This window comes from Psittacula echo (assembly GCF_963264785.1).
Source record: "Psittacula echo genome assembly, chromosome: 11".
Taxonomy (NCBI): domain Eukaryota; kingdom Metazoa; phylum Chordata; class Aves; order Psittaciformes; family Psittacidae; genus Psittacula; species Psittacula echo.
The window spans coordinates 3,010,843-3,134,464 of record NC_137746.1 but is presented as its reverse complement, the minus strand read 5'-3'; the positions used below and the strand labels follow the sequence as shown (position 1 = coordinate 3,134,464).

Genomic DNA, 123,622 nt, shown 5'->3' with positions numbered 1-123,622 from the left:
CATGCTCCAAAGGGATCTTTGGTTTGCCTTTAACCACTCCCCAATGCTGAGAATAACCTATGTCAGCAGTTAAGTCTTTTCCCAGCTTAAGGGTGTCTTCAGTGATAATCACATTTAGTTACCTCTGTAACAAGTGCTGGTGGCTGGCTGCTCCCAGACCAGCTGCATCCCTGCCGTATCCCATCCCACTTCACCTTTATGGATAGAAGGGGGCTGGATGGAAATACCTTTACAGGGTATTTCCCACCAGAGCTGCTCCTCCTGGTCGGGCTGGGAGGACCATGTTTGCTGAGTCCCAAAGCCCAGGCCATGTTTTCCAACCATAAAGGACCGCTGTGAGCTGGAGGCAGCAGCATCATCTCCCTTGGTGTCAGGTGGGGCAGTTCCTTTGTCATCAATGACTACTTTCTAATGCTTGGGGTAGAAAACACTGCACATGGCTGGCTGGTGAGAGGCGGCTGTGGTTGCTGTTGGTATGGGGAGGAGCACTCTCTGCTCCTGTTGTGCTGGTGCCCAGCTTGCACTCCCAGAGCTTGGCTATTTATAGTCCTTCTTCCTCCTGGTGTATCTATATCAGCCAGTTTTATAGCTGTTGTCTAGCACACAGAGGACTGGGAGATGCTCGCGGGCTTCAGCTCAGAGAAATGACCAAAGTCCTCATGGCTGGGCTCATGTTTGGCTCTTGCCACGCAGATGAAGAGCGGTGCTGCTGCCCCGTGCCTGACTGTACTTTGGCATCCTCACGCCTCAGAAAGCCTAAAACCCTTCCCCTTTGGCCTGTCCCTGCAGGCGCTTGTCAGAAGTCCCTCTGCATCGGAAGGATGGATATGGGCAAAGCCGTGGTCTCACCCTGTGCCCCCAAACCTGCTTGTTTCTGTGGATGAACTTCAGTGTATGGGGCCTTCAGGAAGAGCTGCCCACAAGCAAAACCAGCCCCATCTCATCACTCCCCCTTCCCCACGCTGATCATCCACGAAAGGTGATGGTTAAACCCTCCCCACCACACACACAAGTCTGTTTTTAACTTGTGCATTAAACGAACAGGGAATGGGTCTGTCAAGCGAAGCTTGCGATGGGCAAGACATGAAAGACAGAGGCAGCAATTGTGAAACCCATCTGGTTCAGCCAGGGTCAGCGCTGGTCGGAGCAGGATTTTTCCCTTGTTTTGGGGGTTAGTCATAGGCCTGTTTATTTCTTTTAGTTCTTTTCCCTGTTCATCTGTTGCAATCACAGCAGCCACATCATTTCACAGCCCTACATGGAAATCCAAGACCCAGGAGCTATTTTTAGCACACAGAATGTCTCCCCTAAATGTATGAACTTTGGAAGAGTAAATATTAAATACTCCCATCACATTAAAGGCGTTTATGGCGAAGTGCAAGCACCGGCGTTTTTAATGGGTAGAGGAAATGTTACACCACCAGCACTTAATCAAACACAATAAACCGAGGTCTTGCTGCAGCTCTTTCAGGGTAAGTTGAAGGGGAATGAATTCACTTTCACATCCATCGCTGATGATTTACTGACTCTGGGGCAGATTGGCCCCATTAGTATTTATGGTGGCACTTGCAATCCTTATGCAAAACAGACAGGGGATAGCCTAACATGTATTTTGCCATTAAACTGAAATGATTCTTCACCTGCTCACTCCAGATCAAGGCATTCAGCACTATCTGTGATGAGGGTACTACAGGCAAACTCCAAGCAAGCAACACAGGGAAGCCCTGTGTGCTGTTAAGTGCTTATAAATATAGATGAATGATTTCTAACTTTATTGGGGAAGTATTTCTCAGGTTGGGCTTTAGGAAAAGGACAATGTGGTGCTGATGGAGCCCTGGTGCCTGGGCAAACAGCAGCGATCCTCATGGCTGATGGCTCTCACCTGGTGATGTTGATGGTTTCATTGTCATCTGTTATTGTCACTCTTGTGAAATGGGCTCTCTGGGAAAGGAGATAGAGAGGCAACATCCTCCTTTTAGCTGCCCAAAACATTCTTTTCTTTTCCTTTACTGCCAGGTATTTGGGTTCTGTTTCCCATACACATTCCCATGACACATCCAGCCAGACCATCCCAGCCATCTCTAATGTCTCTAATATAGGTGCCAGAAGCAGGGATGCTCTGTGGATCAGCCAGGAGTTCATCACTGGGGTGGTCATCATCACTGCGAGCAATAACACAACCCAGTAATCAAATCCTTAGTTTGGAGTAAACTGATCCTTTTCATTTAAGAGCCAAATACAAGGCCATGGTAGTTCAAAGATGGATTTCTTTCTCTTCTTCCCCATGCCCCTAGGAAGACCCATCTCACATTGAGATGCATTCCCACGCACAGAGCTGCATCCCCTGGGATGCTCCGATCAGCCCGCAGGTCCCCAGGTAAACCTGCTCTGTGTGAAGTTGCTCACTACACCGACACGGAGGTACACAGAAAACACTGCTTTATTGACTGCATTTGCCAACACATTGAGGAATGCAAAGGGATTTTTTCATAAGCAATGGGCCATGGTCCCAATGTGTATTAAAGCATACACTGTATCTAAACAGGATGAAAATAATGGCAGACAGAGCTATTCCAAGGCAACACAAATAGCATGCATAATACAGTCTCACACAGAACGAGTTTGAGAACATTATATTGCTTTAAGGATTAACTAACATGGAAAATGTACAAAAAGGAGAAATAGGTTTTTGCATTAATGAAAAATACATTTTTTCTCTACAAAGGAATTTCTAATACAAGAAAATAAATATTGCAACATAAGCCAAAAATAATTTAAAATTGCTCTTTTCAATATATTTTCAATATTTCTCTTTTGTATTAACAAATGGCACATCACGTTCTTTGAAACAAAGAAAACAGAAGGGTTTCTCCTCCTGCGACATTCATATCGTTTCCTGTAACTGATGTGAAGTCGGTCTGTTTGTATGTGGAATGGTGCAAACTGCGGGGTGAGCTCCTTAAAGAACAACCAAACCTCGTGCCCTGCCCTGCAGCAGCATCTTCCCGCATCCCGCTCTCGCCTCCCGGCTCCCTTCTGCACCCACCTTGGGATGAGCTCCATGGACAGCAGGCACCCAGCCCCCGGGAAATAGGTGCAAAAGCGAAAAGAATAGTTAAAAGTAATTAAAAACTGGGAATGGGGAAAACGGGTGTGCGGAATGGGAGCTGTCCTCAGGGAACTCCCACCACCACCGGGGCTGGGGTTGACGTTGGGGCTGGGCTCCATGATGAGGGCATGATGCTCTTTGCATCCTCATCTCAGCGGCTGCTGCTTCTCCAAGGAAAGGGGTGCTCTTACAGTGCAAATGTCAATTCCTGTAGTTTATACATCTTAAAAGACAATATTTCTCTACTAAAATAAACCCTTTTATAGTAATTATTTTTTTCTTTCTATTCATTTCAAAATACATTTACAGTACATCAAAAATATTTTCCTTGTGCATTTTCTCTTGGAAACGCCAGGTTACCCTGTTCCAAGGCGGTGGCGAGGATGCTCTGGGCAGGGGATGCACCAGAGTGGTCCAGACCTCCCCCAGCCCGTGGCTCTCAAGAGCCCCTTTTCTCCTCTCTATCCCCTCTACCCCGTTCTTCTCCCCAGGTTGGACATGCCCCACCAGCCCCCTTAACCCTTCCGTACCTAAACACCATCTCCCAACGGCAAAATACAGTGCCTGATATTTTGGGAGTGTTTCCAACTGTTTTATTGCCTGGCGCTGGTGGCGCTGGGTTGGTTGTTCTTTAAAGTCTCCCCCTCTTTGCTTTCCTGTACTGAGAAGACAAGTAGTGCAGAAGCTGATGAATGGAGCTGTGTACAGTGAAACTTGTGGATTGCTTTTTCTGATTTAACCATAATTGAGTGAAGCACACGGAAGCAAGATTCATTAAAAGGCAGCATATTGATTATTGTTATGACTCTTATACTAGGATACTGTAGCTAAAGCTAGCAAGCCTGATAAGATAAACTAAGTCCTATTTACTGTATTTAACATTATCCGAACATACTGAGCCTTAATTCACGAGATTCCCACTCCCAACCTCAATGGGTTATGCTAATTTGTAACAAAGGTGGTTCCCGTTTTGTTGATTTTCTGATGGTTTTTTTCCCTTTTCTTCCCCCCTACTAATAACTTGTGTCACATTTTTCCCACCTGAGGAAGATTCCTCCCCAGGCATGGTCAGTCTCAGCCGGGTTAGTGTTGGGCTTAACCAGGGCTGGGTGCAAGCATCCGACCCGAAGCCCAAGCCGCTTTGCCATGCCTGGGACGAGCTAGGCTGTCATCGCTTATCTCTGCTGCAATTTAATCACTAATCAGGACTTTGGAAGGCTGGTAACAGATGATCTACCCTAAAACATCAATTGAAGGAGTCTCAAGAGTTTCAAAACAGAAAGCTCACAGTGAAATGAGCAAAAAGCACTGGAAACCAAAACGGCAGGATGCGGTCTCGGAGCAGCAGCATCCCTCGGAGCAAGCTTGGAACCTAACGCCGCAGCAGTGTGTTATGAGTGTGTCTTTAGTCCTTTGTTGCTAAATTAAACTTCCAATTGGTATTATTTCCTATCGTGACAAGTTTCCGGGTTCTGGCTGTGCTGTTTGACTGTCAAAAGATTCTTTGGCATCCACAAAACTGGTTGACGGATTGGTCTGACAATTGCAGGGTTGCTTGTTTCGTGATGGGTTGAACCGGTTGCAGAAGTGTCCCAGGTTTTGGGTGATCTGGTTTCTTTCTTTTTTTTTTTTCTTTTTTCAACATTTTTTATTTTTAAAAAACAACAACAACAAAAGTTTCAGTGAATTCCTTTTTTTTTTCTTTTTTTTCTGTGTGTTTTTGTTTTGTTTTTGTTCCCTGAGCTCACACTGGGGTCACTCCAATAAAACACGTAGCACGACTTTAACTGTGACCTTTGAAGCCAAAACCGAAGTAATGGTGCAATTAAGTGCAAACATGGAAATCCGCCTGACTTGTAGGTAACCATGGGCTTTTAAACAACATTTAAGGCTTATTGGGGACGTTTTATGCATTAAATTATTGTACTATTTATAATGTCAGCTTCTGTGAATCACCCTCCCACAACAAGTCAACAGCTTGTAACCAGGATTTAAGGAATTAAATAACAAAGAAAGGGATGGGGAGGAATCAATTCACCGTTTCCATTGTAGCGTTTAGTAGGAAAACAAACTGGTGAAGGCAAGCGTTCCCATTTCCCCTCGGTGATGGTCTGCTCGGCCTCGGGGCCGAGTGTTTCATTGTGCAAAGGGGGTTTCAAACGTCAGTGGGACCACGGCACCCACTGGAGAGAAGCACGGGCAGGAAAGCTTTGCTCAACCTCCCAGTTAACCCCAGCTCCCCACGGTGTTTACAGAGGATGCTTTTCTCCTCCATCCTGCCCCACATTCCATCTCCCATCGCTCTCAGCGTATCCATTCACCTGAGTCAACCACATCCGTTTTAACAGCGACCTCAAGGGGGTCGACCCATGGGGCAGGGGTAAGGAGAAATTTCACATCCCGGCTCCTGGACGGATCCCGACCAGATGGAAAAAGGAAGGGAAAAATCACGACCGAGGGGTTTTTCCCTAAAACCAGAAACTAACATTGCCCTCTTCCACCCCAAGCGCTTCCCTCCAACAAGCTTTTGTGCTTTAGTCAGTATTTATTTTAGCATCACTTATCTACTTCCTCATATACAAGTACCCAGGTGGGTACATCCCCTCCCGCAGCTAGCCATTACCATACACTCTGCTCGCTCCCTGCTCCGGGGGCAACCATCCCGGCCAGGAATCTGCCTTTCATTAAATAATGCCCATTAATTACACTGCCATCCCTGCAGAGAGCATGGGTACCAGCACCCTCCGCCCTTGGCACCCTCCGCATCGGTCCTGCTGGGTGCCGGCTCACATTCCCGGGAAGCAGGGTCTGGCAGGGAGCCGGGGAGGGACCACCACTGTCATGGTCATCGATGTTGGTGAAGCTGAAGCTGTATCTCAGGCGTACAGAGAAGAGAAAGACAACAGTGCCGAATTTCCAACTATATACACATAGTAAAAACCCCCCCCTGCTATGATCCCAGGCAGAAATCGGACATGGCAGTTGGAACTGGGTGTGAGGCCTCGCGCGAGCCGGGGAGGAGTTAGGATGCCAGGATGCTCATCCTGACGATGTCCTCGCTGGCCGCATCCAGCTGGCCCCGCTGCGCCCTGCGGGGCTCCCCATCCGAGTCGCTCATCTCGGCGTCGGAGAAGTAGCCGTCCGTCTCGGCGTCGAAGCGACGCAAGGGAGCTCCGCCGGCGCCGTCGGCCTTGGGGGGCTGCGACCGCCTCGGCCCTCGGCTCTCCTTTGGTAATTTAAACCGCACGACGGTTTTGGGGCTACCTACGGAGTCAGGCACTTTGGGCGCGGGGCTGGGCTCCGGCTGAGCGCAGCGCGGCGGCTCCTCATCCTCATCTTCCTCCTCCTCCTCCTTGCTCACACAGCCCCGCGCCCCGGGGTGAGGCTCGCCGGCTTTCAGGACAGAGCCCTTCTTGGCCGCCTTTTTCACCTCGCCCGTCCCTTTGCGGTCGGTGGGAAGCTTCGCAGCCCCTTTCTCCGACTTGCTGGGTCTGGAATCCGGAGCGAAGGGCTTGGTGGCATCATCCGACAAGTCACCGGTGCTGTTAGTCCATAGCTCCGAGCTCTCCGGGTGGCTCCCACCCACAGCGGGGGGGCTGCTCCGGGGCAGCTTTTTCTTAGTGTTCGTTCTCGTTTTGCTTTTCACTTTCTTTGTGGCCTCGCTCTGCTTGAACGGGGACCGCAGGGAATGGTCCATCATGAAGCTCAGCAAGGTCTCCTCGTCCTGCAGGAGCTCCTCGGAGAGGCCGGGGGTGCTGTCCTCGTGGTGGGCGTTGTTGAGGGACCACTCGCTCATGGCCATGTTCTCGGCAGTGATCTGGACCGACTGCGCCAACCAGCTGTTGAAGAAGGTCCCGTCGATGGGGAAGGAGGTTGATAAGCCTGGAAGAAACAAACAGGGAAGGTTGGTTCAGGAGCCAGGAGCGGCCACGCGGCCCTTCGACAACACCAACTTCACCACAACTCCCCACAATGGAGAAACACCCAAGAGGCCAACCACAACACAGCACATCAGGACACAGACCAGGGCTCACTGCGCTGAATTTGGGGTTCACAGCACAACAACCAGAGTGTTTCCCCACATCCGACACCCCATGAACCTCCCCAGATCTAAACTGAGCACCTTTCTGCAGTGAAAATGCCAAGCCCCAGCACACCCTCGCATGGGTGGAAAACACATCCCTGTGCAAAGGTGCCAGAAAAGCCATCCCTGTGTAAGCCTAAAAACCTGGTGACTGCCACCAGTGCCCAAGCAGGGGTCCATGGGTTCTGCAGGGAGAAGCTGCAGCTGGGCCACCACGTGCTGCCAAGCAGTCAGCGGGGTGGTGGGGCCGGTGCTGAACCTGTGTGCAGAGGCAGGGAGGGCAGGAGGCAGGTCTGAGAACTCCAGGAGGGATGCCTGGTTTCCCAGGCTCGTGGCAGTGCAGCTTTTCTTGGAGATGCTTTTCCCACCCTCCATCGTTTGATGGAATTTGCCCCAGCAAATCCAAAGCTTCTTTAGCAGGGAACAGAGACAAGATGAGCGCAAAAGCTGTTACCAAAGGGGCTCCTGCCTACAACCCAACAGCTTGGAGATGAACAGAAAGCAGCAGTCGGGGTGAGCAATGGGCAAAGCAGAGCAAGGCAAGGTGGTCCAGACCCCCAGACTTCATATAGAAACTCTCTGTACCCCCAGGAGGGTTTTATAGCTCCTTCAGAATGTCCGATAGCCCTACGGGACCGGTGTTCCCTCTGTGCACCCATGGGGCAGCTGAGCACATGTGAACCCATCACATCCTGCCCTGCACGGCAGCAGAGGTGACAGCACCAGAGGAAGCCACACAAAACCCCAATTCTGTGTAAAAACCGTATGTAGGTGTCAAGGATCTTATCAAAAAAGACCTTTTTGTTTTGGTTTTTTACTTCCCCCCAAACCCCATCTGTTGCTGAGCAACAGCAGGTTGTGGCTGATGGGGAAGAGCCGGAGGTGGGTGAAGCATCCACAGAGCCAGCTTGCATCTCCTTGTCTCCCATAGCAAATTCAAGAGATTGGATACACTTTGTGCCTGCCTCCTGGATGCTGCTGGCACAACCAGCACAACCACAGGGTTCTGCACAGTTTATGCCATGAGCTGTACCCACCACTGGTGCACGGCATAGAAGATACAGGGGATCAGCCCCACTGCGGGGTGGGTAAGTCTGATTTTATCACTGGAAAGTGAAATCATGCTTCAGCAGCACATCACAGGGTCTGTAACATCATCCCGATCCAGATGCAAGCCCCAGGGCTGGGGGGACACTTTACACCCCTTCCCTGCCGAGGACCATGCCTTCAATGGGGTCTCTCCCGCAGGACCTCAATAATTCAGGCTGATGCCCACAAAGGGAGAGATGGAAGAGGCTCTCAGGTGTAACTTCACAATGTACATGCAGGAGGGATCAGGGGCTGGGACTCTTAACTCTGCTTCCCAAAACAGGGAGCCTCCAGCAGCACGGGTCCATAAAATCAGACTTACCCAGTTGTCCCAATACAGTTTCGTTGACTGATTTCCTTTTCTCTTTCTTCTCAGGACTATTTTTTCTACCATCTCGTCCTTTCCTCCTCGGGTCACTTTTCTTACCCTTTGTCTTCTTCCCAGTTTGTTCTGGCATTTTGTAGAAAGAAAGGAAAACTCCATGTGAGACGAGGCATCAGGGATGCTGCAGTGAGCAAGTTCCCCTTGGGGCACACCCCTGCAGTGGGGACCTGGACCACACCTGCAACCAACTCCAAGCCAAAGGAGAAGAGCGGCCGCTTCTTGGCCAACTGTAGGCTAAGGCCTATGTGCAATAAGAAGATCTGAATCCCGTAGGTTATATAAAAACAAGGTTTGGGCCTTGGATATGAACTTAGCGTGGCCACAGGACTACCCCACTGAAGGCAGGGGACTCACTGGAAGCTCTGCACCACCAAGATGCATTCCTGGATCAGCACTTTGGGGTGAGGATCTGCAGGAGCACAAGGGATAACCTCAAATGCTGCTCGGACACCTTCTAAGAGGATGAGGACCCCCAAACGCAGCTGTGTGTCACCTATAACCACCAATAGCATCTCCTGGAGGGAGATTCAGCTGCAAAGCCAGCTGGACAGCAATGGTGCCAGCAGTGTTTTAAAGCAGACCTTGATTTAATTTGACCTTTTGGCTATAGTAACTGCTCACACTTATACTGGGTGGAAACAACCCAAAGCTGTAAAACTTAAGCAGTATACTGAGCATAAGTAAATAGAGCAGGAAAGGTGGCCGGCACTGCCTATGGAAAGCCAGGGATATAACTCTTAGCTATGTAGCCATTCAGCTAAAAATCAGTATTTCCTAAATGGCTTTGAACTTCTACTGGATTTATTCCTCCTGGGTAAACAGGACAAATATCCCATAAAAGCACAGCTTGTATTGCCAAGCAAAACACTTCAACAGCTTTTACTCACTCCATTAGGTCACTCTCCCAGAGAAGCCCATGCTAAAACCCCTATCAATTTTCAGAGGGGGGAGGATATTGCCCTAAAACCAAGATGTGGGTGGCTGATGGAAGACACGCAGTTACTGAGTCTGGCCCATGGGCTGAACATGCACAAGCAGCTATCAGAGCAGTGATGGTAAGAAACAAACCGGTTCATGTGTTCGGCACCTACAAACAGCCTCAGCAGCAAGGCCATGGGCAGGATGGCTCAGAGGGAATAACCTCTCCTCTCCTCTTGCTGCCGTGATGGAAATACAGCGGGTGAGCAGGGGAGGGAATTCGCACTGCACCTGGCTGAGGGTGGATTAACAGGATTTACAGCCCTGGGGTTCCCAAGCCAGGACCCCCTCCTGACCACTAAGAGCAAGAAAGGCAAAAGCTAAACTGGTGTTTGCTGCGTTCCTGCCAAATAACTGGGGAAGGGCAGACACATTTTTCACTTGGCTTCCAAACCAGGACTCTGGCTCGGTTCAGGCAGCACAATGGGGCTAAAGAGAAACCCGAGCAGCAGCTTCTGAAGAGGAACCTGTCAAAATAGCAGCCGTGTCTCAAAGCCAGACACTGTTGACTTTCCATTCCATGCAAGAAAAATACAAGGGAGAGGGGTGGGTTCATTTTACACTGATTTTATTAGAAGTCTCCTCCTCAAATGATCATTTGTCAGTGGGGGAAATAAACCCCTCCAAGCTTGGAGCTTTAGGTGGGAGCCGTTCCAAAACCACTTTTGTGCCAAAACCATCTTTGGAATAAACCCAACAGATTTCTGTCGATGAGGGCTGTAACAGCACTTAGAAACGGGCCTCATCCAGGCAAATCATGGAGCCTTCTTCCTGCCTGCAAGAAGCCTCAGGTACCCAGAGCAGCTTGGTGGGGAGCTGTGTGGAGGGGATGCTACAGGAGCTGTTCCCTCACTCTTACACCAGCCAGTGCTTTGCAGTGTGATGAGGCACAGGGACAGGATGACCAAGGAAGCTGTGAAGGCTCCATCCCTGGCAGTGTTCAAGGCCAGGTTGGACACAGGGGCTTGGAGCAAGCTGCTCCAGTGGAAGGGGTCCCTGCCCGTGGCAGGGGTTGGAGCTGGAGGAGCTTTAAGGTTCCTTCCAACCCAAACCGGTCTTGGATTCTATGATTCTATGAATATGCAGCAGTGAGTTATCCATAGCTTTTGTCCCACTGGTGCCCAGTATCTTTAGCTCCAAGTGTTGTCAATCGGCATGGAGGAGGCTTAGCAGACACTTGGGTGTTGGGAGCACTTGGTAGCATTGAGATCTATAATGGTGCATGTTCAGGATGGGATGAGGATGAGACAGGAAGGAGCTGAAGCAGAAAATGCACACAACGCTGCTCTGCTATGTGCTGCCATGCACGGGTAGGGCTGTGTAGCTGCCACAGGAAGGCTGAGCCCTTCTCTGACCTCACGTGTCACTGACCACCCTTCCATGCCACAATGCCACCAGCCCCAGTGCTTGCTCCTGCCATCAGGCAGGACCTGGAGATGAGCATGCATACGAGGACCACATACTGCACTGGGGAGGAGGTGAGGTGCTCCTGCCTGCACTGTGACTGTCACAGCTCACCAGGCCATCCTCGCGTCCCACATCTGGCATTGCAACTTAAGATCTGATGCTACACCCTGGTGAGGGAACACTTCCTGAGCTTGGAAGACCCTACACACTGATGCTGAAAGGCACTTGGGTCCCTAATATCCCCCTGGCATGGAAGGCCCCAGATGCTTAAACCACCTGAAGATCGCAGGACCAAATTCCCCTGGTCAGGCTCTTTCCCTGGCATCAGCTACTTGCAGGAGCCAGGTCCTGGAGGCAGCAACCCCTGCTCAGGCTCAGGGGTGGCTCAGGCCCATCCCAGGAGCAGCTCAGCTCAGCTGGTTCTAAGCACAAAACAAACTGGCAAATGCCAACCATTTGGTGCAGGAGAGGAGAGCATCTGCATCAAAACATGTGAATCCCACAGCCTGCACCCCAATCACCTCCACTGCTGGTTTGCCTCTCATCACTCACCTTTAGGCAGAACAAACATCACGGTAAAGGCAGTTGTGCTTTTCCCAGAGTACATGCATGCCATTTTCAGGAAGGGCAATGGTGCAGACAGCCCCAAAACACGAGCAGGAGAGCCCAGCACAGCTCCCCTCCCTGGCTGGCATCTGCACCCCATCCCAGCCCTCCTCAGGAGGAGCTGCCACCCCATCACTGCGCTAGAGATTGGGTTGGGCATGACCGGAGGCTGGATTCCCCAAGGGCATTTCCAGCCATCCAACACCCGGTTTGTGAGGGAGCTGAGCTCAAAAAGCCTTCCTGGCAAAGCACCCTGCGCCTGTCACCTTCCGAGAGCTGCAGATGCTAACCCAGGTTCGCCCAGCTGAACTGAAGAACATCACGAGGTCCCTGTGATCCCCCCAAACCTGCAGAGCCCAATGGGAACAGCACATGGAATCTGCCTTCAGGAGCTGAGATCGTTGCTCTTGTCTTTCATCCACCCATTATTTCTGAGCTGGACCCCCCTCCTCACCAGCAGCATCCCTGTGGGGAGCACCATCCAGCACATTCCCAGGTGCCAGAGAACAGCTCTTGGGATGTGGGGTCTCCAACCGGTGGGAACGGCTGGGAACACCATTCTGTATCTGTCCAGCCTGGTGACCTCAATCAGTGAGGACGTATGGAGCAACACACAGTGTTAGTGATCTGTGCCACAGGGACTGAGGTTTGCAGGACCCACATCTCCCTGGAGCACACCCTGGGGTCCCGGCCATCCCTGCCTGGCTCTGGCCTTCCAGAGGAATCCGCCCAGGCTCCGAGTCACAACCACCTCAACGCATGCACTCCTCAGGCTCCACAACTGCAGTCAAAGGGAACTTTTGTCAAGGAAAGCTCAGCCCAGACAGTTCCTGAAGAAACCCCAACCATGTGATGGCTTCGAACGCAACTCCAAAGCCACAAACACAACAACTGCTGGAAGCGCCTGCCAAAGTGCCAGATGCTGCTGCTGCTGCTGGAAAAACTGCTCTGCAGCCATGGGGTCTGCTCTGCTCTGCCACCACAGCAGGAGCTGCGGGCTCCGGGAATGCTTGTGTAAAAGGCAAAAAAGTAGGGCAGAAGGAAACCAACTTTATTTCAGCTCCTTAACAGACGTTGCCAGAGGCTTTGCATGCGGTAGCACGATGTTCTCCACCAATAGGTATCTGGAGGAGAGAACTGCAGTCAACCAGTGCTAACGGAGCTGGTCTCTCAGAGCAAAAGACATCCCACCAGTAGCTTAACCTCTGATTCTTGACAGAGCCAAAAGCATCTGCAATGAGTCCAAAGCAAGGGCTGCTGACCCGTGCCAGGGAGCCAGCTGCTGTGAAGCAGCCCCAGCATCAGCAGCCCTGTGGGCAGGATTTGCCATCTCTTGCCAGACAGCTCCATCTCCATAAAAGCCCCCAAACACTGCCTTAGCATCACCACCTAGCCAAACACTTGGTCTTTCTGATAGACTCCTGGGGAGAGGAGGGTCAAGAGGTACCTGTGAAATCCCTCCGGTCACCCAGGATATGGCTTTACTGCGTGCTTCTGAACAAAACTGGAGATGGGTAAGACTCAACACACGAACCAACCTTAAATCATAGGGTAGAGGGAGCTCTGGTTCTCTCGGGGAGGGGTCTGAGCCTTAGGCACCCATCTGGCTTCAGAGGACAGCAGCGACAGAGTGTGCGAGAACAAGCTCTGGCAAGCGGTACTGACCTGGGTAAAGATCTTTCTCAATAAGCTTCATCTGGAGATGGAAGATCTGCTCCTGCAGTTTACAAATGGTGTGCTTCATTTTCTCCCGTCTCGTCACCATGTAACAGAGATTTCTAACCTACGGAAACACAAGAAACAGTGTCAGGTTTAGGCAGAGTCTGGTTTGCGACCCAAACTGTCCCGAACTGAGGGGAGAGTTTGGGTCCCCTCAAATTGTGTGGCTGCTTCAGCTGCCCTGGGAAATCCACACGCCCTGGGATCCGGTCCTTTTCATCTCACAGGATGAGGGGAATGGCTTTAACCTGCCAGAAGGGAGATGGAGATGAGCTCTCAGGCACAAGTTCTTCCCTGTGAGGGTGCTGAGGCGCTGGCACAGGGTGCCCAGAGAAGCTGTGGCTGCCCCATCCCTGGCAGTGTTCAAGGCCAGGCTGGACACAGGGGCTTGGAGCAAGCTGCTCCAGTGGAAGGAGCAGTGAAGGACCAGTGAAGGAAGCCCGTGGCAGGGGCTGGAACTGGATGAGCTTTAAGGTCCCTTTAACACAAACCAGTCTGTAACCCTATGATCATTCACAATTCACATTCAGTACTTGCTGCAGCTAGGACAAAGCATAGGAAACACAGCAAAATATGCAGGTGATGCTGGCCCAGGTCAGCAGCTGGCGCAGCTCCCCTACCCCAAATGTAGCCCCTCTCTATGGTTACTCACGCTTGCCCCTGCAAATGCATTCTGTCCCCATTGCAAACAGCAAAGCACCAGACATAAATGCTCATGTGAGCCAGCACAGGAGTGGTTAAACCCTGCTCATCACACAGGGATGCTGATAAACACCTTCTGAGACAACAGAGCTACCGCGTGGTACCCACTGGCATTTGCCTGGTGATGCATCTCAGTGCCATGGGTTTTGCCAGCCCTGCGTCAGGGTGGCTGCAGAGCCAGGCTCTGTCACCATGGCTGCAATGGGCATCGAGGCTTTAGGAGGAAACAGGGTTTCAGCTGCGAAACAGAAAATGCCAGTGGCAGCTCTAACAGGATTTGACAGCGTTTACTCAGCTTCCTGGTGCTCTGAAAGAGAAAACTGCCCGTAATGAAGTGAGGAGGAGGGGGCCTGACTGGAGGCACTGGCAGCAACGTGCATGGGTATGTCCACGCTCACATCTGAGACCCTGATGCCTCCGATTCCTTCCCCTCCTCATCCTCAATCCCCGCTCTGCAAAGGAAGGCTGGGGTATTTCCAGGCTTAGGGAACTGCTCCTACATGGTCAGGAGCCTTTGTGCCTCTCACAGTGACAGAGCAAGCCACGACATCATCCCATGCTTACCTAGTGTCTGCCACCAAGGGCTGTGAAGGCAACGGGATGAACACAGCCACCCCTTCATGGCATCAGTCTTACCTAAGGACAATCTGGGAACATGTAGGAATACAGGAGAAAAAGGTGCTCTTTTTGCTGTCGCATCAGCTAGCTGTAAATGCAGAGCAGTGAGCTACTGCTGTGTATTTTTGTTCTGGATTGGAGAAAACATCAACCCCAAATTTCTTTATGAGAAAAACAACTGCCTCTGGCAGCCTGCATCTCCAAGCGTTTGGCGGTATCTCTTCTCTGTGATTTGATATTCCTGGAAGAAAACATCACTTGTGCTCTGCTTAGAGACTGCTGGTATTTACACACACTTACACAGCTAAATACCACCCAGTGCTGCTTCCCCACGCCAAGCTTGGATGGTACGAGAGACGGGAAACTACAGCTTTATGTTAAAGCTAATGTAAAGCACCAGTCCTTATTCAGATACCTTTATCAGCCCCAAAATTACAACTGTTCCTGACAGATCAATTACTGAAACCACTGAAACTGAATGTGATGCCCTGTGGACATCCCTTCAAAGCCACCCCTCTGGGCTGCCCTTCTCCAACCCCTGTTTGATGCTTTGCCTCACTACTTGCAAGTGAAATGGGGTGGCTGTGAGCGGCGCTGACAGGCAGGATCAGATACCTGGGATGCACTGGATTTAAACCTGTATCACCCACTGGACTTTGATCCGGCCAGTGTTTATTGTTCCCTGTCTTGGAAGCAGAGCAAACAAACAGCTCTTCCAGGGCCAGGCAGTGAAACCTGGCAGGGAGTTGCTAAGCAGAGGCTGAACGCTGATGGAGAATGACCCCACAAAGCCTGGAGGTAACTGTGGAAAATGAGGAATCTGGTAAAAAGTGTGGGTTTGACACCAAAAAACATCAAGGAGAAGCTGCCATGTGTTTGAATTAGGCAGCTCCAGGAGCAAAGGGCTGTACCGAGAGATGCAGTGATTCACTGCAGACTGTACCCAGTGATGCTCGGTGGTTCACTGCAGCTGGGAGCAAGTGGAAGCAGAGGGAGGCAGAGCAGCCTGGTTTAGATTTACACTACAGAGAAGCAGATGAGGGAAGAAAGGGAGTTAAACTTGTCACCCTTGGATCTGGCAGCTGCAGCCTGTTGCCTACAGCTTGGTGCTGGAGACCCATTAACAGTGGCACCAGCCCAGACCACCACGGAGGTGGCAACATGATGCAGTAAAGGCAGGAGCAAATGAGGCACAGACTGATGTCAATGATGTATGCAGGGATGGTGGCCAAAAGGGCCACAGAAAAGAGACCAATAGCTTGAAATCCAATTGCTTTTACAGAGGAGAAGGCTCTCAGGCTCTGAGACCCACCTGGGAAGTGGGTGCAGCAAGGGAGCAGGATGGTTTGGTCCAGAGCTGAACCCCCACCTGGATGTGAACACAGTGCTGACACACACACCCTCTTCTCTAAGGGTTAAACTATGCCACAGACCCATAGCAGCTTGGAGAGAGGGATCAGAGATGCACAGCAGCAGCATCACTCCAGGGACAGCATCACCATCACCTTTGTCTCCCAAGGGTGCAGCATGTCCCCTGCAGCACCCTGAGCACCTCTGCTCTAAGCACCACGTCCACTGGCTCAAAGCAATGCTATTTTCCTGCTTTCCTCCTTCCTTGCCTGCTCCCAGTGACCCTCTGAGCCCTTCCATGGTGCCTGCATGGTGAGCAGTCAGGCAGGGGCCATGGATTCACCCCTCTGGCAGGAGCACGAGAAGGGGAACCAGGCAGGGCTCAGGTTTTAAGCAGAGGAGGAGAAGGAGCTTGGCCCCTGCATGCCAGGCTCGCAGCCCTGTTCTGCCTTTCCCTGTCTCACTGCTGCCCTGTGCTATGCTCATGTCGCCCTGCCCAGCAGCAGCACCAGTGCATCCATCCCGTCCCCTGGCCACTCTCTGCTGTCTGACACTGGGTGCTGTGCTGTGCTTCCTCCTCTTGCTGCTTCTCGCTTCCACTGCTCCTCCTCCTCTCCAGCCTGCTCTGCCCCATCCCTGCTCCTTCTGTCCATGCAGCCATGACAGCTCAATCCACAGGCAGGCAGTGATGCTGCAGCAGCCAGCACAGCCAGGGGAGGTCCAGCACTGCTTTGGCACTGCTGCTCCACTGATGCTTGCTCTCACCCCAAAAGCTGCCGTGGCAGTGGCTGCTCCCTCCCCTGCGCAAGGATGCCCTGCTCCACAGGGAGCTGCGGGCACCTGCATCCTCTGTCTGCATCCTCTGGCACAGCTCTGCTTCCACCGACAGCTCCTTCAGGACCTGACCCACTTTCAGCTGCAGCAGGGCAGGGAATGCCTGGTCCAGCTGGCCCTGCTGCTCCCTCCTGCCATTCCCCTTTCTTTGATGTTCAATGTAGGAGAATAATGAGGTGTTCCTGTGCCTTGCTGCTGGAGAGCATCTGAAGGGCAGACACTGGGTAACTTTGTGTTTGAGACTGTGAAGATAGAGCAGATAGAAGCTGCAGCATCATCTGCCTCCCATCCACCCGACCCCACCGAGGCACCTCTCCCCACAGACATTTGTTCTTTTGAACCCCCAGCTGAGACTGCCACTAACTTATTTCATCAGTGTCAGTGTTTTGGCAGTGATGATGCCCACACTGAGCACTGTTATTCTTCTCGATAACGCTCTAGATGAAGGGACATGACTGTTTTGGGAGTCGAACTGAGTCCAGTTCCACCTTACTATGGACTATAAATGCCAGCACACATTAAAGCAGCCCTGACGGAGCGTATGGGCACACCACTGAAGGAAAAGCCACACTCACCCTCTCCAGGTCTTGCCTGAGGTGCATGAAGAGCTTTAGGCGTCGGTAGAGAACGTCCTGCTCTTGCTGGGCCAAGTTGTCCACTTCATCTGTTTTTGGTGTCAGCAGCGGTTTGTTGGAGTTTGCTTTCCTCTTCAGCTTCCAGTACTGGTAGACAAAATCCACCAGCGATTCGCTCAAGTCCAGGTTCTCCGCCACCTCCGAAGGCTTCACGAGTTCATAGAAGTCCTCCTCCAGCTGCTGGAGCTTCTGCTTCCGCAGCGTGACCTTCTCCAAGTCCAGCTGGGCTTGGTCAGGCTCTGTCCGTGCCTCCTCGGGCAGCTTAGTGGCACCGGTGCTGTGCTCAAGGCAGAAGGACTTGAACTTCACTTCGTCGTTGTCTGCTAGGATAGTCCGCATGTCGAGGTTGTGGTCGAAGGCGCAGGTGACGTGGAACGCGGTGACACAGGCGGGCATGGAGCACTGCGGGGACAAGGACAGGGCTTATGGCCAGGACAAAGCACCTACTGCTCCCTGCAAACCCAGGGACACCCATCTGAGTGACAACGCCTACCGTGAAGTGATGGATGCTCCACAACAGGTACTCCTTATTGCCCACGTCTTAGACATCTATGAGCCAGACACCCAAGCAGAAGAAACCCAGGGTTCACCAGGTATCAGCAGGCACCTTCCCACCTCACCTGCTTTAATCCTTCTCTCTGCTGGGCTCTGCTCATCCTTCACCTACAATAAACAGGAGCTTCCAATGGTTCTTCCAACAAGACATGTCAACAGGCGAAGACAACAGCAGGAGCCAGCGGGATGCTCACAGGCTGTCAATGGATTTCTCCTGATGGAGAAATCTTCATCTGTGTTTCACTCTTAAACTACCCCAGTTACCGCATCTAAAGCTAATATGCTGTTTTTATTGAAAGCATACAGAACACGACAGTGTTTATGAGTGAACATGGGATCTCAGGCGCAGCCAATACTCCCGGAGCACGATGCTGTTCTCCTCTGGAAATTACACAGTCTCTAATTAGCTCCATTAAAAGAGGGGAGGAAAAAAGGCAACTCAACATCTACAGAGCAGAACATCACAAAATGAACCTTTCAGAACTGGTACAGTGGCTGGACTGCTGTCAAACTTACATTACGTTAACATTATAAGTTCCCCACGGCTTATATTACTTTGGATCCCCCAGGCAACAAACCTCAGCCTGGTTTCCTACAGAGGAACCCTCCTAAGCCAGCGCTGTGCCTGTGTCCATGTCAGCACCTTCTCCCCCTCTACTCATTAACTGGTTTTTAATGGCTCTGAGTATCAGCTAATTATTTCTACCACAACCCATAAGAAATCAGTCTATTCCAGCTGCTAATGGCCAGTTAAACTGCAATAATGAGACATTTGAAGTGGGCTATTACTGTAGGCACCGTATTTCAGTGTTTATAGAAGAATCACTCTTGGGGGGGATGAAGATGCAGTTGTGGCCTGAAGGACCAGGCGGAGGCACATGAAATTTCCTGGATGTTGACCACAAACCAGTCGGTTTAACTGGGGCTCTGCTGCACTTCAGTTCTCAGACAGAGGAAAAGGAAGTGTATGCTCTGTTAGGAGCTGAGGAACGGGAGCTGTTCGGCTCTTTATCCTCATCCCATCGGCCCTGAACGCCTGCTCCATCACCCAGCGTGTGAACTTCGGACATTGCTGCTTTTAGATGTTTTCCCTTGACTTTGTTTATGAAGCTGCTGGTGCTTATGGAAGCAGAGACTTGCCCGGATACCAGGGCCAAGAAAAGCATAAGCAAGTGCTGTCCAAGCCCTCCACTTCCAGGGCTCTCCAAGCCCTGCTTCAAAGCCTCCAGCGGGAAGAGCTGGATGCAGCCTTGCCATGGCCGAGCCCTGAGCTGCACTAGCATGGCTCCAGGCAGTGATGCTGGGCACTAACTCCTGCAGGCACCAAATGCAAGCAAACTATGAACTCCTAATCCCTGTTCACCCTGTTGGAACTGGATGAGCTTCAGGGTCCCTTCCAACACAAACCATTCTATGATTCTATGCTGCCGGCAACTGCCTGGAGCCTGGCATCACAGGACCCATAGGACAAGCCCTGTTGCAGCCTCCCATGTGGCTGAAGCACCAGCTCCATCCTCAAGTATTTAGTTTTGGTGATGAAGGAGGGACAGAGGGAGCTCAGCCCAACTTGAATCTTCCAGATTTATTCAGTGCAGTCAGTATATCACACATTGGGTTTTACAGCTCTGGCATGTGCTTCTGCAGCCACTGGCACAAGGAGATGCAATGACACTTGACAGATTCACCCTTCTTCACTTTAACAACACTTTCAGAACACTTTGCCAGCTGGAAGGTCCCATTATTGACCTTTCTTCTCTGGTAGCCAAGATGTAGCATGGAACTACCATGGAGCTCCTGATTTACTGCTGATGTGCTCCAGGTATACTCCTGATATACTTCATCCTGGCTATTTTGGCATAACAGCTGGGGTTGCTTCGAGCTACAGCATCCTTTTGTGCTGTTATGCACATAAATATCTACAGTGAAGAGAGTGGACACAGAACTCACCACACAGTGAGTGAAGTCGCAGTGATGCTCCTGCCACCAGAGCTAATAACAGCATTAACAACAGGGCTGTGGTTTCTGCCGGGACAATGTCCTGCTAACAGGAAAGACCATCACTCCACCTTAGGAACGAAGCACATGGAATGTCACCCGTGCCGGATCTCTCCTCTGACAGATGGCAAGCAGCACTCGTCAGAAACTGTGCCCAAAATGCAAACAGAAAATCATCAGGCAGCCCAGCTGACAGGGCAACAGAGAAAGGTACCTGCTCAGCAACAGCTACCCAAGGACCTTCCATAAACTAACAATCAGACCCCACTGATCCATCCGAGAACAGCGCTGGAATGAAGCAGCTCGTCGTTAGAGAAGGGATCTGCCATGCAGAACAAACCAGGCTCAAAAGACTGGCCCAGCCCCTAAGTCTGCTTCGTTATTGATGATTATCTCACCGCACCTTTCACTCAAGGATCTCAGCACTCTGCTCATCCAGACAAATCCATTCCCAAACACAGTTCCAAGAGAGAGAGGATGAAAACTGCACCAAAGATTACTGTGGGCTGATAATCAGTCCTCAAACCACTGACTGGGAAGGAACAGAGGGATGATTTTATGTGCCAAGGGAGCTCAAACAGAAGTTTTCCAGCTTACAGAGGTGCTCTGGTGCAGTTTGGGGCTGGAGGGGAAGGAAGCAGCTCCTCCAACAGACCTGCGAGGGGAACTCAGGAAGGGGAAATGAATTACCGGTGCTGAACTGCAGCCAAGCCATCAGCCAGGACACTCCTGCATCCTTACCAACACGACCATGTGATGCTCAGTGACCACAGATGGTCTGGATCCTGGTAACGCTTCTCAGCCCAAACAGGCAATTTTCAGCATCTGGGAACCACCACACCAGTTATCCCAGCAGATGGGGGCCAGCGGCAGAAGCAGCTCAAGGAGAACAGTGGGAAGAGGAGCAATAAGGAACGATTGGATGGTGGAGGATATTTTTGAGGGCTTTTTCCTCCAAAAAGCAACAACAAAAAGAAAGCTGGACGATGATGACAGGAAAAGATTGTGCCCTTTGGAGAAGCCTGCCAGCAGCTAACAGGGACCTGGCATTTCGTGCTGTGTTGAAAGGCCTCGGTGAGCACTTCCAGTTGTTCTGACAGGGATTTGGTGAGGAGGGAGCTGGGTCCCAAGGAAGCGTGGTCAGGACTCCTGGCACTCTCTTTTCCATCTCAGCAATGCAAATGAGAAAATTCCTGCTGGATACCGAGCTCTCCTTGGCATGTCCTGGTGTCTGACCACAAGAACCACCATGAAGTCATGATTTCCCTTTAACAGGAGCCGGGCATACGGTGACTCCAGGGCTGCATCCCTGCCCAGTGCCTGGGGAGCTGTGGCTCAACTATGGCCATGACAAGTTACATCGGGTTCAAAGCTCTGTACCAGAAAGCAAAGGAAGTCATTAGGAGGAAGCAGGAAGGTCAGGCAGTGGGAATCCCTTCCCTTGGGCTTTTACCCTTTTGATGGTCAGATTTGGATGAGGAAAAATACCTCGATGCACAGAGGTCCCTATGGAAAAGCATCTCATGTTTGTCTCTGCCCATGTGGTTGAGGTGGGTGTTTTCTTGCTGCCCCTCAGCATCCCCATGCTCCCTTGGGATGATGCTCTTCCACCCCTCCAGTTTGCCTTCCAGATTTCACCTCCCATTCTGACAAAGCCCATTTCCAGCCAGCCCTATGGAAAACCCCCTCCTGGAAACAACTCCTTTCCGTCCCCAAACCTGCCCCACCTGCAGCACCTGATGCCTGATGCCAGGAAGAAAAGCTCAGTGCTTGAACAGAGAACAACCTCCTCCTTCAGCTTCAGAGCTGGGTCATAAACCCAAAACGCTGACAAAGGTGGTTAGATTACACCTGTATAAACAGGCACTGATCAAAAATACGCTCCATAAACAGAAGCTTTCAAAACAGAGCTCTGTGCCGCTGATGAGTACAGAGCGTGCTTATTTACCTATGGGTGAACTTGTTGATTTACCCCATAAATCCTTCAATAAAGGCTCTGCTGCCTTTTTTCCCCCTTCTCCCCCTTTTCCTTGAAGCAAAACCACCCCGAGCATGCAAGGGTGGCCTCGGCAAGCACTGTGGTGGCAATCTCATGAAGACTTATAAACCGTGGGCTGCCGGCTCATGAGACAATAAAGCTCCTGTTCCATCTCAGGTGACCTTTAATGCAAATCCATTGAGTCCCCGGGATCTCACAGCTCCCATGCCATGCCGGCACTAAGAGGATGAAGCCTCAGAGAAGCTGAATTCCTTTTGATGCTGCCAAGCCTGTTTGCCTCCTTCCCTGCCCTTCCGTTCTTTGAAAGCAGTTGCCGTTATGACACAGTCTCTCCATCTGGCAGGGTGAATAAGCAGATCCACCCAGAGCCATCAAAAAAGATGTGAGTCAACGCCAGAGATTTAAAGAAGTATTGTGAGATTTCATTTCAAGCTAAGGGGATTGCTTTTAAATAGCTCCCTTTAAAGTATTAAACCCAGAGCAGTGACATGAACGCAACAGAGCCTGCAGACCTCCTATTCCTATCACCCCTCTGCAACCAGCCAGCTGCTCCTCGTCTCCCCTAGTCAGTGCTGTGAACACCAACCTCCGAGGTGCAGCTCCCATTGCTGTACTGGAGCTGATCAGTTGGGACTGGTCCACATCCCAAACCTTCTCCCAGTTTCTCAGACCTTAATGGTTATTCTGTCCTCTCCTGCACCCCAAGACTGCTTCAATGCCTGGTTTACCAGGGAAAGCAACAGGCACGGGCGCTGTAGAACATCAGATCCCCAAGCCCATTCCCAGGGACCACTGGGATATTGCACCGGCCAAGCAGAGGGAAGCAGGGAGAATCACAGCAAGGATTCCCAGATGCTCTCACACCGAGAGTGCTGCATTTTGGATGGGAGCTTCTCTTCTTTGCTCTCCAAGAAGAGAGATCGCGGCCAAGGAAGCTCTGTCCCACTTTTGTACTAGGAAAGGCCAGAGCATCCTGCTTTCTGTCTGAAAAGAGAACTTACCCTCCTGCTGCGGGGAGAGCAGGCAATCAGATGTCTGCTTAGGTGTGGCGAACAGGAGAAAATGTGGGAATGCAATGGTAAATACTCTATTTATACATGGGAATGTATACTCCACTTAATACATGGTAAATACTGCATTTTCCAAGCCAGCAGGCTGGTGGGGACTACCTAATCCTGGGGCTCCTTGATATCCCCTCCCAACAGAAAAGGCTTCCCACTGGTTTGTGAAATCCTTGGGCATCCCACGAGCATCCCACCTTCCTGGCACCTCTGCCAAGCCTTTCTGCTGGAGGTTCCTGGTTTCAAACCAAGGTCGTTTGCAGCCCTGGTAATTACTGTCACTACAGCAACATCACTGTGTTATGCAAAGAAAGTTAATCTAGATTCCTAGCACTCAATACATTAAATGATTGCAGACAACATCTGATGCTATCTGATGGGCACTCGTGCTCCCTGTCGTTAGGTTTACTCCAAGCAGGAATAAGCCTCAGCCAGATCATATCCTCCAAGATCTCGAGAATCTCCAGTGGCAATTACAGGCACAACCCCAGAGGTCTGAGTTTCTTTGGTGCCAGGTTACATACCTGAATACAAGTCCCAGTGCACTCCTTGCAAAGGCTGCAGGACAAAGCCCATCTGCTTGCTGGGATATGAGAGATCTTCGTAATGGGTTCCATTTTTTCAGGACATCCAATGCTAACCTGGCCATGAAACAGAAGACAAGTTGTAAATCCTGGCTTCCACCCCGAATCTCCCACAAGAGGGTATCTGTAGTAGTCTGAATGAGGGATCCATTTCCTATTTGTTATTTTTCAGGGTCATTTGTAAGCTGGAGAATAAAACCAAACCCCAAACCCAGAAACCAATTTGGGTGAAACGGAAGGGAAAATTTATGTCAGTGTTTCCTCTGAACTAAGTCCTCACCTGGCTGTTCCGGATGGGCACATGGAATGAGCTTTACCCTGCCCAGAGGTCTTGTGAATGCCCCCCACCTCTCTGCCCTTGCACCCCACTTCTGTGTCCTCCCTTAATAGGGTGCCCCATGGCTGCTAATAAAACACACAGCCTGGCGACCAACCAGTATCACAGCTCCGACCCAAACTGGACTTGTTATTTACACCATTAATGAACATCCTGGGCTGAGACTTGAAACCAGCTCCGTACCCACGCGCCTGTCAACAGGAGGTTGGGAAACATCTTACTTCAGGTATCCATAAGGCACAGCTAACGTGGACCCATTTCGTCCCGCTCCGGGTGGGCTTCAGGGCTCCCCCCCTCTTCGGGCACAGTAGACACTTTGGCTGAACCCCAAGGGCGCAGGTCCGGCACAGCCAGCTCCCAATGGGCACCTTCAGGATGCCGTAGCACGCCTGTGCAGACACGAGGCAGGAGGGTTAGGGCATCTAAGAGCAGGAAAAGCATCGTCCCACACCCCCTCCTTTGCTCCCACCTTTTTCACTACCGCTGGCTTACTGCTACTGCATCTGGGCATCCTAATGCACAGCAGATGTAAAACAGCTCCGCAGTCACTGACAGCGAGGTTAAGCTCTTCCTTCGCTGCTACCTTCCCTATTTTCACATGGATACTCATGCTGGATCACTATGTCCTGGGTTTTAACCAAAAGCTAAGTGTAAAAACGTGCTGTGTATCATGCCAAGCATCCTCCCGGCTCTAGGTCTGGGGTGGGCAACCCGGCTGCTCCAACACCAGCAGCTCTGCTCTGTGGACAAAGCCTGTTTCTAAACAGCTACCAGACCCACAACAACTCAGAGGAGTAAGAAATGCCATGTGGAGAAACCTCTGAGGCAGCTGAGGGCTGAAAAGCCACAACCCTATGATTGAGAAAGATGGCCACACTGGTTACACCCCAACACAGCCTGGAGGGGAAGTGAAAATAACTACAGAAAGGTAAAAAGGGGAAAGCGATAGTCACAAATACAAATCAGAAAGGAGGAACCATAGAGGATAATAAATCTCAAGGACGCTAAATCTAAATGACACAAGAACAAGTCTACGGCCAAGAGAGTGGGAACTAAAGGACTCGGGTCACCCATGGGGCTCCCCGACCTGCTGAGATAGTGCAGGACACAGGGAAGCCAAAGTGTTTATAAATATTCCTCTTCCGTTCTTGGGGAAGAGACAAATGATAAACCCTATCCCATAGTGATGGTGATAAAATACTTTCCACTTCGGCTGTAACTCATGACAGTATTAAACAGCTACTCCTAAAAGCAGGCAGTTTTTAACCAGCAGGTCCCGGCAAGCTGCACTTGAAGGGTTTTCAGCGAGTGGCACACAACTGCCTCGGGCATAACGCCGGGCTGTGCCACTATTTTAAGCGAGGAGATGTAATTAAAACTAGATCTGTCTGCTCTGAATCCCTGCAGGAGGGAAGCGGGCAGGAAGGACCCAGTGCTGCCGGCTGGGAATGAGCCCAGGCATTTGTCAGCTCTGCTGCTTGAAGTTTACCCCCCCCAAAACCAGCTTTTCATCCTGCTGGAGGTCGGCGCCACTGCAAGTGACAGGGGCAGAGGGGGCACATGGAGATGCATGAGCGTGGGAAAAGCACATCCTCAGTCTTTACTGGCCAAGAACAGACTTTATAATGACAGGAAACCTGGAAGGGGACTTTTCGCAAGGAGAGGCAGGGACAGGCCAAGGGGAATGGCTTTAACCTGCCAGAGGGGAGACTGAGATGAGCTCTTAGGCAGAAGCTCTTCCCTGTGAGGGTGCTGAGGCGCTGGCACAGGGTGCCCAGAGAAGCTGTGGCTGCCCCATCCCTGGCAGTGTTCAAGGCCAGGTTGGACACAGGGGCTTGGAGCAAGCTGCTCCAGTGGAAGGGGTCCCTGCCTGTGGCAGGGGGTTGGAACCGGATGAGCTTTAAGGTCCCTTCCAACACAAACCAGTCTGGGATTCTGTGACTTTTCGCTGTCCCAAAGCACAAACAGACTCAAGACAGTGATTTCCAAGGGGAAAAAGCCACTTCATTGAAAGATTATTGGGATAACAAGGTATTAAGGCAGGTAATATTGTTGTTGTGAGTGTACATGGTTCATAGAGCCCTAACTGTGTGCTTCACAGCACCTCCAAGTCTGAGGGATAAACCATTTCTGTAACAGAGTTCTATAAACCATGTGATTTAGTACCAAACACAAAGCAGCCTGGTATGTACTGTCAGGAGAATAAACTGGCAGACTGAGCTCAAAGTCGAGGGGCAAGCAGGAATTATGACCACTTGTGCATCTCTAGCAGAGTCTTGGCTCTCGGTTCTTTACTCCTGGAGGTTTTAGAGCAGCTGAAGGTGCAGTTCTGCTCCTAGGAGCAAATACTACAGGGTTTCTGACCTGGACAAGGAGTGCTTCTAGATACAGGGTGGGTTATCAGCTAAACACGCTCTCCCAGTCCAGCACCAGCCAGAAGGTGCTGGGGGAATATGGAACCAGAGCAATGCTGAGTAGGAGCAGAGAAGCTATTTTTATTGCTGTGCCTGTCACGGGTGCAACATCACTGAGAAAGGGATGCTAAAAACCAGGGAGGATGCTGAGCCACAGGAAAGCTGTGTGGTGCATGCAACAGAGGGAGGGCTTGGCCACGTCCTCACACCAGGGAGTGGGAGTTCAGTAATGACAGGACCCTGCACAGTGGCTGGAAGCTGGAGATGGCTCATTCCCGTGCTAAAGAGAAGTGTGATGTTGCCACCGTGACAGCGGCGAACCACGACGATTTAGCAGCAGGGGGGAAGATTCCTCCTCACTGAAGATTTGGAGATGCAGATTGCATGTGCTTACTAGAAGCTACGCTTCACAGGAATTAATTAATAGCAAGGCTCGTGGCTTGCGTTACGCAGATGAGATGTTTACAACCATACCTTCCGGCACCATCACCTACCAACGTGTGTCTGAGCGCAACCCTGCCTCTGCCCCTTCCCCATGGGATGCAGGAGGATGAATCATGGTTCTGGCTGCTTCCTATGGGACCCCCAGCTGCCCTCCTCAGTTGGGAAAGCATCATCCCCAGCAGGTTTTGCATGTGGGGCTGACAGAGGCATGGGGCAGGTTAGGTGAGAAACGTGATGCCACGTAACATCCCACGCTGTGGCTCTGGACTTTGTGGCTTAGGGTGCAAATTGGGGCAGAGATTAAATCACAGGCAGCTTATGGGCTGGCATCAGGCTTAGGGCTGGACTCTGCTCCCTGAAAACAATGGAAAATCCCCCTTTTCCTTCGACAGCCTTGAAATCCAGCCTGCTGCATCCCCTTCGGACAGCCAGGGTCCATAGGTCCCCATGACACCCCATGCATGCTGACCACCTCCCTGTGAGCCTCTGCCCACCCGCAGGTGTCAGCTCACAGCCTGACACTGCAACCTGGGCTTGTTAAAAACCCAACCCCAACCAAACATCACCCAACCCCAAGCCTGAATCATGCTGGCATTTTGTGGAATCTGATTCACTGATGGAAACCATTCAAAACACCCACCTCCCGCAACTATAGATATCTCCAGTGCTCTCCCACCTCCAGGAAGCGCTGATGGAAACGCTGCCCAAAAGATGAGCAAACGGCCCTCTTCAGAGGAACAAAAACCCCTTCATGCAGAGGGTGAAGCCCAGGAGCTGCTGCTGCCATCCCAGCATCACAAGCAGCAAAACCTCCCTGGACCCACGGGGGACCCAGGGGACCCTCACACGGATGCCTTCCCCTTGTCAAGGTTTCCCCCAGCGCAGGCTCCCCCCGGAAAGGCACGAAGCATTTGCATTCAGATCTAAAAATGAAGTTATTTCCCTGCAGGCAGCACAATCAACTGAAACCCTACCCTCCTCTCGCAGGGAGGATGGGGCAGAAACCCTGCGATGAGAAACAGTGCTCGTGGAGCTGGCAGGTCCTGCTAGCCCCGTGTTATGCTGTGGGAGAGGAAGAGGTTGGAGGTCTGTGCATGCCCATCCCTCCTGAGAGCAGGGTGATTGTGGGGCTGCAGACCCACATCCTTCCAATCCCAGCACATGGTGCTGGTTACCCCTGGGTGCTAAAGATCTCACTGCAGCTTAATAAAGAAAATGGGATAAAGAAGAAGAGGAGGAGGCATGAAATAAAATATGACAGAGATCAGAGAATAAGGAAGAGGGGCAAAGCAGGAGGCTGCTCTCAGTCTCTATGGGCATTTACAGAGGGTTGGGGCTAAGAAACTAAGCAAAGCAAGCATGCTGCCTGTCAGCTATCTGAGACCTCCTTGCTCCACCAGAAACACACTGGGAACCCAGCAGAAAAGCCTACCAGAGAACTACAGCTCAGGGTAACGGGAGCGCTGGGAATGGGAGGAACCCAGAGGAGCAACAGAATCCCAGATGGGTTTGGGATAGAAGGGACCTTCGACCTCCTCCAGCTCCAACCCCCGCCACGGGCAGGGACCCCTTCCACTGGAGCAGCTTGCTCCAAGCCCCTGTGTCCAACCTGGCCTTGAACACTGCCAGGGATGGGGCAGCCACAGCTTCTCTGGGCACCCTGTGCCAGCGCCTCAGCACCCTCACAGGGCAGAGCTTCTGCCTAAGAGCTCATCTCAGTCTCCCCTCTGGCAGGTTAAAGCCATTCCCCTTGGCCTGTCCCTCCAGGCCCTTGTCCAAAGCCCCTCTCCATACAGCATCACGCCGTGCAGACAGCCCAATCCTGCTGCTCTCAGCTCACCTGGTGCACGCAGACATTGCACTTGTCACAAAACACCATCTCGTTGCCGTCCTCCCCCTCCGGCGAGCGGCACACGTCGCACACCACGTCCTCGTCGTACTCGATGCCCAAGCCCTCCTCGGTTTCGATGGCGATGTTCATGTTCTCATAGCACATGGTCTCCAGCTCCTCCAGCACTCGCTCCAGGGTGATCTCATCCAGCTCGGGCTTTTCTGCAAGGCAGAAGGCAGAGGAAGTTAGGGATGCAGCTCCGGTGCCTTCAGGGAGCGCTTTCCAAAGGGCTGAGCATCTCAGATTGCAACTCAAGAGGCAAATCCACGGCGATGGTAAGAGCAGCGATTCAGAAAACGGCTGCTCCGAACTCAGGATGCAGTTTATATTTCATAGACAGTAACAAAATATTGCTGCTGGCTGAGAGGAAAGAAACCCATTCAGCTGAAGCAATGCGGATAATTAGGGCTGACAGTTCCAGTGTTCAAGGAGACAAGTTCTGCAAAGATGCTTTCTGCAGCGAGGGCTCGGACAAGCTTTGGCAACACAAAGTCAATGCTTTAATTGTGAAGACTGAAAATTGACCTTTTTGAGGCAAATTAAACAGAACTGTGAAAGGGAAGCCAAAGGCGGACACTGAGAACAAAGGGGTTTATTCCTGCTTGGGTTTAGCAGCACCAGAAGGACAGACCCAGGCAATGGTGGGCTCAGATCTGCTGTGGTGTCTTTTAGTCCCCCTATACCAGTATCTTGCATGGAAAGAAGTGGCAGAGGTGCTTCACCAGAGCTTTCTCTACAGTGATAACCAGGAACACAAGGCAATAACCAGGAGAGGCTTCTTCAGAGCAGCAGCCTCCAGCAGTGGGATACCTCGATACCATTACAGGGGGATGCTGCTGCTTGATGCTTGGCAGCACCAAACCACTGCTGCAAATACGCAGCCTCTCACCTGCACATGGAGCTCCTGTTGCCACACACACAATGTGAGGTCACTCCAGGTAAAGGAAACAAAGAGGGGAGAAAATCTGGCAGCAGCGAGAGAAAGGTTCTGTGCGAGGGGTAAGAGGCAGAGTCCTCACCGCACCCCATCTCCCCATGAGCAGTATTTCATCACTGGAGATGATTACATAGAGATGGGAATGGAGATATAGCAGGACGCAATACAAAACACTTAAGCTTTGTATTTCAGTTGTGTGTATTATCCATGATGACGGCCAGGATACTCCAGTATGCAGCAGGCAGTGCAGGAGCCCGACCCGCGCTGCTGTTCACCTTTCTTGTTGCAAGGCAACGGGAGAAAATACCTCATTTATGAGCAGAGAAGAGGAAAAAAAGGCTTGAGGAAATAGCAATGCGAAGCAGTTATTTCACGGAGAAATTTGCCATGTTGGGCATCTCTGGAGCCACAGTGTGATACCCCCATCCTGGGCTGAACCCTGGGGCTATGAGAGGTCCATGGAGCTGGGGAACGAGGGGGTCCCGGGCAGCAGTCCCAGCACCTCTGGTTGGATGGGGCTGGCAGGGCTGCACCTTTCCCTTATGGCCATGGACTGGCTGAAAAGTCTCTGTCAAGGGGGAAAGCAACCCGCAGGGGAGCTCGGCGAGCAGGCGCACCACTGCCTGCCTGCTTCTGCTCTTCCCCAGTGTTTCGCATTGGCACGGGTTCCCTTGGCTTGACAAGTCTCTGCAAACATCTAGCCTGGCATTTTACATGTCTCTGTCGAGTCTGAGATACCATCTAAGACAGACAACACTGTTCCCTATCGCAGCCCTTTCAAGCGCTGGGGCTGCTGTGCCGCAACACGCCGAGGAGCCTGCCGATACCTGTTTGATTCCCAAGGGGCCCTGGCGATGGGCGCGGGATCTCTGCATGGCTCCAGGCTGGCACTGGCTGCCTGGGAGCTCGGTGATGAAGCATCATGTGCTGGCACGGTGGCACAGCAAGATCCATGCAGCAGAGCCCGGATGGAGCCACCAGTTTGCTCGTGGCATTGCGCCGGTTGGATGCAACATGGCAGGGAGTGGGTTATAGGTAAAGCCAGGGCATTATTTTTGCCTTAATGGTGTCCCTCTATAAACACATCACCTAAGTTGAAGTTGCTCTATGGAGAGCCACAAGCCATGACTCTAAGCCCAATCAGAATATACTCCTCTGGGTCACTGTTTCACATCTGTGACTACGATCCCAGGCACCAGAGCATCAGCCTGGAGTTATTCCCTTTCTCCCAACATTCCAGCCGCTGCTCTCTCTGCTATTCTGGAAAGCACAATGATCATTAAAGTGCTCCCAGTGCCTTTCCCCACACTTTCCAGAGCCACCCTGTGAGGAGGGAAAAGAGCAGGCAGAGCACCGGCAACTGCACGCAGCACGAGGAAGGAAAGGGAGGGAGGTTTCCACAGGAATCATGACCCTGACCTGCCTGCAGGGCTGGGATCGTGCTGGCATCACCACTGTTCCTGTTCACCTCGAGTGGAAAGAACCGGCTCCCATCCCATCTCCGGCACTTTCCATCCACAGCGATGCGCTGCATCTCCAGCTCAACCCTGGTGAGAAACTGATCCTGAAACACACCCTGGAGCACCACCAGCACCCCAGTGAGGTTTCCTCATCAGCCCACATGCAATGGAGTTGCTATACCACTACATGCAGATATATAGATCTCTCCCCTCCCTCACACACACACACACACACATGCTCTCACACTCCATTTAGATGTAATTACATCAGGAATCCGTTTGCCAAGCACCATTCAGAATACCTCGGAGCTTATTGAACTGACAATTGCACTGGATGGGGATGAAGCGATTAATCGTTTATGAAACACTAAACAACGGGGCCTGGGGGTGAAGTGCTTTTTCCATTTGTGCTCCATTTATCTCCTTCTGTATCATTTAAAGTTTGTGCGATTAAACTCCATTCATAAAACTGTCATCTTTTTGGCTGTGAAAACGCTCTCGGTATCGATTGCGGACAACCAAATAGGAAACCCCAAGAAACACTCCACCACAACACTCCCTGTGTACTGTACAAGTGACACCGATGTTGTCCCCAGGGAAGGATAAGCCAAGATCCAGATACCGATCTTGGCTACAATGAATAAATCCAATGATGTCAATGGGGTAAGTCATGTTTGAGACCATCATCAGGACCGTGGACGCTACGTGCTGACCAAGAGAGAGGTATTTTTACCTGGTTAAGGTACACCAAGCTCTTGTATGAAAAGCTGTATTCAAAACACAGGAGTAAAAGGCTCCGTGTCCCATCACCCCTTCCAGGAGGCCACCCATACCCTCTCCCCATTAACACTTAAGCGTGTTAGTGATGATCTCCTTTATCCCAAAGGAGCTGGGATCATTGGCTGGCACCAGGTCTGGGAGAACCACCAGGCACATTCCTTTACACAACGCTGCCCTCCGTTATAATTACTCCTGTAATATCGCAATTTATGTGGCATGAAGGAGCAATATTCTTCTGCTAAATGAATTCTCAGCTACTCCTTCTCACAGCGCGAGCCGATTCACTGCACAGGGGGGAAAAAACCAGCTGAAGAGGCACCCTTCACAAAAGGGAGACCTATTCCTGACTCACGTGTGTACCACTAAAAGCAATTTACTGAAACAATAAATCCTTTTATGCTGGGGACGATACCTGGAGATAAAACAGCTCATGAACAAACAGTCATCAGCACCGCAGGCTGGTTCACAAGCTATAAGCCTTGGAGTCTGCTTTTCAGTATACAGAAACAAGCAAAATTACTGGGTTTAAATAAAGGAAAGCACTCGTCAGATGATGCAGGCTTGTCTCTTAGTCTTTGAAAAACTGAGAGTGAGAGGATGCCAGGTCCCTGATGGGGTGTTCAGACCCAGCACACAGGCTCCTAAGATCTCCTTCCAGCTCACTCAGGGTCACTTCAAACCTGCTTCCTTCAGCTTCTGCCCCTGCAAAGAGGATTCTTCCCCCTTGGAGACTGAGAGAATGAAAGCAACCCAAACATAAAAGTCACTGGTTAGATGCTGAACTGAGTGTAGGCACTGCTGTGCACAAGGATGCTTTGGGAGAAGCATGACTTGCCTCTGAATAAGGCACCCATGGGGACCCCAGCTACCCCTGCCCTAGCCTGGGTGCTCCCTCAGGCATCCCAATAGGTCAGGGGATGACAGCCAACCACCCCAACACCACACGAGGCCATGTGGGACTCAGCTACCTCTAACCCATCACCTGCAGGCACGCAATGCTTGGGAGATGAGGCTACATTAATCTTTTATCCACGTTATTTATAACAGACTCCTAATGTCGAGCGTGACCGACAAAGCAACCAGCGACACGCAACCAGTGCAAGAGGAGCATCAGCAGTGAAACTTCCAGATATTTTGTTACAAACAGCCTGCTAATGCACTTAAAAGATTTACAGAAACCAATTATCACCCTTTCTGCCACCCACCGACATCAATTATTGCTCAAATTTAAGATGATGATGACAGAATATTTTAGAAGCCACTTTCTAAGCCGCTGTCTCTCTCTCTCCAGCGATGCTCGGCACTGACAGAGCTGTCCTGGAGCACTTGTGATGAAAGCCTCCTCGCTCCATCCAGCAGCAGAACTCTGAATATCATTGGGAACGACTGCAATTACTGCGAGGAATTTATGGAAATAGCAAAAAGCGATGACTTGACATAAAGACTGTGCTGAAAAACGTGGAGGCAAAACGTCTAAAGCGTCTCCCACTCATCTCCAACCCTGATCTGTATGTTAATACATAGCCTTCATGCAATTAATATGTTAATCCGTACATTAATTGGAACCAGATGAGCTTTAAAGGTCCCTTCCAACCCAAACCGTTCTATAATTAACCTATACACAACTTTCCTGCTTACCTGTTTCTATAAGGAGTTCATCACAGAATGGTTTGGGTTGGAAGAGATCTTGAAGATCATCTGGTTCCAACCCCCCTGCTATGGGCAGTTAAATAAGAGACAAATGAGCTCAGTTTCCCCTTCCAGAGGCCTGTGGTGTTTTCATCTCTGCCAACAACTTTAAGGAAATGCCACCTGAAAATATTTATGGATTTCCTTAAAGATAAGCCTAAAAGCAAACATTACACAAAATTAGCCTGGATTATTTGCACCTGGATTCTTCTTCTTCTTCCTCCATTAAACTGGGGTACATAGCCCTACGTTAACAGCAACAACCCACCGGCAAGCACAAGCGTGGCACCTGCCTACGGGCAGCTCAGGCGAGTCCTCCTCCCATTGATACCCGCAGCACTAATCCAGATCAGCGTCGATGTAATTGAGAACAGCTTCCAGCCCTAAATCTGTTCTCAAGATACTTCCATGCTCTACATCGGTACCTCTATTAAATACATCTCTTGCTTGTAATATACCACCAAGTAGTGGGGGATTTGCTGCTTCATCTATCCACGCACCAAACCAGCCTGCTGCTGAAATGATTACTTGTGCAATGAGCTTATGATCTCAGTGAAGAATAGGGATTTCAGGCTACGCGCGGATGTTTGTTGTGGGCTGCAGCACAGACATGTTATAAAACAGCTCCAAACTGGCAGGATTTCTTCAAAACAACAACAAGAAGAATCCCAAACAAACAGACCCTGAATTATTAATGGGCTAAGCTTGCTCAAGGGATGAGCAGCAAGCAGGGTGAGCCTGGGTGCAGGGTACAGAGGAGAAGGTGGTGGAAAAGCCATTGCTGCGAGCGGTCCCTGATGGCTGTGGTCCGTGTGGGGGAAGACACTTGAAAAGGGGAAGGCGGGATGGGGGTTAAAGGAAACGGATCCCACTACAGAAAGGACAGACCTCCACACATCCTCCTGCCAGCCAGGGCTGGGGAGCATCCCCACAGGAAGGACAGCAGCCCCTGGATCCCCTGGGAAGGGGCTGCACCTCTGCCACCAGCACAGCACAGTGGGGAATTGCACCCAAAATCCTTCAAGTAATAGAACTTCAAACGATGGCTATTGGGGTAGCCCCATGCAGTGGGCATGGTGATGGGCACCCATGGGTGGGTTGTGGCTGTGTGGGGATAAGCTCTGCCTGGGGAGTGCCAATATGCTGCATCGGAGCTTCTCATACCCCAGAAGGATGCAGTAGGATGGGGCAGCCTTGGAAAGGGACTCCCAGCCCTACCGGGGGGGAAGCAGCCGCTCTCCTAGGAGTATATTTAACAGCAGCTTCTGCTCCGTTGAGCACATCTTTCCCAGCGTTACTCCACTGACTTTGGTTTATTCTACATCTACTTGACCAATCTCACCTCCGCCGAGGGAGGTATCATCTCATTAGCACACAGCCATATCTCAAGTATGCAGCGATGAATTCCCCCCGGAGCTTCAAAAGCAATACATGTGACCTTTGCATGTTCCTGCCATAAAATACCAGGAACACCTCCAGCTCCCAAGATAGAAGCTGTGGTGGGCATATGTGAGCAGCACACACCATATGGAGTAAGTCAAAGGGAATACTTGGAAACTTCGGCTCTGCCTTCAGCAAAATTGATTCCGGCAACAGTTTTAGCAATTCCTTGAGGATTTTCCGTGTGTTTGTGATCACTCCAAAAGGATCCTTCAGCCTCGGCCTCTGAAGTGTCTCAAGCCCCGCTCTTACAATAGCTTTGGATTTAGTGGAGATCGCAAAATAGAGCATAAAATGGTAATATAAAAACCGAAGACTTACAGCACGGCTGCTGTGTAAAAGGCAAGGCCTGTGCTGCCTGGGGTGCCGTGTACATAAATCTGGTTCAGGGTTCCATTCAGCCTCCTCCAGACCCACTTTTTTTACTACCTCGTATTGCAGCAGCAGCAAATAAAACATTCAGGCATGCTTAAATATTGATTCCACCTCTAGCACACACCAGTTCTTTAAACAGTGCGTTTCTACCCAGCACTCAGGCGTCTTACTGGGGGGGTTAAAACTATTTAAAGCTGGTTTACATGTAAGATGCTTGCTTTTAGGGGCAATTCCACCTAACTGGAAGAGGAGCCGAGAGCTGGAGCTATCTGGAGGTTTATCTGATCTCGGTGATAAAATTCCATCCCCGGGGTGACCTAAAAAGGACTGGAAAAGGCATGTGCTATGTGCTACATGGATCAACGCGGCGCTAACGGCAAAGCGAGAGGGATGATCTCATAGGTGTTTTCCAGCTCTCCTCCCCGCCGCTCCTCAGGAGCCAGTCAGGGATCAGGCTCCTTCTTTGTCACGAAATATTTTGGGAATGACACGTTGTGCCCCTGGACTGCCCAATGACAGCGGCTCAGCGAAACCCCAGCAGGAATTTAAACCTCGGCGTATCTCTGGAGGCTGGGAGATAACTCCGGACCTCTCTGAACAGGAGAGGCTGCAGTTCTCCACTTAAGTCACGTTAATGATCTCCGAGATTAGCAAAGCTGGCTTGGAAATCTCAGCATGTCACTAATGTCAAGGGCTTCCGGGAGAAAGCACTATTTATGGACTGCCTTCAGACCAACCGAGGCAGGCGGCAATCTTCTGCCTTGGGTGGTGAAGGGCACCCAAATCCCAGCCTCGCCGTGCCCAGCTGTATGGATTCTCCCATATGGGAAGCAGAGGGAGCAGAGCCCCTGCTGCAGCACACCCCAGGAGGTGAGCAGTGATAGATCCGTTGCAGCAGCTTCCCTCTACGAGCACCCAAACCCCATCACTTCCACGGGCAGGAAAATGCATTCCCCTAGAGAAGCCCAGGCAGTGCAGGTGATGTGTCCATGGTCCCACAGCCAAGAGCATCAGCACCCATCCCAGTCCCTACCTGGCAGACCCAGCTCCCCGCAGTGCCACGGTTGGGATATTAATCAATGCCACGTTTTCCCTTTCAAGTCACTGGAAAAAATGCACTAGCCCTCATCCTGCTCGGGAAGTCGCAGGGGCTGGGGGATGGATACCAGAATCCTTTAGGCTGAAGCCATATCCGCAGTGGATTTCACAGGCCAAACGCTGGTTTTCAAAGCTCCTTTCTCCCCAGCATATTTAAGGCTCAGTCAGTAATTATAGAGCTCTTTCAGCAACAGAGACAAGCTGGAGAATCAGCTGACGGGCAGCAAGGCTCCTTGCATTACCGCTGCTGAAATCCCCTGGGTTTGTTGTTACCATCTATAGTTGGTTATGGCAGGAGAGCTCAGGGGCTTTGTCAGGGACTATGGTCCCATCCAGCCTGGTGCTGTACGAACACCTAAGGACCACCCCTGAAAAAACTGACTGGCTGATCAATGGCATGGAGCCTGAGACAGAAAAATGCAGCTTGCTCAGAACTGCAGAGGGTCAGGGCCAAAAAGCATCGCCTGTATCCCAACACTGGGCTCAGGGTGATGCTCACCGGGATGCTGTGATGCCAGCCCACTCAGCACGTCTGCCAGGAGCAGGGATACCAGGGGCATATGGCTGTGGTGATGCTCAAGCTCCCCTCCAAATCCAAGATGCTCCCAAGGCAGTGCTGCTAGCAAGACCGCTTCTTCCCCAGCACACTCAAGTTTGGCACATGCCAGCCTGATGGTGATGTGCCACTAGGGATAGCCAGCTCCCATCTGTCATCCCTGTTCTGATGGCACCCCTCTCATCTCAACCTTCCTGTTATCCATTACCATAGGAGCTCCACAGCTGAAAGCCATTCAGGACACTGCACTGGTAACCTAATACTTTGAAGAAATACTAAAGCGAGGCAGATTTAACCCAACTGAGCTGGAGAGGCCAAACCTCTGCCTGCTGCCTTTCTAGAGACTTATGAAATACATACAAAGGGGAGTGGAGATAGAGACAACCCTTCTGTGAAGCCCAGAGACACCTCTGATGGCCACCCTGCTGTGGAAATGGTGAGGGAAATGCAGCAGGAGATGCAGTGAAAGCACAGTGGATTCAGAAGGATGTCCAGTGTGGTACAAGCTGGTTTCTTGATGCAAAAAGGGCAGCTCTACAGTGTCAGGAAGGGTAGATCCTCTGCAAGGTAGCTCAGCAGGACCAAGCCACTTGGCTTTGCCCAGGAGCACCCTCTGCTCTGCCCAAGGACTGCACTGTAGCTGCCAACATCTCAAAACCTGGCAGTGCTAATGACAGAGCAGAGGCTGCTAATGCAGGGCCACTTAATGAAGGCAAAGCTGACTGTCATTTGCTACTGATACTGGGGGCTCCATAACAACCGAGATTATGGGAAATCCAATACACAGAGTATATATAATAGGTAATGAGTCAAACTTTAAGAGCAGCCTCTACAACTTCCTCAAGGTCTCAGAGATCATGGCAACAAAACTTGGCTGTAAATCCTGAGTACCTCAGAAGAACAGAGGTCTTCTGCAACCCACATCAGCCAATGTGGTGACCAACTGAGCTCCTTTACGCTCCGAGCGAGCTCACTGAACTGGATCTTCCTGCAACCCCACTGAACCTGCTCCAGCTCTCAGGCTGCGAGGCTCAGCACAGCCTCCCTGTCTGCTCAAGCACTGATAACATACTTTGTCCCACCCTTGAAAGACCTTTGCAACGGGGAGTAATGCTTCATGTAGGCACGCTTCAGCCTTCACTGACCTCGCAAGGTGAATGGTTTATTGTGTTGCTGTTCTTACCTGCGTGGCAGCAGCCACACCACAGCAAGCCTTACCTAACAAGGACTGGAAAATCCCTGCACAGCCTGGCAGCACTACACACCCATGTGTCTGTGCCAACAGATCTGCCTAGCAGACCATGCTCAGCACTAGTGCCAATGGTCAAATTCCAAGTCCAGGTACTTGCACTCAAGCGAAAGGCACTAATGGATCTTAAGAATGTGCAGTGATGCAACAGCAGTGGTGCAGGCCACGTTACACTGTGATGCTTCAAGACACCTGGGAAAGAAGTGATATTTTAAGTAGGAAATCCTCTTTCTTTTGACTTTTTGACTCCCATCTGCCCAGCTGGCTACAGCTGGAGAAACATTGGAGCAATGCTTTCAGATCTGGCCAAAGGAAGAGGGGTCATGCTCAACACCCCCATCCTGACCAACACCTCCCGCAGTACGGATGCTCAGGGGTCAGTATGGGAGGTGATGATGATCATGAGTGATCTGGATCTATCAATTCTGCTGCACATCAGACCCCTGCTCCACAGCCCACACTGCACTGTTCTTACCATCATCTGGTTTACCCTGCTCTTCTTGCACCACATCCCTGTGTGAATAAGAAGCACTGAGATACACTCAAGGTCCAGTGCTGCAGCCATCCACACAATCTCTTTTGGAATGCCTTAGCAAAGATTTCTTCTTCAAGGCCTTTTGCTCCACACAATTACTTGAGAAGCCGGAATGCCCACTCTGGGATGCCCAGGCAAGGAGATAACAACAGCAACACTCACCCATCTCCTTGAGCTCCATATTAACAAGTTCCAACCAGCAAGCATCGAGCTCGTCCAGGTCGTAGCGGCTCACTCCTTGCAGGTAAGTCCTCGTAGCTTCCGAGATCTCAGAGCCAGGCAGGCTGCTTGGTGAAACCTGTGAAGGCGAGTTCTCCAGCTGGGGTATGATCCTGGAAGGAAAGAAGGAGAGGTTGAGAGCTGCAACTTGGAAGAGTACCCCATCTCTTGCCATGGAGGATGTGACCACACCATCTGCAAACCTGGCTCTAAGAATGAAAGCAAGCCAATAAAATCAAGGGGGTTTTGCATGCTCAGTGCTGTCAATGCCTTGGATGCTCTCAGGACCATAACTTGGACACAAGTGCCTTCCCATAGGCTGCTGGTCTGGGCACCTATGGGATGGTTTGAGGTGGGATGTGTCAAAACAAGCTGATTGTCCAGCTCCCAGCTCCCCTCCTAAGGACCTCAGACCTGAGGTTTGTGCTTTTCCCAGTGTCCCAGAGAAAAGTAGTACAAGAGAGGGAATGGCTCTGGCATCGCACCTGCTGCCTTGGGCTGTGATCAGGAGGGGAAGCAGCAAGCTGGGAATGAGGAATTCGGTTTCCAGCCTGTGCCTCCCCCTGCCTCAGTGTATTCCTCACTGCAGACTGGTGGCGTAACACCAATCCCATCAGAAATAACCGTATCAGCGCTGCTCACAAGCTTTACCACAGCATCTCATCCATCCTAAACACCCACTGATGCTTTCAGGTACAAACCAGACTGCACCCCGCATGGCTCCATGCTGCAGGGCAGCACCGAGCAGGCGGCTCAGCGCCAGGCTCTCTGTGGGCACACACCTGCTCTTCATCGGTTCTCCAGTTCCCTCTCACACCATGAGAAATGAAGCCATTCTTCCACTTTGTCTGGCTCCTTTCCTCCTCCCTGCCTTGCATTCCCACCAGCCTGGTGGCAGCAGCCTCCTACATGTTTGCATTCCCAAGTCAGTAACTCAACCTACAGCTACAACCGCTGGTACCAACCTCATGTTGCTGCTCCTGATGTAAGAGGGTTGTTTCTTCCCATAGGGCTCACACAGGAATACCACACCAGGGCAGAAACACCCTGCTTGGGAGAAGTACACTGTCCTGCCTGTGAAACTGGGAAATCTGCTGTGGAAAGCACATGTGGAAAGCACAGGACCAGGGCTGTTTCCAATAGCGATGCTCTTGCCCGGAACCAGTGGGCCTGGTGGCGATGGGGACCATGGTACCAACCCATCCCTGCTCCATGGCTGCACAGAGCATCCCACATCCCCAGAAAGGCAGGATGCACCCAAGCCATGGGATAAACACTGAGACAGGGCTAAGGAAAGGGCTCCTGTTCCCCATGCTGCCATCTCAGCCACGCTGCCAACACAGCTCCTTCCACCCTGCAGGCAGGATGGCGGCACACAGACACTGGGTTTGGCACCGCTGTGCCCTCTGTGAAATGAGACTCCGTGCCCAGTGGATGAACTCGAGTGCAATGTTCCATCCTCGTTACACTGGGAAACATGAGCTCAGCCAGCGCCCTCTCCCCACTGCACCCTGCCCCAAGTGCTCAAGGAACAGAGGCATCTCTCAAGCCTCTCCAGAGGCCTCTGAGGACCGGAGGAAGCCCCAGCTCCCCCTGTCCTTCCCCCCTCTCCAGGCCAGGACCTGACTGTGGGATAGATGAGTTATAGTTTGGTGACCAGAAGCCACCCAGGAAACAGTGTTGTTAAGTACGTAAATTGTTAAGTACCCTAAATAGCAACTTTCCTTTAACTACAGCTATAGTTTTCCCATTCATCCACAGAAATTAACTCCTTACATGAGAAAAATGAGGTCCAACTGATACAATGGTTCAAATACTGATAGGAACAGTAACAGCAATTAACAGTAACAGCCATTAACTCAAGCAATTACTGCTAATTAACTTCTTCACTATGAGGGTGGTTCTTCCCTGTGAGGGTGCTGAGGCGCTGGCACAGGGTGCCCAGAGAAGCTGTGGCTGCCCCATCCCTGGCAGTGTTCAAGGCCAGGTTGGACACAGGGGCTTGGAGCAAGCTGCTCTAGTGGAAGGTGTCCCTGCCTGTGGCAGGGGTTGGAACTGGATGAGCTTTGAGGTCCCTTCCAACACAAACTGATTCTGCAATTTACCAGAGCACAACAGAGACCAGATCCCGGTCCTGGGCTGCTCGGATGAGATGCTCAAGCCACTCTCTACAGACATCCACTCCCCAAAGCACCCTTTGCAGGCAGAGCACCCCCGATTTAGAACACCCTCCAGCACACCATGCACTTTAGTGCCGCATTGACGCCGTGACGAGCAGCACTTGGGCAGGCTCAGCAATGGACAACATGCCATGGTGGCCTGTGAGATGTGCTCTGAGCGCTCTCTATTCCCCACCACAGGGATGGGGAGAGGAGTTGCCTCCTGTGCTGCAAGCTCCCTGCACAGAAAGCGAACAGGCGCTGGCTGTCAGCTCTTCTGCCTTCTCTTGGCAACTCTGCAGCAATAGGCATGACACTTGCCATGCACACGTCAACAGTGCCATGCGTAATGGCATGCAAGTAGAGGACAAGCTGGAAATGAGAAGCAGCCTGTGGTGCCAGCTGACAGATCCCTGCAAAGCTGGGAGCTGGCTGCAGGATCCGCACGGCTCACGTGTGTGTGTCCCCCCCCCTCAAATACCACCCCCGGCACCAATGGCAACACAGAAAGATGCTGCAAAGAAACACACAAGCAAACAGCAGCCTGCTGCAGCACATCACCCCCTTCCAAGCAGCTCCTGAGGGTCCAGCCCTGCTCCTGCACCAGCACCAGCTGGGAAGCCCGGTGGCCCCCACAAGGCTTTATCTGCCTTCTGTCCTGATCTGTGAGTTAATGTCAGAGCATCGAGTGCTTCATGCTCTGTGATGTGTCTGGGGCAAAGCCATCGCGTCCATCATGTAACCAGATGATGCTCCAAGGCCTGTAAGTGCCAAGGGAAGAAATCTGTGCACAGCTGCCCTCGGGAACAGGACCTCACCTGCCTTGCCCAAGGTTGGGAAGGAAATCTGTGGCAGGGCAGGAAAAGGAACCCAGACCCAGACACGTCGTTTAACTGCCGTCCTCTGCAGCCACAACCATTGGAGGCACTTCCAGAGCCACCAGCAGGAGAAGCAGTAATTCCGTTGCTTGGAGAGGAAAACATCAGGAAAGGGGCTCATTTTGCCTCTTCTGCCTTACCTTCCCCACCAGCAAACTGAAAATGAAGATGTACCCCAATGCCCTGAGGACAACTCCAAATTTCAGTTCAGGATCTGAAAATAACCCTGCAAAAAGACAGTTCTCACTCCCCAGATCTTAAAACGAGCTCAGTGTAATCTAGGACAGGGCTTGGGGATTCAGCAACGTCTGTATTTAATGCAGAACAGCAGTAATAACACTGAAATGAGAAGTGCTCCTACTCAGGCTTCAGGAATGTCATCTAGGGAGCTCCCAACCCCTTAAGATATGCAGAAGTCACAGTGCAATGTGAACTGGACCAAGAAGGAGTGAACCTCTCCTTCCTGCAAGCCCAGGTCCAGCTTTGTAGAGGGTCCATGGTGGGTCAGCACTGTGGTCTTACAGGAGAAAGCTCAAAGCTGTTGAGAAAAAAACCTAATCCTCTGACTGCAATGAATATTCCTGTTGGAAAGAGCCCTAAGCCTTCCTTAAGCCGCGTTACACAAGCTGCTTGCTGAACAACCGGCTGCAGCAGGTGATGGGGTGACACGGGCCAGCCTGGGATGCTCGGGAGAAAGGAGTCGCTAATTTTAGCCTGGCATAGAAGTGCAAAGATTACTGCTCTGTGTTCCTATCAAAGGAGCAGCCTGAGCAGGTCGTGTGCTGTATTGACAGCCACTGAAGTGCACTTAGTCTGGTAAGGATGTGGATGGTGACTGAAGGAACCCCTTTGGGTTATCTATAATGTAGGATAGATGATACCACATACCAAGAGCCGAGGCGCTGCGTTCCCAGTGCTGCTGGTGTGCAGGATACAGCAGCCACCCCAGGTCAGGTCAGGTCAGGTCCCATGTGTGTGTGCAGCCTCGGCCTTCTCATTGCAGCTATCTCATGGAAAAGGATTTTTGCTGAATGTGGTGCTCAGACATGGCAGATAAATGAATCCCTTTGATCACGCAGCCACCTGAATGCTGGATGTGTGCTTAGACTCTCAGGTCCTGGCTTCGCAGAGACCCTGGTGATGCAGAGACCACAGGGAGCTTCCCTGAGGATAACAGCACCACCAGCAAACGAACTCGGCGTTCAGCTTTTCCTGACACTGCTCCATTAAATGGAGTTTTCTTTGGTCGAACAGGAACTGGAATTCACAGAGCCACTCTTTGCTCCTCTGCTGCCGAAGATCAAGTTAATTAAGATACAAAGATTCAGGAAGAATCCCAAGATGAGAAACTCTTACACTACTTTGCTACTGACATGAATTTCATGACTTTAGCATAGCACCGGTGGGAGATGGGATTCCAGAACCAGGTTTGCACCTCCACAGGGACAGCACTGCCTTTCGGTGGGACACTCTGCCCTGCTGGGTGCCTTTCAGCTGTGACTCGAGTGGTGCTGGTATATGCTGCCAACAGCACCTTGGAAATAACTGCAGAATTGGGTTTTATACAGTAAACAGCATGGATAACCCATATATAGAGACCTGCTGGAAGCCTGGTCCAGATCAACCCCTGACTCATCTGCAGCACTTAGTTAAAACACAAGATTTTTAGGGCTCAGCAAACCATACAAAAGGCTGTCCCTGCTCCGATGAGCATCCCTCCCATCCCAACAGGTGCAGGAGGCAGCCAGATCCTGGGGCTCCCATGGGACACCAAAAGCCTCTGGGAAGAGCACGGATGCAATGCCTGGAGATGCGCAGCCTCCCATTTACTCCTGGATTTGGATTAGTGTGTAGAATCATGTTCCTAAAGAGCAACCCATTCCTCCCTGATCCATGCGAACACACCGCATATAAATGTTCAGATATAAAGATCAATGACTGCAGAGACAGTTGCCTTGGGCTAGGAGAAACACTGGCAGGAAGAGGTTCTATGATTTAATACAAGAGAGCAATCCTCTGGAAAAAAACCATGCCCTGCTTTACAGCAACACAGAGAACAGCCCATGCTGCGCGCCTCTCCTCATCTACAGCAACAGCAAAGAGAACTGGAGCCCCAAAAGCTGTAAACTTTGCGCTGCCCACACACTGCAGTGGAGACACAGCTATAAAAAGGGAACAAACCACGGAGGCCACCTTAACCAGCATCTCCTGCTGGGCCCCAAGAGCTGGGGCTGGCAGGGATGTCATCAGGGCTTCGCTTACACACAGGAATGGGGCTCTATCAGCTTTGGCATGTTCCATATAAATGGTGATGGTGACACACGAGCATCCCTGCAGCCAGGGACCCTGTGCAGGGCATAATCAACGAACCCAACCAAACCAGGTGTGTAGCAAAAGCAAGAACATGCTCCAAAAAGCTGCAAATCACCTCTCTTCACCTAAACTAGAGCAAAAAGAGTCCTAGGTAGCAAGCAATGTGTTGTGAAGAACACAGACAAGCCAAGACCCTGAGCTTCTGAGGCTCTGTGATGCGTAAGGGGTGTTAAGAGAAGAGAAAGTACAGTACATGACCCTGGGCTGGGGATGGTGAGCACTGTGAAGCTGAGGTGATCCATATCCCAATGGGGAATATCTCAAATACACCAAACTGGGCAGGTGGCAGAGGATGAACAATGCCGAAGCAGGAAATGAATAAACAGCATGGCCTGTCATGAATGCACATAGCTGGAGTACAGGATTACACAAGGATTTCCTTCATCTCAAAATATACCTTAAAGAACTCACAAAGAAACCTCTTGGCTGGATCCTGGTGACCTTGGCTGCCCTCCTTAAACCAGAGCCCTCCATCAAGGTGGCTTCCCATTTGCGCCTCGCTGCCAACCCAGCAACCTGGGATAAGGGGGATGTGTGCTCTCCCTGTGCAGCACACTTCAGGGACGACCCATTCTCCATGCAGGGCTCTGATGGTGGGCCCACACGTGTGCCCATTGCAACTACTGGTGTTTGCTGGTGATGTGCCACCACTGAGATGCTGTGACTCTCCCTCCATCATCACAGCAAAGCATCACCGAGGCAAAGCCTCCACCAAGCGCCAAACCATCTGCAGAAGCTCGATTACACTGGAGGAGCATTTACTCCTTTATTTATCCAGCCAGAGACACGGCATTAAAAACCATCAAACCCTGTATCAATCAAGGGCTTATTTAAACGAAGGGTTGAAAATTGGGAGCAACCTCAAAAGCACAACAAACCTGGGGCCATTAGTGTGAAAGTGGGTCTCAAGGGCACTTGAGGAAAAGGAGTAAGTGGACCCCAACACTCTTGAGGATCACATGTATCCCTGGAGAACATTACACAGTAATAAAATACACTCAGCAAATTCCCATGGTTAATCATCTCTGTAAACTGAACGCTTCACTTGGCTGAAGGGAGAAGGCAATTTTTCCTATATGCTCCCTTTTAATACGCTAGATACAAATAATTAATCCAGTTTCTCTGCTGAAAATACTCCATTTTATTACAACGAAGGCTTTAGTCAATCATCTTTTCTTTACTTACATCCCAGTCTAAATTAGTCTTGTCCAGCATCCATAAATAAATCAGCTTAGGAAAGTCAGTGGAAAGAGAACTCTGCCAGCAACCTTCAGTGGACGCTGATCCTGTTCTCAGCAGCAGCTCTGCGCGCGGGGGGAACTCTCCTGCAGCACATGACAACTTTCAAAAGGCAATTTAAAGGGATGATTTTCATCCTCTGGTTATTAATATCTAGCAGGGCATTTGGAGCAGAGACCCAACCTTCTTATGAACTTAAACTAATAGATTTTATAGATGCTATAGCTTGCCCATAGGACAGCGGTGACATAAGGGCAGAGGATGGGGTGAACAGTCACAGCAACAACCCCCTTTATTATAACAAACAACAGTATCAACAGATTTCAAGCCCTGTTTTCAGCTGGCACTGCTGGGACCACTCTGTGCAGCAAAGTAAGAATGTGCAGTATTTCCTCATTGGCAGCTGGAGCCAAAACCCCTCAAGATTTGGCAACAGCCTCTGCAAGCCCACAAAAATTCATACATACATAACAGAGCGGGCACAGGGCTCAGCCCAGGAGTCAAAGGTGGGTCTGGGAAGAGGAACCTGCAGTGGTTGTCTGGCCTGGTGGCCCAGTCTGCCATTCATGGGCTATCCTTGTGCAAGGGGCTGTAAAAAGCACATTTCTAGCAAAAGAAGCTGATGGAGGTAACACAACATCGATCCTTCCTGTGCACATCCATGCTTGAGCAAGCAGCCCAGCGCAACCATGCGGTTCATCACTATCACTGCTGATGGGGGTGATGGATGGCTGGGCTGGCACTACTCTCTAATATGCCCTAAACCTTCAGTAAACTGCTTGTCTCAAACACACACACAGGTGATAAACACTTGGTTCAGCTCTGAAGCTCTCATTTGGCTTCTTGCTGCTGTTTTGGGAGAACAAAGCAGCTGCATTTGGCCCTGGAAGGATCCACCAGGCTCTGTAACAGGAGCACCCATGCCCAAAAAGCATCCTCTGACTGTACAGACATCGTTGGCCAATGCTCAGCCCCGCGAAGATCCCTTTGTGTTACCCAAGTGGCACTGGGGATGCTCAGGAAGGGGTTAACGCTGTTTGCAGCAGTGTCCTGCCCTCTGGGTACCAGCAGCCAGTGAGTGTGGCTCGGGGTGACGTAATGCCTGGGTGGCTGCTTGCAGGCTGCACACCCCATCCCTCCTGCGCTGGAGATGTGTCAGGGACCCCAGGATGCATCAGAGACTTCGGGATGCGTGGAGGACCCTGGGATGCATCAAGGATCCCAGTGTCCTCTGCCAGGCAGGGACCAGCACAGGACAGCGCTTCTCAACAACACCCACCATCCCTTTAGCTGTTGTTTTTCCCAGCTAAACCCTGGACACTCAGCACCACCCAGTGAATATCAGAAATGATCATTACCAGCTTTTAAACCGCTCCCAACGATCGGGATGCGCAGCTCCACAGGGCACATCCTGCAGTTGCCAGCACTGTGCCTGCTTCTTGGCGGGGAAACTCCTTTTGGCTCCGGGATCAGGATTCAGGGTCTCACTGGTTGGGATTGGAAACCTCCCTGTGACAACCCCATTCCTGTGCAGGATGGTCAGGTCGGGGGTGGGTGGCCCCTGATGTGCAGCTTAAGATCTATACAGGCAGGTTCTGGAAGTTTTACTGGAAGGAAGCTCAAGCTCCAAATTGCAATTAACAGGTGCAATAAGAGAAATGCTGTTTTCTCCTCTCCATCTAAAACCTCCTCCGGTAACAGCCTGTAACCAGAGTGGGTCCTTCCAGGCCTCTGGAATAACGTAATCCTCTATGGAGAAAGTGATTCACTCTTCTTTGATGTGATAAAAAGAGGAAAACAAGTGAACAGGAGGCACTAAACAGCCATCTTGTGAAACCCAGCCAGCTTGTCCAATTTCCTTTCCGAGCTGTTTATCACCATATAAAAAGCCTGATCCTGGGCAGACTAGATCAAGACCAGAGTGCTGATGTCCCTGTCTTTCTCACGTTCACATTCCAGCCCAAATCTCCCTGAGATTTAGCTCAACAATTTAAATCTCAGCTCTGATTCAATGCCCAGAAAACCATTGTGATGTAGACCAGAGAAGGGACTTGGCAAGGAAGCATCCAGGTGCAGCGCTGGGAAGCTGCAGAGCAGCATCCACCCTTCCGAGGTGGAGGAGAGGACGGGCACTGTTTCCACAGCAGGCTTCATGTGCACAACTGCTGTGCAGCAGCAAACCACAGCTGCATGGGCAGGCAGCAATGGCCAGGCAGTGGTTTGCTGGTGGGCTGCTTGGAACAACAGGACACAGATGTGTTTCTGGTTGATAGACAAAAGCAGCGTCTGGGCTGAGAGCAAAACACACACAAATTCTGATGTGGTGCAAGGATCTTCTCCCTATTCCTTTACCCCTTTTCTCTGTGCTCTAACAGTGGCATTGCCCCTGCTGGCGGTAACGGGTTGGAACTGGACGATCTTCAAGGTCCTTTCCAGCTCAAACCACTCTAGGACTCTATGATGAAAAGCAGCAGGACTGTGACCCACTGCTGGGAGGAGGCACAGCCTGTGCTGCTGTTCTGGCTTCAAAGCCCAGCAAAACACAGGGGCCACTGATCCCAGAGGATGCTCAGGCAACTTCTGCTCCCCATGGGCAAGCAGGACAGAGCCAGCGCTGGCACCCATGGGTGCTTGCTCTCCTCCTTCTCCCATAGCACCACTATCCAGTGGCCCCTCAGGCACCCATGCCACCCGCCAACCTTCTGCAATCCCAGTCAGCAGGCTGCTAGCATTCTGCTCATTTCCATTTAAGCAATATGTATCTTGGAATGGCTGCTAGGGAAGCCAGGGACACTTGAGTATATGTTTTCTGGACAGAAAAAGACAAAAAACGTTGCTTCTTTATGTAACCTAAGCCAAGCTACTAACGTTAAAGCATCTGGAATTAATTATCTCAGCCAGATAATGTTTCCACAATTATTCCAGTAACACAAACAGCTCTGCTTGTGTTTGCATCCCACTCCGGGGACCAGAGACAGAGGCTGTGGGTGATGGCAGCACCTGCCATGGGCTGAGCAGGGGCTGCGGCCATGAGCCACAGCACATCAGGAGCCAGCCAAATCCCCCCCCGACCCTGCTGCTAATGGAGCTGAGCATGGGAAAGCTCAAGGCACAGAGCAGGGCAGCAAGATGACTGCTGCTGTGACCACTGCACATGTCTCCTCACAGAAATCCAGCCCAAGGAAAGCAAAGCTTTGAGGAATTTAGAAAGGCAGCATCCAGCCATTTCTTTAATGCGTTCTGAATCACTGCACTAAGGCTGAACCCTGAGACACATGAGAACAGCTCCGACGCTGAGTCACTGGGAACAGCACACAGCCCATCCCACACCAGGAGGGACCTGTCTGCCTCTTGCACCATCCACGCACTGCTCTGCAGCTACACTTGTTTGGGGGGCTTACACATCTTCAAGTGCACTGAGAACAAATCCACCTTCTCCGCCTCACCAAGGTCCTGGGACATCTCCAGCAATGCTTCACCTAAATCCAACAGGATTAGCCACAGCACCAAGAACGGAGCAGCTATTCCTGCTGCCTGGCTGTCCTGCTCCTCCCATCACTCTAAAGAGCACTCAAAAGTAATAGTTTCTTGTATTGTTCAATGGGGACACAAGGTACACTAAATCACTAGCAGGTGATTTAATTCCTGCTGCTGTTGCAAGCAGCAGTGATCAAATCTGCCAGGGTTTGCCCAGCTAAACACTAAATCCATGGCTGTGGATGGAGAGCGGAGGTGATGGAGCGAGATACGGAGGCTCCCAAGGCTGTACCAAACCAGAGCTCCTTCTGAGAGCTGTAAACCTCGTTACAGAGCAGTGAGAAATCAAACCTGCTCGTTCTATACATTTACTGCTGAAATACACTTGACTTTCAGTGTGCCTGATCCAGTATAAACCACAGGCATCCACTGGGAGGATTAGCAAACATTCAAATGAAAAGTCCAAGTGGCTCAGCCCTAGGTAAGAACAGGCTGGATTAACACGTTTCCTGCAGCAAATAAAGGTGAGGACCTGCTGAAAGCCCACACGAGAACTTGTCAAGCAGATTGTAAACCAGAAATGATCACAAGTAACAGAGTTAAATCACACTTACTCCTTTGCAAAGCACTCCCAGGCACCAGGCACAGACTAAGAGCCCTCTACAGCACCAATACCACCCTTTGTACTGAACTACCAAACTGCTGCTGACACAGAGGTGATTCATCCCATCCTCAATCAGGTATCAAAAAGACCAGCCTTTCAGGACCTAAAGGGAAATCTGGAGAGGGACATTTTACAATGCCAGGTAGTGACAGGACATGGGGGAATGGCTTTAAACTGAAAATGGGGAGACTGAGATGAGCTCTTAGGCAGAAGCTCTTCCCTGTGAGGGTGCTGAGGCGCTGGCACAGGGTGCCCAGAGAAGCTGTGGCTGCCCCATCCCTGGCAGTGTTCAAGGCCAGGTTGGACACAGGGGCTTGGAGCAAGCTGCTCCAGTGGAAGGGGTCCCTGCCCGTGGCAGGGGTTGGAGCTGGATGAGCTTTAAGGTCCCTTCAACCCTAACCAGTCTGATGCTACGACAGGCCACCCTGCCAACAGCCCATCCCTCCCCACTGCTTGCAGGGATAAGGGCTGCCTGAGCAGATCCGAGTGAAAACCTCCCTTTCCCAGCAGCAGAGCTGCAGAGGGAACTCACTGATGTCACATCAATGGGTTTTTTGCTGTCCTGGATCAGTGCCACTGGACATCCTGTCCTCACCATGGCCGAGCATCACCATGGGGGTACCCAGGAGCACAGGGAGCGTGCCAGCAGCAAGCTTTCCTCCCTCCGTGCTCCCATGTCCCAGGGCTTGTGATCTACACATTTACCTATAGAGCAGTTGGGATTGTTACTTCTTTTGATCTGAGCAGAGACTCAGATCTTGAAAGGGAAGAAAGGGAAGCGTACGTGGATTTCTGAAGCATACCTGAACCCAGGCATATTTAAGGGCAGATTGGGGATAACTGACCCAAGAAACAGCCCTTTGTATGAGCACCAGCGTGCCATCTGCAAGCTCCAAACTCACACATTTTTCACGATGAGCTGGAGGGAAGGAAGGAAGGGAAAAAAAAAAAGGGATAAAAATAAAGGAAAGATCATGTTAAAAAAACCAGCAGCTCTGTTCCAAAAGATCCACAAACTGCAGCAGAATCCTGCCTGCCCCTTCTGCAGCGAAGCCCAAGGGAAGCTGCTGATGAGTCAACAGCCAGCCTGCGTCGCCGACCGAGCAGAGGAAGTCCAATCCCAACACTCGAGAACAAAGTGTGCTGGTTCATAGAGTACATGCTGAGAACGCAGCCTCGGGAAGCCCTCCCCGGGCTGGAAGCCGCGCTGCCGCAGGGATACAGCCTGGACAGCATCCAGGGCTCCCGCTGCACACCAGGGAAGAGGGAGAGGTGAAGGCCAGGCATCGCTGGCACATTCGTATCGTGCCACCCCGCTGCTCTCCAGCCTGGCCACAGCTCCTCGGTGCTACCAAGCTCCCCACTGCAACACACTCTGCTCCCAGCTTTATTTTCTCCCGTTGATGGAATCATTCCCTCCCTGTTCTGGATGCAGCACCCAGCCCTAATGGGATGCCCCATGGTGTTCACTCACTGGGGCAGAAGGGAAGAAGGGCAGGGATGTGCCAAGCCAAACACATGCTACTGGGGCACCAGTTACTCCTCCCCACTCCAGAACACTGATCTCCAACACTGCACCCCACAAGAGGACCCACTCCTCTTGCTCCCTTTCAAGTGATATTGGTATTGCACAACCACGACACAAACATCCCTGCCAACAAGTCTACACCCTCTCAAAGAGCTGCTGGACCTCCTGGAGATGCTGGGGCAACTCTGGAGTCCCCTACAGAACAACACAGCCTGAAGGAGATGAACACTGGGCAGGTCCACACTGCGACCCAGCCTCAGCACCACCACACCAGTGTCACACACAGGGCAGCAAGGAGCTGCTTTACCTGTGTGTGTGGTCATTGAAGGAGGAGGACCAGAGGGGCCCAGGACAGGACAGTGACACAAACACCGCGCCGACGTGGCAGACGGCGCTCGCGCTGGTGCCACCGGCATCGCCGAGTTGGTACTCGCAGAGGTTGTGCCTTCCTGTTGCCACAGCACTTTCTGTTTTCTGTTAAAACAGGGCCACAGCGACGATGCAAGTATAGATCTGCAACGCCAAGAATATCTGGGAAGCCTGCCAGCAAGAAGCAGCCTTCCTGCTCGTCCTCCCGCTGTGTGCAAATTCACAGGAAACAGAATCTACAGCACATACTAATGTGGCTTAATGTGAGATCCAAGAGCCACCTCTAGATCCTGCCTGCAGCCCCGTCAGCCTGGGGAAGGAGCCGCCTGCCAAAAACGCTAAATCATTAAATAAAGGAGGAATTAAAGCCTGTACAGGTGCATAAAGTCCCATGTAGGTGCCACTGCTTTATGGAGTGATGCTCTGCTGTGCGAGTTGAATGCAGCATTATGCATGGCACTGGCATTGATGCCTGTAGGTATGGATGAGCGCAGGTCAGGTCCCTGCACACCCACTCTGCAAAGAAGGCTTCACAGCCTCCTATAAGCACCCATGGCGAACCAGCAAGGGCCACTTTCCTCTTGGTGTATCACGGTGTGGCTCGGGGAATACAAAGCTCATCTAAAGCTTCTCCTTCCCTTTTATAACACAAGTGGTACCCACAGCCCTGATGCTCTGTTGTGACAACTCTTCCCATTACTTTGCCATGCTTAATCCTTACACTCAAGTTGTGCTGAGATGGTCCAACATCACATCCAGCACCCAGCTGTGCCCTACACCAGGCTGGGACCTCAAACCTGGCTCTACCATTGACCCACGGTGGAAACCTCCGTGCCTCAGTTTACCCAATCGTGAAACAATTCACACGGGGGTTGTAAACCTCGCCTCTGGTTCTGGAAAGCCACTGGAGATCTTTCAGCTATGGGCTCTAGCAGAGGTGGGATGCAGTGTCATCACTGGGATGCAGCGTCATCATTGGGATGCAGTGTCATCATCACCACCTGCATCCCAGGGAGGGTGACGTACAGGAGATGCGCAAGCAGAGGATGCCATCCTGCTGCTCCCTGCCTCTCCAGAGGGAAACTCGCCTTGACTCCTCATTCCCCTGCTCTCATCTGACTGCAAATGGCTTTTTTCTCTACACTGGAGCCCTGCAAGCTCCGGGCAATTCTCAGACCTGTTACTACACAAAATAAAACCCTTTTCAGCAGCGATGAGCCAGAAACGATTGTGGAGAGGAAGCAGCTGATCTCCTGCGCTGCCTGATCACCCATGGCAAGCAGCAGCATCCGTGCCTCCCGGGACACGGAGCCAAGAGATGCTGCACCTCTTCCCCCACCGCTTCCCTCACAACTGCACTGCGATTTGTGCTAACCTAGAAAGGACCCTCGGGTTTAAGGTGGCTCTTGGTGGAGGCATTTCGAGATGACGCTTTCTGGGGAAAGCATTCCTTAAACTGCAGCTCTTCCCTCCTGCCTCACCCCCAGCTTGTGACATTTTAGAGCTCCAGCGAAAGAAATTGCTTCAGAAAAATCTCATTTTCAGCTTTGGAGGCACAAAACCCAGAGGCAGGGTGCGGGTACAAGAGCTGCTTTCCAAGCGCTCAGGTGGGAGATGGAAAGAGCAGCAGCAGCTGCATACGAGGCACCTTTTGGAGGCTGAGATCCCTCTCTGGAGTGGGAAGAGACTCTCACACCCTCCATGGCATAAGCTGCTCGCTGCCCAGCACCCAGCCCAGGAACCAGTCCCCTGGGGTCAGGATGATGGGCTCAGTGTGATGCTGCAGGCAGTGCTTGCTGGCTCTCCAGCTCCCAGAGGCTCCTGTGGCTTCTCCCTGCCTGCTTCCCTCTAGGAACTGAACATGGAAATGGCTGTCAGGAGTGACAACATGAGGAGTGGATTGCCAGGGGTATCCATTCCCTGTTCCCACAAAGGGCAGGATACTCCGTCACATCCTTTTGTTACAGCTCTGGGATGGGGGGAAGCAAAATGCTGCCCTGACAGCGAGGAAGGGGCTCCGCATTTCCCAGTCTGCGATGTTTTTCAGCACAGAAAGGAATTCGGATTGTCCATACCCAACACAGGGAGGATCCATTGGGTTTATGTGACATATTTTGAGCAGGGAAGAAGGAAAGTTTGGAAGCAAAGGGGGGAAACTGGTGCAGAGGTGTGGGGCAGTGAAAGCAGCAGCTCAGGTGGGACCAGCGAGGTACCTGCTCACTGCTGCCGGGATGGAGACAGGGGCAAATTAAAGCAATTAAACCAGGGAGGTAAAGGGAGCTGTAAGGTCTTTTCAGGCTGCTCTCTTCAGGCAGATGAAATATAGTCATCTCCTGTGAAAGAGCACTTGACATTTCTCCAAAGGAGGGCAAGCTGCAAGAGGTAGCTGTCTAACACTGGAGATACAAAAGAGATTGCAGTCTTCATCTGTCCTTGGCAGCTGAATGCTGCTCTCTCCATCCCTAACTCACATGGGTGACCAAACTGGGAGAACACTGAGGGCAGGGATGCTATGGGAGAGAGAACTGCTCACGCGTCTCTTCTGGTGTGCATGTGGAGAGATGCTGTCCTGCTTGAAACAAATCTGGCACCGCTTATCCCCCTGGGATGTGCATCACGGCACAAAGCAGGTGGAACCATTAACACTGCTGCAAAATGAGATCTTCATTCCACTCACATTGCACTAGTGAAGGTGGAATATCCCAAACAGGCTTCAGACTAAGGACAAAGCCCTTCAGGCCATGCTCACTGTCTTGCCAGCCAAGAGATGGTTCAGGCAAATGGGACACGGTGCAGGACAGGCAGATGGAGCAACAAGAGAGGAAAGACCTCCAAGGAAGTGAAGGCTGTGGGTAAGCAGTGTTATCCCACAGCAGCCTGGGATGACTGGGGAACAGCACAACCCAGAGGGGCTGCAGAAATCCACCTGAGTGATGGAGCCACTAATGAGTATCTCTGGGAGGTCACAAAGAACAGGTCCCACTTCAGAAGAGCAGAAGATGACACTCAGTATCTGCCTATATGAATAAAACTCGGGGAAAACCACTGAAACACAACCTATATGAATGCACACAGAAAGTAACAGGGGATAAAGAACCATCTGACATGGGACGGGACCTCTGCAGTGGGCGGATAGGAGAGGAGCAGATGGGACCCATCTTCACTTAGCAAGGCTTCAACACTACCTATCAGGAGCTGCTCCCGATGGCCGTGGGCTGTGCTGACACCTCTTGCAGGGCCAGGCTTCCTCACACAGCCATGGGTGCTCTTGCTCAGTCTGCTGAGTATGACTTCAAGGGAAGTCACAAACTCTTTGGAGAGCAAGGCTTGAACTCAAAAAGGCGTTGAGAAAGAGCTGGGAGCATTGTGAGAGGCAATTCATCCAGGATTATGGCACAGTGCTGAGCCTGAGAATAACCCAACGAGCAAAATAACCCAAAGCATTAGGAAATTCCTCAGAGCATGACCTGGTGGTGGAAGTGAAACCCAAGCTGAAGGTGAGTGTGCAGCACCAGGCTGTGGTGGGGGATCTGGTGTCCCCTCGGAAGCCTGTGGGCATGTCCCTGTGGTGACATGGGTGAGACCAGGGGAAGCCTGGAAGATGATGAGACAGCTCTGGAAAACACAGCCTTAGATGGAAGCTTGCATGGATCTGCTTAGTTTAGAGGAGAGAGGACAGAGAGGAGACATGACGGCAGCCCAAAAACATGTGAAATAGACTGGGAAAGGGCCGATGCTGGAACAGGATAGAGTGGGATGGGGATGCGGGAGGGATGACCTGCACCAGCATCGCTTTGGGAGCATCCCTGTTTGGGAACGTGCAGCACTGGGAAAGCTTCCCCAGGATCCCTAAAACCAGGGGCTTGGGGAAAAGCAGAGGAGCACATCCGCAGCCTGCCCTGAACCCGGGCTCCGAGGTCCAGGATGCAAAAGGCACTCGACGGAGCGCTGGGAAGCAGCGCCCGCAGCAGCCGCAGGTCAGGCTGCCTTCCCACGGGCACCACCAGCCCCGGCAGCGCCAAGCTATCACTTTTCAGCTGGAAATAGCACGGGCACAAGGCCTCAGCTGGGGAGCAGAGCACTGAGGAGCCCAGGCTGCGGTTAGCTATCAAAGACAACTAAAAAAAGATACTCCACACACAGGAGGATTTTTCCCTCTCATTTTTTTGCTGGGCTTTTTTTTTTGTCTGGGTTTTTTTTTTTCCTTCCCAAGGATTAAATCAACTCAACAGCCCCTTTACAACTTCCCTTTTGATGTGTTCAGCCTCATTAAAGTTTCATTTCTCTCTCTGTTTTCCCCGGGGGAGGAAGGGGAGCGTACACAAAAGTTTACTTCAGCAGCAGGGTCGGCAGCTGCAGGAGCAGCTGCTGTTGCTGCGGGACAAGCGGAGCCTCCACCAGCTTTGCCCAAGCCCCTCGGCAAAGCTCTGCCCCGCGGGCAGCTCCAGCATCACGATGCTGTCAGCGGTGTTTCTGCACGATGCGCACCCAGGGTCACGCACCACGGAGGGAACAGGGGAGCTGCAAAGCTCCTGCGAGCCCTGCGTGCTGTGGAGTCTGACCCTGCGAGGTTTAGGGTCTGACCCTGCCAGTTCTGGGGTCCCTTCCCAACCTGCCTGCTTCCCTCCTCCACCAGCAGCACCAGCCTTTCCCCCGCGCTTCACCCATCACCCTGGGATGTTCCCACACACAGAGCGAATGGGTAGCAGCTCCCTCACGTCTCTTCTTTTTTAGCCCGAGCAGCTGTTTAAGTGTCTATTTTAAACCCGAGTTCCCCATTTTAAAATAGCTAATGAGACACCGAGCTAGGCCGATAGACGTCGTCGCTACGAGGTCTGGGAGATGCTTCTCTATTCGCTGGGCTGTTTTACCAAGCCACGAACCTCACGTGCCCATCACATTTCCACAAACAGTTTACATGGTAAAGAGGGAAGGTTTTAATTCAAGGGCCAGCTCTTGCACCCCTGCCATGAAACAGCAGCAGAGCCATGTGTTTCCAGACCGAGATGCATCAACCAGCCAAGCAGAGGTGGTTCTGGGTTGGTTTTCTCTTGGCAGGTTTTTATCCTCCCTTTGATTTTATCAGGTCTTTCTCAAACTTCCCCCATAAAGAGCAAACAAGGAGCTGGTCACCCGGCACAGCAACCCGCTGCACACACAAGAGGGACTTTCAGCAATCAAACGCCTAAGACAAGATGCAGCAGGAGGTCCCCTGCATCTCTGTGCAAGCCCAGGATCCCGTGCATCCCCTTTATATGCACTCCGAGATGGTGTCCATCCCACCAGGGCAGAGAGGACCAGGCACATGGGACCCCACTCACTTACCTGACCACAGGCTCAGGAATGGCCTCGGCACTCGCAGGCACCTGGACACCCTTCTCCCACTCCTGCCTCCAGGGATCGGCCAGGACGTAGTACTCATCGGGGCTCAGCTGGAAGGAGTCAGGGATCTTCATGGCTGTTATCAGATCCGTACGGAAAACCTGCACCGGAATAAAGAAAAGGTCCAACAGGCAGAGTGAAGGGGTCTGGCAGAGGGTGCAAGCTTGGCCGAGACACAGACTGAACGTCACTACCGAACTGAAGAAACAAGAGGCTGCTTCCTCTTAGGAGATCAATGTTTTCAACATAGGCACAAGAGTATCTGCTCCAAACGCCAAGGGATGTACAGCAACTGGGCTTCTCCACATCAGCCTTACTGGGGAAAACGATGCTCTTGATGTGAATGAAGCTGACCACCATCATGTCACCTCACTGCCCCCAACACCTTCGCGTCCCCATCACATCACCCCACTGCCCCAAGCAGGGACAGACAAAAGCTGAAGGTACCCCCATCAGGGCTCAATTGCTCCAATGGTCACCAGGGATCACAAGGCAAAATATAGCCATGAGAGGTTATGCTACAGCTGGAAAACATCCACTAAAAGGTGATCCAGGTTCCTACTTACACATCCACAGCCAAACACACAGATTTCTCCTGCCCCAACAAACCGCCTGTGATAACCAGCACTGGCCCCCTCCTCTATGAAAACCCTCCGAGCCCCTCAGACAGTGAATGGGCTTGCTCTCCATCTCAATTCTGGCCCTGCAGAGTCTTCTCCCAATATACTCCAATAAAAAACTCATTCCAAAAATACCCCTCACAGTAAATAAGATTTTCCTTGCAGAGGATTGCCTGACAGCAACGACTCGAGCAATCCTGCCTCTTGCAGCATAAAAATAAATTGTAAATGAAAATGGATGATTTCTTCCTCTCCACCATCTGCTATTAGCTGAGAAAATAACCAATGGTGCCAGCAATCACGCCTGGACACCAGCTCGCTCTATCTACCCCATCCCTGCTTCTTCTGCATTAACCTTCTGCGGGGCTGGGATGGATCAGGTGTTTTCTTCAGACACTGTTCAATTCTCAGGGTCTATTCCCCAAATGAGTATTGCTTTGTCAGAGCCACAATAAATGGTAAAATATGGCTTTACACCTTCATACAAAGATAGCATCCTTCAGAGAGAACTTGAGAAACCAAATCGGCTGAGATACAGGAAACCAGACTTTAACTAAGACCACTGAGACCAGTATTTAGGTCAGTTTATTTAATCCTCGGAGTCTCAGCTGCTAACCCAATTAGAGTCAAATATAATACATAAACAACCTTTTCCATCTTGGGTCCTCTCTGAATCTTACTGGTACCTCTTGATGCATCTGCTTGGAGATATTTTTGCCTATGTCTATATAAACCTGATGTGAGTTGGCCAGACACAGCCTCAGTGCATCCTTCAACAAACATAATTAACAGCCTACATATTACAGTCAGAATTAGGTTCAGCTTGAGAAAGATCAGGGTCCTTTAAGTCTCTGTGCTACAAACGCGTGGCTCCAGACGCCACAGTAACCTTTTAATACACTGCCAGTGTGAGAACTTTAACAGAATGATAAAATATGAAGCCAGACGTTAATTAAACATGAGAAGGGATATGTGAGACATCACAGCCCTTCCAGGGCTGCAGAGCAACATAAGCAAAGTAACCCCACTGTGGCTTGGTGCTTAAAATACAGTGTAGAAATGCCCCCTGCTCTTGGCACCCCTGCACTGCCAGGGTCACAACTCGGGCAAACAGCATCTCCATTACCGAGGTTTGGTGCTCACCTCCAATGAGGACAACACAAACCCAAGTGAATCTTCTCACATCTGACTGCTCTGCTTTGATGGATGAGATGCTCCCCTGTGCCTGGACCACATGTGGCTGAGGGCAGTTTGAAGGATGGTGCCACCTCCCTGCTCCAGCCGCCAGCCCCATGTCAGGAGTGGAGCACCACTTCTGTACTGCTCCATTTGCCAAACTGTTATAGAAAACACTGTTTTGGTGGGATCTGTGGGCAAAGCCAGGTAGGAAGGGCTTCCAAAGGTGCTGGGCACCCAATAGGTTTCCATCCCCCCTGGACTTGACCCTGCTGACATCCAAGTGCCCTCCACCTCCTTTACTGCCAACTCCATCACCTCCTGAGGACACCCCCTTCGATGCTGCGGGGTGCAGGAGCATTGCATCACTCCTTCATGGCACACAAACACACAGTTCCTCCAGGAACCTGCCCAGCGTGGTGCTGGCAGCCAGGCAGGGCCCTGCAGGCAGCGCAGGGCAGGCAGCAGGCATGTTCATACTGCTGCTGCAGGCACACGACCTGGCAGCCAGCACAGGAGCAGTGATGGGGGACATAGGACTGCACTTTGCAACCCTCCAGAGGGTCCAGCCATGTCATAAATACCCCCAGCATCCTCTCTCCCTGGGATGCTGGCACCCACTGCAGCACCTTTCCAGAGCCTTACCCCAAACAAGGATTCCCCACTCTCTTGTGCAAAGTCAGCACCAGGAGAGAGCTTGAGAGGTGATGAGCCCCATTGCTTTGCTGTAACACCAGGCGTGGGCAGCCACAGTGGGTTTATGTCAATGCCTGGCCCACCACCTTCCTCCTACTGATGAAGAGCATCACGGGGAGCCTGAACTGCATCGTGCAAGCAGACTAAGGAGGAGCTGGCAGAGCTGCTGGGGAGCCTGGTCCCCCCAAGGGCTGCTGCCAGATCCTCATGTCAGAAACTAAACACATTTTGCCCTGCTTACAGCTATTACTTAGGTAACCTCCTTAGTGCTCTCAGCTGTTAGCTGAGGTCATGGCTTTGGCAGTCCAGGCACTCTGGAGCATCCCACAGGCAGCTGAGCTGGCCATGCATCCCACACTGCTCACCACCACTCTGAACCAGCAGGACCAGCCTCACCAATGCTCTGCAACACCCTCAGCAGATGCAAAACCCTCCAGCAAACTGCCAAACGTACCCCATAGCCTCTGCACTGGAAAGCACAGCCTGGAGATCAGCCCGCGGTCTAATTTCTCCCCCCTGCATGGAGCAGATCCCAAGCTCATGTTTTCCTGCATTAAGTCTTCCCCAAACTCATCCCTTCTGGCTTTTCGGCTCACATCACCGCAGAAGCTTAAGTCTTAATTTTAAGCCAAATCAGCGCGATTGTATCTCTTTCCCTGCAGATGATAAGCCACATCGAGGGCTGGATTTGCAATCTCACGACTTCATTTATTTAGTTCCTTCTTGGAAAACAGATAAGCTTGCCCATCCAAAGGCAGCGTGCGCGCGGCCGTGCTTTATCACAGCGACGCCTCTGTCTTTTCATGAGGAGCTGGAAATGCTCAAATTATTAACTATCAAAGCAGAACACTTTAGAAACGAGCGAAACGGCACAGAAATTGTAAAGGAAAGCAGATCAGTTGTCTGGAAATCTCCCAACAGCTAATACGCTCAAATTGTAATCTAAATGTCTTTTTGTTTTGAATTGTCTGGGATTAGGGTTGGGAAAAGACTCAATTATTCTACTCAAACTCCTCTGAATTATTTATGAAAAGCAAATAAAGGATAAATTGGGCGCTGATGAACCGAGGACCTGGCGGTGAAGAGGAAGTTGGGTACCAGAAAACAAGCAATTTTCCCTCAATAGAGTGTTTACTGTTTCTCCCCGGCCGCAGGAGCTGACAAATTGTCTCGGCTGCCCCGTTTCCCCCCCAGCCCTGGCCAGGCTCCGGCCTCCCCTTCCAGGCCGGCAGCGGATTCAGTTTATTGCCTATCGATCTGTGGCAACAGCGAAGGCCAAACCGAGACGTTCCCTTTATTACCTCTGCTTGCTCGGGAACCGCAGGCAGGATTCAGTGATGCTCGGAGATGCATCACATCAATGCCCAGGGACCAACCTCGCCCTTTGCTAGCATCAGCTTTAGAGATGGGGAAAAAGAAGTGCAATTGCAATAGCCCGAGATATGCCTTCATACTGCTCCCTGGACCAAAGAACTACTGGGCAGCACCAGATCTGAGCTCATCCCTCCTGTCCCAAGCACCACCAGCGCCACCACAGCCTGGTCCTGCAGATCCAACTGCTCCAGCCTGGCTTCATTTCTAAGGTCTGTGAGCCTTCAGGCCTTGGTACTCACATCTCACCAGCCAGGCAAGCCTGTATTACAGATCTCTATCTTCCCATGCTTTCATCCCACCAGCTTGCAGTGCTGGAGTGATTGCCTCCCAGGACAGCGGGTCCTGGAGGTCCAGGAACATCAAAAGTCACTGGGACACCAAAGCCATCACATTCCACAGGGATACATCAGTCTTCTCTGTTACTTCTGTAATTCGCTGTTGTGAAGCAAAAGCTGAATTGATTTTATCTCAAAATAAAAAAATCCCCCCAAGCTAATTAAATATTACACATCTTCCAATCTTCACATCCTAATGCTTTACTTGGATCCAGCTTGGTGTGGGAAGGATGTTCCTGTGGTTATGGCAAAGACCTGCAGGGCATGGGCTGGATTCAGCTCCTGCCTGAGCCGCATGCCCCTTGTTCAGCTTCGATCTACTGCTTCACCCATCAGACACAGCCATTCCCTACACCCCCAGACGGCTGCGAGGCATCTCCATGAGCTCTTGATGGACCGACATCAATTTGTCCAACGCCTGGACAACCTCTGAGAGAAACACCTACCCCTGGAAGGAGATGCCATGGCACACGGTGCCTCACTACAAAGGGAAAGGCAATGGGAATGCCACACGGCATCACAAACTGCACTCTCATCCCTCCCTTAAGCAGAGCGCTCCCAGACTGCAATGCTTTGCAGCAGCATTCCATCTCCTCCTCCTCTGTGTCCTCCACAGCTGACCACCCCTGTCTGTACTTCACCACCTTTCTGTGCAATCCTCATATTGATTTCCAGGTTCTTTGACTCACTCACAATCCTTCTAATAGAGTGGCCCATCAATCTCACCACCATTCAGCCCTCACTTTATGTGCTCTGTCAAGATCTCAGCTTTTCAAGTGGCTGCACCATCGGTCTGAGCCTGCCAATTACTCCCTTAACTCCAAACACCAACCCGAAAACACCACATTCAGATCCTGCAGCAAAGACTTTCCACTCATACGAAACCAGCTCCTGGGCTGGAGCCAAAGAGCTGTATCTGGTTTGGGCTTTAACTCGAAACGAGAAGAAACACTCATCTAGCACTGGTTTTAATTAGCTTTGGAAGCAGCAGCCAGCCCAGGGACTGCCGTGCAGGATCCGCATGGATGAGCGCACCCGGCGAGGTGGCACGACCTCGGCAGCACCCAGCACGGGTGCTTTGAGGTCTGCAAACCAGCCTGGGTGAAAACCAGCTCTGAAGGCAGCACGAGGCTCAGCCGGGCACAGATGGGCTCCAGCAGGACAGGTCCCCCCGCACAGGGCTTGCTGAGGCAGCAGGAGTTGTGTTACACATTTCCCCCTGCACCCTTGGGGCTTTTAGACCTTTCTCTAGGGGTGGAAGGATGAGCTCCGACCCTCCTCCCATTCCCAGCATGGGATGCAATTCTTTTAATAGGCAGTAACATCTATATCCCTGACAGTTTTAGGATAAAACACACCTTTCCAAAGCACTCTACACTGCAAAGCACTGGTTTGAAGCGTAAGAAATGAAGCCCATCGCTCAGAATCAAGTGCATGGTGGAAATCACAATGTGCTCGTGAGGCAGAGAGAGGTGTTGACCACAGCCTGCATCCCAAATCTCACATTTGAATCTATTCCCTCCTATAACCCAATTTGAATCTATTCCCTCCTATAACCCTATAACACATCTGCGATGCTCACACAGTGCCCTCACATCCACAGTGCCATATGGGATCTCACATGGACCACCTCTCCATAGCAAGACTGGCAGCAGCAGGTCAGCACATAAAGGATGCGGGAATGCTTTCTGACACCAAGATAACAGGCTTGCCTTAGGTTTTGGTCCAGCACTCTTCTCCCAAGGCAGCTGCGTCCTGTGTACCCCACAACCATAACCCCCTTCCTCCTTCCACACCAGGACCAGAGGTGTCTCCGGCTGCCTCATCTGCAGGGCTCCCTGCTCGTTTCCAGCCAGTGCTATCAGCCCTTCACTCTCTCAAGCATAAAATTGTTTGCTGTAGCTCATGAGTCACAAGGATTTTCAGAGAAAGAGAAAACAACGGGAACAATGGGAGCCCTGGGAATAGTTTTTGGTTGTACAAACTGTCTTCGTATCAGCTTGAGCCGGCACCTCCGCGGGTGCAGCCCTTGGCTGGCCAGCCCTGCTCCCCTCCAGCCCTATTTCCTTGCCATTATATCACACTTTTCCAGCCCTTTCCAAGAGGAGAGGAGCAGCGATGCTCAGTAGCAAGGCTCTGAAGCACAGCAATGCCTGGTTTGTGTGTGTAAGCAGTGATACTATCTGCCTGTGGGGGAAAAAACACTTACTCTCGTGCTCATTTGGGAGCCAGCTTGCTATCTCTTCATCTAGTCTTGTTTCCTCTCGAAATGCTGAATGTTAAAGATCCAGCGAACAACAGAATTTAAAATAGGAACAAGAAGCATTTTTGTCTGGCCCTTCTCAGCATTCAGAACACAATGGTATTAATCTGCTATTCCCATGTCAGCTCGGGAAAAGTGACAAAGCCACTGCAGTCAAATCTTTCAACAGAGGCAGATTTACTCCTCATCCAGCCCAGCAAAAGCATGTCCAGTCTTGCTTAGCCATCCTCATAAAAGCCCTTCGTCAAGCATGGAAAGCCCAGGGACTAAATTCACATTGCACTGGGCCATGATATACTTATTGCAGGGGAAAAAAAAAGATTTGATGCACTAACAGTTACCTTTTAGAAGGTTTTAGAAGGAAAACAAGGAGGATGTTTGTTAAAAGGGTTAAATCCTTGTAAAGAGATATAAAAAGGCATCTTTCAAAACACGGAAGTAGTATCTAAACAAGCAAGCAGAAAATAATGTAAATTGTATAAATCTTGTGGTTTCCCCTTCATCTTGAACCCTGCCTGCAGCTGCGGTCCCCTCGCTTCCAGAAGGTCTGGACCGAAGGAGAAGGGTGATGAGGATGTCCGGTGAGAGGCGCAGCGCCCATTGAGGACAGCTGAGACCACACAGGGCTCTGCAGCTCGGAGCAGGATGGCTGCAGGGCTGCCAGGCAGGTGGTTAGCACAAAAAGCAGGGCTCTTTTCCTCCCCACTATATATTCTATCAGTGCAACTCACTGCAGGGTAGTGGTTTGCATCCCAAGTAGCTGAGGAGCTCAGGACTGACACCCCGGCTAAGGCAGTGATTCAGAGGCAGCATCTGAGGGAGTCCCCAGGCTGCTGATGGCTGGGAGCTGGCAGATAGAACCGGCAGCTATCACTACACACTGGCCTTGTTCCTGTATTCTCTCCTTAGACACTGACAACTGCTCCCTGTCAGGAACAGGAGAGAGGACTTGATGACTGCAGTCTAACCAGCGAGGCTTGCGCTCATATCCCCAGCAGCCCTACAGCCGGGGGCAGGATTGCCCTAATGCGCCACTAAAAGCAGCAGAAACCCACACTTCAGGCACATCTTACTCCCCGCTGCAGATTCAGCACTCAAAACAAGGGAGGACCTGAATGAGCATCCTCCTCCCTCCAGCTGCTGGAGCAGGGAGCACAACCAGCATCACTGAGCTCCTTGGCCAGCAGCACCCAGGGATGGGCACCGACCACCACGCTCCATTTGAGGCCAAGTTCAGAGACAAACAAGCTCTAATGGGATTAATTAAAATGACCAGATTGGTAGACTCCCATCAATGCAGATGCAAGAAGCTGCTGGCACCTGCCCACATCCATCCTCTGCCTACCGGCAGGGCAACAAAGCCATGCCCATGCCTGGGGCACCGTTGGCATCACACTGGAGCTCAGCCCTGAGGTCTCCGCTGCCCATGCTTGGGGTAGGAGAGGACAAGTGTCACCTCTGCAAGGGAGGCAGCCGGGACAGAGGCTTGGTGCCTGGGACACATCAGGAAAGGGCCCGGGCAGAGCCCCGTGACAGGCACAGATAAATATAATCGCCCTCGCTGGCAATGGCCCCCTTGGCGGATGTTTACAAACAGCTCAGTACTTTTCCATGGTAAGAAGCTTGTTTTTCCAGATGCCTTGTATCGGGTGGTTTTTAATGTGTAAAGTTAATCCCTTCTCACAGAGTCTTTCATAATAAACATCACCCCCTGACCTGGCTAATAACTATGGAACACTAATGCTTTTGAGTTGTTTCATCTCCTGCTCGGGTTGGCAGGGGGAATGCAGACTGCGGCTCGCAGAGCAACGGGGACATGACTTTGAGAGGGACAGCTCTCCATGCACACAACCCCCTGCTCCCCCAGCCTGGCCTCCAGCATCACCACCCCTCTGGACATCCCCAGAACCTCCTTGCCTCGACAGCAGCTCAGCTCTTGATAAAGCTACAATCCATGTGTAAACCTGGAGTTTGAGTTACTGTTCGAAAGGCTGCGCCAGCCCAAAATGCCTGGGTCACGCTGCCCCAAGGGGGGTTCAATATCTGATAATACATTCATCATGCTCTCCCTGCTACCCTCCTGTGGCTTCCATCCTCAATAGACAGCAAAGAGAAAGGTACTTTACTATTTCACGTGAAGCAGTTTGACAGTGGTGTGGTTTATGCTTTACGCTTCTCAGTACTTGCTCCAGCAGGACACGATGCTCATCCCTATCTGTGCCTGAAATGCTTCAGGGCTCCAGCAAGAAATCTCCTGGGACATGCCAAACCTTGCAGGTTTCAGAGGTGACAGACATTGGATCCCACACTTGGATGCTCACAGCAAGAAACATTGGGTCACTCATGGAAAACGATGGAAGATGCTGTCCTAGAGGAAATCCATAAACCAGCGCTCACTGGGATGACCTCCAAACCATTACCATGCGTTGCTACAGGTCTTGGACCTGCTGTGTGCAGCAATCCCACATCCAACCCCACGGATGTGCTCTCCTGACCCCTGGGTTTCACCTGGAGCTGAATTCGGGCAGAGCCGGATGCCAGCAGCCGCAGGGGAGATGCAGGGTAAGGGGAGGCCAGCTGAGACCTGGGCTGCTCCCATCTGCTCAGGTTCCCACCACGCTCTTGTAAAAGACGGTTTGTGAGCTTGAGCATCCTGGCCCAGCTCCAGCTTGAGTCATTACTCACGGCCTCCCCAAATTCCCCTGGAGTTTCAGTTCAGATGTGCCACCGAGGTTCACTTTCTGTCCCAACTGTTGCTAAGCTGCGCACTGTTAAGCTTTTGCTTCACTTTATTTGTTCCAGAGCTACATTTCACTGAGAACTGTCCTCAGGGTATAACAGGGCATGAAGCAGAGAGATAAGCTCTGCAGGCTCCCCATCTGATGTCTCGCCGGGTGCTGTGGACTGAGATCTAGTTTTCACTCCAGCTGTTGTACAGCAGCAAAACTTGGATCCGGGTCTGAACATCCTTCAAGTGCAGAAGTGTTTTCACTTGGGAGTCTTGGGACTTCTGTCCAGTAACTTCATTAGCAGACAGGTAAACTGTGGGTGTCACAAGTCACATCCTTGCACATGTGACCAGGTCTACTGATGAGCACCTCTGCAGGGCCCCTGAAGGCACCTCCATGTCAAATCTGATGCCTTTATGGACACATCAGGCACAGGGATGGGCAGTTATTTCAGAGAAGGGATAACAGTGTCCCAGCAGGAGGAGATGCCCGAAATGCTTCAGTTTTTCAATGGGGGATTAGCTCACAGATTACACCCTCACCCATTTCAAGAGACACATCTATAACCAAAAAATGGCATTATCAACCCTAATGCACAACTTCCCGACAGCCTTGTCAGCAGCCAGTGACATCTGCACCCTGGTTCTTTGTTCTCTGGAGAGTTTCCAACTACCTCAGCTGGTAATAACAGCTTTTCAGCCCCTCTCTTTATCCAAAGCACAAACAACTCAGACTTTTAAAGTCTCTGTCCATCGCCGATACGCTAGATGTACCAATGTAAATGTGTCAGAGTGGCAAGAGCCAAGCGCAGCTGTGATTCACGCAGTGACCACAGGAAAACCTCAAAATCTCTACTCAGCATGATGCAAAGGGAGGATGTTAGAGAGGTCTGTGCTTAGCCACAGCCTCAGGAGAGGTGTAACGTGGGGGTTTGGGATGGAGTTTACAGCCTGTGAGCAGGCATCAGCCATGCCAGCCTCACCTGCTTCTAAACATAGCTCTGTTTGACTCCAAACCCCGGTCCAGAGGAAAGGGAATGCAAGAACAACGTCCCTCTGGCTTTGCTCACGCTGCTCTTGAAAGCAAGGTGACCACCACTAAACACTGCAGTTGCTACAACAGCAGCTCATGCCTGGTATAGTTTCCATGTCTAGTGGAAATGTATCCGAGGCACGTGAGGGAAAACAGGGCACAGCATCATCCCTTCCAGCACGGTCCTTGGGAAGCAGAGTTCCTCCGACCCGGTCGCGGTCCCTGCAACACAGAGCTGGAAAGGGCAACCAGGGCAATGCCCCGGGGCAGGCAGCACTGCCCTGTGCCAGCCAGGAGCGAGGGAAAACCCTACAGCAAAGTCAGGCACCAATGACCTCAGCTCAATGCCCTTGAGCCCCGTGACACGAGGAACCCAACCCAATATGATCTGCAACTCAGCTGTGCCGTGTCTCATTTCACAGCCCTGAACCTCCCACTTGCTCACGGGGAGGAGCCCTGTGCCACTGAGCCACCCTTCCTGGCACCAGTGCTATGACCTGAGCTGTTCATGAAAGGGCATCCAGGTGGGCACCAAACCAGGGAACCTCAGCATGTAGCTATCCTGATACTGCAGGACCTCCCAAACTCCACCTCTCCCCACTCGCATCAACAGGGATGCAGTGAGCACAAGAACCCCTCACCCTCCATCAGAGATGTCTGCAGGGTACCTCTGCCTGCTCCCTCCCAGCAGAGCCAAGCACAAGGCTAAGGCCAAGGCACCACTGGCTCCAGCTCCCTGGAGGATACCCTGTCCTGGTACCCACCACCCGCGGGCAGCTGTGGGCACACTGGTTGCCACCACATCTGGATTTTCCCTAAAGAAAAGCTCTCCTCTAGCAAAAGCCCACGTACCTCAGAGGGCTTCTTCTCCTTCTGCCGTGACCAGGGGGATTTGGTGTTTGGAATCTTGGAGCATCTGGAGGCAGAGGTCGTGTGACCTGCAACAAGGCAACAGAGACAGGTTACCTGGAAAATAGATCCATTTTATTCCCCATCTTTGTCCCCAGCCCCACTGCCACTACTACAGCCTCAACCAACACTTTGGGTCAACACTAAGAGGCAGTAATACATTGACATGGCGTTATTGGTGTGCACATCCCAGGGTACTTCACCAAAAGAGATTAACATCACTTTCCTGCTGCTATAGATGATTGAAACAGAGGGTTCTGGAATGCAAACATTAGAAATGAGAAACCTAAAGACATGAGTAAGAAGGGCCTATAAGGGGGAATGAACAAGGGCTCATTCCTGGGATCTGCTGGGATCAGGAATTCAGGAGGTAAGACTAGAAGTTTTCTAACAAGGATGCTTAAAGACAAGGACCTGAACTGCCCAAAGACTTCAGACCCCATGGTCAGAAACACTGCTCAAATTGGGTCCATGCCAGGACTGACCATTCCCATGGCTGTTCAGCACCTGCTGGGAACCATGCAACAGGACACATCAAGGAAATGAATTTACACTTTTCAGCAGGAAGACAGCATTTGCTTTGGGGTTTGGGATTTCTTTCCTCTGGGAACATTATCAATGGACTCTCCTCATCCTGACTGAAGCATTATCATCACCTTCCACAAGGCAAGGGCAGCGGAAGCCTGGAATGTGCTGGGACCATGACGTTATAAATCTTTGTTTCCAACCCATGTGTGTTACTATCACTACAAACCCCAAAGATATGTATTCTGCAATAAGAAGTTATAAACTAATTATTGGAACCTTTCCATAATGATGAGGGCAGCTGGGTCTTCTGCAGAGCAGGACCCCCCCAGATTCCACTACACAGAAATGTTTTGGGGGGGTACAACAAATTAACCATCAATAAGTCTATTTAACACTGATTTTACCCTTGGATGTCTGAACAGGAGGAAACACCACCATGCACATAAGGAACTGCCAAACCCAATGGAGCCATGCACACAAGGGCTTCAGGAGCTCTGCCCAGAAGCTCAGCTGTCCCAAGGGACCAGGGCTGTCCCTGATGCAGTATCACTGCGGTGGGAAATGTCCCTTCCTCTGCCAGCTCAGGCCATTGAGTCCCTCATGAGTCCAAATAAACCTCATGTGCCTATTCCTGCTTACAGAGGAGGGGGCACTGGTTCACCCTGCACTCTTTGCCGGATGCACTCGCTTTCTTGTACTGCGTGAAATGAAGCCCAGATCTGATGGCATCAGTCATCCCCAAAGGACAGCTGGTTTTCTGACTGCAGTGTCAAGCTAGGTATCATTGGTGGGCTCCACACAAACGCCTTTCTTTAATCATTTCAGTACATAACAGGACTCCATAGGGAAAGCCCACGGCTGAAGTCCCAGGCTGCAGCCGCCGGGAAACGCCACTGGACTCAGTGAGCTGCTCAGAGCATTGCAGCACCAGATCCACAGCTTATACTGAGAGACTGAGGCACTAACTTCCACCTTGCCCCCTCTTCTCTAGCTACAACGTGGTGCTACAACTACACAGGCTTAGATAACGTGCCACTGCCATCCTTTCCTGGCAGAGGAATCAAAAGGAAGGTCATCACTTTGTTTACAGTTATCCTGCCGGAGAGCATTTGTCAACAGCTTAGATATCACCTGCAGCAGGAATATCCAAGCCCAATAGAGATAAGGCCATGTTGTTTAATACCGTGATTAAAGATGCCTTACCCCGAAAGGCAGAGCAGCCAGCTAGCACGGCTCGGCTCCGTAAGCCTTTGAGCATGTGGGGATTAGGAGACGGGAAGTTTGGAGCACGGCTTCCAAAACAAACCCTCCTCTGAGATAGAGATGTTTCCTTTTACGAGAAGCCAGCGGTGCTGACAGAGCCTGAAGCACTTCCCATAAGCACGGCTCAGCCCCCAGACCCCTCCCCATGGCTCCAGCAGGATGGGGGTCCCCTCCAGCAGCCAAACAGCAGGTTCCCATCGGCGGCAATGGTGCAAACTCCACTCAGGCTGACAGGGTTTTTGGCTATAGCTGTGGGAACGGCAGGCAAACCCAGCGAGATCAGCCCTTCCGTAACCCCCTGTAATCTCCCCATCATCCTGTTAGGAAAAGGCCCAGAAGTTTTAGTGTCTTTAGCAAAGTCCCTTTCGTTCTCGGGTATCCAGCAGCCAGATCCTGTAAAGTGTGGAGAGCAAATTCCCAGCACGGCCCCGATGAAATTACTGTGACATTCGTGAAGAAACCAAGAGGAACCAGTGAGAAACTCGGGAGCCCAGACAAGGGATTAGACTGGTGCCTGGAGGGTACTGAACACGAAGGCACTGCGGTATGCCTGCACTGGGTGAAACCCTGGAAGAAGTGGGAGAGGGAAGCGCTCTATTTATAGCCAAAATCCAGCACATGTTTATTGTTGAGCACATGCTTCTGTGCCTTCCTGAATGAGGATGAAGTGAGGTAGATGGTGAATAGCAAGCGTGGGCTTGCAAGCTCTGCTGGCTTGAACCTCATCCCTTTTCCCACATCACTCTTCAGCTCGCAAGCAGGGAACAAGGTGGCTCCGGTTTTATCCTGACTCCACTAAAAACTTCCCTTTGCCCCAGTACAACTCAATCAAGAGCTAACCAGTGTCAGGCTGCAGCAGGAAAGGACAACTTGCCTACAAAGGGTATTTGCTTCGTTAGCAGATTTGCCATTAGCGGCTCCGGGCTCCTCACAGAGGGAGACACTCTCATCAGTACAGAGCCACAGCCAGGCACTTAAATTGCTATCAGGTTGTTGCTGCATCTCTGACAAACCCAGCCCCGCACACAATTCATCGTGCGGAGACTTCCCAGTAAATGCAGTTTCCTCCACTCTTTGCAAAGTAATTATTCAAGCCTTTTCCCTGCTGGAGGTGAATCTCATTCAAAGCCTTGAATTAAAGGTCTTACTGTCAGTGGTGTCTGAGTTATCACTGCTGATCGAGTACTTGCGTCGTTTTTCTTCCATCTGTAACAAAAGAAATTGAACATTATACTTGATGGCCAGGAAACCCACCTCAGCACCAAGTCACTGTTATCTCTGCATATCAGCACACCAAGTTACCCCAGCACCAGCCAGCACTTACCCTCACACACACACCTACCCAGGGGCTTAAAAACAGGAAGAAAACAACCCTCATAGGGCTTTTCTATAAGGGTGTCAGTATCTCAACCAGCTTTCCCTTCTCCTAGGAGGACCAGCGAGTAGACGCTATTCTACGATCACCCAGCTTTGCATGGCGATTTGCCTACGCAGGATTCACAACCAATGGCTCTCTTGCTGCAGGAGCATCACCACCTAAGGATGCCCCACCAGGGACCACGATGCTGTTGCATGGGACAAAAGACATCCCCGCTGGGAGCCACCCATCCAGGCTGCAACTTTGAGAAGTGCACACGTAGAACAGAAACCCTGCGCACTTTCAGTATGGCTGCAGGGGGAAGTCCGAGCATCCCAGAGCCGAAGAGGACCCCTGTGTACAATAAGCCTGGGGTTTTACCCTCTGACTCATCTTCCCACTCAGGCAGCATCCACTTCTAAGACTTCTGGTGTCTCTGTCACACAGCCAGCACGCTCTAGCCAAGCCTGAAGCACGCTTCCCATCACCCAGAGCTGCTCTGCCTGCTTCAGTGCAGCCCCAGGGGTGAGCAAGCGGCTTCTGCACAGCTGCTGTGAGCTCTCCATCCTCTCAGAGACAAACCACGGCAGTGGGTACCACTGCATCAACTGGGAGGACAGAAGACCCATTTCAAGCTTGGCTGCTGGTTTGCTTTGTGACTATGGACAAACCATAGAAACACTTGAAATCAGAGGGTTCTCCTGAAGTCGCCCCTCAGGAACCAAGCATTTGGAGTTGGAAGTTAAGTACCTTTATCAGTAGGTGATGGAAAAAGAAAGAAGGAAGAAGCAAGGGGGAAAAGACAAGGAAGAGGGAAAAGGAGGAAGGGAAAAAGAAAGAAAGAAGAGATTTTAAACTTCTGAAGACCCCAGTTTATCAGTGTGGCTGGTGGCTGATCAGTGTGACCCCAACACAGGGCTTAGGGAGCGCTGGGTGGAAAGGGTTACCCATGGACCAGAGACCTCTCCAAGAGGCTGTGAGCTAAAATACACCCACAGAAAACAATGTTAACCTCGTGGACACCTTCCTAGTGGTTTCTGAGATACTTTGTAAGAACCTAAGGGTGCTGACATGGCACACACACTGCTGCTTCCGCAACTGGAAAGTGGGAAGGACAATAAAACACTGCTCTTGTGTGGTTTGGTCACAGCAGGTACTAGAAGCACGCAGAGTGGATAGGAGGCTAGAGCATGCCATCCCCCCCAGACAACAGGAATAGCCCCACATAAGCATATAGAACCTTTGCAATGCCTGTATTTTACACTATATGTGCTATGTTTTATCACACCATTATAAGGGATAATACTACCAAGTATCATAAACCTTTAACTATCAGTGTTGTGGTAAGGCATTGCCCTGTCAAAACAAGACTTAGAATGCTCCTTAAGAGTATGGCAATATCAATACTTTCCCCCATGGATTCCAGGGGAAACAGATGTTATTAAACCAGCCTTGTTCCAAGCAGCCATCAGATTTTGCTTGGGGAAAGCGATATTGAAGAGGGCTCTAACTGCAGTTTACTTACTGTTAGTGGGAATTCGACCTGAACCTTCTAAACTGGTTCCTACTGGTTTGAAGTGGCAAGCAGAGCACAAAGCTGGAGCTGGGCTTTTATTGCTTCTGGAGTTCCTCGCTACAGAGATTAAATAAACCAAAGTCAACAGGGAAAAGAAACACCTGAGCTGAAGCAAAGAAATGCTACTGATAACCAGTGAGATTTCCAGTGCTTCCCATCTTTGCCTTTACAGCAAGACAGTGCCGTGGGCATCACTTTCCTTCCAAGGGAGGGAAAAAGGTGCATGATTAATGAACAGCACAGCTGTCAGGATGCTGGGACTGGTTTTGGCTCTGATGCAGATGTGAGAAGATGCACTGATCATCCCTTTAGTTGAGCTTGGTCCCTTTGCATCCTGCTTCTGTCCTACACAACATACTGTTACATGCTCACTGTGTAACAGTATGGATTTATATTCACACAGAGCAGTGGTTCACACTGCAGGTAAAATAGCAGCTCGACTTCAGGAAATCATTTTGCCACTGTTTGGCAGGATCCAAGACAGCATCCTCTGAACCAAATTGCATTAAATTGCTCTGAATGAAATCCTGGCTTGAGCAAAGCGCTGACATCTCTGAACACAGCAGCACAAAAAGCAACTGCTGCCTGGGATGGAGATGGCACACAACAGCCCCACAGGTGCCCTGTGCCTGAAGGGAGCAAAATCTGGGGCAAAATCCACAGGGTTCAGCCAAGCCCTTTCAAAAAATGGTAACTTCCAGGCAGTGCTAAGAAGATGCTGTTTTCTGATGGACTCATCTTCCTGAGCAGTGAAATAGTATGGTTCTTAGCAGAAGGATTTACTGTACAAGTAGTAATTGAGCCATTTTTCCACCTGGAGCACAGCGTTATGAAGTCTGCTGGTCGCTGGCTAAGCCATTGGAACCCAGCACAGGGACCCACTGCCACATCCCAGCCAAGTGCTGGAGCTCCAGCCCCAACAAGCCCCACACCGAGCTCATAGAAACAATTCACTTGGTGCACATCCCAGCCATTTCGAGTCTCCACAAAACACAGTCTCTGCTCCAAAATGACTCTTCTGTTTACATTAGAAGCTAATTTCACCTTGAAGTGACCCATTCCCTGCATGGCATCATCATTAAAGTCATCAACAAATACCAACAAACTTTGTAATACTTCGAGCAGGTCACTGTTAGGTCAAACCTGGCCCAAACCCCAGCTCTTACAGAGTCAGAAACCAAGAGGAAGGTTTCTAGGTATGCTTGCTTAGAAAAATCAAACAGAAACAGATGTGGGTTTCTTTCCTAAACAAATGAACATCCCCTGAAGTGTCCGCAACTCAAACCCACAGGCAAAGCCCAGCTCTAAGGCCTGCGAACTCAAAAACTGCCTGCAAACTTAACACATGCTCAGCATCGCCTTTGTTCAAGCTGAGAAAGGCAGATAAACGCTAAACCACGGAAGATGATGGCCCTCCATCAGCCTAAACAAATGTAAATCACTAATGCCAAGGACAAATTAGAGAGATTTGAGGTGATGGCCTCAGGCTGCCTGCTCCAGCAGGGAAGGGGCTGGAGAGGAGCTTTTGGAGATGCAGTTCTGCCCAGCCCATGCAACCAAGGAGAGGTGAAGGCAGCAGAACTCTTCTTCACACACAGAGAGATGCTCAGATCCTGAGCTCCTGCCCCGCTTCCCCACTGCTCCCATCCACACTAAACCATCATCCAACCTCATCCAGCAAACAGCTCCTCATCCTCTCCAGACCCCTCCACAATCCCTGGGGAACTGTGGTGTCTCCCAGCTCCCTGTAAACTCTTTGGCACATCGAGTCCACATGGGAGCTCCCAGCAGCATCACAACACCCTACGCAGGGGCTGTTTGCGAGAATGAACCACTCTGGACTGTGGTGAGCAGAGAAATGCATCCATGCTTGCGCTCACTGCTCCCACAGGGAACAGGCACAGAAACCTGCAGCAGTTGCAGTACAAAACCCCAAAAACCCCAAGTATTTGTCATCATGTCATCGCCTCTCCCCAGCACCCACCCGCAACGCTCGGGGATGCGCCGCGCTCGGTCCCCCCTTTGCCGTCACCTCTGACGCTGTGACAGTTGAGCAACACCGGCTGAATGATGTGCTCTGTTTGCGAGCTGCAATGAGACTGCAGAAAAACCACTTCCCTGTTTGTTCTTCCAGCACAGAAATAGGAACACAAACAGAAAGAGAGTGCCCCCAGCGGCACCCACACCGCTCCGGCCAGCCCGCACCCCGCTCCCAGGGACCCCCGACACCCGGGGACACCCGGTCCTGCACCCACCCCGTCCCATTGCCTGCACCCCGGTGGGTACCGTGGAGCCGAGGGGCTGCTCTCAGTGCATCCCCTCTGCCCGAACTATTCCTTTGCTCTGTCTAGGAACACCAGCCAGTTGTTAGAAAGTGTAAGAGGGCCGGTATAAGAAAGCATAACTATAGGAAGGGTGGAGGGCTGGAAGGTCCCAGCCTTGATGGTACAACGGTTGTCCCCATAGGATTTCCTTTTCATTAACCATTTTGGAGCCAAGCACTGCTGTAGGAGGCTCTGAAGGAGCAGCAGCATCCCCCAATGCAGGCACAGCCCTAATTTCACAACAACAGAAGGACAAACTTGTTGACCGAAGGATGCGCAGCGGCTGTGCCAACAGATCCTGGTGCGCAGCCCTTACATCTTAGAGCAGGGAAGCCACCCTGCTCCTCTCCTAACCTCCCTGGTAACCCTGTGAAGTGTCAATGTGGAAAGGCACGAGGCTGGTACCCAGAACAGTAATTTCCTGGGCAGTGGGAGCCTGTCCCTGCAGCTCCTCTGCCTCCTCCACAGCCTGTTGTCCTGCTCTCAAGCAAGAACTCAACTGCCCAGGTGAAGGGAGAGCCATTCCTCCTCTCCTCCACTGCACCCCTGCCTTGGCTCCCTGGGGCAAAACTTCATCTCATTTAAATTTAAAACAAACCAAGCCCCGTTTACTTCCTGTGCTTTGCCCTTTTCCACGTCTACAAGGGGATGTTTTTGGTTTTATTCCTTTACTACTGACATTTATAACTTTGCTTGCCTCTTCTGACTCCTTACCCTCTAATTAGCCATGCTTTTCCTTCAGCAAGCCCAGGCAGAGCACAGGTAATCAGAAAGGTTACTGCGGGCACTCGGGGCCACCCCTGCCTTCGGGCAGGAGGAAGCAGGCAGGGACACAGGGATACAGGGACACAGGGACCCATCTCCTTGCCCACAGTCAGCCGCCCCATCCTACAGCTCTCTGAGCATCCCCAGCCCAGAGGAGAATCAACAGTTGCTATGGGCACACCAATCTTTGTACCAAACACCCAGAAACAGGCAAAGACCACATCTTATTTGAAATACCTCCCTCCGGGGACCACCCATCCACCAACTTCCCGAACTTGGGTGTCAAACACTACCAGCAGCCACCAATACTTCCACTGAATTGCATCTCCCTGCCTACAGACCTAACGTGTACCCTCCTCCCATGCTTTACTCCAAGCCTTTATTTTTGGCCATCAGCCCTCAATTTTCCTAGGAAAAACAAATGTAACCTTTGATTTAACCTTTCGGCAAGCTATTTTTACTTCTATCTCAAGCTTATTTTAACCTCGGTAGCCAATAAACGCTTAAAGGTCAAACACCATTCCTAAGAGCGAGGCTCCTTACCCCTGGGAGAAAGGCTGAGATCACCCATTTTTTTCCTTTCCCAAGCAAACTCCCCTCGGAGCAATGTCCCAGCGGTAGGAGGGTCTCGGCTCCAACCCATCAGTAAACGATATTCACCGTGGGTGCTGAGAGCAGGAGCTGGGAATTTTCCCTCTGAATGCCATCCTTCCCTTCCCACTCAGCGCTCAAGATGTACAGGTATGGAAATATATATATATATAATTTCTCTCCTCCTAACTGCACCCGAGGCTGTCAATTCAGGAGCTCCCCTGCCTCTGCAGCGCTTCCCAACTCCAGGTCGGTGCTTCCACCAGCCAGGTGGCAGCCAGGGAGCCGAAGGTAAGGATCCCATCCCACCCCGGGCCAGCAGCTACAGGCTCTATCTCACCCCATCCTACCCCGGGGAGGCAGCTAAGAGCTCCATCCCATCCTGCATCCCACCCTGGGGCGGCTGAGAGCTCAATCCCACCCCGGGGCTGCAGGTAAGGGTTCCATCCCACCCCGCATCCCGTTGCAAAGCGCTGCCCCGTTCGGCAGGAGGGAAGCGGCGCGGGGTCCCCGGAGGATGAGGAGGATGAGGAGGTTCCGGGTTGGGGCGGAGGGGGGGGGGGGGTGCAGCACCACGCAGGACCCCCACGGCGCGGGGGACCAGGGGGGGATGTGTTTGCCCCTGGGTGATGCGCGGAGGGGGGGGGGAGCATCCCGGGGACCCATCGGGGGCAAGCGGCGGGGAAAGCCCCGAGGCGCGGCGGTGGGGAGGAAAGGAGGAAAGGAGCGAGGGAAGGGCAGGCGGGAGCCGGCACCGCCACGCCCCCGGGCAGCGCCATCCCGGCCCCGCGCAGCGCTGCGCGCCCGCTCCGCCGGCAGCGGGAACCGCGGATCTTTAACACCCTCCCCCCCCCCCCCCCCCCCCCGGGGCCGCGCATCGCCCCGCGGAGCCGCGGAGCGCGCTCCCGCCCCGCGGCGGGCAGGGAGAGCGCAGGGCTGCCTCTGCCGCAGTCATTAATTCGGGGTGGTGGTGGTTGGGGGGGGAGGATAAATAACAAGTAAATAGAGAATGGAATCAAAACAACAGCGGCGGAGCCGGGAGCCGACCCTGGAAAAGTTGGTGTTTACGTTCCCGCTGCCTCCCTCGTACACTTTAAAACAGGAGTGACCAACATGCGCAATCCGCCCCTGGAAATGCTGCACATCCCCCGCCTCGCAGCGCTTGGGGGGGTGGGGGTGGAGGGGACACACAGACACACACACACACACACACACACAAAAAAAAAAGAGAAATAAATAAAAAATAAAGATTTTCACGAAATAAATCAATGGCAGCAAAAGCCGCGGGAGCTGCGAAATCCCCTCCCGCGGGAAAACCAGCCCCGCGCCCGCCGCGCCTTTACCTTTGCCAGGAGAGTGTCCTCCAAGAGTTGAGCCGGTCTCTCGGGTTACGGGCGGGGAGGAGGCGGGGGGCGGGGGGATGCTCCCGCAGTCCCCGGCCGGGAGAGCCCCCTCGCCGCCTCAATCCGGTGTCATTGCCGGGGCCGCGCCGCCGGGGCCCTCCTTTAGGAGCGCCCGCCCGGTAACTCCATGGATGCGGCCCCGCTCCCAGCCGAGATGGCCGCTCCGCCGCGGCCGGGCGAGCCCTGCCCGCCTGTTTCTCTTTCTTTTTCACCCCGCACTTCCTCACGCTCTCCTCGCCCCGCCGCCGCCGCCGCTCGGGCTCCGGCAGGGAGGCGGGGAAGCGACTTTCGGAGCGGGGACGGATAATGGTGGCGGCGCTTCCACCCCCCCCCCCCCCCAACCCCAACCCTTCCCCCTCCCGCCGCCGCTGCTGCCGCCTCGGCCGCCCCAAATGTTCAGTTTCTTCCCGTCCGTCCTCCCCGCGGCGCAGCGGCAGGGCCGGGTGCGGGCAGCGCCGGTCCCATCCCGGCCCGCTGCCGCCCGCCCCTCACCCCGCCGCCGGCCGGCGGGGCCCCATGGCGCTGCCCGGAGCCCCGGAGCCGCCCCGCAGCCGTCCCGCCGGCCCCGCACACACCCGCACTCACGGCTCTTTCCCCCCACTCCCCCCCTCCCCAACCTCCCGCCCCGCTCCGCGCCGCGCTGCGCACACGCGTAAACGGGGCCGCTCCTTAAAGAAAAAAAAAAATAAAAAATAAAAAATAAGCTTATACTTTAAAAAAAAAAAAAAAAAAAAAAAACAGCCCTTTTGGCGCCATATTAATGACGTACTTCAAATTTGCCATTTCTCCTGCGTCAAAAAGACGGTTCTTGCCCATCGCGGAGCGGGCGGGGAACGCGGTGCGGAGACGTTTACACACACCCCAGCCATCCCCCCCACACACCCCCCTTCCCCGCGTAGCAAACTTCCGCGGCCGCGGGGCGGGCGGGCCGGCGGCGTGGGAATTGCCGGGGAGGGCCGCGGAGGGGCTGCAGCAGCGAAGCCCCGTGTGTGTGCCCATATGTGTGTGTGTATAGAATGTGTGTGTGTGTCTATAGAACGTATATGTGTGTCTATGGAACGTGTGTGCGTCTATTGAACGTGTATGTATGTCTATAGAACATATATGTGTGTCTATTGAACGTGTATGTGTGTCTATAGAACATATGTGTATCTATAGAACGTGTATGTGTGTCTGTAGAACATATATGTGTATCTATAGAACTTATATGTGTGTCTATAGAGCATATGTGTCTATAGAACGTGTATGTGTGTCTATAGAGCATATGTGTCTATAGAACATATATGTGTATCTATAGAACATGTATGTGTGTCTATAGAACGTATATGTGTGTCTATAGAAAGTGTGTGTCTATAGAGCATGTTTGTCTATAGAACATGTATGTGTGTCTATAGAACGTGTATGTGCATCTATAGAATGTATATGTGTGTCTATAGAACATGTGTGTCTATAGAATGTGTATGTGTGTCTGTAGAGCATATGTGTGTCTATAGAACATATATGTGTATCTATAGAATGTGTATGTGTCTATAGAGCGTATGTGTGTCTATAGAGCCTGTGTCTATAGAACGTACATGTGTGTCTATAGAACGTGTATGTGTGTGTGAATGCCCCCCCCCACCAACTTTCCCAGCTTCCTGGGGTGCCCCTGCCCCAGGCACCCCAAAGGGGTGTTTCGGGCTCTGCCCAGTGGGAGCTCGTTCCCCAGGACTCCAAACAGTGGCAGCGCTGCTGTGAGATAGAACCGCTTTCTTCAATTAAAACAGTGCTAATTGCATGGCACAGTCTATACCACGCACATCCTTGAAGTCCCGGGGGCCCTACAGTCAAACACATTGCAGGAGTTGTCTTGCGCTGCTTCAGTTGCTGCAGAAGGTTTAAATCCAGGTTAAAGATGCTCTTTCAGTCACAAGCTGCCATCGTCTCTTAAATCCATTAAGCTGGCCAGCTTCCCCGGTTGTTCAAATCCATTGGGACCACAGAACCACCACAGCTGAGGCGCGCAGATGCTCCCCGCTGTACAGCCCTCATAATTTACCAAACTTGAATGAATTAGGCTGCAACTTTCTGCTTCGGCAGCCTGTGGTCTGAATGCTCCAAGTCCTTTGGCTCTTCCAAGCCTGAAAGCAAGGGAGTATTGTGCTGGTCATTCTCTGCCTTGCTGTGGTTTTTTGGACTGTAACTCTAGAAATAGGGTCTTAAAACTTGGCGTGAGACAGCCTTTATGGGGTTTTAGATAAACCCACCCAAATTAGTCTTATTATTGGGTTTAAAGAACAGCAGCTCACAACACACAGCAAAAATCATGCCTGGTTCTGGATGCTGAGGTCTCTCAAGGTGCTGCTCAGCAGCCCCCCAGGATGGGAAACTTCAGCCTCCAGGTAAGAAAAGCCTTTCCTTGTAGTACAGCAGCAATGGGACACATGAACACAGCCCCTTTCTGTCAGTCCCCATCAGCCTTAAGTGCCTTGGCAGCCGTTAGCCCCACTGCCCTGGCACCCAGTGCACTCCCTGCCAGGAATTCACCTATGGATCCCCCTTCAGCTCCGTGCACAGGCTGCAGTAAGGGATATTTTAAAGGTCACTGTGTCACTTGGTCACAACGTCAGAAACATCCAAAGTGGGGCATTCCATACCAATTTATGGAGGCTTTCTTGCACGTGCGTATTCTAATGCAGTTCTTAATGACATACAATCTGTTTTCCATATGACACCTGCAGCCCTTTGGACCTGCTCTGTAAGTCAAGTAGGAAACAAAGTTTGGCCAGATCTTCATCTTCAGAACCAAAAGCTGCCCACAGAGCAATGAAAGGGCTGTAAGATACAGGCTGAGGACAGGATAAAACTCTTCCAAAGAGGAGAATTCTCTCCTTGCCCTTGCCACAGGCTTTGTAATGCAAACAAAGTCATTAAACCAAACTTCTGGATGCTGAGGGCTGTGTTGCCCACATTGTAGCCTGAAACCTTTCGCCTGAATTGCTGACATCCATCTTAGTACAGCTGGAAGCAGCGGGTGCTGCGCTTGCATGTATGAAGTGCTGTATCATGTTAAATGCTCTGAAAACACAGACATTCTGCTTCTCAGATGGACTACTCTGAATTAGTCAAAACTGACCTCAATCCATCCATGTGTCACCCTGACCCATCTTCATAACGAGTGCTTGGGGAAGGATTAATGAAGGTGCTGAATTGCTGACGCAGTGTAGTGGAAAGGACTGTAGGAGAAGCCATGAGGAAATGAATAATCCTGTGTTCAGAGGAACCTGGCAATGGTCCTGTGCAGCACACTACAGCCCTTCTGGCCGTTTCTCCAGGACTTCTGGACAACCCCTCTAAAGGAGGTCATGGAATGTCAAAATCCAGTTCCTTGGTGCAGATGGGTTGTGCGCTGCAGGTCACAGCATCCCTCGATGCAACCTGGATGCTTTTTTGCTATGCAGAAGAGGAGCACCTTGTTCTACCTTTGAAAAGTGCACGCAGAAATAATGGAGCTGTGTTTCCTATTGCTGCGGAACCCAGAAGTGGTCACACATGTGGATAATGTGCTGAGCTCAGGCCCAGGATCATGTGCTGAACAATAGGAACAAGCCAGCATTGCAGAGCCCTTCGCTGCATCTCACTCCCTGCACACCATATAGAGATGCAGAAGAAAACCAGTGTGTGAACATGCAATTACAATCATCTTCTGCTTCTACAAAAGGGTGTAGATTAAAGTTGTGCCAACAAGAATTTGGGCATTTCTGCATTTTGAGTACTTTCCTGGTCAGTAGCTGAACAGATTTTTGGCTGCTATATATACACACTTAAACAAATCTCATCTATACATGCATGTATGTAACACACACAAACAAAACACACAGGTAACACCTGAAGGATGGTTCTGCAGAAAGGTCATGTGTATGATCTGTATGAGACTCAGCTTACATAGCATGACATTTATGTAACACTTGGGAAGAGCTCTGACAGGGCGTTGTCAGGTGGCATTTGCCAAGAGAAGAAATAAATCTAATAATAAAAACAACCAAAACCCAGGCATTTTGAAGGAAATGATACTGCACAAATCCTCTGAAAGGACAGAGTTGTCTACACAACAAAGGCTCAGCTGATTGATGCTAAAATAAGCAGTTATGCAACAAGTGAGAAATACAATCTCCAGGGAAGAAAACAGCAACGTCTTCCTTTCATCTGCATTCACCGGTGCTTATTTTTGCAAACCTAAAAGGAAAAATACAGGTAACCTTTCAATAATGAGCACCTAAGTAGAATTAGCAGGTATTTGACAGCAAAGGATGGAACCTCTATGAGTTTTGGATGAGTTCTGCAGAGTTAAAACCTGTTGCTGGCATGACAAGGTGTGAACACATTGACTTTAGGGGTGAATTGGCTCACCTACAGCTGGGACTAGAAAACTGTTATAACAGCTTTAGGACCACAAAGCTTATAAAATAGTTCATCTCCCAATGCTTTGGTGTAATAAAGCTTCTGACCAAGGCTTGGGACCAGCGAAAATTCAGTGCAGACAGATCTCATGGGAAGGAAGAAGAAAACCCAGTCGCCTTGTTGGCATCAAATTTGATTACTGCAGTACATTAGCACCAGATAGAGCATGTCCAAAGGAGTGCAAGTAGTCCTCAGGTATCATGAAAGTCCGATGTTGTTTTGAAGACCTTCAGAAACAGCCTGTTTCACAACTTGAAAACAGCCCAGGAGACACATGGCTGGTCATTTACTGCCTTAGATACCCTCTTGTAAGGCCTCTGGTAGCCAGAAGTCATCAAAATAGCCTCATGGCTACTTTGATTTCTATCAAGGGCCGGAGCAATACACAGCCATTCCAGGAGGAGAACACAAAGATGATGAAACTTGCCTCCATATCCCAGGTAGGGTCATCCAATAGCCCACCTACAACGAGGATATTTAGGTTTTATTACAATAGGTGTTAATTTGGAGAGTAGGAAGCAGATGCTGCAGAAGGAAAAAGAACAAGCTCTGTTCTAAATTACAATAATAATCATTCCCATCTTTGAGAATGAGCTACTGCGGAAAGATCAAGGGAGAGATGGCTGCTACGGTCATTATATAAAGTAATCCCTTTTCTCATTCATTCGGCATAATTGTGTTCCTCTCTGAAGCTAAGGAAAAATGTGCTTACAGGAGGAGAAAATGTGATTTGGCAGCTCAGAGGATAGCGAGATTTTGTTTGCAGCCTCAATTACCTGCAGTAGGTAGGAATTTGGTACCAAAATAAACTGTAAACAAAAAAACCCAGTGGATATAACATTACAAATGTCCTTCCCTTGATGGATAGCTCAACCATTCCCTATGTTCTAGCAACAGCTGCTTTAATGTCTTGTAAAGAAATGGCAGCCTCTCTCTCTGAAGGGATTACCTTTAAGGGATGCATCCACAAGTGGTTTTGTGCAAAGATGCTCACGTTCTTGTGCAGTTTATGCACTGATTTTTTTCCTGCCAAATGTTAAGCTTGGTTTTCTGTTGTTTTTGGTTTCCCTGTTTCCTGTAAGTTCACTTCTATTGCAAAGTACATCTAGTATATCACATGTTTCATGCAGTCCTCAGACTGGAAGAACTGGGGCTTTCACAGGGTGGATGTGGGGAAATAAGGAGCATCCGTGATCAGCTGAACAGCTTCAGTGATGCTCTTGTTGTAGCTCCTCCTGCTTTGGATACATCCTTGGGCATCCCAGAAGACTCCCCCTACACACTTCCTCACTTTGCTCCCTTTTTGGGGGCATTTCAAACTTTCCATGTTAGATATGGAGATGGGATAACAGTTCTTCAAACCTTCACATGAAGATGTTTGAGTGCTACAGGCAAACTCTGCAGTTCTGGGTGATGGATGATGAAAATAGAAGTGGATTTAGAATAGTTCAGTTGGAAAGGACCCACAAGGATCATTCAGCTCAGCTACCTAAGAACCTCTTCCCTCCCTCATGAAAGGCTATCCCAGAGGCAGGACATGCCATTGTAAACCTTTTCCCTGCTCATTCCCACCATGCAATGCAGGGAAGGATCCACATAGGTGTAAAAGCAGTTCTGATTTACTCCCCTGAGCAAGCCAACAGGGTTCTCCTCCTCCTGCTGCTGAGGCCAACAACCAAGGTACCAGCAGGTGTCTTCCTACCTGCAGATCCCACCACACAACACGCCATTACTTTCTCAGTTAAAACCAAAGAGAGACATTAAAGATGTAAGTCGCAATTCAATGCACTGAGCAGTACACATGCTAAGCAATACATGCATCAGGACTGCATTAAGCCACATTTTAGACGGATTCCCTCTAGACATTCAGCTCATAACCGAGTTGGCTATTCCCCTGTATTCCTCCGGAGTTGGAAGGTGTGAAAAAGACATTTCCATTTCATTGACTAAGTTCCCAAGGGGAGAGTTTATGAAAGTGCAAGTGCATAATTTACTGCCTGACAGGATAAAGATGGTATCTGGGTTTAAAGAAAGAGTGTACCCTGAAAAACAAAATTGCTAGAGCAGGCATTAGTTTTCCATAAGCACCGTATTTTAGAAGCATTTAATTTAGCTTAGAAGCTCTGTTAAAAATACATGCATTGTAAATTGCGGCTGTATAACACGATATTTATCAGCTAATGTCACCAAATAGGCTCCTGTTGCAATATAAATGCCAGAGCAGTTATAGAAAATAAATGTTGAAGTGGAGAGCTTCCTTTTTGAAAGTGGAAACCCACTTATCTCACCCAAAAGTCATATATAAAGCGACGAGGGTTTGCTTACAGGGTTGGACTTAACCATGGGGGGTTGACACAGACACTCCATCTCCTGAGCGATGCTCCCAAGCAGCAAACTTATCCTGGATGCGGCGAGCAGAGAGAGATGTGGGATGGGTGATGATGATTCAGAAGGACCTAAGAGTAGCCAGAAGGACAAATCAGGTGTTAATGCATTTGGGGGAAAGAGATGAAGGTGGAAAGTGAAGGATTTCTTGAGGTTTACAGCTTCACCCACTATTCATCAGGACTGAACATAGCCAGGACCTACCTGATACAAAATGCCACAATCCCAGATTCTGAAAAGGATGCTCAAAAGCTGGCTCCGAAAGCCCCATGTTTAGACACATAAATGCATGATCTGATTTTCAGAGGATGGAGCACCTGGCAATTCCTATTGATTTCTTCAGGGTTTGGATCAAGTTGTGCATGGGCAGCACTATTTATTAGCAGAAGGTACAAAGGGCTGTGAGAGAGGGAGGGTAAATAAGATTTCAGATACAACATCTCTGCCTTCTGCTCCTCTGATGGAAGACATTGATCCGGTCTTTTTTTGTCTCCTGTTAGAACAGGACTGAGGTAAGGCTCATGCACATCGACAAATTGCTTTGCTGAGCGAGCTGCTGAGTCCTATCTCAGGTGCTTTTTGCACCATAGGTCCATGTGCTGGCAGTGCCAAGACGGGAGAACACCAGAACCACCACATGAACTCCCTCCTCCACTTCCACTGAAGCACAGCACTTGCAGGTGGAGGCTTATCGTGACCCAGGAGGAGCAGACAGGGAGCATCCACTGCCCCAAACACCTCTGGAGTGCTCCTGCTAATTTAATTCCAGTCATTCTGGGTTTGACACAGCCACGTTTTATGGGATTTGTAATTTTCTAGTTTGTTTTTAGGCTGCGTAGTTGGGAGCAAAGTAAATCCAAGGGAGCTGCAGCCATCCCATTTCATTGTCTCTAAAGCCAGAATGGCCACCAACCTGGAATCCCTGCAGCCCTCTCCTGGCTTGGTGAATTGAACCTTTTGTGGTTCTGCTCCTCTTTCAGCCACTTCTTGAATGACTCATGTGGTTATTGCCTGCTTCTTCCTCCCTCTGCTACCCATTGCGTTTTCCTTTGGACAATCCAGTCCACCGATGCTCTTCAGTGATTATATTCATACCAAGTTGCTGGTTATCCACCTCTCCACACTTGCTCATCTCTCTCCATTGCAGAGAACGCTTCAGTTGGCCCCATAATATCACACCCCAGGCAACACAATCAAAACTGAGACTGGATGTGCTGAGCTGAGCCCCTCATTCTTCTCACCCAACTTCCCCATCCACCCTCCCAGTCAGAAGAGCAATGTATGCCTGGCACAACTCAACCAATGCATTGTCAAAAGCCCTTTGCACTGAGTGAGATGATGAATGCTGCAAATACGTGTTAACTTCTACATACAAGAAGTGGCTGGCTGGCTGGGCAGCTGATTCACTGGCTCATCAGCCATGGAGGGGAGACAGAACACACCAGGACATGTTTCTAGGCCACGTTCAGAAGAACAGATTCAGTACTGGTAGCTCCTTGCAGAGGGGATCCCAAACTGAACAGCAAGCATGGAGGGCCTCAAGGTTGTGCACCCTATTTGTAAGATATCACAGCACCGAGAGCGTGAGGACTTATTAAATCATGGAGCCCATCTCCTAGGATGGGCTTAGAGCCCTTCCACAGGGGATGTACAAGCTACTGATGTGAATTTACCTTTGCCCTGTGAAAACAGGCTCCGAGCAGTGATTCGGAGAAAACACCAGGAACTCACCAACAGAGTTTCAAGTTGCCAAGCAGGTATTTATTGTGATGCCAGGAGACACGAGGGATAGCTCCTCCTAACGTGTGTCACCTTACTGCTATACAGGCCATCCTTATATAGTCCCTGGGCATACATACATTACATATTCATGAGGCTACACATGAATTACATCGGTTTCCAGAAGGTTTCCCGCATGCGTACACAAATGTGGTGGTGGTTTACTTCTTCCAACAATCTTCATCACTTCTGGCAGTCTTTGAAGCACCAACTTAATTCACATTACAGACATAGCAATCACCCTGTCCTTCTACTTATCAGTTAGTTTAACTGCTCCCATCCTGGACATCTGCTAGTCCCTGATACTCCCCAGTAGATGTTTACACCAGCTTAATGGGTTCATTAACACCACAAACACAGCAATCATCCTGTTCTACCTACCAGTTAGTTTAACTGCTCCCATCCTGGACATCTGCTAGTCCCTGATACTCCCTATCCCCAGGTCCTGCTTTTCTATTCTGTTTTTCTTACCTTTTTTGTACTAAGGTCCTAAGGACCTAAAACTGTCATCTACCTTCAAGCACCTCAGTTATTTCCATTACAAAGCCATCAAACTTAACGTTACTTAGAACTGATTGCATTTTGTGCTTTCCTGCCTCGTTGTCTCAGCAGCCATTCTCTGGTGAGCTCCACAAATGACATACAACCAAAGCAACATGCCGGGACTTTAACACATTGTATATGCAACGCATCCCCCCCTTTATAGTGCTTATAATCTTCGAATCAGTCGTACCTGGCAGTGGAAGTTTCACACTAATGACTTTCTTATTATGGATGGAAAAACCTTTCAGAGGTAATGAGCAGAAACAAGACCGCTCAGCTCCTACCTGAGGAGCTGACTCCACGGTCACCACCAGCACTCGGAGCAGAGCTGTAGTGATGCTCCAGCACAGCAAATGCATAGGAGTCAGTCTGTGCTGCCCCTGCCTTTGAGACCTGAGTTCAGAAAGGCCTTTAAGGATCCCAACTCATGCCCACCTAATGGCAGGGAGGAGAGTTACCCATCACACTGGTGCAGCACCCTGCCCTGCAATACAAGCTGGGACTGCAGCCGCAGGGGAAGCCTTGCTTTCCCCATCTGGAGGCTTGAAAGGGAGGGTTCAAGTTCAGTTCTACCTTGACAACCAGCAGAAAACAGCGAGTTCCACTGTTCATTCCCATGCTGGTCCTGCAGGGCAGGAGCAGTGGGTGAGCCAGGGAGGGTGCTCAGCATCCATCCCGCGGTGCCCGGGGTGGTGGCATCTGCCCTGGTACCTCCGGGAGCAGCACAGCACAAGCCTGGCTGCTGAAGGAGAAACAAACATGAGTCACAAAGGCAGGCAGCATCTGATGGGGACAGGTACTTATGCAAATAGACTGTTAACACCCAGCCAGACAGAGCTGATAAGCCTCCTAGGCCAGCTGGAGGCTTCTTCATCCAGTTGGGGGGAGGAGGAGGAGGAGGAGGACAGCGTTAGGATAACAATAGGAAACCGAAAGCAAGAGCAGGGCAGCTCTGGGGAGCTTGCACAGGGTTTCGGTACCCATCTGCTGCACCCTGCCATGACACCGTGTCCCTGCGCTGGTCAGCAACAGCAGCCACGCTCCTCTCTGCTCCCAGAAGCATCCTGCGGTGTGGACGCGGGTCTGCATGTGGTGCCTGTCACCAGCACCTCCTGGGGTCAGAGTTTGCATCCCCCTGCATGCCCTTGGGAGCAAGGAAAAGCATCACCTAGCAAAGCATCCCAGACTTAGGAGCCTGCACCACAGGGGAGTCTTCAACTGCCCCCATAACTTCTCTCCTGCCCCTTTGTGGATCAACCACCTCCAGGAGCATAAATGAGGCAAAATATCCTCCTGCAACGCTGCCAGGGATCCCGCAGGAAGCTTCCTGTCTGCCTGGCTGGGCTGCTGATAAGCAGATAGAGGGGGCTTAAAAGAATCAAGCCTAAGCAGCTGAAATGTAAACGGGAATAGGTAATGGGGTCAGGAAACAAACGCTGCAGCCAGGGCATAGCCAGAGGGTCTGCAGGGCCAGTGGATAGAGACCATGCACATACTCAGGGCTCGCTGAGCCAGGAGCTGTGGTGCTTCTTCAGGATGCTCAAGAACCAGAGACTCTGGTCCCATCTTTCTCTGGTATTAGGAAACCATATGAAAGACCCCGTGTGTTTCAGAGAACACTGAGAGACGTGTGGCTCCTTCCCTGCCATTGCATCCATCACCACAAGCCTGAGTTGTAGAAGGAAGGATTTTGCTGTCCCAGAGCTCTGTTAGTCTCCAGTCCTGGCACTGCCAGCAGCTCAGAGGATGCAGGACACATCCCTGCTCCTGTGGCATCACCATGCATATGGTCCCCTGCCCCACATTGGCTCTGCCAACAGCATCACCTGCCTTACCCATAGGCAGGGAAGAGGGGACAGAAGCACCAAGGGAAGGGGGATTGCTGGATGTAGGGAACATTTGTTTCTCCCGCCACTCAGATTTCCAGCTCGTGTTAATGATGTAATGCTCCAGTGGTGAGAGGCCAAAGTCTGCCTTCCTGTGGGATTCCCTTAGGAAAAAACTATTACTGCAATGTAAAACTGAGAACTGGACCAGGCTGATGATTCACCAGAGAAGATGCCTCTGCCTTTCCCTGTTCAGCGAGGCAGAGATGAATGTTGTGAGGTTTGAAAGAAAAACTGAGAAAGCCTTTAATTAATCCCGGGAGGTTAAACCGTGCCAGATAGGGACGGGATTCCTCCTCTGCCTCCTTTCTCGAGCGGGAACACGCTGCTGCCTTCCTGCCGCAGCGCTTTCAGGGCATCCTCTGGTCCCCAGGGGAGGATCCAAAGCATTTCCCAAAGCTTCTTTGCCATGGAAGCCTCGCTGCTGTCCCAGGGCATTGAGGAGACCAGGAGCCCCCTCTGGCCATCCCCAGACCAGTGCAGGCTATTGGAAGCTCCTACCTGCTGGGAGGGAACGCGGAGTTCAAGGTCAGGTTTGTTTGTCTCCCATCCTGACAGGCACAAGCTGTTACACAATATCCAGGAAGTCACTTTTATCATCAGCCTTGATTCAATTTGTAAGATTAAGAGCATGGAAAAAACCCAAATACCAGTGCTGGAAAGTGCTGGCACTAACCAGGACAATGCTTGCTTTGGACAAGGATTGCTCTTAGGGTCTCTTATTGCCGTGAGTCAGTAGGGGCAGGATGCAAAGTGTGCTGCTGGTGATGATGAGAAAAACTAACCCTTGCTTGCACAGAACAAAGCGTAGAAAAGGGTTAAGAGCAACTTACGTGGTTCCTACAGCAGCTCCTGCATAAACATCTCCAGCCTGGGAGCATCCCATGATGTAAAGCCAGGGCTTGATCCCTGGAGAAGGCAGGGAGTGCAGCTCCATTGGCAGCAGTACCTGTGCTTGGAGCACCCTGGTCTAGTGGAAGGTGTCCCTATGCATGGCAGGGGTTGCAACTGAATGAGCTTTAAGGTCCCTTCCAACCCAAACCAGTCTGGGATTCTGTGCCTGATTCATCCCACAGAGCAGAGGCCCCTGCCAGGGATCACACCAAAACCATACCTGCCTTCTTGACACCTTTTCCAACCAAGATAGTTATAAAGCTGCAGTAATACAATGATTCTGTGACTGAATAATTGCCAGAATTGAGACCAGTTCAGACCAGTGCTTCCTCCTGATACAGGAAAAATAGGGAATTTAGTTTCCAGGGCTGTGAACTCCCTTAATTCAGTGCCACATTTATAGATACTCTACACAGAAGGGTGCAGGAATAAGGAGCTATGGAGTTTGATAACAGCTAAGGGAGAACCTGAGGTTTGAAAGAGAGCATTTGCTAGGTCAGCTATGGGAAGGACCACAGCAACGTAAGTGCATGCTATGGATCTTCCTTTTACTGACTGCATTTCTCCTTGAAGCTGGGCACTGCAGACCACGCTCTGTGTTGATTCTGATTAGAGGGTGGTGGTAATTGAACCTCTGGAGCATTCAGTTTGCATTTCAACCAAGTGCCTGTGTTTTATCTTGCTGGGAAATGGAGAGCAGGATTCGGAGTTTTCACAGTAAATAGAAACTCTTGGCTGTTCCACAGGAAATCCATTTCCTCTGCTTATAGAGGAGAGAAAACCCTCCTGCGTCGTTTCTCCTGCCCTTTTACCAGTGCACACACTCATTGAGGAAGCTTCTGCACACTGGCCATGCTCTAGAATAATGTTTTTAATGTGGCTCCTTAATAGCACTTTTAATCCAGGGACCTGCAGCCTTATCTCCGTGTAAGAAAACACAGAGTTTTGCTCCAGTGATGTAAGTGGCAATAACCCAGCACCCAGGCTCAAGGTCTGTCCATCAGCTACATCCGTGACCTGGCTCTCAAGTAACACTTTTACCTACAAACAGAGAGGAATGGTGCAAATCTGCTCCATTTTTAGACACAGTTTGATGACAACAGCCCCAGATCTACATCACCACACACCTATAGCTCAGGAATCGGGCAAATACAGCCCTTTCAGGGCACAGCTATAGGCAAGGCATCTAAGAGTGGCTCTTTTCACTGTGTACCACCTTGAGCGTGCTTGAACAAGCAACTTGAAGAGGCGAATCCCTTAAATCCACTGTTTCGTTGCATTGAACAGCGATATATTGCTGGAGTACCATCGAGACACTCGGCAGCACCAGTAGAAGGCTGCAAGGCTGCAGCGTGCGCTGGCTCCGTGGCCCCAAGTGCTTTGAGAGATCAGTTATTGTGATAATACAACAGTTGCTTGTGCAGGGGATTGGGCTCAGTCGCTTTCAAAGCCCAGCCCTTGCCACAAAGGCTTTCATCCTTTGCTTTCAGAGTAAAGTGCATCCTCCCTGCCCGGAGCAGCAACAGGTTTACCACAAAATACCTGCAGCATTTGATGTCTGCAGAGGCAGGTATTACTCACCCTGTTGCTTCTTATGCAAACGCGGTACCGCAGCTGGGATAGCAGAGAGAGGAGCCTGAACAGAGAGATGCCCATCATGTGGGGCTCTGTTTCCCAGCAGAAAAGTCCTGCTGCAGATCCTCCTTGCTGTGCAATAGCACTGGGAGCAGCATGTTCAACTTGCTCTAGTGGAAGGTGCCTCTGGGGTTGGAACTGGATGAGCTTTAAGGTCCCTTCCAACCCAGACCAGTCTGGGATTCTTTGCAGATGGCTTCTGATTTGAAAAGGATCACAAAGTCATCACCTATTTTGGAGAAATCAGTGCTTGCTCTTTAAAGTATGAATTATCCTATTGTGCACAATAAAGGAAAACTAAAGGAAATATCACTACTCATACCTCTGGATCCAGGTTTTCACACCTTGTTTGCATCATACCATCCTGGGATATGATGCTTTCCAAGTTAAACTGATAAATCCCCCCGTACCCAACAGTTCTACAGCCTGGTTTTATACTCCAACATGAACAAACTGAAAACTCAATATAAAAGCAATTTTTTTCCCAGCCAAGCAGATTAAGGAAGAAAAAAACCCAACTTCATCACATTTCCAGATGTAAATATTTGGGGTAGGAGAAAAATTGCCAATGTCCTGCATTGACAGGACAAATACAAAGTCATCTTTGAAAGACTCCTCTAGGCATTACTCTGCATTGTGATGTTAAGGGGAAGGTTCCTTGATTGCATCTCTTCTTGGGCATGGGTAAACGGAAAAGAGAACTGGAAAGGGTAAACTGGAAAAAGAGAAGCAAGCATCTAGGTTTTAATCATTGCTCTTTTCTCCACTGACCACGGCCACCTTTTATCAGGGTGATGGCTGGAGCCAGAAGGGATAAACCACCACAAGACAGGATATTCCCGGAGTAATTCTTCTGCTATGAACTGGAAATAGGAAAAGGAACCGCACTGATGTGAAGCTGGTGAGAGATGATGGAGAATCAGGCTGATGGAACAGTCAGGATACCCCCTGCAGCCTCCAGTATTTTATGGCACTGGGTGAGTTACCAGGATCAGTAATGATATAAAGATCCATTCATCAAAAAATAGATGGCAAAACCACTCAGATAACTCAAAGAGACAGCAACAGCTCCACGGAACAGCTCAGATCACCGCTTTCCACCCCTCCCGGTAAGCCAGGTATAGGCTGTTTGCTGCCATCCTCCCTCTTTCCCCTTCAGTCAGGGAAGGCCGCCATCCTCTCACTTGGGCTCACAGTCTCACCCACCACAGGCAGGCTGGATTGCTTTGGAATCATGTCTCAAGCTTGCCTTTTTAACCATCTAAACCCTTCTCTCTCTCTGTTCTCCACCAAGCCTCCCTCTTCATCCATCCGTTATTGTCATCTCCAGTTCCAGCAGCTGCCCTCAAGACCACATCAATTTGCCCCACAATCACTCTGGTCCTTCGCTTACATAATTCAGAAGCTTCTTGCCTTCCCCTCTGTATTCCTGTTACCTTTCCACATCTCCTCTTACCTCGCTGAACCAATAACCCACCTACCATACGGCCAGCCCATCACCTTTGCCCCACCAGTCTCTAATCATTCTGTCAGCTCCTTCCCTAAGCGCAGCCTCACTTTCTGCCCAGCTTTCTTTTAAGCCTGGGAAAACCTTCCCGATAAAATCTGAGCAGCCACTCCTTCCTCCTCCTCCTCCAGAACCATCCCTGCAACTCCCTCCTGCCAAAATCCCTTCCAAACACAACCTTGCCTATGGCTGGGCAACGGAGGAACTAAGGTTTTCTTTCCCCCCTCCGTTCTCAGCCAAGCATCAGCCCAACCAAATCACACCACCCAAGAAGGGTCCTTGCCTTTTGTGTATCTATATTTTGTATGCTGTATGACCATTGTTATTAAAGCCTGCAAAACACAAGACCCTCAGGGCAGGGATTGCCTTTCTTTAAATCCTGCTTCTGCAAAGCACCTAACGCAGCCCTGGCTCAGTTCCCTGTACATGCTCCCAAATACAAACATGCACTGATAACAGCAGATTCCCTGGAGGAGAGGTACAGCAGAGCTGGGAACTACCAGTGAACTGCGGTTGTCACTGGCGCAGAACAGGAGGGCAAACAAAGATCAGTTGGACAAGAGTGAGATACAAGCACAGAGCACAAACTGGTGCTATCAGGTGTGGGAGCAAGCGACCGTCAGCGCTTCCAGCAGCTCGTGGTTTTCCATGCTCCAGCCCATCACTGTTAGAAGTGTCCTGGTTTCCATGCACTTAAAGCAAACTTTGCTTTCAGCAGGGCTTTGAGCCTTCACTTCTAAACCAACCCCATATTATGATCACTAAAATGTCAGAGCTAATTAAGAAGAGGAAGCTGTGCATAAACCAGCCAAGATGTGCATCTGCCACCAAAGGGAAAGTCTTCCTCTTGAAGCAGATAGCTAGGCTGGCAATTTGGTCAGCCCTGAATTACATGCTGGAGTGCTAACTTCCCTTGTGGTTGCAAAGAAAAGAAAGGCTTGAAAAACATGATTTCAAGTGATGCCCAGGGGTATATTTAAAGACCAACTAAGCCAAATTCCACCCTGGCTGCTGGAGCACCAGTGGGGCTGCACAGCAGATAAGAGAGCACAGCTTTTGGCCAACTAGTTTTAACCATCGCTATAGAATATTGATGCCATATCGAGTACACATCTATATTCTGGTGTAGCAACTGAATTACACTGATTTATGAAGCTGATAGCGTGCACCCGTGCCAAGCTACCAGGTAATTGATCAGCTGCCTGGGCTGAACTTCAACATGTAATTTCCAGCGCCATTTGACTGATCAGCAATACCATAATTGGTTGCAAATGTCCTTCCTTCTCGTCGTTGTGCTAAGTGGCTTTTTCATTAACACAGCAGAGCCAAGTAAATAAATAGGACTTCACTATTGGGCTGAAGGCAGAGAATGGCTGAGAACTGGACACAGACTGAGATGGGACTGTGGAATATTGCCAGGCCAGCACTTTTTGATCCACTCCCCATTTTGCTGCAGTTGGAGCCCTGGTTGCTTCAGAAGAGATGTGCTTTTAGCAGAAGGGACCTGGCCAACCCTGTGCTCAGTAAAATGCAAGTTTATTGAATCTCTGCCCCCAAATGCCTGAAGTCAATAGGTTTATTATTAGGGCAAGCCTTGATGTCTCAGATATAGCCTCCAAGATGAGGCTCTCTGCTCTGTAGAGCAGCATTTGGGCACCTGAATGAGCTGGCAAACTCCAGACTGAGCTTTGAGAGGTAGCACCTCATCCTCCAGCTGCTCTAACACCAGAACCTAAGCTGAACCAGATGGTGGCTCCCATCGCAGCTCAGATCCGCTACTGCAGGATGCTGAGCTCACAGCACTTGTAGAGGACCACATAAAGACCAGAAAGTGTCAGATATGAGCTCAAGTAAGTTGAAAAGCTCCTGAAAATACCAGCTCCAGCATCATATGTGTGAGCAAGGGCAACCATTTGAACAGGAGAAGGGTAGAAGTGCGCTGCTGTGGCTTCACTTATCCCATGCAATAGCTCTGTACAGCACCAGGTCACCATGTGTCACTTCTGATTTCCAATAGATACATAAAACATTGGTTTCTGGTGTATGATTCCTCAGTACCTGGTGTTTGAATGCTCTTCCCATCTCTTATTTCACCCTGTTCTATCGATGTCAACCCCTTTCTGGCTATATTCTAAACATCTGGAACCGCCTGAGGCCGGAGGATGAACAGTGGTTATCTGGTGACTTTACAGCAATGAAACGTTATTACAGACCTTTCACACCGAGTCACCACAACACAGTATGGAAGAAAAGGCAATGAAATAAGTCAAAAAGAATAAAAGCCTTGAGTCAGGAGAACTAATCTGTTATTTTCAAGTATTCTCAGCAGTTTAGGACTTTATACCTTTGACACCTTTCAGCCCCTGGCCTCTGCCAAATAGAGCCATTGTTTTTCTCCCCTTAGCTCCCTGAGAATATCTGCCCGTGGCTTACTCCAGTGTGAATGAAATTAAAGACTAAGCTACTTAACTGATGGGTGCTCTTTGAACTATCCCATTCAAACCCCTGGGATACCAGCCCCATGCAAACAGGCACCCGTCATTCGATGGTTCTTAAACCTGTCCAAGGAAGAAATTAGGATGGAAGTGCTCAATACCTTTTGTTTTAAAGCCTTTTCTGTTGCAGGCTTTGAAGGGCTCTGGACTGCTGCTACACAGAGCACCAAGCTCTGCAGCACGAATAAAGCAGTTTGCCTGAAGAGGTGGTGGACAAGGCATCGCTCCCTACCCGTTCAGGGCATACGTGGCACAGAGCCGAGGTCTGTGATTTTCTACATGCTTTATAAAGAGTTTAGCATAGTCATTACTCAGCAAATAACCAAAAGAAACAGGTTTGTAATTGGTTTGTTGAGACAGTTGTAAGTTATGAGCGTTTACTATGCCCTGGTGCATGCACAACCTGGGAAAAACACCCTTCTTGTAAGGGCCTGTCCTGCAACTCCTGCTCAGAGCATTTGCTCCCGAGTAGGGTCAGAGAAACCCTAATTAATGTGACTAAGCAGCAGGCACCCTGCCCCTGGATTTAATGTTGGAAGCGCTCTTCAGTGCCCAGTGCATGGATCGTGCCAGGCTCTCACATCCCTCCCATCCCAACCTGGCCACACAGCAGCTCCTTCCCGCATTGCTGACTACTTCTGTCCATTCAAACTGCTCCTTCCGCAGCCTCAATCCCTCCTTGGTACTTCGCAGGGGCACAACCTGCCCAAAACCTCGGGCAGCGCTCCCAAAGCGCACAGCAAAACAGATGGCTTTTCATGCAGAGGACATTAAATCTCCCCTGGCTGATTGGAAGGGGTGCGTTAACCAAGCCGTGATGGGTTTCACCCCTGGCTCTTCATGGGGAAGGAGGTCGATTTGGTTTGCAGCAGCTCCAGAAGTCAGCCATGAGAGGGAAACATGCAACAGCTTTCAATGATGTCTCAAGGGCAGCAGCTGCTTCTTGGCAGGAGCCTCTGCTGAAGCGCCACTGAGCATCACTCCCACTCCCAGCACTGCTCTGCTGCCAGTGACTAAGCAGTTTCTATAAATCAAGCTGCAGCAGAGTTCAGAAGCCCAATACTACTCTGAAGATGTAAAATAACAACAGTACGGTGGGGTTTATGTTAGGAAGGTCACAGACAAGCGTAATGGGCGTTCTGATGTTGAGACTTGCAGCTTGGCTTTGAATAATTTCAACACAAATTTGATGTCTTCGAGCATAAGGAACTGGAATTAATGCAATTAAAGCACAGCAAAGCTGCAATCTGAGCTGATTTTCTGCTTCTAGCATTGCTGCTTCACCTTTTCCTCCAAGCCCTTCATCTCTCATGTTAAAAGTAGGTGCTGTCACCTATGTGGAGTTTGGTACCAGTTTGCCGCCTGAGATGTCAGCGATGCTTCTGCTCCCCATCCTGCTCTGTTTAGCAGCCACCAATGCAGCAGGACATTCATGGGGTGGCTGCAAACATCCTCCCCAGCACCACAAGGACCCAAAATGCCACAGTGCCTCTGCAGCTGGCACAGGATGAGCTCTGCTTATTCCATTTACTGCGTCTCATTATTACTTTGTTTATATCAGTACAACTTAATCCAACTAATTACTATCATGAACTGCAGCGCATTAAGGCCCCGGCTATAAAGAGCTATTGTACCGCACTAAATGTAATCCTTCTAAAACATCCTGTGTCCATACCTCCCAATTTTCCCAGATTACAGCTGTGTAACACATCGGCACCGAAGGCTCTGCAGACCTTTGATGTCCATGTGCTGAAGGAAACGGAGCCAAAGCAGGCACAGCTTTGCACTGCCAGCCCTTTTGGGGCAGGAGCGGTTTGTTCCACGCACGTTCAGCACTGAGCAGTACCAGACACCGTGGCTGGAAGTAATAGGCATTCCCAGAGCAAGATTAATGAAAACCTTATGAAGTGCTGTCTCCATATTGATCCTGATTTCATTTTATCAAGAGAAGCCATTTTCCTGGAGTTTCCAACCCAATCTCAAGTGCAGCGTGGTTCAGGACAAAGCTGTCCTTGATGCAGCTCTGGATGTTATTCAGGGATGATGGGACCAGACACACTGCTCAGCCCAGCACTGTTGGCATCAGCCAAAGCTGTAGCTGATGGCACAAAAAAGCAGGCACTTCAGCAATGCCCAAGCTTTGCAATGGGCTGAGGCACAGAAGGGAAGGGAGGGCAGATTTCTGGATGCATGAAAACATCCCCCAGCAGCAGCGTTGGCAGCTTAGAGAAGGATTCCTCTATCAGTACCAGTCCTTTGCCCAGCTGTCATCCTTTACTGCTTGCAAACACCAAGCATCCCAAAGCTGTTCCATCATTAGGGAATAATAAGAAAGAACTGAATCCACATATCACAGCATTAACTTGTCACCTTGCAAAGCACTCTGCAGCTCAAGCATCCAAACAGTCCAGCCCCTGCAGCAACCACCACATCCCACACACAGCCAAAGGCCTGAAGCTTGAACTGGTGTGGCTGGGGAGGTCACTAACAGCAAGCCAGGATAAAAAGGGTTAAGTTTGAAAGCAAGACTTGGTGATTCCAACAGCACTGAGCTCCGTGGAGCTCCCCAGGGAGCCCTGCACCTATTTCTGCCCCAGGTTCACAGGAGCTTGGCTTATCCACAGCTCAGCTGCTGAATGCAACCAAGTGTCACGTAAGAATTAACCAAGCCCTCTGCCTCCTGTTAATCTCTGCTCAGTACACCGCCATTATTTAAACACCTAAAACCTCATTTTCAGAGGTCCTGGATGCCTGCGTTGAGCCCAGAGACATCTGAGGAGCCTCAGGACAGCTGGAAATCCAGGCACTATTCTTGAATCAATATTTATGTGTTTTAATAATGTACAATCTTAAGCAAAGGGAATAGTACAAGTCCACAACACGCCACCTGAGCTACAAACTGGTACAACGGTGGTGGTATAGTCAAGGCATTGTATTGGGTTATAGGAAATCCTACCAGAAATCGCTTGATTTCTGTGTGCCCTACTTTCATACCTGTGAAATGGGGATAACAAGACATCATATTGCGAGGTGCTGAGCCACTAAGAGTTATTACAGGAGCTGCAGAAGTTGCTATAAATACCTGAAGAACGAGGGCATTCGGTATTGCTCTAATAGAATACAAAGCCTATAAAAGCCTTTGCATTTCAGAGATAAAGGTTTGAGATAACGATAGGAAGCTAAAAAAGTCCTCCCAGACCGTCACTGCCAGGCACTGATGTTCCCCTGAGGACCAGGATGTGTTGATACAGGGGGAAGGCAGTATTTATTCTTCAGAGATGGGCATCTAAAAGCCGTCAAGCTGGGGACCGGTTGAACTTCACCTGCACGGGGAAGAAGGCGATAGCTTCAGAAGGAAGCAGCAGGGCTTTTGAGCTCACTTTCAAGTTTAAATTAGGCCGGGTTTGGAGAGAGCACAGACCCATGTCACCGCTCGTGGCCTGGCCTCTTGGCTGTCTCCTGAAATCCGGCTGCTCCAAGCCCCCTTCACATCACCCAAATGGTTGTTATTGTATCAATGGTATAAAAAGGCTTTAGAAGAAGAATCCCCAGCTTCCCACGGCAGCTTCAGCCCTTTCTCTACAGCAAAAGGTGCTCGGCTCCTGCGTAGCTGTGACCTCCCATTCCTTGGGCTTGGAGAGTGCAAGCTCCTGAGATGCAGACAAAACAAATGCATGAATTAAGGAGAGCGGAGGGTAAAGACCTGCCCTGCACGGGCGGTGCAGCAGAGCTTGTCTGGAATCACGAACCTCCCTTAGGTTAGAGCCTGTTTCCGTGGGCAGCCAGCGCTGGCAAGGCTCCGCAGCACAGCCCCAAGCCAGCAAAGCAGGAAACAGCAGACTCAGACAGAGCAGAGCTGCTCCTGGTTGTGCCTCCCCAGCTCTGTGAGACCCCAGTACTTCCCCTAAGGGGCTGCAGGAGGTTTGCTGTCCTTAGCTACGCTTCCCAGGCCTTTGGCAGGAGGCCATGGACACCTCTCCACTTACCACAAGTGAAAAGCTTCTCTAGAGGAGGCTCAAGAGTGCAGACCTCTGGGGATCAAAAGGCTTGTGAAGGGCTAATCCCCTTCTGTCCTCCAGGGAATCACCACCCCTGTGCAGGTTAATTCAGCAAAAAGGCACAAAGGAACTTCACATAAAGGGGTTTTCCCCATGCTGTGCTGGTGGCTGTGGTGAGAAGCAAGGAAGAAAGTGAGGGTGCCGTCAGTAACCCCTTCTCACCGCTCTTAGCATCATCTGTCCTGTGTATTCTGTTGGCAGCAAAAGGGAGGTGCCTCAGGCAGGAAAACTACCATGAAAACTGTTCTGCTACCCCGACCTTGTCAGGCAATATTGGTTCCTGGTGAGATGTTCTGTTTCTCCCATTCAGCCATTCCCTCAAGGAGTGGATCTATGCCTTCCGCTGGGTGCTTCTGCAGGTTAAGAAGTGACTGAACACTGATTTCATGAGCCCTCTGGAGCTCCAGCAGCTTTATCAAAGCTGCACCCAAACATATTTATTGAGCTATATGTGACAGATGAAGATGAATTGTAAGGCTCTACCCATTAATTGCAGAGTCTGCCCGAGCATCCAGCATGGGCTTCTGTGTGTGCCAGTCAGTGGGGATGGAGACATTAATATGCTCACACAGTATTAGTGGTTAACATAGTGGTTAAGATGTGCTGGGCAAGGTCAACGTGAAGCTGCTGTCCATCTCCTATCCATTTGGGAAGCATTCAGTAGAAGGGAATGAGACCTCAGAGCTGCTTTAGGCTGGTAAAAATCAAGTGCCTCAAAGAATGAAAACAGTATATACCATAATGGACCTAAACCCCTGGGAAACCTTGAAATTACAGATGTCACCACTCAACTTCCAGTGGAAAAGTGATTAATTTGGTTATCATCCTCAGTAATACATTCACTTATACACAACCAGGAAAATTTCTGGACTCTAATGCATTAGAATCTGTTTAAACCATGTGCTCCAGCAACAACCTCTGCACATGTGGCTCATAGGCTTGCTGGGACCATGTTTTGACAGGTGGGCATTTAACTGAATGTCCCCTTATTCAGTTATTATTTAGGTTCATTTGATGGATCTTCTGTATTTCTGCTACTTACAGGCAAGACAAAGAATCCTGCTGTCAACTGCATAGCCTGGACTTACTGAAAAACATGCATTTTGTATTAGCTATTTATAAACGGGGGGGGGGGGTTAAAGGTACATGGACATTTAAGACATCCTAACAGGGGTTTTGTGCTTGTTTCCTCCTCTCCAATCCAGTGATACACTCGGGTTTCCCACCTGCAATGTTTTACCTGGACCCACAGCAATATCCACTCTGGCACAACACTCCAAGCCTCTTATTTGGCTATGGCCGCAGTCCTTCTGGAATGACATCCTGCCTTTTTCCACCTATTTCATGCAGATCATGACAACAGGAAAAGGGACATTCAGGCAGCACAGACCCATCTTGTGCACAATAACTTGAGTTGTGCCATCACACCTACACTGCAGTTTCCCAAGGCATTGTGTGCTGGAGCCACTGGAAAGATACATTAAGGATTCCTGTGTCATTCCTCTGGGCTCAGTTCTTATTAATTTGAATATATTACTATATAAAGGATGATTTAACTGTACTATTGATTAATTAATGGTCAAATAGTGTTCATTGAGGTGAAGTGGCAAACTCCAAACTGATTAAATGTGCTGTTAAATTTGATAGAAGAGGTCATAGATGCTCATAAATCGGCAACACTCAAGGAGAGACCCAAATCCTGTGTGGGTAAGTATATCCAGAGTCCTTGCCTGGGCAAAGATCAAGATTTAAGCCAGTTCCTAAGCATAACAACATCTTTGGGAGGGGAAATCAAGAGGAACAGCCTTTTGTGCATGTGCCTGCCACCACACCTCATGCGTCATCTGCAGCATCTGGAGCTGGCCACTGCTGGAGGCAGGGTAGGGAGGCAGCTGGACCACATCGCGGTGCAGTTTGAGACCTTATGCACGTGACAAAAGCCTATTTCAATCCCAGGCCTAGAGTTAGGGAAGAACAAGGTTTTAGAGACCCTGACTGCACAGCTATTTAGTTACATCAGAACTTGGGACTGAGCTCAGTACGGAGCCTCGCTTCACTCCATCCTGCACTTGGGAAGGGAGGATGCAAGCGGCAGCCTCACGCTCTGCAACAGAGCCAATGGAGAGTCTGGATATAAAAGCCTCCAGACAAGTTCAGGTCCAGATGTGCATTTTCTAACTTCACCCTTGTTTTGGAATCCCATTTCTCTTGTCGCTCCTGTCATGTTTTACAGGAAGCAGACATGGAAACCTATTGGGCTTGGTGCTAACATTCTGGGAAGCAGTTCAGAAACCTGGAATTTGACCGAGATTCCTGTCCGAGCTCCACCAAACCCTTCAAGCACCACTGTTAGCATCCTAATAATGAAGTTCCATGAGTTCTTAAAGCCATGGATCCAAACCTCACCCTTAACCAGTCCCTTATCACAGTACAAAGTGTCAGTCACTCTCTTTGAGGTGCCTTTTCTCTACAGAAACATCAATTTCTGCCCATTTACAGAAACTGCCAGTTTATTGTTATAAACCCAAAGCAGCACCAACCACATGTGGCCACAGCTCCATTGTCCTGGTTAAAACACCTCCCAAAGCCTGCATGGGGCTCAGGGTGGCTTTGAGACACCCCCAGCTGCTCCTGGCCCCAAACTCCCCATTTCCAACCCAGCCCTTTCTCACACACCTTGAAGAGGGCTCCAGCCATGCCCAATCCATCACGTTTATTTAAGCCCAGTTTTTAGCTCCCAGCACATGCACATTTCCTCTTATTTCATCAAAGCCTCGAATTTCTTTCTGGTGACATAATTTGTCAACACAGGCAGCTCATAAGAGAAGAAAGGGGGATCAAAGAATAGCAGGTAAGTCTTATTTACTGCGCGATAGCAAGCTAAATTGCTGCTATAGCTTTGTATTAGCAGCTCCACGTTTCGTGCTTTTATCAGCATTTCAGCTGCAACACACTCTTCAACTTCAGATAGACAATTTAATAACCAGAAAAGAGGAGATTTCCCTGCTCTGACAGGCAAAGCTCAGTGCCAATGGTAGGATGTGGGAAGCTGTTACTTACAGCTAGTGATTAACACAAGCGAAATAGAGGGTTTGTGCCCACTGCAGGAAGATGGGGAGCAATCCAACCACAAGACAACGGTACGGGTCTGCAGGTGCTCGTGGTGAGCTCCTCTGCTTGTGAGGGCAGCAAAGGCAGCAGAAAGGGTTGAGAATATCCAAGCAAGTGGTGGATGGGAGCAGCTGTTGAAATTCAGATTCAGATTTCAGTCTGGGATAAGCCCTCTGCTATTTGGATTCACTTCCATTATACACCAGAATAAAGCCCTATCATTTCCATACCATGCAGCCTTCTTCACAGAAGTAACAGGCATTAAAAGGCTGCTTTGCAGGCATTACTAAACCCATCGCACTTCTTTGCACTGTCAGCATCCCTGGGTCTCAGTGTTGGTTGGGGGCCAGTGGGTCACGCAGCATCTTCCACATTGATAACCTGGACATACAGTGTCCATGCTTTTAACCATTCATATCACCTATGATTACAGCCCTTTTTTATCTGTAGGCATTCATAATGCCTCAGGAATACAGAGCTCCGGGACCATGTGGTGGCTTGGTGTCAGTTGGAGCCTGTGGGCCCATTTGAACACCCCATATCTCACTTTGAACACCCATTGCCCTCCCACAGCCCAAAACCAACACAACACCCACACTGCATCAGGAAACCTAATCTATCAACCCCCAAAAGTGTTTCATTCACCAGCCAGAAGGCAGCTCTGGACAACACCATCTCCCCAGCACAAACCCCGTAGTCCCAGGGAGCAGTCCCATTTAACCAAGTTCTTCATTCCCTGCTATGAACCTTCTTACCAAGCTTAATTTGAAACAGATTTAAGGTTTAAAAGCCTTTACAGGGACTGGGAGGGAAGGAGCCCAGCAGAGCCCTCGGTACCTGAGCAAGGTGAGCAGACCCACAGGTCACAGCCAGGTTCAACCAAGAGGCCACCATCATCAGCAAGCTCATGGTGATGAGGCTCAGAAGTCAGCCCATGGGTCAGGGTGAGATCCAGTGAGGGTCACCTGGGTCAGACCCCATCCAGCAATTCCCACACAGATCCTTCATGGCATCAAGGAGGGATGGAAGCACCCAAGCTGAGCTTAAATGGGCTCCTGGGCAGAGGGCAGGGGGAGTCCCAGCTGGGGCTGCTCAAGGTGTTAATGCCTGTTAGTGCCCTCTGGAGCCTATTGCAGTGGAAAGACTCCTTTACCTTAACAGTAAAGTATATCTGACAGTACCTACACCTGCACCTATAGCATGCCTCAAATGATACTAAATGCAGCCTGGTCAGGATTAGCAATGCATTGTAAGACTCTGCTTCTAGTTTTCTCTATGAACTGTAAATAATGCCCAACAAACTACACTGCAAGATGAGGCCACCTCCTCGCTTATGGCTACATCAAAGGCAAAGCTGCTTCCTTCAAAGGCAGGCAGAAGACTCTTGTTCTGGAGAACTCCATGCCCCAACTCCTAAGCATATGTGAAAGGGAGGGGATTTCCACTTGGGACTCAAGTGACTTGAAACGAATCAGATGTTGAACCAGATGGAGCCGGGGCTGTTTGAGACTGTGAGCTTTTCTCATTACAGATAAAGCTCCTGGTGATGCAGCTGTGTGCTGTGGAGCTGCAGGCCAGGAGGTCTGGAGATGGATGGGTGAAGGGGGATGGAGGGTGATGCTGTAAGAATATATAGGGTGATAAAGCAGCAAAAGGTGATTACGTGTTGGTGGGTCTGGTGTGACAGCAGCTTCATGGGCATCACACAGGGGCTGAAGGGCAAACCTGGCTCCATTCAGAGGCTGAACAGCAGGCTGAGGGTCATACCACGTCTCTACAGAGGACAACAAACTGGTGTTTCTCTTGGCTTTAGTTCAGCCGAGCAGCCCAGGCAGGTTAGAGGTCCCGGACCACACGTTGTACCTGGTAGGAGTGCCCATCAGTCACTCCATACATGTTTTGACTTGTGTGTATTGGTCATTTACCTCTCTGCTTACCTCTGGTTTCTTTCTCCGGTGCCCATCTGTGCTTCTCCCATACTATCACATGAAAACCCAAACACATTTCAAACCCAAGACAATTGTTCCTTCTCCACAGTCCCAGCCATTTTCCATTCTGTATTCCCAGTGATCTCCATTCAGTGAGTTTGTAACAGAGCAGCTGAGAGCTGCAGACTTTCAAAGAAGAGGGGGAAAGAAGAAAATGAGATGGATTAGCTTAGCTCAGCTGGCAGCGTTCAATGGAGTGGTAACATAACCTGAGGGAAAGAGGGAAGGTTTAAGAGGGGATGTTGCTTATCCCAAACCATGGATGCATCAGCAGAATAAAGCTTTTGGCCCCAAGAAACTCCTGGAAGAGGCAGAGGGAGCTGGAACTTTGCAGCTTTCATTCCATGTAGAATAAAGGCAAGGAACCTTTGTGCACTGTGAAATAATGTTCTTGTTTGGACCAGAAAGTAGCTCCCTACAAACTGTGAAGCCATTTTATGATACCACATCACCACGAAGCAGAACAAAAAGCATTGCTGTAACGAAACATGAGCGGCAGCTTGCTGCTAAGGAAAGAAACATCTATGCTATGAGTGTTCCATGTGCAGGTGATGAACAGGAGGGAGAGTTCTCACAGCTTCTTGGGAAGTGCAAAGGGGCATAAGCCAACAGCCCAGCATCCGAGGGGGACCAGCTGCCTGCGCCAGGGCCTCATCGTGCAGGCAGCAGGGAAGAGGTTATGGGGCAAGGCTGGCCTGGCAGGAAATGTGCTCCCTCAGCACCAACCCGCTGCCAACCAGACCATGGAGAGGTGAAGGCGAGGAGCAGCAGGGACCTTTGGAGAGGCTGCTCTGTGGCTCTGCAAGGCTGAGCTGGATGGGATAAATGAGACCTTATCATTGCTCCTCCCTTGTGAGTGTGCAATGGGAAGACGTCTTATTCCTCACACCTTTGCTCATATTCACTAGTGGTAAAGACACAGACACTTCATCACCTAAGAGAGGATGTAAGTCCCCATAGCCTAAGAGGGGATGTAAGTCCTCATCACCTAAGAGGGGATGTAAGCCTCCACATTAGTTCTCGAGAGGTACAAAGAAGCTTGCCCTGGCACCCTTCACAAATTCTAATGTTAATCCTCTGGTTTATACATGATGTTGGATCATTAAAGCTTAAAAGGATCTTTTTGATTGATTAACATTAGATTTTATATTCCTCTGGATTATTTTTAAAGGAAATCATAAAAAAAAAGGGAAATGCCACAAGGGACAAGAAGCAGAATATCATCAGTGGCAAAACCCTCACTGACATCAATGAGCCTTGCTGAAGTATATTGACATCTATTGTTTTTCTTCTATCCACATGGCCTGTTCCTCTTTACAATGACATTGAAGTACTTTGACATGATTTGTTCTTCACTCATCTCTATTGGCTGTTGCTCATCTTAATGGTTTTCAGGTATGTGATTATTTGCTCCAGCATTTTCTGGACCTTGAGGATAAACTGACTCTTGTTCAGTTCTGCTCTTTTTCCTCTCACCTCTCCCACCTCTTAAAGATAAGCAATACATCAGTCTTGTGGTATCACCCCAACCTATCCCTGGATTCAGAGATACCATTAATGGCTCTGAGATCACTAAAGCCAGTTCAAGTAGTGCAGGATTAAGTCAGCTCCAATTTAAAACCCTCTAACTTATCTAAGTATTCTTTAACCTGGTTTTCCACTAAGCTATGCTGAAGTATTTATTTCTGTTAATGTTAATTGTGGTAAAGGCTTATTCACCATTTAATTTTATTGAAGACTGGTGAAAAAGGGCATTAATTCTTATTTTCATTGATCAGAAGCTTTTTCTCTCTACAAAGCAATGGACAAACACTTCATTTGCTCTTCCTCCCATTATTAATGGGCTTAAGAGTTTTGTGCTGTCCCTGATGTCTCTTGCTTATGGGTTTGGTTTTCTGCCTTTTCCATTTTGACTTTTCCCTTCTGTAGTTGAGCTTTTCCTTCATGATCACCTTTAGTAATTTTATAAATTATAGCTGTTTCCTCTGATGTCGATAAAGAATTACTGACTTAGTGAATCGATTGCAATCCCTATAGTCTCTCTGCACTGGAATAGTGCGTTTCTGGTTTTTTGCTTCAAACAAATCTCTGTCAGTTCTGAGTTTACTGAAATTAGGCATTTTGAAGGCAAATCTCCCTTTCCAAGGACCATGAATGCTACTGTCCCACTGGCAGTGCCACCAGGCTGTCTTCTACCTTCTTATTCCCAGCTCCTGAAAGGATACAATGTCCAAGAGCTTCCATTTGAATCGTTTTGCCCATCTTCCACATCCAAAAACTGACTAAAAGTGTCAGAGGAAGCCCTTAGAAGGGCTGGTGGCATCTTCCAACAGCCTCAACCTCCTCTGACAGTGCTTTGGTCTTTGGAGGATTCCTCTATCACTGACAAAAGGCCTCAACCATCTGAGCTTCCTGACTCAGATTCTACCATGTGTGACGGGTGAGCAGCCCATTCTCCCTGGTACTCCATTATTAATAAACCTCTTCTCCCTGGCTTTTCAGCCCTGTTGCTGTGGGTCATCTATACTGCAGTGCCCTTCATTCGCTCTTCCTTCTCGTGATGTTGGCAAGTCTGAATCTGATTTTGTTGTTGGCTGGTTGGTTTTGTAGGATCAGCTTCATTTCATGTTTCAGTGCTCATGAAACAGTCACCATCGTCGTCATCATCACTGAATGGTTTGGGTTGGAAGGGACCTTAAAGCTCCTCCAGCTCCAATCCCTGCCACGGGCAGGGACCCCTTCCACTAGAGCAGCTTGCTCCAAGCCCCTGTGTCCAACCTGGCCTTGAACACTGCCAGGGATGGGGCAGCCACAGCTTCTCTGGGCACCCTGTGCCAGCGCCTCAGCACCCTCACAGGGAAGAGCTTCTGCCTAAGAGCTCATCTCAGTCTCCCCTTGGGCAGGTTAAAGTCTTGGTCATGGGACACAGAACTCTCTTGGCAGCATCACCCAGACAGCTCTGTGGGTTTATGGCCACGCCGTGAGGGTTATGAAGCTGCTGAGAGAGGCAGAAGTGGCCACAGAGCACTTTGCATTGCTTTGCAGCTGCTAGAATAGCCTGTGGTACAAGATAAGACTTTCCAGACTGAGCTATCTGCCTGACTGGCTAAGACTTGTATAAAGAGCTCATCTTGCCAGAATCAGCCTGAATTTGCAGCTCCCTGGCTATGCCTCATTTTTTCCAAGGGTCATGAAGAAGATATCATTGAGCTGCCAGCGCTGATCCTAGGATGCATCAGGGATTTTGCTATACCAGGAACTCAGCTATAAGTCTGCTTTACACATCTGGAGCAGTGGAAATAGCCTTAATTGAGGCTATAAACTAGCTCATGATGACATTTGCTGCCAGTTCTGTATCGCAGAGGATACGCATGCACTGAAAAGGCTTAAATCATTTCTGAGCTGGAACATAACATCCATCTATTTAAATACATTGTTTAAGAGTAAAAGGTTCATTGAAAACTACCTTCTGCTTTCAGAAGCAGAGACTCAATGGTGCGTATAGAGAGATCCTCCACAAAGTGTCTTCCCATAGGTTTAGTTTGAGATGTGTCTGTATCAAAGTTGAGAGTGGCCGGTTCCCCTCGCTGCATCCTTTTCTAGAGTCTTATGTCAGCAGCAGGTTTCAGTCAGGCTAAAGATCAAAGGCTTTGATCTCCATTCATCTCCACTTAACTAAAAGGAAGCCACATCTGGGGAATTTATCTAATTCTGCAAGCTATAAATATGGATGGTTTTGGTACCGTGTAATTAATCAAAAGCCTGAAACAGAATACATGTGCTAACCTGCAGCGACGCTGGATTGCAAACTATAGGAACTGCTGAAATACCTTCAGATGCATATTTCTGTGTTTAAGTAAACCACTGGCTGTTCTAGCACTTTATCTTTGTTTAATGCGAACTCAGTCCCGAGGACACAACCCTCCCAGCGTCCTTAAGAATCAAGTCAGTTATCGCTAAGCAAACACAAGTTCCCTATAGGGGAATAACCCAGTGCCTTTCCTTGACCCAGTCCACTCTGCAGACAGAGGTCTCAGTCCGACACCCGAACCTCAGTCCGGGATTGACTCCTGAATTTTTCATGCTCAAAATCTGGATCCCCCCCCCCCCCCGATTTTTCCCCATTTGCTCAGAATCAGCCAGAAAAAGCATCGAGTTTAATCTAATCAGGCAGCACTTCTGAAATCTGTAATCAGGCTCCAGTGGTGACGAAGCTGCCTCAGCTCCTAAATACAACTGATTTGTGCGCAGGAACGCCGAGACAATCGGAACTCCTGATTAGCTGAAAGCGCCACTCGGGTGATTAGATCGGAGCTTGTGCACCTCTGCCGCGGGCTTTGTGAGAGCACAGAGTCATAGAAACACAGAATGGGGTGGGTTGGAAGGGACCTTAAAGCTCCTCCAGCTCCAACCCCTGCCACAGGCAGGGACACCTTCTACTAGAGCAGCTTGCTCCAAGCCCCTGTGTCCAACCTGGCCTTGAACACTGCCAGGGATGGGGCATTCAGAACTAACTTTGTCATGGTCATTACCTGCAGACCTGAAACCCAACTGCAAGAACAAAGCTCAATAAATTACTTTTCTTTGTATTCATCCCTGTCAATGGACTCATTTCTCTCCTTTAAAACTCTTTTTCCACAAGTAGGGGGAAAATAACTGTAATGAAAGGCAAATATTGAGGAGCAGGCCAGGACAGCTCTCAGTTTCCAAGCAACACAGACAGCCTGATCATGACTATTCTGATTTCACCTTTTACAGAATCTCCTGTTTATGGCTAATTCCACATAATGGGCTTTGTTAAAACTAACTGAATCGCAAAGCTCATGTGAGATGTGGCTGAGACCTCAGTTTTGAGGCAAAACCCAGAAAAGTTCCATGGTTGTGAAAGGCTTGAGGATTGTAATGAAGTTACAAGGAGTGCTCCTCCCTCATGATTCCCTCTTCTTGGGGTCCAAAGCTAAACCTGCCTCCTCCCCAGCAGCAGGATGGCAGCTGCTGCTTGGGTATTCCCAACAGCTCCACAGCATCCATCCCCCAGCACCAACAATCACCTGAACCATGGAATCATCAGAGTCATAGAATGGTTTGTGTTGGAAGGGACCTTAAAGCTCCTCCAGTTCCAACCCCAATCTCCCCTCTGGCAGCTTAAAGCCATTCCCCTTGTCCTGTCCCTACAGGCCCTTGTCCAAAGCCCCTCTCCAGGTTTCTTGTAGCCCCTTTAGCCACTGGAAGGCCGATCGGAAGCTGAGCAGTGCCTCCAAACCAGAAGACACACAAGAAATGGTACCATGCCATAAATCTAGCACCACATCTGCCAGACGGTCACCAGCACACAGGTTTGTTTCACTGCTTTTCTCCCTGTCAGATACTTGCTCCAGGCAGATCCCCTTCCCTTAGTGTGTTCCCTGGCACAGCCAAAGCCGAGGTTGCTTCTTAGGAGGATAAAACAAAGACTCAGAGTTACGCTCACTCATTGGAAGAGCAGCCTCTTGGGAAAGCATCTCCTCCCTTTGCCATGCTGAAAGCAGGATATCTGCAGGTCTCCAACCTGTTGACTCAGCAGTTTCCTCATCCATTCACCTCCATCTCTGCGTTATGGAAATGTGATTACTGATGGTTTGCGCCACAAGAAAATAAATGTAAGGCTTTTAAAAGGTGTGCTTACCTGGGGCCTGTCCATACCACTTTCTTCATTACCTGGCTTAGTGTAATTCGTTATTATTAAGCCTTGTGTGCTGAGTCTGGGCAGCCTCTTTGAGCAGAAGCAAACTGTGGACAGTGAAAGGCACACTGCAAACATGGTCTCTGGGGTTTATTTCACCAGAGTTTTGCATGCTTGGCTGGCCAAGTCTGCAGTATGAACGCCCAGGGGCCATACAGAGTTTAGCTTTATGCTGGGTTTGAAAACTAACATCAATCTAATGCTCTAAAATGTATCCCCAGGGTTGAAAAGAAGAAAGTAGTTTATTGTATTGGATGTTTAATAATTAGTAATGAACAGCAATGGTAGAATCATTCCAGCAGTGGTGGTTGAATATCCTGTACATGCAAAGTAAACACCATGAAAAGGCTGCAGTGATATAGGTACCTCCCTATGTATACTTCCTTTGCAGGACGGAGTCACCAGACCGAAGACAAAAACACACAAGGCGGCCGGAAATAAAGCAAACTGGTCAATGTGTGAGGATGCATCAATGAAGAGGGTCCCACAACCATCCTTTCACTGGATATAACCCAAACCCCAGCTTTTACAGGTACCTCTGCATTGGTACCTTACTGATGTGTGATGGACCTGGCAATAAGTGCAATCACAGCTGCGCTCTGCTTCCCTAGCCCCTGAGTGAAGAAGAAAAGGTTGGCTCAGTGTCTAATTCACGCCTGCAGGAGATGCAGACGTGCTGTATGGAAGAGCTTTGTCTCCCATCCATGGTTTTACTCAAGGTCATTTTTGTTGTTTCATGAGAGACCCAACACTGCTGAATAAGTGTCTCCATAATGCTCACAAAAAGCCCTGTCTGGGACTAATCCCCAGGGAGAAGGCAGCAGCAGCTCGTCCTTCACCACATGGAGGTAAGGAGTTAGTCACAAAGCTGCCTAAGAATCGTGAAGCCACGGCTGCCTGCCTTCTTTGTGTAAGGAGTTTGTGTTAGACAGGGCAAGCTCCGAGGCCTGTGCCTTGGCTCTCAATGGATGCAAAGAGAGGTCAGTGTCCCCGCTCCTGCATCCCAGGAAGATCTCCCACCTGAGACTCCTGCACTGCCTGATGGTTCTGGTCCCTGTACCTCTCACCAGCAATGCCTGGCCAGTGCAAAACCCAAGGCAGAGGGATTCTGGTTGAATTTAGCAGCTGGGAACTGGGGTCAGTGTTTTACTTGTGTCTGCTCATGCGCAGGAAGAAGCACAAGAACTGCACATCACATCGTGGTTCATTCCTCACGCAGCTCTACAGTACATGGCGACTGAGATGCTCACACTCTAAATGGCTTTTTTATGTAGTTATTTAAAGACCGGGTTTCCTTTCATGCAGGTTAATACCTTCACAACCCCTCCAATCAATACTGGAGGGCTTACAACCTACATAAACCCAAGGAGCTGCTGTGAACGAGTCTCTGCAGACACCAACCATGGTTTCTGTGCGCGGGGTCTGATATTACTGCTCAGGAATGAGCCTCTGCATTCCAGCTGCTATAGGGCTGCTGGGTACTTAAAGCCACCCTCACTTGAGCTCCCACTTGAGGGTACTTCAGTTTATAGTTTAACCCTTGAGGAATAAAGGCTGAACCAGCACTGTGCGCACAGGGCTCTCAGAGGAATGGCTGAAAGGATCACAAGGCATTTACTCACCCACAGCCTGAGCGTACGCAGGGATTTAAGTGGTGCATTAAGCATCTCCAGGCAATTCCAAGCCCTTCAGAACCCACACCATTGCTTGGCTTCTGCTTTAACTTTGTCATAAGCCTCCTGGCTCCCTGGTCACAAGCTGCTTTGTGATTCCTGCCCTCAATGTGTCTGCACCCATCGCCAGGTACATCCCCTGCTCACAGCACTGAAATACACATTTGCCTTTACCCTTTCTGCTGTGGTGTTTCCACTGCTCAGTTCCTTCCAGAGACCAGATTCCCACTGCCTTTCACCCAGGTCAGCATCCTCCTCCCTCCCTCCAGCATGTTATTACAATACATGACACTGGGTTGCTCCTTTCACAACTCTTTAAGCTCAGGCCTGAAGCAGGCAACATGAACTTTGAAACAAACCTTTATGCATCAAAGCATTAAATAACGCAACAGCTTCATGAATTCAGGCAGAATTCATAACTTTGATACAGCTGAGATGTCCTAAACCTTCACTTTAGATTTCCATGCCTTGATGCCATAGAAGGCTGATGATTCTCCAAGGGCTTTGCTGCAGAAACACTTGTATTGCTGCAGAACTGAACATGAATCCATAAACCAATACAGTTTAGCAGGAGCAAGGGACTGCACGGACACTGATTTCCATATAAAGTAGCTTATTATGGGCTAGTCAAATGTGTTCCCAACCAAAGCAGGAAAAAATGGTATTACTTGTATTGATTTAAATGCAGAGATCAGTTGGAGCGAGGCGGCTTTCTCCTGTAGATGTGCTGGTGAGGACATGGGGAGCTCTGTGTAATGCTCTGCTCTCTCCACAGCACCTCTTACGCTCCTCTCCCTGACACAGCTGGCAGAGGGTTGGAACTGGATGAGCTTTATGGTCCCTTCAACCCAAACCAGGCTGTGATTCTATGAAAAAGAGGAGGTCTACATTTAACAACTCAAGGTATCATAAAAAGCAGGAGGCTTTTATAAGATCACACAGCATATAAACAACTTTGCTTGGGTATAAAACTCTGAGTTGGGATTCTGTATTATATCTTTTGCTACAGAAAAACCGCCCAGGATGTAGGTAGTGGCTATCCCAATGGTGGGTGAGGAGATCCCAACTGCAATGGGTTTTCCTGGTTATTTTAATGACTTGGGGACGAACAGCGTGAGAAGAACCTGCTCCATTCCCTGTGCTTGTTTTGAGCCTCTGTGCTGTGGTTAACAATACTTCATGGCTCTTCTGTGGGGTTTCAGACAGAATAAGTCACAGAATTATGTGCATTAACATAACTATGCATATGCAGGTGCATTTGGATTAATTGAGTAGCCAGCCGGGAAAATTCCAGTCCTAAGAGTAATTCCCAATACATTTAGGCAATGTGTTAGCTACAGATGACCTGAGGATACATCTCAGAACGGTGCCGTCACCCGGCTTTGACACCCGCAAAGAAGGCATTTGCATGAAGCAGAGGATGGATCCATCAAGGGGAGACACGAGGAAGCCCTTTCCCCCAGGACCAGAGTGGGAGCAAATGGATGTAATTATTCTGGGGAGCAAGTAACTGGGATTCCTGTTGCAGGGACTGTTTTAGCCATAAGCGAGTGAAGAGATGAAAAACTGCCATGAGAATGAAAAGTGCAAGAAGCAGCAGAAACGCGCGCAACTGGAAGGTTCGCAACTGGGGAGGGAAAAGGAGGAGGGAAAAAAAACCCCTCTGCAGAATCTTCCCTCTCAGCAAAAAATGGAAGGAAAAACCCAACAGGCTCTGCTTAAAGAAACCGTTCCCAGCGATTTCCTTTCCTCCCAAGTTCTAGCAGGCACGTTCTCTTGCCGGCTGAAAGAGGGAGCCTTTTTGCTGATGCAGAACACATCTTACCAGTTCATTTTCAGTACAATGCACAGAGAATTAGGTGCACAATTCCTGGTAACAAGAATGGAGACGGAGCCCGTCTCCTTCCTCCCTGCTCATCGCAGGATAAATCACCCGGAGTGGAGGGCAGCGAATGCCAGACACATAACTCCTGCTTCGGTTAGCAGGAGTCGGAGGGCTACAGTTAAAATCTATCCTAAACCAAAGGAAATATTTCTGTGTTACAGCAATCCCTCCTATCTCCCATTTACAAGAGCGATGACCAGCCTCAATATGCAGCAGCTGAATACAAATCAGGCTGACAGCTCTGCGTGGTGTGAAACCACCGCAAAGAGATGCTTGAATGTTACTTTCCCAGGCAATAATGTCAACATCAGCACAATCACATGCCTTGCTTCCAGTATCATCTCAATCAAGGCGCAATTCAACCCTTCACAGGCTTTTTGTCAATATGGGACTGACCTTTTTAAGCACAACATGGGCTTCAGTGAGGCTTCACTGCCTTCAGTATCTGCCTGATCCACAGAGGTGATGAGCTCCTTCCGTGCTCATTGAGCTCACTGGGATTTGAGAGCGGGCACGCTTGCAGAGCTGGGCCCTAAGCACTCAATTCAGCATCTATGAAACAAGCATGACATTGATCCTTGACTTTGATGGACACATGGTGTAAGCAAGAGCAGCAGCAGAGCTACATCCAGTCACTTAGGGAGAGAAATGTGGGGTTTCTTGCAGCAGAAAGGCAGAAAATACCGCATTGAGACAACAAGAAACCTGGAGAGGGGCTTTGGACAAGGGCTGTAGGGACAGGGCAAGGGGAATGGCTTTAACCTGCCAGAGGGGAGACTGAGCTGAGCTCTGGGGCACAAGCTCTTCCCTGTGAGGGTGCTGAGGCGCTGGCACAGGGTGCCCAGAGAAGCTGTGGCTGCCCCATCCCTGGCAGTGTTCAAGGCCAGGTTGGACACAGGGGCTTGGAGCAAGCTGCTCCAGTGGAAGGTGTCCCTGCCCGTGGCAGGGGTTGGAGCTGGAGGAGCTTTAAGGTCCCTTCCAACTCAAACCAGGCTGGGATTCTATGATTGTTTTTAATTCAAGCTGATGCTGCTGAGTTAGATGCAACTGGACTTTGTAATCATCCATGTCTCTTATGAAGACAAGGTTATGGTATTTAAGTTCTGTAACTCCAGTTTCCAGAATTGAATGACAAGAGAGAGAATCATCCAGGAAATAACCGTACCAAACTAACTCCTGAATTATACCCTACAATAATGAGAGGAGACTGCTCTTGCTGTGGAGGACACACAGCATCAGTCCATTCTTTCCCTATAAAACCAAAACACACTCACCAAGGAAGAGCCAGATAAAATGCAGCAGTGTCTGTATTGCTAAAACCAGCTGTATTTCAGGCTCTTACACCAAAAGCTGCTCCTGTGGCACGTCCACGTGTTCGTACAAGCAGGGAACTCCCAGACTGTGCCAGCTCCACACCGTGTTTCGCCTGCAGCTCTGACAGGGAATCATTTCCAGAGCAAGCTGAAGAGTGGCCCTGCCTGGAGATCCTGTCTCTGAGCCTCTTGGTGCATCTATAAATAGCAGATCATCAATTCACCTCCTCTGAGCTCATCGCATGCTCCACTTCACCGCCTGCCTCTTGGCTGAGGCCGTCACCGTGACTCAGATCGCCCTTGTCAGCTTCCCTGCGCAGGGAGATTCCCCCTGCATCCCAGGGCAGCGTGCAGCCATTCGGCTACTGAGGTTTCCACCAGTACAAGAGATCTGCTGTTGAAGAACCTGACATTTGAAGCAATGTCATTACAGTTTAAGGTCTTGGAGCTCACTTCAGACAGGGTCTGTGTCATTTTGACAACACCAGAGTGAAAACCAAGTGTCAAAATCCCAGATGGACGTCACACACAAACCCAGTGACAAGCACAAAGCTATCACCGTGTAAGGCTGCAACATTCCACTGATCCCCTTGCAAAATTCCCTCCAATCTAAGCTTCCATGCATCAATCCCTTCCCATTACATCCAACCCCCTGCTCAACAACAAGTCACTCTAAAGCGGAATGCTCTGTTATCCTTTGCTTAAGAAACACACTGATGAGGAAAGATGCTTCTCATTGTAATAGACTATTAATTTTCAGGCTGTATTATACTTGCTGGAGTGAGCGTAACTTTAGCACCAACCTAATCGAGCTTTCCAACGCCTGTAGTGGTATTACTCATGGATCCATCAAAGCCCTGGCTTGTTTGCTCTAGAAATCTCCAGATAACCTGCTTACTCAGTGACGCCAGGGACAGCTGTCAGGCCCTAACATTTCTCTTCCTGGATAAATGTTTCATAGGCTCCACACTCTGAATGTGAGAAGAGGAAAAGATTCTTTTGATCATGGGTTTGAAATACCTCCTTCGTCCTTTAAAAGTGGCTGTGAACCAGCACGCAGCAGCAGGAAGACAATTAAGTTGGGTAAAGTGATGGAAAGAGATTTAATGACGTTTTGTATTCTTTAAAGTGATTAAACCCAAAGAGTCCTGTTCTTGTCCTGTAGGCACCTGACCTCTGCTTCACCAGGCTTGGAGGTGATCCCAGATGGGTTTCAGTTGGAAGGGACCTTAAAGCTCACCCAGTTCCAACCCCTGCCACGGGCAGGGACACCTTCCACTGGAGCAGCTTGCTCCAAGCCCCTGTGTCCAACCTGGCCTTGAACACTGCCAGGGATGGGGCAGCCACAGCTTCTCTGGGCACCCTGGGCCAGCGCCTCAGCACCCTCGCAGGGCAGAACATGCATCAGCACAACTGTGGAGCTGGTGTGAGATAAAGGCACCTTCCGTGTTGACCCTTGGTAGGCAAACATGGTTTGCAGGTAAGAACGCCACCAAGCAGTGATTTAGAATGTCTTGAAGAATCCTTTGAGAAACACAGAACTGCAGAAAAAGAGGTGGAGGTCTATGGCCGCTGCATTGTGTAACCTGGCTTTGGGGCTGAAATGCACACACCGAGGACAATTTGGCTTCTTACTTCGGGTGTGCATGACTGCAGTTATATTTTAAATGAAATGTACAGATTACCAAACTTATCGATTCATTTATTACGATGTTTGATAGGTAACCAGCAATAATGAGGCCACTGGCTTCCTTGGCAGTAACTATCATCTTGTTATTCCCTTTCCTTCTGTGCCTGACTGTGTTCCCTGTCACCACCTGCCTTTCACCCGGGCTGAAAGCCCTTTGGAATAAAGACAACACATTGGTTTTGCTCAGATACAGCCCATCGCATTTAGGCTCCAGGCCATGATCAGGAATCAGAGCCACTGCAGTAATTCCAACACTAATATACCAATGGAATCAGACATTGAGACCGCGCTTCCATTCTGCTTTAAAACACCAATAAAGACGAATGTTACTTGTGGTGCTGCTTATTTTGTTATGTATTTGTATCAGGGGAGCCAGTTGCAACAAGCAGAACCCTGAGCTGGTTACAGCTTATTTCAAGTTAATTTAATAGAATGCTCCCTCTCTCTCAACTCATGCATCTTCACAAAGAAAGCGGCAAGCAATCCAGAACATTCAAAGCATAACGACATTCAGATGTGTCTAGACATAAATAGCAACTTCTAAACCAAGAATTTGCCTCTGGAGTCGTTTCAGTAGGCCCTCAAATAGAAAATACTTAAAGGGAGACCATGATAAGTATAATTTCTCTTTGTTTGAGGCAAGGATGGAGTGAATGTGTCATAAGGCACTGAGAAAGAACAAGAGAAATCTCAGTGAGCCAAAATGAAAGGACTTCATTATAGGCCAACTCCTCGCTCCATTTAAATCAATCAGAAATCTGTTTGTTGACTTCAGTAGCCAAGGGTTTCATGGCACAGCTTCCACCAAAAACAACTTCCAGCACTGTATTGTACAATCGGAGGCCTCGAGTTTCTCTTGTTTTGGACATTACCAAGGATCTGCATACACAAGGCGGGGGGTTGGAACTGATGAGCTTTAAGGTCCCTTCCAACCCAAACCAGTCTGGGATTCCATATCTCTTTGTGTATTAGTAAATCATTGGAATTTCATTGGAAGTCAGCGTTTTCACAAGGTCACATTAAAGAGTGCCCTCAGAGGGAGGGAGGCACGAACACTGCCTTCCACCAGGACCCACTTGTACCATCACTGACCTGTCCAAGGCTGAAACACTCTCCCTGCATCCCAGTTTCCAAGGCAAGACACAGCAAGGAGTGAAACAAGGAGAGCTGTGCCTTTGCCTCATGGGTTATCGCACTGTAACCGCACACCCCCTTCCCTACAGACACACGAGACAAAGCAGATGAACTGCAACACAAACACCTATATTTTCTCCTGGTTTATGTCCTTATACAGAAGAGCAAGCACACAAACAAACCCGGGAACAACAAATTGAGTTCTCCAGGCTACTCCTTTCCCCACTTACTAAAGCGTATGCTTTGCTACCACTGAATTCAATGGAAAAATTCCTTTAGGTCTCCATGGGAACAGCATCGGGTCTATAATACTTAACTATAAGTACCAAGTTCTATAAGCTTTGGCGGAAAGTTTTGAGTGTCCTTTTAAAGATCTCTGCGGATAAAGAACTTGAGGCTCCGGAGTCAATAAAGTCAATGAAGCAGCTTTCACAGGCAGCAGAAGTTCACTTTCAAACTTCCCTACAAAACAGTTACTGGAATTTGGGGGGAGCGAGCACAAAGACAACACTGTAATAACTAACACAATGACCCTTTCAACCAGCAAAGCGAGCAGCCCTTTTAATGAAATTGGGACTTAACGTACGGTTGGACCAGACAGTGAAAGGAAATCTCTCACCAGCACATCACAAGGCCAATAATGTGTAAACAGATAATAGCAAGAGCTGTGTGGTTCATAATTAATTCAGAAGGGACGGCATTGCTGCCTTCTCCCCGGGCTTGGGCAGTCATTGAAGACAATTCACCTCTCAGTCTGTGTGAAGAGCCATATTTCAGAATGAAATCCTTCTATTCCCATCACAATAGTGGTAATGTAAAGTAATAAAAATACCAACACTTACATTTAGTGGACATTGCAGATGAATCCTGGACAAAACCCGAACCCATAATCTTCTCTTCACACTCAACTAAACTTCAAGATGAACAGAAATACAGATAATAAATGATGATGATGAGGAGGATAAAATGATACAATAAATTATGGGGATGATGATGAACTAATAATCATTTTAATAATAATATTAATAATTACTAATAATCTGATGCTGAGATGGAGCAATTCTAAGTTCAACCCAGCTTTGAAAAGAACGCAGATGTGTTCACTGGTTTGCAAGCAAAGGTTTATGTAGAGTCAGTATGTAGACAGGTTTGCATTAGATGTAAGGAAGCTCTTCCCTGTGAGGGTGCTGAGGTGCTGGCCCAGGGTGCCCAGAGAAGCTGTGGCTGCCCCATCCCTGGCAGTGCTCAAGGCCAGGTTGGACACAGGGGCTTGGAGCAAGCTGCTCCAGTGGAAGGGGTCCCTGCCCGTGGCAGGGGTTGGAACTGGGTGAGCTTTAAGGTCCCTTCAACCCAAACCAGTGTGTGATTCTATCATAAAAAGGATGAGGTGCTTGAGAGCACATTACTTTGACCTACCAGCCCCCAATGAATGCACGTTTTGGCTCCCTGTTGTACCCAAGCTATAGGGCTGCAGAGGTGTTGCTGTGCCAGGTAGAGCCGTGCCCAGGCTGCAGCATCCTGCCCCGCTGTGCAGCTCCCCAGTTCAGCCTATGGTATGTGTACCGAATTGGCAGCTGTCAAAATGATTCAGTTTGGAAATGAATCAGACACGGCGGTTCATGGCCCCAACTGGAAAACAGGGATAGAAACACAAGATCTTTTCAGTCATACGGCCTGGGGACCGAAAGCCCCATGCCACAGGTGGAGGCTTGAAGAGGCGAAGTGCGCCTACCTTCAGTGCTAACAGCCTTTGCAATGAGATCTCTATGCAATCAGTCAGTGCTATACCATAATACTGCCTTTATAGTGGAGTTGGACCCGGCCCTGGCACATCTTGAAAGGCAAACCATAATTTCTCTTATGACAAGTCCCAGTGCAAACTTTCCCATTCCGGGTTTCCAAACCCCAGCACTTGCTTTTCCTAACATTTTCCCTCGCTCAGAAAATCCCACGCTCCGTGCTCTGACCACATCAGACGGAGAACAGCTCCCTTCTGGACACTGAACAGCATCCAGTGTTTCAGAGGAGCATGGTTGCTCCCTGGGCAGGACGCAGCTTTCACACGGAGCAGCCCCGAAACACGACCCTGACCCGAGCATTGAGAATGGATTCGCGCAGTCACGGCGGCTGGAACGTTACCATCCATGGGACAGCACCAGAGACAGAAGATGCCCTCTGTTAAAACCCCTCTATATTCCCTGCAGAAACATGGGAGAATGACAAGAAGCCTTCAGGGAATATTGCAATTTCCATAGCTTGTGATGCTAATTACAGTCATTATCGGAGAGGCTACAAAGTTCTGCCTGTGTTTTGTTCTCTGCTCCTGGTAGCTGGGATGCGAGATGAACTCGAGGTGCAATAACAATGCTAAGGGGAAAAAAACCAACCCGTAAACCCTGTTTACTTTCAATAGCACCACCTAATTATGTGAAGTTTCTATAATAAGCAAATCCAAAAGCCCTCTCCTCTCCTGTGTGCATGCACACAGCACCCCAGGTATATTCTTTTCTAAAATAGCAACTTCTATCCTTTGAATGCACAGCAAGAGCAAAGCAGCACAGGGGGGGCATGGCTCTGTTCTTTGGTTCTACATATTTTTATGGGGGTTTCTTTAGATTTAGCTCCTTTTTCCTTTGCCTCTTACCTCATTCTTCTTCTAATATGAAGAGATTTCTAAAGAGTCCCAGACTGGTTTGTGTTGGAAGGGACCTTAAAGCTCCTCCAGCTCCAACTCCTGCCACGGGCAGGGACCCCTTCCACTGGAGCAGCTTGCTCCAAGCCCCTGTGTCCAACCCGGCCTTGAACGCTGCCAGGGATGGGGCAGCCACAGCTTCTCTGGGCACCCTGTGCCAGCGCCTCAGCACCCTCACAGGGAAGAGCTTCTGCCTAAGAGCTCATCTCAGTCTCCCCTCGGGCAGGTTAAAGCCATTCCAAGAAGGACCCCTAAGCCATCGCCAGCACGGCAGCAGGACATATCCCATAGAGGAGTATGCCATAAATCCTTCTTTTGGTCTTCATGGACCAAAGCCAGCGTGTTCAAAAGGCAGCAGGCAGTGGCACCATCCTACTTCTCTACACTTACACAGCAGTCACAGGCTGAGTTTATTCCTTCCCTGAGGAATTCTGAACCCACAGCTCTTCCTTTCCAGGAGAATAATCCCATCCTGCAGGAGGAGCACAGCATTCCCTGCTCTGTCAAGGCTCTTCCATTAGACAGATTAATGAAATCAGGTAATGTTTCATCCAGTGACATAGATGACACAGAGGTCATGCACTCTGCCACTCACTGGGGGCTCTGGTCATCCATTTCCCACCTGCACTCCAGCCAAACTCTTTGTTCCTGGCACTGTGGAGCCCCATCAAGAGGAGAGGTGGAGGAGAAGGTGCTGCCAGCTCACACCTCACAGCAGATTGTCTGCTGATTGCACCTTTCCTCTTCCAGAAGCACAGCTCTAAACAAACAAGGGTTAGTGTTTGCCTGGGACAGCTTCCACAAGCAGTAAAATGCTCAAACAGAAGCATTAGGTGTGGAGGCTGGCCAGCTCTGCCTCTCCTCGTGCATTTCTATATGCATCAACAGCTCTTACCATGGAACCTTGACATGCTAAACACAAAGGATCAATCTATCCATCTTCTATCTATCCATCTATCTTTCTTCTATCTTCCATCTTCTATCTACCTATCTATCTTCTATCTTTCTACATATCTATCCATCTTCTATCTATCCATCTTCTATCTATCCTTCTATCTTCCATCTTCTATCTTTATCCATCTTCTATCTATCCATCCATCTATCCATCCATCTATCCATCCATCTATCCATCCATCTATCCATCCATCTATCCATCCATCTATCCATCCATCTATCCATCCATCTATCCATCCAAGTTATCCTCCCTGTCTGATGTGGAACTGAATGCTGCTGTAGGGACGAGGGAATCTGCCTTTATTCCTATGAATTTTCTATGAGGGACCTCCTAATCTCTAAGTGTTTAAAGCTGTATTTGTTTGACACATTGAATTCGTGGACTGTTAACACAAAACCTCCCACAAAGAGCTACAGCCAGACCACCTCAAGCTGTGATTTCCTCACTTCTCACAGCCTAAGGCCTCGAGTCTGCAATTACACACATTTGTCTGCACTGCGGTGAGCAATCCCGATGGGGAGGCTCGCACTAGTGAGGATAATCACATTTGTGAGGATCTGAGCCCCGTGCTTGTGGCTTGGGACTGTGCTGGGATGAGGTATCTTCAGGGAACAAAGATCTGAGGAAAGCAGCAGTGTTGCTGCACAGCAGCGCAGGGTTTGATGCTTCTTAGGAAGGATGTTAGCAGGATAAACTAAGGGGAAGGCATCCTTGCGCTTGGAATGTGGCCTTGGGAATCCCCAGGAAGGGCTCATGTCCATAGCCCTGCCACCGGCTTCCTCTGGACCTCCACAAAACTGGATGCCTTTGTCTGCACACAAGCACAAAAGCACAGGGATGAGTAATCTAAAGATGTCTCCGAAGTGATTTCAGATCTTCATGCGGAATCCCATTGAAAAGAAGTGATTAGGAACTGTTTAATATCAATGAATCAAACCCCCGTGAGAGGCTGTAAGCCCAAAATCTGCATACCCATCAGTCCTCCCTTAATTACCCCAACATCCCGCAAGCTCAGTGCACCGCAGCTCCTGATTAATTCATTAAAACATCAAGCATCCCAGCGCACTACTTCAGCCATTAACTGCACCACCACGTTCACCACGACTGCACCGTGAGCCTGGGAACGGGCATAACTTCAACTTGCCCTTGCATTTAACAGACGCACAGACTGGGTTGGGTTGGACCTTAAAGCTCCTCCAGTTCCAACCCCTGCCACGGGCAGGGACCCCTTCCACTGGAGCAGCTTGCTCCAAGCCTCTGTGTCCAACCTGGCCTTGAACACTGCCAGGGATGGGGCAGCCCTTCTCCGACACCCCGACAGCCTTCACTGTGAGGGTTCCTGCTCTCCGCAGCACGAAGCGGGAAGCAGCAGCACCTCCATTAGAGCTGCCCCTCATCCACGCTCCTTCGCCCTGCTTTTACCTACGGGCAGCTCTGGGCACCCTCGCACCGTGCCGGGGGCTCTGCCCTCACTCGGACACCCGGGGCCCAAACCGGCGCTACCGGTGCTGAGGCACGAAAGCGCCATGGGTACTGGGTCCTGTCGCGCATGCGCGGCCCCACCCCGCTCCTCCGGACCGGGTCTTCCGCTGCCGCCGGAGCCCGGCGCTGCCAGCGCGGCCGCACCGCGGGAGGGCCCGGCCCGAACGCGGAGGCGCTGCGGTGGAGGGCCCGGCCACGGTGGGCTCCGCCT

General features: G+C 50.2%; 1 protein-coding gene across 2 annotated transcripts; it reads right to left on the bottom strand.

The window, feature by feature from the left end:
- Window positions 1-2,462: 2,462 nt before the first annotated feature.
- On the bottom strand, window positions 2,463-78,224 carry JADE2 (jade family PHD finger 2). 2 transcript variants are annotated; one of them, XM_080626861.1, is made up of 12 exons: window positions 78,085-78,224; window positions 71,277-71,334; window positions 68,281-68,366; window positions 57,147-57,304; window positions 39,078-39,247; window positions 28,746-28,957; window positions 24,269-24,436; window positions 23,651-23,767; window positions 17,457-17,918; window positions 13,324-13,441; window positions 8,605-8,733; window positions 2,463-6,991 (listed from the first exon to the last, which is right to left on the bottom strand). In XM_080626861.1, exons 2-12 carry the CDS (start codon window positions 71,332-71,334, stop codon window positions 6,132-6,134), a joined length of 2,538 nt encoding a protein of 845 aa, XP_080482987.1. In that variant the 5' UTR covers window positions 78,085-78,224; the 3' UTR covers window positions 2,463-6,131. The 2 variants fall into 2 exon arrangements, with proteins under 2 accessions (XP_080482987.1, XP_080482988.1); XM_080626862.1 differs by lacking the exon at window positions 8,605-8,733.
- Between the last annotated feature and the right edge of the window lie 45,398 nt (window positions 78,225-123,622).

Coding starts and splice junctions, on each gene's coding strand:
- JADE2 (XM_080626861.1), bottom strand. CDS start 71,334: ATGGAAGAAAAACGACGCAAGTACTCGATCAGCAGTGATAACTCAGAC. Junction 39,248..57,146: donor ATTCCTGAGCCTGTGGTCAG/GTAAGTGAGTGG, acceptor CTTTCCTTCCAG/GATCATACCCCAGCTGGAGA. Junction 28,958..39,077: donor TATGGAGCTCAAGGAGATGG/GTGAGTGTTGCT, acceptor TCTGCCTTGCAG/AAAAGCCCGAGCTGGATGAG.